General features: G+C 39.4%; 3 protein-coding genes across 5 annotated transcripts; 2 read left to right on the top strand and 1 right to left on the bottom strand.

The window, feature by feature from the left end:
- The first annotated feature begins 61,872 nt into the window (after positions 1–61,872).
- CRYBG1 (crystallin beta-gamma domain containing 1) lies at positions 61,873–102,261 on the top strand. Its single transcript, XM_053938822.1, has 21 exons — positions 61,873–62,698; positions 68,732–70,181; positions 70,260–70,436; positions 72,883–72,930; positions 73,043–73,161; positions 74,517–74,679; positions 75,629–75,768; positions 78,754–78,880; positions 79,200–79,235; positions 79,650–79,792; positions 80,035–80,161; positions 80,253–80,398; positions 86,219–86,345; positions 86,523–86,555; positions 88,324–88,433; positions 88,659–88,788; positions 92,501–92,640; positions 95,025–95,148; positions 96,291–96,449; positions 99,291–99,453; positions 101,939–102,261. Exons 1-21 carry the CDS (start codon positions 61,953–61,955, stop codon positions 102,025–102,027), a joined length of 4,497 nt encoding a protein of 1,498 aa, XP_053794797.1. The 5' UTR covers positions 61,873–61,952; the 3' UTR covers positions 102,028–102,261.
- Positions 102,262–104,763: 2,502 nt separating this feature from the next.
- On the bottom strand, positions 104,764–128,667 carry RTN4IP1 (reticulon 4 interacting protein 1). Of its 2 annotated transcripts, none has more exons than XM_053938827.1 (9): positions 128,337–128,667; positions 127,017–127,168; positions 126,155–126,223; positions 125,798–125,922; positions 120,460–120,508; positions 118,851–118,987; positions 116,551–116,734; positions 115,125–115,217; positions 104,764–104,897 (listed from the first exon to the last, which is right to left on the bottom strand). In XM_053938827.1, the coding sequence occupies exons 1-9, from the start codon at positions 128,581–128,583 to the stop codon at positions 104,781–104,783; spliced, it is 1,173 nt and encodes a 390-aa protein (XP_053794802.1). In that variant the 5' UTR covers positions 128,584–128,667; the 3' UTR covers positions 104,764–104,780. The 2 variants fall into 2 exon arrangements, with proteins under 2 accessions (XP_053794802.1, XP_053794803.1); XM_053938828.1 differs by lacking the exon at positions 104,764–104,897 and adding an exon at positions 114,247–114,607.
- A 111-nt stretch (positions 128,668–128,778) lies between these two features.
- On the top strand, positions 128,779–140,769 carry QRSL1 (glutaminyl-tRNA amidotransferase subunit QRSL1). 2 transcript variants are annotated; one of them, XM_053938826.1, is made up of 11 exons: positions 128,779–128,883; positions 129,117–129,276; positions 130,400–130,498; positions 131,510–131,606; positions 133,282–133,452; positions 135,653–135,828; positions 135,937–136,049; positions 137,561–137,753; positions 138,131–138,248; positions 139,562–139,767; positions 140,235–140,769. In XM_053938826.1, exons 1-11 carry the CDS (start codon positions 128,860–128,862, stop codon positions 140,444–140,446), a joined length of 1,569 nt encoding a protein of 522 aa, XP_053794801.1. In that variant the 5' UTR covers positions 128,779–128,859; the 3' UTR covers positions 140,447–140,769. The 2 variants fall into 2 exon arrangements, with proteins under 2 accessions (XP_053794801.1, XP_053794800.1); XM_053938825.1 differs by having other exon boundaries at positions 139,562–139,833.
- Positions 140,770–144,179: the final 3,410 nt, after the last annotated feature.

Below are 144,179 nucleotides of genomic sequence, written 5' to 3'. Positions count from 1 at the left end.
GTGTAATATACAGGAGGAAGTAGTGACTGGTAAACACAACTATGAACAGACAGTTTCAATTTCCTAGTCATGCTCCTGTATTATCTGCAGATACATAAGAACAGTTATGCTTTTAATTACATCTGGTTGGCTTAATATTTAATTGCAGATTCTTTAGTACCCAACTAGGTTATAGAAGACTGGATAGCTGTTGGATTTGTCACAGGATGCTCATATCCTATAGCAATTTAATCAGCTGTGCTTACATTTCATTCTTTTAGCACATTGGCTCTAGATAGTAAATTGCTGAAGATAGACAGGGACCTACCTTCCTTCATGCTTGTTCATTTCCCAGCTCATCTGTTAGTCAGTATGAGCAATAATACATAAAAGGTAATTATGTATCTAATTTCCAGGGCTATTGATTTAGTAATATACCTACAATCTCTATGAAATCATTAATTTTAAATTTTCTGGTAGTTCCTGCCTTCCTTCTTAAAAATTAAAAGAGAAAGCTCCTATCCTAACTTAAGCCATGATGGCTGATAGATCTCCATGAGAATATGATGAAAATGTAATAGAATGGCATTGCTGATTTAGTCAAACAAAATAAAAAATATTCTTTAAGGTGACAAATTAAATTCAACCTAGATAATAATCAAAAATTTAGACCAGAGAAGAACATGACCTATAGCTTTGCTTTTGGCTAAGCATGAAAGTATAATAGTACTGTGCACACTAACCAGTGCAAAACCAGAAAGCAAGAGAAACACAACCATAAAATATTAGCCTGGAAATATATACATTTCAGCCAAACTATATCTACTCAGGAAAACATATGCATGTCTTGATATTAAGCAGTAAATTAAAATTTTGTCAGTATTATATTCCTAATGATTCATTGTTATGTCAATTTGTGGTGTTTTTCTAATTGAATTAATTTATGGTCTTACTAGTTTACCTTTAAATTGTGACTACGGGAGAACTGAGTGCTAGAATTCACACACTCTTTTTTTCCTTTTAATCAAACTCCAGAGGAGGCTGCAGCCCCTGATGCACAGAGTGGCATTGATGATGTTGCCAATCAGTGTCATTCTGCTCCCATGAGAAGCAGCATATCCCACTTCCCTCTTCCTTTCCCACTAAGATGGGAAAGAAAAAAATGTAGCCACAACATGGAATGTTCTCTCCTCTGAGTAGCATCCATATAATTTGTTTCAGACTAGTTACATAGCCTGTTTTCTCACAGCTATTTTATCTTCCCCTCTTATAGTTTTGAGGAGGGGAAAAAAATACTATCTGAAAAACTTCAGATGCCAAATAAACGCCATATTGAACCAACCTTGACATAGCACACATAAAGTGTTTTACAGATATTAGTGCTCTGCTTGAGACCAGGCTCAAAATCTTTATTTTAACTCTTTATGCAAACTGGTAAGTCCAAAGACTGAAAGCTTTCAAGAAACTGTAAGTTGAAAAATGCACAAACATTCGTCTTTTACAGGTGCACAAAAGAACAAAATACTTGGATACTCAGAGCAAGAATGAAGTGATTTGTAGGTGAGTTGTAGGTGTTATCTTGGCTTTGCACTGACACTGCACTTCAGTGAAAGATAGTTATCATTAAAGAAAAGTAACATTGGATTGTTATTAACAGAATTAGAAAAGCACCTGGCAGGCAACAGAAAAGAAAACCCCTGAAAAAAATGGTTTTCTGGGAGACTTTTTTTTCCCTGTCAGCTGATTGGAGAAGGAACGAAAACTACTGACATAGATGTATTAGCAAGAAAAAGAGGAATATTCAACACTGGGAACTCCTGAACATTCCATAACTGATATCTATTTGGCTATCTGCCTGGACTTATGGGCTGAACCTAGCTGGCATTGAAACCAAACAGGGCACTCTCACTGTTAGCATCACAATGGGAGTATTATGTAGAGGTAGTAACTGATGCAGAAGTAGTTCACTTGTATTTTAAAAAAACCTACAATGGCTCTGGCTAGTGCTATAAAATTTCATGTTAAAGTGAAAGACCACATGCCACCACCGCGGCATCACTGTGAGACACTTCTGATGGGTCAGCACAGAAGTTCTACAACCCCATGACTTATTTTGTTTGCTTCCTTTGAGCTGTAGGATTCTAATGCAAATGACTCTTTAAAGGCCCGAAGATGGGCTGTAGGACTCTTCTTTGAGTAGCTGACGGGAGGTGTGTGGGTAGCGAGGAGGTCTATATGACATTTTTCATCTATGTGAATATATAAGCAACTCAGATAAATTTTTGGCATTCTACATAAAAAGTAATAATAAGAAGAAACCATGCTATTATTGAATTGATTAACTGAACATGCTAACTTCCCATTAAAAAATCTAGCCACACCTATCTGCTGTGGAATACTCAGTTTACAGAATAAAATCTTACAGTATTGAAGAGTTTGGCAGAACTATTCATGAATAAGGGGGTTATAAATTAAGCCAAAGCTATCAGAAAAATGAAGGTGAAATCTTGACCCTGGTAAGAGTCACATCCATTTTTTACTTATCTGATCAATAACTAGCACCTAAGAGATGGACATTTCATGCTTTCAAGAGAGGTATTAGTTCACAGATGAACCTAAACACCAAAGATCCCAAACTGAACCATGATGGGAACCAGGCAACTTAAAACAAGACCAAAAACATACAACACGGAAATATAAATTGCTGCCTGAAGTAATCACACAGTGTGTACAAGATCAAATTCAGAGTATGAGGTTATGTAAATTCACTCCTGCTCCAAAATACTCTCAGAGCCTGAGGTGTTTCCATCTACTTGAGCTCCACTGCCTGTGTGCTCCCCTGTGTGTCTCCCCAGGCAATCCAGCCACGCGGCTGCCAGACAGACCAGGGTAAGTCATGGCAACTGGCACGCCAACAATGATGGCCCGTGGAGCCTGAGTGATGTTTTGCCCCACCTACCAGGTACATAAGGTAATCCCAGAAATGCTTGACTTCCAAATTTACTTCTTGGTTGAAGCTCACATGACTATCTCTTGCTTCCAGATTTCTTAGTCCTACTCTCAGTCATGCTATTGCCATTTTTTCCAAAGTCCCCTGTGACATGGAATTGCTCACCTTTGAGCAATTTGCCCTGCTATTTGTTTTAAGGACCTCTTTGCTTCCCTGGCTTCCTACATATTACTCTTGCTACAATTCTGGCTGCCATGTTCCTGAACTAATTTAGGTCCTAGCCTTGGCTCTTCCTGGTCCTAATATTTAGTTGTATTTTGCAGGCTGTCTTTAATCCCCAGGGGTGATCACCCACATCTCGCCATGTCTGATAATTTACTGAGGACATTAATTTATACTTTTTTTTTTTTTCAAGGCATAGAATGGGACTCACTTCTCTTTTCAGGAGTGACCAGGGAACCTCTAGTCTCAGGCCAGAAAATAAACATTAGTGGTGATATGACATTGGTGGTGAGATATAATGTATCCTTGTAGGTAGGATATTCCCAAATTAAGGCTATCATTTCCATCACTATTTCTACATCATACCTGGAACTCCTGGAAAAAAATGGAAGCCAATATGGCATTTTGTATGGAGCCTGCTGTTACTGCATGAGTTAATTAAGATCCAAATATGCAACCACAGGGAGTCCCAGCAGAGATTCAGGCCAAGCAATACCTAGTTTTTAGCTCCTTGTCAGACTTAGGCAAGAAGCAGGCACCCAACACTCAGTCCCGTGAAGACTGAGGCAACTCTGAGCATGTGGGGAAGTGAATCCCTAAGAACCTGGGGCACTTTCAAGACAAACAGGGAGGCAACCCTGGAATTTAAGTGCCCACAGGGTTAGGTGTCAAATGAATGTGGGAATTCAGGACCATAGTTTGGGACTTACGTGTTTTATGTGGGACACAGGGAGCATTTTGGCCCCTATGTACTTTATTGCTCTTTTACCACCAACTCCGAAGTGTGGAAATCCAAAAACAGTCTTTATATATTCTGACAGTGAATTATCTGAATCTCAAATGTTTCTATGCATGCACCATTTCTAAAGGAAATTTCACACCTCTGTTGTATTGGAAAAGAAGAAAAAATATTTGATGACAAAGTTGATGATAATCCATTAATATTTTTCTGTAATTAGTGTAGGGTTTCAGATTAGAGGTTTGTTTGTTTTTTCAGAGCTACTGTGCCATATATTTGAAATAGTTTTATATTAGAACAGAGATTGTTTCTGTTTTGAAACAATAAAAAGGGAGAATCAATTATTTAATATAATAGTATTATCTCAACCTGTGTGTTAGCTGATTTCTATAACAACTTCAAAAGTTTTGAGCCTGCATTTACTGCATTATCTTTATAACTCCAATATTAGCATGTTTCAGGTTTAGGGTGGTTTTTTGTTCTTTTTTAAATCTCACATATAGGTTGCAGTCAAGCAAGACTGCAAACTATTGAGTACGGTGAAGTCTAATCTAGATACTCAATCATCTTCTTTTTCACCATGCTGGAATGATACCAAACAGGAGAAGGAGAATTTGTTGCATAATACCTTTCTAAGGTATGAAGTAGTATGAACTGTTGCAAAATTTTGTTGGTTCAGATAAAGCTAGACTGACTTGTTCTGTTGCATGTGTCTGGATTAAACTGACATAAACTGGCTGCTGACATAAACATGACCATCATTTAAAGTTTTCTGAATGACTGGCTAATTCTTATGAATGTCTATCTTAACTAATGGCCTTAAAAATGCCTTTCCCAGCTTGAGGTCCAAACCTTCTACATAAGACAGGTACAGCTAAAAGTACAGGGCCTCAACAGATCTGTTTGGATTGAAATCACACATTGTTCTGACACTGCCATATTTAACAACCAGACTTGAATTTTACCCGAAGTTTGAAAACCAACCAAAACAACCAAACCCCTTCACTTAAGTTTGTGTATAAGGATTTTTTAAGATATGTTAGCACTGAAGCACAAATGCTGGATACCTCAAGGCTTATGTGGAATGCACATTTCTTATAATAATCAAAGAGGATTTGAAAAAATGTGCAAAAATGTGCACCTTGCTTGCTTTTTTTTTTTTTTTTTTTTTTTTTTTTTTTTTTTTGGTGTGGAATGAAGTAGCACAGGTCTGCTGAACATCCCCTCATCTGCCTGGTCTGCTATCAACTCAAGGTATCTAATGGGTAGAGTGGCAGGGAGAAGACACACCATGACTGCAGTGGCCAAGACTCCTTTCTCTCCAGTGCTCTTTAGGTGAAGTGGTTCACCAACACCAATTAATTTACCTTTGCTCTGGCACAGCAGAATCCCAAATATAACTGACATCTAACTGGAAATGTAGCACGCAGACACAGTAATGTATTTATCTGGCTTCTTCAGTGCTGAATGTCAGAAAATGCCATGGCTATGTCAGTTGTGGTTCTCTAGTCAAGGAAATGGAAAGGAATAATTTTAGGCCAAAGTAAGAGAAGAGGTATAGCTTTTTAATTTTTACAGTATCTACCCAGTGCCCAAAAATCCTATCCAGCTATAGAAGGCAGGACTTTCTGCTTTGTTCCTAGCCATCCATAAAGGAGAGCATCTACCTGCCATCAGGTCTCCTGTCTCTGTCCTCGGATATACTTAAAATCCACATGGATATGGTCCTGAATTGCCTGCTCTTGCTGTCTCTGCTTGAGCAGGGGGCTGCTCTAGACAACCTTCAGAGGTCACTTCCCATTTCAAGTGTTTTGTGATTCTACAATTTTCATGCTTATATAGCTTGCTTTACTGAAACTGAAATTCTCAATCCTTTATGTAGTTCCTGAGAGTACAGCTATCTTTCCAGTTCTGCCCAATTTTGGCATGACACATACTTAATTTCGGGAAAAATAACTTTATTTTTAGGTTATTCTGTTTAGTTAATCACTAACCAAATTAATTACAAGTCAAAAGGACTGATTCTGCCCCTCAAACAAGTGTACATATTTCTTGGGTAAAACAGTAGCATTACTTTACATTCATAAATTTATGTAGTGTTTGTCAATTATTGGCTGAATATGACCATTGTATAACACACAATTTAAAGTTTTTCCAGAATACAGACTTCCTACACTTTCATTATGTCATCTTAGTATTTTAGCAGAGAATTATAACATCCATGTCCCATCAGTAACACGTAAAAATCAGAACCAAAACCACAAGAGCCCTAAAAGCTCCTTACATCAGACAAACGCATGCTTGTTAGACACAATTTAGGACAGACAGTATCCGTCAGTGCACAGCAACGTTTCCTAAGGAAAGCTGGACCTCAGGGTCGTTTAAGAGAAGATTCCTAAAAGCACCGAGGAACACATGGGATCGCGAAGTCCTGGCAGGGGCTGCTCACGATACGACCCGACACAATCCTCCCCGCTACAAGGTGTCTTAGCCTGAGCCTTCCCGCGGGAGCGGCTCTGCCTTCCTAGGGAATGCCTTCCTCGTCCTCCTCAGCCGGATAACGAGCCAGCAGCGCGGTCAGAGCCAATTTATTCCCAGGGAGAGGGATAAGCAGCTAATTAATTAATGTGGCGGGCACCGAGACAATAAAGCAGCGCTGCAAGGTTTGGGGTGCGTTGGCTCCTGAGCCCCTCGGCTGTACAGCTGACTTGCTTGATTCATGTTTTTCGCCTTAAATGAGGAGAGGCTGGGGGGCGGCCGCGGGAGGATGCGGAGCCCCCGGCGCGGTGCGGGCGGGCACGCAGCCTTTTCCCGCGCCTTGCACAAGTGCCCTGGGCGCGGGGCACACCTCAGGGTTAGCAGAAAACAACAACAAGATAATGGCCCCTAATGCGCACCTGGGCACGGATCACACGTGGGCCGCTCCCTTCCTGTGCGAGCGGCGGGGATCCCGCCTGCCGCGGCGCGGCGCGGCTCGCTCCGCGGGGAGGGACCGACGCGTCCGGCGGTGGGCAGGGAAGGAGGCAGGCAGGGAATCACCTCATTAAACACATACAGCGGGGCGGGCGGCTGCCACCACCGCCCCGTCCATGCCCGCGGAGAGCCCGAGAGCGCCGCGCTCCCACCGCTGCCGCTGCCGGCGGGAGATCCCCGCGCACAGCCCCGCAGAGCCCGGCATGGCGCGGCGCGGCCGATTCCAGCGCCTCTTCGGCCGCAGCGAGTCGGAGGACTCGGAGCCCGAGGGGGCGACTGCCGCCCCCCGCCGCCGCCCCTCCACCGCCGCCGCGCCCAAGCGGCGCCCCGCGTTCCCCCACTGGCGCCCGAAGAAGAAGGAGCAGCATCCCCGGGAGGGCGGCGGTGCCGAGCCCGCCTGGACCCCGCCGCCCGCCTCGCACCTCGAGTCCCCGGCCCCACGGTAAGAGCGACACCCGAGCGGGCGGTGGGGGGGACTGGGGCCGGACGCGGCTGGAGGCCAGGGGTTTTTCTGTCGAGGGGGGGAGAGCGTGTCCCGCAGCCGCCTTCCCGTCCCGCGTTCGTCCCAGCCTGCTGGCGGAGCGGCGCCCGAGCCGTGTTGACAAACAGCAAGCGCCCGTGTGAATAAGTAACAGTCAGCGTGTGCCCGGAGCAGGGGGAGGCTTCCTGGCCCAAACCAGCCTCCTAAGGGCGGCTGGCGTGTGTGAAATGGCTTTTACTTTTCTGCAGCAGTGGGCTTGTTCTGTGCTCACGTTTTCTGGACGTAATAGAGCGGGAAGATGAAAGAGAAGGGTTTGATAACACTCTGCTACAGTGCTCCCCATAGCTGTTGCTCCCCAGTGTGGTCCAAGTCTCCCATGAGTAATGACTATCTAGTGCATGTTGGTTTCTTGGGGACACAGGTATTCCCCGGGGGATGTTTAGAGCCGTGGCCTCAGCACAATGAACCTCAACGAGACTGTGGGGTTGCCGAGCAGTAAAACCTCTGACGTGAAGGTAATTCACAGTAGCATATGGTGAACTTGAGGCTAGGTCAGGAAAGGGTTTGATTAATACTGCTCAGATCTGAACATCACAAGCCAGGCAGTGAGAAGCTGCCAGTGCTGCCTACATTAAAAAGAAAAAAAAAAAAAAAAAAGTTGTAAGTTATTGATCCCTCAGGTGTTTGCTTCAAACTGAGAAATCTGTAAGTTTCAGATGATTCTGTATGAAAATGTTAGTACTTGCTGAAAAATAGACATCAGGTAGAAGTTAGAACTTGACTAAAATACAGTCCAATTATGTTTGTATTTGGTATTGAAATGTATTATTGAAGACTTTAAACACCAAACTCTTCTATAAAAGGAAAAAAAATGCTTATGTTCACATATTTTTAGGAAAGAGAAGATGAAGTCTGCTTTTCAGAACTTTTAAACCAGGAAATTATGTATTTCAGAATGCGATTGAGTGGCCAAGCTCAAGGTAATGCTGCAGGTGACCTCAACGAAGAGCAGATCCCTCTTCCGCCTTCCAAAGGCCAGATAAAACAGAAGGGTATGGGATCACAGTGTAACTCAGGATGGAAGGGAGCCCTAAACAAGGCTCAGATCCCAGTTGCTCAGGACTGTGTCCACTTGAGTTTTGAAATCTTCCAAGAAGAGAGAGTGCACAACTTTGGCCAAGTTGTGTTACTACTGCCTTGTGTGAAATAGTTTCTTCTGGTAGGAGGCTGGAACATATTTCAATTCATAGCTTGTGCTGTGCCTGCCATGCACTACTGAAGAGCCCCGTGGCTCTTGGTGACCCTCTCATGCATACTAACAGGCAGATGATGGGTTCTCTCTGTGGTCATCTCTTCCCTAGGCTGAACCTGCTTCCCCAGCCACTCCTCAGGGCAAGATCTCCAGCCCTTCAGTATCTTGTGCTCCTTTTATCAATGTATTTTCTATTGAGGGGCCCAAAACTGAATAGAATATCTAGCTGTGGGCAAATGAATGGTGGCGTAGGAGAAGTGGCATAAGTCTTTAATATAGGTGTGGGTTCCTTTTTCTTCCAGATACCAGGATGTTTTTACTGCATAAATTTGTTTTCAAGTTCTGTGCTTAAATTACAAGAGAAGTCTAATAATTGCAAGTCTCCTGAAAGGACAGGGTTGTAACTGCTGTTACAGAACACTGCGGGGTTTCTGTTTTGGTCAAGGAACCAATGCTTCTGCTGTTGATGGCAGGCTGGATTTGTGCTTCGGCACATGAAAATACACATGTATATCACCATTTTTAACTGCAGTTGTTCATCTTCAGAAGGCACAAACTTCTCTTGTTTGTGTAGCTTTCTACCACCCTTGCCTTTTAAAAAAATGGAACAAGCTAAGCTTTTGGTATACAGCCAAAACCACTAGATGCATTTTTAAAAGTAAGTTGAAAATTATGATAGCACTTCTCAAAAGACATGGTTTGAAGTATTTTACTTTTTTTACATGCATGGTAGGCTGTAATGTTTGGTCTCAAGAGTACTGTATAGGACAGATAGTGTGTCCTGTTAACAGGGATGACTTTGAAGATATGAGATGTTTAATTAGTGGCCATGGTTTTAGCTATGGTTTGGCATATGGCAAGCATGACAGCTATCAGTTTGAAGACACCTATTTATATGGTACTTCACTTGAAAAATTCTCATCAGCAGCTGTTTTGCTTATGTTATTTTTTCAGGTAGCCAATAGTTTTCCTTGCTGTTAGTTATTTATCTGGAAGAGCAGTACCCAGCATGGCATAAAAAAAATCTTTGATAAAAACCAAACAATCATCCCCGCTCCTTGTAACTTGCAGTTACAAGTGTACATTCTCCTACTACTATGAAATTTGTGTTGTACTGCCTGCATTCATGGGTGTCAGGGCAACCAGATGAACTCCTCTAGTTATTTTTTCCACCAAAAGCTTGTAGAATCTCTTTCCCTCAGATAACAGCTACAAGTTTGAGCCTCTTAACAGAAGAAGTTGCAGTGAAAAAAAAAAAGAATTACAGTTGTCACCATGCTGTAGGTAACTGCATCATATTATGAAACCAATTTTTACTTGGTCTCTTGGAGGTCATGTCCTTATACAGCTGTCATGGTTTGGACTTTGAATGATCTCCACCCAATGGCAACTTTAAAAATGAAGAGGATGGCTTGGAATTGAGCTTTGTAGCAGGAAGTTGACTGCAGGAGGACAAAAAAGCCTGTTTATCTTTGGGTGCGTTTGTTTAGCAGTGGTTCTCACAATGTATGCTACCCTATGAATCTGGAGCGTTTTGTATTTGATGGTCAAGACCAGACAAGTTACTTGGTCCAGTTATGAGCTGGCTACTATAAAAATGACAGTAGTTAGATTCTTGCCCAAGATGTCAGTGTAATCACTGTGAAAAAGGAAGATATTTTTGCTTCTTATTACTTCCTCAGTTTCAAGAAACACAGATATTTGATATTGAGCATGTTAGAAACACTAACACCAGCAACACTCCTTGTTTTTATTACTTTTCTCTCCCCTGATTAAATGAACTCAGCTCATCCTCATCAACATGCTAAATATGTGAAGGCAAAGAAACCTGTGTGACTGTTATTCTACAGTGATTTGGCAGGGAAATAAAAAATATTAAGGGTTCAGTAATAGCATAAAAATAAGGAGAGGGAAACAGCATTAGGCTGCATCCAAGGAAAGTTAGACTGTGTAATTACACCTTATCTTGGGGAGGAACATGCACATCTACGAGATATGTGGAATGTGCAGACACATGTTTTTGGTGGAGAAACTGTCAGTGAGCCCAAGATCTTGTATCTCCTCCCTACTTCCCTGTTTTTACTCTAAGTTACTCTTCTGTGACTTCTGTGTTAGAAGAGGTGAAGGAGCTTCACAGCCCATGTGTAACATCACATTTTGCAAAAAGATGAAGAACAAATGCTTCATCCTGTGAGAAACAAAGTGTGTAATAACACAGACTATTAGTAGCTCAATTGATTGACAAGAATAAAATGTAGAAAACTGTTACACAGTTTGCTGTTTTGTAAAGTACAAACCCTCAATTCAATGTGCTTTATATATGTAACTTCACATTTGTGCGTTTTCTGGTTGAAAAAAAGAAAAAGGAAACATTCACCTGTGCTCTTTTGTAAGAATATGGATTGAATATGGATTTCTGCAAGTGTTCCTAGTTGCACTTAGTGGGAGGTAGAAATGGAAAAGGGTAATTCGGTTTGATGTATAATTCTTAGTAATCTGTAAAGTAAGCATAACGCATTACGAGTAAAGACTTAGTATTTTAATTTTTTTATAAGGGAGTGAAGATCTTTTAAGATATCATGATAAAAGAATTAAAAGCAGAATTTTTTTTTCCTGAGTTTTTTTTCTGTACTGTGACCTGATGAGGAAATTGACCCTTAGGAAAAAAATACATGTTTCTAGAAAGATACTAAGATAGGAGGGGTGACATGCTAAAACATTCATTTGCTGTTTTTGTATTTTTAAGAAGTAAAAAATACTGTCCTGTGAAAATGTAATAGCATCTGTGCCATGAAAATAGTAGTTTATCTCTCCTGCATGAGTTTAACATCAGCTGCTGCTTCTGTGTTGCTGATTTCACAGGTTTGGTGCCTATGTAAATACCAGGGTGAAGAGCACTCTTTTTCATTTTTTCCTTTTCAAAATCAAATGACAGTCTGAAAAATATGAACCAGTAAGACTGCTGATGCCTTCCTGGTCAACCTGCTTGGATGTCAGGGTATGAAAGGTAGATCCTGGTAGGGAAGAGTGGCACCTCATTCCTGACTGTTGTGGTGCACAAAAATTGCTGACTTTCTTTGCTCATGCTTTTTCACTTAAATTAGAAAAAAAAAATCTAAAAAAAAAGTGAGTTAGTGAACTCATGCCATTCACAGTCAAAGATTTTTTTCCTTAATTTTTTGGGGTGTTTCTGGCCTTGTTGGATGATGATTTGAGGAGATGGTGTACCTTACTGTATCCAGATGAATCTGATCCATAGTAGTGCTGAGTTCCATTCAGGTGATAGGAGTTCTGTACTGAAAAGTTAGATGCCTGTTAAAACAAGGACTGTTGTGAAAAAGCAGGTTCTATCCTACTCAAACTAGGTGCCAGTCTTGGCACCTCTGTTTTTTCTGTGTCAGATCCACACTTGGAAATAGTGACAAATAAAAATAGAAAGGTGTTTTGGGAAATGACTATTATATACCACTATAGAAACCACCCAGGAAGGTGCACAAACAAAAAGTTCTTACTGAATACAGGTAGGTACAGTTGGCACTTAGTAATGCATGAAGTGCTAAAAACAATGTTAAATACTGAATGCATACCAGTTCAGTGAGTACCACTTGTCTGAATGAGAAAACAGCAGTTTTCAGTCTCTACTCTTTCTCAGTCTCTTGTCTCTTCTTTTTCTCCTTGTCTTGGTCCTACAGCTCTGTCCCATCTTTCCCTCCTTCTCCATCCTCTCAAGATTTATATCATGCAGTTTATGCTGCACACTCTAGTGGGTTCCTGCTTGCATGGAACAAAGAGAAGAGTGGCACTTTATTGTACCTGTGATGATCTCAGGGAAGAGGCAGGACAACATTTGTGGATAGAAATTAGTATGTTACAGAAAGGGTCAATGTAATTAGTTTCATTTACTTCATATACAAGACAAGACATCCATATCCTCTAATTTGAGATATCTGAATCTGAAATAGTTCTTCACTTTATAATTGAGGAGGGCAAATAGTCATGTGTGGTGTGCAATGCATCCCACCTTAAGGTGAGTGTCTAAACCAGGGTAAATGAATTGCATCTTAGAAGTACAAGTTTTGACTCATTGACTGAAGCTGCCTGAAGCTTCTACATCTAAATTTGGCCATCTGAATTCCATCAATGTTACCCAATATGGGGGAGTCCATAGGCTGAGTCCATAGTCCCCTACTTCCATGTAGGAGATGCTATGGTGCAAAGTCAAACAGTTGTGAGCTTCAAAAACTGTGTTCTGTTTTTTCATGTGCAGCTCTAAGGCACCTTCTTTGTTCACAAGCAGTCTGGTTTGAGACTCATTTTTGCATAATTTCTGTTATTCAGTATATTCTGTTATTTGTTTCATTGTGATTAAGACTTTCCAAGTTTCTTTAGGGAACTGGGATTTATCCCTACATCTGCATTTTCTTGGGATGGCTGGGAAAGGCATGGGAAACAAACATTTCCCAGACGGCTTGAAAAAGAGAACAGGGGAAACAGTAGAAAAGAGAGAGGACCCTACTACACTTATGATTTGATTTGCAGAAGTTTAGCCAAAATAGTAATGCTTAGGAAAGTTAAATTCTGCTGGAAATATAATCCTGTGATAGGAAAGACAGGGAAATGCAAATACTCGGTGGTTCTTCCTTTAACAGCTTGCATTTAAAAATAGAATAAAAACATGAGGACCTGTTCTGTCAGCAGAGGTTCCTGTGCAAGGGAATAAAAAGCCCTTCTTCAGCTTTCAAAACAGACAGAAGTCATCAGTGGTTTGCATGTGTGCAATGTATCTGATAGTGGTGTATCTTTGTATATATGACTCTCGTATTTGTCACACCAGCATACTTTCTGCTGTGCATCTTATCTTCACACGTGTTAGTTCATGCAGCCATATACTGTGAGCTCCCACAATCCATCATCAAATATTTCATCATTCGCTGCTCCCTTGAGACAAGAAGGGAAAGATAGGTGAAGACTGATCAATATCAATAGGTGAAGGGAAGGGACAAGATAGGTGAAGACTGATTGGCCTCCTTTAGGCTCTCTGAAAAAAAAACCAAAAAAAAAAAAACCAAAAAAACCCTGTAGTATTTATTTAAAGAAAATGAGAGACCATCTTTTTAATTATTCTGGAACTGTACTTGGAAATAATGAAATACAAATTAAAAAAAAATGTTAGTTGGATAAAATTTCTTTATGGTACCTGAAGCCTTTATTCATTTAGAATTCACAGTTATAAAGTCAACCAAACTAAAATTTAAAAATCTCCTGAGCTATGAAAATTTGTAAAACAGACATGTTTGATGAATTCCCCAAATCCTGAGTTTCAGGTAGAGCCCAATGCCAGAAGCAAAACTACTTTATTTGGTGTCCCAAAATAGGTTCTTTTATCCTGTGTGTGAGGGGCCAATTCACACACATAGTCAAGGTATTTGATTTATTTACAGTTCTGTGCAGAAAGGGGTGCTGGGTGTCAAACCCACAAAGCCAGCACTACCAAAGCATTTCACTATACATTTTAACAAACAGAAGCCTTCATTCATTGGCTACAAGCTTCATAGTTCTCATATTAATTAGTGTCTATCTTCTATTGGTTAATGATTCTCTCTTCTCATGCTAGTCAGTCCCATGGTGTTTCTCTTCTTTTGGGCTGATGGGTTTTTGGGTCAATGATCTGTGAGTCGGTGGTTGGGATCTCCCCCTGCAGAATTACCTTTTACCCACTCAGAGCTGGTTCAGCACAGTTGCTGGGTAAGGTTTATTAGTTTCTTCCTTATCTTGGGGGTTCTGCCCAATGTCCTTGTGGCCATAAATTCTGCATTCCTTGTGTCTGCTGTCAGTGGTACATCCTTCTCCCCACTTTGTTAACTTCCCTCTGGGTGTGAGATCACTGAAACCTGCCAGGCCCTAAAGCTTAGCAGGACAATTCTACCAAGCAGTAATTTGTCTTTCTAACACCTGCACATCACTTAGAGCTTGTGAGCTGCTGTCTGTTTCAGACTAACTCTCCTTTCTTGTTGATTAGACTTGAAAGTATGCAAAGATCAAATATCAAAAAACCTTTCTTAAGAAGGTTTTTATGTATTTAATATTTTCCAGCATTTTTACAAAAGAAAGTATAAAAAAATTAGTAAGGATACCTTATTACAGTGTTCCTTCGTACAGTTAAATCACTCCATAAGAACTCTAAGAAATACAGGCAAACAGATGGGCCCCTCTGTATCCTTTGACCTTCTTATAGTTGGTCTTTCTTCTTTGTAAGTTGCTTCTTTATTGTCTCCTGAGTATTTTGAACTGTTGCTGGTGCCACATCTGTGGTACTGCTGTTGAGGCAAGGCTGTAGGTCAAGAATACTGTCTGATGCCATTAAAATCCAGAAGGATCAGTGCCCAAGTTCACAGACTATAAACAGCTAAGCAGAAAACATTTAAGTTGCATTTGCTTGATGGAAACCATAAATTTCCATTTGTTCCTCCTTTATGGTCAGGAGCAGGTCCCACCTGGGCTCTCTCAGGGCTCATGGAGGGTCACGTAGATGACGTCTAATTAATGCTAGCAAAGTGGGAGAGAACCTCTAAAATCAGTGGACTGGTGAGAAGAGGCTGCTTTTCAGGAAATGAGGAGGTTTTCTGTTTTTTTTTCTAGTAGAAGACTAGCAGAATTTCTCATGCTGCAACTTCTCTCTGTCCCTCCCTGTGTACCTCCAAGCACAGACTGGCTCCTGTGAAGCAGCTAGTTTCTACTCTTCCAGGTGTTTCTTGCACTTCATATCCCGGCATCTAAGCATCTTGGTGGTCCTTCTCTATACTCTCATAATTTTGTACGCTTCTCATGTACAGGTAGCCCCCAATGTCAAGGGTGTGCTGCTGATAATGCTTGATGGTAGAATGATGTGAAGACTAAGTCTTGCAGAGACTTGGCACTGAGAAGTGCAAGGTAATTCCAAGTGTCACTGTGAACCTGTGGATTTCTGGGGAGTACTTGTAGTTTCTTATTCTTTGACTTTCAGAAGGTTTTACTGATCTGTTTGATTTGGTTTCCATAATTTTAATTCCTTGAAAACCACCAGTGGGATTTCATGGTGGGCATTCCACAATGGCCAGGGAGGTGCTGTGTGATTAGCAGTCCTGACACATTTTCCTACCCTTGGCTGGGAATCCTGTGCCACTTATGAATAATTTAGTGAGTAACCAGTAATTCTTGTGGTAAAATATATATTTAGGATTTTGGTACAGTATAAACACATTTGGCATAAAATAAAACCATATAATTATTAATAAGATTCTATAACATTATAGTGCCATCTCCATTTTCAAGGACAGTGTTTTAATGATTCACCCATGGTTATACTGTTTTACAGATGAAGTACAAATAATTCATTCTCCATGGTATAGAGAGGAGACATGTAGATACATGCTGGAGCTTCCCTCTTGCCCCCTGTTGAAGCATCTTTGTGACCCTTAGCAATGTGCAAAAGATGAAGGAGTAGGGGAGAAAATAGGGATGGAAATTATAAGATACCAATCTTACATTCTCTCTATTGGAAATGAAAAGGTTATGTTCTTTCTCTTTGAAGATTTGTGCACTTGGTGAAGAGGAAGAAATTGTTGAGTCTGGCAGGCTGCAATTAGGTCACCCTGAAGCCTTCTTTTTTCCAAGTAAACAATCCCAATTCTCTCAGCATTTTCTCAGAGGAGAGGTTCTCCATCCCCCTCATCAACCTGATGTCCCTTCTCTGGACTTGCTCCAACAGGTCAATGTTGTTCCTGTGCGGGGAACCCCAGAGCTGGATGCAGCACTGCAGGTGGGGTCTGACTTCCCTGGGTTAGAAGTTGTCTAGGAGCAAAGTACCTTCTGTTTGGAAGCAACATAGCTGGCTTTATCTACCATTAACAAAAACAGCTTAGTGCAGCTTCTCTTCGTTCTGTAGAGAGGCAGATTGGTTGATTGGGCTGATGGATTGGTTTTTGCAGCACTGAGAATAAGCTCGCATAGTCAGCCTGGAAGGACAAATGTACAGACACAGCACCCAACTAACACAGTGACATGGCTTGTAAACTACACCTGCTTTTTGCCTGGCTGATTTGGACTTGGACACATTAAACACAGACATCTCTCTCACCCCACCTTGTAGATGTATTCTGAGTTAACGTTGTGAGATTCTTCTGATTTGTGGCTGGATTCCTTAACTTATTCAGTGGGAGGTACCCTTGTCTGTTTTCAGTTTAGGCAGTAAGAGATCTTTTTCTCACACCTTTTCTCTATGTTGTTAGTTTACTGAGTAATCTCTCCCAGGCTGTGGTGGCTTGGGTTGTGTGTTTATCAAATGCCTAGAATAATGGAGTCTGATTTTGACTATGCAAATAGTAAATAACAGCACAAAAGACCAAAAAAAAGTTGGCATCTTTCAAAAGCTCTGAATGAGTACATATCATTTGCAATTTCAGAGTGGAACTTATCAGGCTTTTTAGTTCTTGTGTAATTTAATGGGTGTGTATGAGGTGCAGAATTAAAAGAGAGGCTGAGAGGCCTATGAACATTCCACAGGGGAGTATTTTAAATACAATCTAAGTGACAGTCCTGCAGGTAATGAGTGTACTCACGTGAAATGGACTCCCTGGTTCTTGATGAACAGCTCAATGCCCATTCCTGTCACGTTTCCTGTCAGAAATTGAGTGTAGCCAGAGCTCTTCTGTATTTGGGTTGAAACATCCTGATGTTTTTCAGGAAAATGCCTGTATTTAAAGTTCTAACAAACCTGAATTATGGAGGTTCCTGTGCTCTCTGATGGAAGAGTAGAAATCCAAAGGCAACCAGAGCTGTACTATTACTCATGTGAGTCTGTCTCATTGTGAGCACTATCTTAGGCCGTGTATCTGTGGCTTGGAGCGACTGGTAATTGAACTAACCAGTTCTTCAATACGTTCTAGATGGTATCTTCTCTTGGGATGAGTAGAAAACTTTACTATATAGCTTTTGAATTAAAGTGAAGCTAGTCATTTTAACACAGAATTTTCAGTGTTCCATATGCAATAAATTTATGGGTAAGTTAGATTCTGTGGGAGAGACCTCACGTTTTCACTAGAATTCAATATGAAAGGACAAAAATGAGTAGAATTACAACAGTACTGTCTACTGGTTCATTATAGTTAATAAATCAAACAAAAAAAAAAAAATAAAATTAACATAAAAATTGAGGCCTAAATGCAGCTTTTTCTGTTAAGATAACGAGCTTCTCATCTTGACTTTCAAGAACTATTTGTTAGCACAAACATACTATCTTTGCATCAAAGGATAGTTTAGAAGATGCTTTAATTTTAATAAATTGAAGTTCAAAACAAAAAGGAGTCTTATCCCAAAAAACTTCTACATGTGTTCCGGGGTACTAGGAATATCTTACAAAGAAATAAAAAATTAGAAAATCAGCATATACTTCATAATGTAAGTTTTTGTTAGAAGTAAATCTAGTCACATGATAAACTAGTCTGTTTTGTTATGTGAAAAGTCTCCATTTTCCCCCCTGTAAGTACTAACCACAATGTGGTAGTGAGACTTTAATACAAAAACACAATCAAAAAGTGACCTCAAGTATAAACATTGTGAAACAGTGTTGTGCTTTAGTCCTGAGTATTTTTATGAATCCTCTGCATCCTAAATGAACCTAGATTTAATGGGCTTATATCTCTTTTCTCCTTTCTCTGCTTTGTAGAGTACAGTGCTCAGAAGCTGTGTGTGAGCTTGGCAGGAGCTGCTGGCACTGGAAGAATGTCCCACTAGCTGCCAAACCAGTGGGGCAGCATCAGAGGCAGTAATAATAGTTCAGGGCTCACCCGGAGGTATTCGAGGGAGGATTGCATCTTACAGGGGTGCTTGCTTTGGCTGCTGGGGAGGAACTGAACAGGAAGTGTCCAACAAAATCTTGGCAACTTCAAATTCTCAATTTCTCTGTCTACATGTGCTCTAGCAAGTTCAAATATTGAGCAGAGTATTTTTGATGACATGTAGTGTTGCCTGATCTAATCAAGATTCTTGTGATGAGTATTTATGTTTAAAACTTCTGTCAAGTATCTTCTAAAAGTACAAAATATGGTTAGGCCATGGGAGATAATTACTGTTAGGTATTTGAATCACTTCTCACTGTTGGATGCCTATTTACTTTACCTGATTTGTCTTCAAAGATTTATTTTTCAGTTGTTTCCCTTGGAATTGTTTTAATTATTTTTTTAAATGATTTTGCTAAATATAATAATGATTTATTAATATCACTGCCATTGTGATTAACTTGCCATATGCTACAGTTTAGTTTTGCTTGGCTTTGCTTGGTTTTAAAAGGAAAAAACAAAGGTCTGTATACCTGTCTGGACATGTCTAATCTCTTCTAAGTTAGATCTGAGTTACTTGACAACCTTTGACATATTTCCTTGTGTAATTCTTCTAAACAGTGCTTTCCCCCTCCCTGCTTGTTTTCTGTAGTAGTGCTTCTCCTGCATCCAGCTTAAAGCAAGTCCTCTATGCTCTGAAGACTCCACATGTTGATAATTGATTAAGGTTTGTCCAAGTCCAGAAGTCTTCTGTTCCCACAGAAGACTTTATTATGTTCCATGGAGTTTTTTCTCACCCAGTAATGGACTGGATAGGCTTTTCCAGTTGAAGTGGAACTCCCGGGTTACCGTGGGACAGCTGCCAAAGCAATGTGCTATTATGTATTCGTTTCTTCCCACAGGGAGATGTATCGGTTCTGACTTTGTTTCACATGAAGCAGGAGTTAACAAGAGTTTACAATTAATTTCCTGGTCGAGACACTGCAACCAAGACAGAAGGATTTCTCTCTCATTAGTAATGCTGCTTATTTTTTTTCCAACATGCACTTCCCTCAGTTCTTTTTTTTTTTTTTTTTTTGACATAATATTCCCCAGACTATCCACCATCTGATGTGTCTCTCATAATTCTGAAATATATTTTTATTTACTTCCAGAGGACTCACTGATATACAGGCTGTATTGCAGCATAGGCATGTAGAGAAAATTTGATATAAATTAAAAAAACATAAATTAATTTTCTATACAATACATAATTGTTTTCTATACAAGACATATACAACAATTGTTTTCTATACAAGACATATACAAATAATAATTGTTTTCATTCTAACATGTTTATTTTGATTTACTGAGTTTTTTACTAGTATGATGTCCATTACACGTGCAGATGATTATAAATAAATTTTGCTGCTGATGACAAATTAAGTGTTCATGTCATCTAATGAAGCAAGTGTGAGCAGCTAGGTGTTGGCAGCAGCAGGCTGTGATGTGTGTGAGATGCACATGCTTCCTTTTTTGTACTTTCAAAAGAAATCAGAGTGCTTCTCCAAGGGTAGATTTTGTTAGTTGGTGCTTTTCTTTCCTTTTTTTTTTTCCTCAGTGTGTGTAATAGTCCATCTAGTGTTTGAGTCATTTTTACTTGTGAAAGGACTTCTGAACTCCTCTTTCAAGTAGCCTCTTACTCAGTTTGTGGGAAGAACACATGCATTTGCCTTTACCTCTCCAATCACATTAACAGTATCAGGGGAAAGAGCTGTGAAATAAAGGCTATTGAGAGTTAAGATCATGAAAATAAATACTGTCTAACTGGATACTGAAATGTGGACAGACTTACTTGATTTAGCATTTTTTATGTCTTCCCTGGATTGCCCTCACTTGCCTCTATTTTCCTTGTAATTTTAGCCTGTGAATACAAAAACTTGGAGACTCTTGAGTATGCCATTTTCTGAACTTTAGTGTCAGGTTTTTACAGGAGATGTTAGAACTTGGTCAAAAATAGAGAAATTACACTATAACTCATCAAAAATAGAGAAATTACTACTATAACTCATCAAAAATAGAGAAATTACTACTATAACTCATCAGAACAAGGGTTTGGCAGAACCTTTCTCTGCACGTGCATTTTAAATAGTCTTTCGCTTTTGAGCAGTGGTGCTCATTTCAGGCTCAGGGATGCATGTGTGCATGGTTACTGCTCAAACATAAGGACTTTCTAATCTAGCAATATCCACAAGGATCCACAGATTTGCTGCTGCCACTTGTGCTTCCTCTCAGAGGAACACAGGGCCAGACTTCTGCCCATGTTTCAAACGCTCCTCAGCCTGAGCGTAAGTTTCTTGTTCTTGTGGAGCTTTTAACTTCAGCTTCCAATACTATTAAAAAGCTGGGGTTCATTGGTTTAGGTCCTTTGTCACAGAGTTCACAAAGCTGAAGAAGGACACATGAACAAACAAGGCAGTGATTGGAGGCATCTGGGGGAGTAGTGAGCACCTCCCAAAACTGTGAACACGAATATTTTCCACTGGTGCTCATGCAGCTTTGGATGTTGGTGACCTGCTTCCAAAGTACCTGGGTGAGGAACAGGTGCTGTGGCACTGCCAGTGCCTTCTGCATCTCTCCCAGGGTGGAATCACGATCAAGGGAAAATAAGGAAAAAATCTGGGCCCTACCCTCCCTGTGGTATCTTATTATGTAATCCTTATTAACACTGTAGTGTCCAGTACCATTGCTGGCACAAGCCAGGATGCCAGGTTATATTTGGCAGAGAAGCCAGGGTATGTGAGCTGCAGGCAACACTGACTAATGCTCCAGCACTTGAAATAGTGTTGCTGATGCCATTCAGTTCCTGTCATGACCCTGCTGCCTTGGGCCCCGAAGTTACCTCTGTGCAGAGGAAGGGTGTTGCCTTTCTTTATGACTCCTCACCAAATGCAGGAATTTAGGAGGATGTGATGGGTGTAAATATTCTCAGTCTTTGGCAATATGAGTACATCCTGGAAAGAAAAAATGGTTTCTGAGATGGTTTGGAGATGCAAGGCATTTGTGAGGGGACAGGCTGGCCCAATTAGAGACTCTTCACCCCCACATTTACCCAGGAGGAGTCCCCATGGCAAGAAAATGTTTGGAAGACAGTAATTGAGTTCACAGGTGTTGGACATCCTGTTTCCAGCTCATCCTCTAAGATGAAATGATTGTAGATGAGCTCTCCATGGAAAATTTCAGAGTTAAGGTTTAAGATGTGATGAACTGTCACCATGCCACCAAACCAAACAGCCTGTCAGTATTGTTGGTAGTCCAGCAGACAGCCTTGGGAATGGGCTCTGTGCCTATAAACAAGTGTCCTCTAGGTGATGGATTTGCTGAACTGACCTAGGCTGCTGGGGAAGTAGCACCTCCAGCATGGTCAGAAACTGTATTTATCTTATTTAGGAGGTCCAAAGGACAGTTTTACAGTTCCACATTCATGAAATACTACATGTTTTCTGAGGGCATCCAAATTCGACGGTATATTCAACAAAACACTCCTTGATGTCTTCCTTTCCCTTCCTACTTCTGAATTAACTGATTATTCCTTTGTTATTATTCATGTATGTGCCTGTGAACAACCACAAATAGAAGAATGGAATTTTTTTAATGTGTCACTTAGCTTTCCTGAAGGTATGTATGCATAGGCACCTTCTGCAACCACTTGCTCTACACATATGGCAGACTGGGATCACAGGCTCATGAGAACTGAAATTTTGGGTGTGTTTTCTCCTTTATGACATCAATGCAAAGAGCATTAAGCTACATATGAAGAATATCAAATGCATAGGTACTGCTACAAAAAGCTCATCAAGTATATATGCTTCTACTGGAGTGTATTTATGGTCAGTACTGATTTAACTCTGGTATCTTCTTTTTTTTTTTTTTTTTTTTCTGTTTAGAACAGTTTCACAGGATTGAATTAAAACATTTTTGCTTTAAGTGAAAGAAACAGTCCAACTTGATGGCATAGTAAAGTAAAACCAGAGCAGTGTATATTTTTGCGTGATAACCAAAAAATGGTATGAATTTCATAAATAGCCCTTGGAACATATGTAATCTCCTGAGAACATCTTATTGTGGAGGAATCCCAATCCTAGCCCCATGAGAAGGATTTTACTTGGTGATGGGTTGACCTTGGTCAGCAATGCAGCACTCACCCACTTTGCTCATTCCTTCCTATTGGTGGGATGGGGAAGAGAATTGGAAGAACAAAAGCAAGAAAAAGCTCTTGGGTCAAAATAAGGATATCTTAATAAGCAAAGGAGAAGAAAACCAATCCAAACTGATGCACAGTCCCTCAATAATTCTACCAGCAGACCAGTGCCCAGCCAGTGTCTGAGCAGCAGCTACTTTGGAAAAACATCACAAAGACAGAGTTTGTTTTGCTGAGCGTGATGTTACGTGCTGTGGAATATCCATCCCTTTGATCAGTTTGGGTCAGCTGTTCCCTCCCAGCCCACTTGCTGGGGAGAATGTATGAGAAATTGATAAACCCTTCGTGCTGTACAAGCGCTGTTCAGCAGTAGCTGAAACTTTGATGTGGTGGGTTTTTTTGTTTGTTTGTTTTGATCTAAAATAGAGCACCATATGAAGAAGATTAACTCCAGTCCAGCCAGACCCAGTGCACACCCTTAGGTGCTTATTCATAGTTAATGATTTGTTATTCACATTCAAATATGAAATATTTGTTGTATCACTTTGTGTTTGGAAAAATTGGTGGAAGATCCTTGATAGTTAAACATATGGTGAGTTTTATGCATGTAGATAATCTGGAAGACAGAGGAGAGAAGAACGAGCTGTGACTTGGAAGATCAGAAAAGTCACTATGAAATAATCCAGGTTGCCAAAAAAAAATATTTTCTTATATAAAGCTGATGAACAGTATTATTTTATATATCTTTAAAACCCACACAGGATCTTTAATGTAGAAATTGCAAAATTAATAAAGGAAGTCATAAGGCTAATTTTTTTTTTTAAGTAATTAAAAAATAACATTGAATTTTGAAAGCTCTTGAAATGAACTGCCTGAGGTGCACATGAGGGCAGAGCTGCAGCTTAGGTTTAGAAAAGTCCTTGATAATTTTTACAAATTAAAACATTTGTAGTTAGCAAGCTTAGAGCAAGGAAAAACAAATCCCAGGCTTCAGAGCTTAATAATATTGCGTAGGAAAGACAGGAAAGGCTGTTTTTACCCAATATGCTTTATCACATAATTAGAGAAAAAATTGCCCTACTTTGTTTATAAAATAAACGAAATAGTGCCTTTTTAATGCTTTAATGAAATACAGATTTAAACATCTAACATTATTTCACTGTCTAACTTTTTATTGTATAAGTTTTCTTTCTTCCTTGTAGGCTTTACTTTTGAATACTTGTTGTTGAACTTCTCTGTTTCTATTTCTTAATCCATGTAAGCATGAATTTGGACACAAATCCATGTCCAAGCAAATAACTGATCATATCTTGCTGCAGTGTGACATTCCCTGCTGCCCTGCATTACTTAGGTAGTAGAGAAACGTTAGCACTGATACATCTGCTACCCTGGAGGTTACTAGAAACATCACTATTGTCCCGTGATCTTGATTTGGAAGACCATAGAGGTACAGATGTTGTGTCCATCTTGGATGACTCCCAAGAGCTTGCTGATGTCCTCTCTCAGTGGCTTTGGTGTTCACACCAGCTGTTTTGTGGTGTTGGTGCCTCCTGCCACAAGTTTTCCCTGGCAGGTGCTGGGTCTTGGTGGTGATAATTCTGATGAAGCAGCTGCTGGGCTGAAACTGTTAGGATAATTGCAGATGTTTCAGTGTAATTTTGTCTGCTCCCTTCCTTCTTACTGGACATACCCAATTTTTGGTACAGCACTTACCACAGTGAGGTTCAAAAGATTCTTAGCATAATTGCAGTGCAAATAGTACTAGATTTTACCTCTTACTTTTTTTTTTTTTTTTGCTTTAATGCAGTTTACCTGTTGATTACATTGTATTACTGATTATTTAAGTTGGAATTTTTACATGGCACCTACATAGAACAAGTGCAACAGAAGACAACAAATTGCAAAACCTTGAATCACCGCAGACAATTTTTTAATGTTTATACAAATTAATTTTTCCTGAAACTTCTTTCCATTTCCTCCAAGAAGAAGAAATACATGATTAAAAAAATGGCTTGAGGAGTCCTTCTTCTGTTAATTGTTGAAGAAATCCTCACACTCCTTCATCTCTCATATTTTCAGAAGTGTTTTAATTCTTCCACTCTGATTACTTTATGTCTCATATGCTGGAACAGTCTCATTATTTACATCTGCCCAATAGTCTGTCCTAAATGTGTTTATTTTGGTTAGTTTTGCACCCTTCCTTTTATGCTGCTCTACTCCCCTTTAATCTAACCCAAATTACAATTTAATAATGAAGGTGAGTGTTGAGGAGGACAGACAGTTCTAGTTCAAAAAGCTAGCTGTGAAACAAAACCCTTCAGTCCTCTCAAGTCTTCTGGTGTTGCAGTCTGTGGCTCAGTCTGCCCAGGCTTTCAAGGGCAACTCTGCTTTCTTGTCCCTGTGTACAGAGTGCAGTGCAGAACTGCTGCTCTATGTGGCTTACAAAGCCAAGGGGGAACTGAGGCTTTTCTTTAATGAAAGCTGTATGCCTTTTTACTAGGGATGAGAAGAGCCTTTTAAGAGAAATAGTTTACTAACTGCCTGTCAAAGTTTCTATAGCAAAACTGACTTTTGAGCCAACTCTTTAAGTATTTGCCTAGTAGAGTACTAAAAAAGAATGACTAAGGACATAGAACCAAGCAAAATAATAGTAGAGTATAACATAAGCAGTTTGGTTTGCCCCTTCTTGTATGTATCTGTCTTGTATGTATCTATCTTGTATGTATGTATCTATCTTCTATTTATTTCCATCTTTTCTTCTCCACCACAACTGCTTTTATTAATTTGTTTTGCACCAATTATCAGAGGGAGGCATTTGGCTATACCAGCTATACTTTAGCTGGAAATTTTTCAGTTAAGAGACTGATATTTCATTTTAACCTATTTTGTGAGTTCTGATCAATACTGGGAGGATAAAAATGGATTTGGGATAAGACTTACATTATACAGACTTACGTGGTAAGAAAATAAACTTTCAGTGAACAAGCGGGTTTCACACCCATAATGAGATGGGTGTGTAAAATAAAGGTTGTTAATTCTAGATTTTTGTGCTGAAATCCATAAAGCTTGAGTCATGTTTATTGCTTCCATTTTCACTACTCTTCTGACACATCCTTAAGGAAGAGGAGTATTGGGAATAGTTGTGTAAGTTATTTTGAGCAACTGAACTTACCTCATAGCCTGGGAAGGATATGGGGTCTTGCTTCCAGGTACAACCGTTGTTGTTCTGAAGATCCTAAAAATGTTATTGCATGTTTTAATTAGTGAGAGCTGAGTTATTAAAATTATGTTGAACTAGCTCTCATTAGGGAAACCCAGACTTCACTGTCCTCTTGTTTCTGTAGCTCCTGTTTTTTTTTCCCCTGTTAATTAATGGAATCATTAATAGAGGATGGCGAGTTTCATTTTCTTTTTTTATGTTAAAGATTTGTAATTAACAGACTTACAGACCAGGCAGCAGTGCTGCCTTCTGATGGAAACAGATCAGCCGAGGTCTTTCAGTAAGTCCATTTCCTTACAATGCTTCTGCAAAAGCATGCCATTTTATTTTTACATCTATAATTTACTATTTTATACCATTTAAACTAATTAAATTATCTATCTCAAAAATAAATGTCAAATATTTAGGAATTATTTGTCACCCTTAGTTACCTCTTCCTGATCCTTGACTTCTTTGAAGTTGGTATTATTGCATTTGAAGACAGAACAATGTACAGTTCTGCATTCTGGTTAATGGTTGACAGCAGTTTTGGGGTCTGTATCTTTGCTGGAAGAAGCTTTGCAGTCCAAAAGTCTGCTGCCAGGTTGATTGCATCTTCAAGTGTGCATTTACTGCACACAACAGCCTAGAGGAGGCTTTTAGAATGCTTGAAGGTCTGGGTTTGGAGACTGGGTCCAAAGATTTTGAGATTGTCCCTTGTTTCACTGTGTATGTAATACAATGAAAACATGAGGGCTTTCTTTCTTTTGCCTTGCATAACTGATTCTAGTAAGGGAGTGTTGATTTCCTTAGTTGTTTACTCATGCTCCCTCTTGGAGATTACTTAGGGTTTTGGAAAAGAATCTGTGGCTTCTTTAGCTGTGGGAATATTGTTAAGAAAGGAGAGGTTTACACTGTATTTTGAAAAATCACCAACGCAAAATACTTTGCTGTCACATACTGAGTATCAAAAATGTTTTTCCCCCAGATCCTGAGGCTTTATCTGTGGGAGATTCTGATTTCTTGTCACTTGTGAATGAGTTGCCCCATCTGGGTCACAATGATGAGATAAATGCCTTGTTAAACTGGTTCTAACCCTCAGAGGGTTGAAAGTAGGCAAATGCAGAAATTAAAATAGAAGGTTTTAGCAGGTAACTACAGAGTTGCAGGCAGATGACTCTGTAGTCAGCTGTTGTAAATAGGACATCCTAGATGATTTAAGTCAGTCTTTGAACTGGCTCCAGAACAACTTGCATTTCATGCAAGTGTAAAGTCCAAGGCTCATAATACCACATGATGCTTTGGGATAAAGTTTACTGTGTGAACTGTTTTAAAATTAAAATGTGATTGAAATGGTAGTAGAATTATTTTTTGTGATTCGAGATGTTTACTTAATTCCTCTTTGTACTCAGCTGTCAATTTAGATGTCTTGTGTAAGACCCAGAGCCAAAGTGAGCTACTCAGCCTACTGAGACACTGGGATGGTACAAACACCTTTAGCTCTGAAAGAGCACCAGAAAACTTTGTGTGTGGAGCTTTTGGGTTTCTATTTGTTTTTAAGTGGTCATGTGGAAATTTTAAAACTTGAGGCTTTCAGCAGCTTGCACACTGAGGGCCTGTAAAGCATCAGAATTCCTTAGATGGTATTCACACACACTTGAACAATGCAGTTTGTCACTGAGTGCTGTACTGAAACAATTCATTTCTTGGTGACAAAGAGCTGAAGCATGACATTTACTGCAATGAAAATTCCTTCCTTCAGTGGCACCGTGGAGGCTACTCCTTCTTGGTACAGACCAGGTCAGGTACATATAAGCATATGCAATGCTGTAGCTGCAGGCTATTGAGAGCAAGTTCACTCTCTTAAGTTTTTATTCTTAAATCAGCTTCAAACACTACCATAGTAATCTTATAGTTTTATAGATGGCATCTTTAATCAAAGATAAGGGAGATTATATAAAATTTTTCTTGTCATATGGAGAGGGAGCTTTCAATAATTATAGACTTGACCCAAACAGAAGAGTAGGTGTGGCTGAAAGTTAATGCTTGTGGTGGACAAATCAAACTTGTTTTCATGCACAAGTGCCTGTGCATTGAGATTATCCACCTCTGCTCTGGCTGTTCGTTAAATCTAAGAGACAAGATAAACTTATTTCTTTTACAGAGGTGTGGCCACAGATCAGTGCCAGAGATAGAAAAAGTTTGTTGTAACCAGCTTCCTCAAAGTTAAGACCTTATTTAGTTTTTTCTGAAGATTTTTCTTTACATGTAATGATTCTATTATAGGAGCACACTGTTTTTACTCATCACAAAGTCTGTGCCTGGTTTACTGTGTTCAGAACTGCTTGGCAGGCTCCAGCTCAGGCATTTAATATAATTAACATGAAGGTGTTTCATCCTCAGGAGGTATTTAAGCATTCTAGGATGATCAAGCATTGAGGCTGGAAGATGAGCTGTTCAAAACCAATAGTTGAAGGCCTTGTAGATTAGTAATTCAGAAGAGAGCTGTTAATGAACGGAGTGGAAGCAACATTAAGTAAGTGTACTGAATTGTAACAAAATGTTCATCATTTTAAATAACAAAGCCTTACACAAAATTAACTGGCCTGCCCGTGTCCCAGTTAAAAAAAATATTCTCCCTAGTTTGTCTGCACCTCCTTTCCCAGGAGCCTCCCATTTTCATTTCCCCCTCTCGTCCCTTTGCATCCTTTCTTTTTTCTTCTCTCACTGCCTGCAAGATCACTTTTGGTAGCTATGGAAAAGAGAAGGGCGTGAAACAGGAGAGAGGTAAACGGATTTGACAAGAGGCAAAAATACTGTCAGGAGACAACTCATTCCTCAAAAGGTGAAGCAAAACAAACTCTGAAGGTGAAGCCCGTGGTCTTCTGGCTCTGTAAAGATGCAGAGATGCAGGTAGGCTGCCATCAGTGAGCTTGTATCCAGAAGGAATCCTGAATTCTGCTGCTATTTACTCGGTAAGCTAGTCCTTCTGGAGAAGCCAATATGACTTCAAAGAAGCTCTTCATAGTGTAAATCCATGTTATGATGTCTGTTTGAGCTGGCAGAAAGCCTGAACTCTGTGGAGGTATGTAGAAAACCCATCCACTTCCATATGTTTATTTTGATGTGTAACTTTTGACAATTTAAATAACTGTATTAATGGCATTTAAAGGAATGTGAGAATGAAGAGCTCTGACAATAATTAGTAGGGCTTTAGAATGGTATTTTACATTGGTGTTGTGCTAGAATTTGTGACAAAAATCACTTTCTATGATGCATCTGTGACTGCAATTTATGTAAGTTTTTGAGTCGCCTTTTCATCTTCTCTATTGTTATCTTGTTGAAAGGTCTAATACTTTACAAGACTTCCCTGAGCTACTACTTCTGCTGGCCACATGACTAGAAAAGCCATATGAAGTATGAGAACAGATTTTTACAAGTTGTATCTAAAAAGATGTCTGTGTTAAAGCATTTTTAAATTGTTTTCATAAACGTAACTGTATATACACATAAAAGATGAAGGTTGTTTGCTCCAAGACATCAGAGTCACGGACCTGGCCCATTAAACACTCTCATAAATTGTGATTCAGTATTGTCATCTCTTAAGAAATCATGCTTCACTCAGATACTCCATATTGAAATATACATGGAATTTAAATGAAAGTAATTAATCTAGGATTTATATTGAAATCTCTGCAGATGTGTGTTTTCAGGCAAATGAGAAAATCTGTAGTGATAACTTCTGCAATAAAGCTATAATTACTTAAAGCCTGAAATAATAACGTGTATTATTAAGTCAGGAAGCAACAAAATATCTCATATTACACAAGCTGACTTATCTAAGTATAACTATGTTTTTCTGCTACTTCTTACTGAATATGTCACTTCAATTCAGTTTTCCATTCCTGACATCAAAAAGAAGTTATTTAATCATTTTAGTAAATTGTTCTTCCTTTCTTCTTAAAGCTCAGTAAAATTTTAATTGGCCAGGTTTCAAAGCTGAATTTACAAAGCTAAGTCTACTTTCTTAATTGGTACCTTTCTAGTGCCACTTAAAAAAAATTGCTTTTTTCTGCAGCATGTTTGTTACTGTAGGTTATCTAGGTATTTAGACTGATATTGATATTGATATTCAGAAGTGACATAATAAATCTACATTAGTGCAATTTGTAATCACAGACCTCCACTGAATGTAAGTCACTGTGTTATTTTGTGAGCAAAAGGTGGCTCAAGTGCCTTGTTGCCAAAAGTCTGAGTTTCAATTGTGCTCAGCATAATTGATGCAAATGTGGAATGGCTGGTACCACAGCAGATGCTTGTCTTTGTTCTAGACAGTGGGCTAATTTAGCTCATGAAATCAACTCATTTTAGGTGAATTCCTTTGCTGAAATTGCAGGGTGTGGTTTATGAAGATTTTGATGCATAGATAAATGGATGAGTTTATGCAGCACCAGCCAAATCTCACAAGTCCTGGTTGCATCTCATTCATTTGGCCCTTTCTTCCCTCTCAGGCTGTGCTGCCAGGGGCTCACCCTCATCCTGGGCTCAGGGACCTGCACAGGGTCTCCTCACTGGCCCAATGGGTGCAGGAGAGGCTGGAGCAGGGGAGAGCAGTAGGCTGCAGAAAGGCCATAGAATCTTCTGGGATCTTGTGCTGAGCGGGACCTTCCTGTGAGCTGCAGTCCCCAGCCGCAGCCTGGAGCTGTGGTCATTCATTTCCACGTGACAAGCAGTATCCCCAGCACGAAACCTAGCACTCAGGTGTGTGCAACAGCACATCCCTCCCTCCCTGCTGCCTCTGTACCCATCTTGCACAGCCTTTCCTGCCTTTGGACAGTGGGAACTTGACAGGCTTATTTTGGTCTATGGAAACCTGTTTTATCCCTTCTTGTGGACAGAAACGTTCTTCCCAAGAATTAAAGACTTTCCTACTTGTTGCTGGAATTGCACTGTATTTAGAATTGTCCAGATGAATTGGATTTAATTCTAAGTTCCACTTTGTTTCCACTAAAGTGGAACTTTAGTCCAAGGCAGATGACTACCTGCTCACAACAAACTTTAAAGAGCACAAACTTTGCTGATTTTTTTCAACTGTCACTTTGAATCACAATGCTTAAACATAAAAGAGCAAGTGGGGAAATGCTGCGAGTCTGTATGTTCAAAAGCATTTTCATGTCCCTGGATTTGTAAACACCCTTCTGTATCTCCCAGTGTAGCTACAGAAAGTAGGAAAATGATGCAGTAACGTGATGTTTCTGTTCCTCAAGTCATGGTGAGTCAATATGAACAAAGGAAGACAAGCATCATGTGTTTAAAGAAATGAATGATGCTGGCTTTTTGTCTCCTCAGTCAAACTGCTTCATCTGGTTCTTTGAGCTTCTTACTATATAAAATGAGATATTACCTGTGTGAGGTAACTCAATGTGATAATTATTGTTTATACAATGCTTTAAAGCTAGGCCAGAGTATAAATATCAAGATGAGCTTTTCACTCATTGAGATAGTCCAGTGCAGCATAGTTACAATTGACCTAGGGGCAGGGATATTATTAGTTCATTGCCCACCAAAACTGGAATTTAACTATGCTTGGGCTTGGGCTTACTGGATGCTATTGTAATATTAGACATGATTTGTTTTATATTACTACAACGCAACAAAGTTCATTATATATTTGCTCTGGCACAACTGTCAAAACAATTTCATAGGCTATCAAAAGTTTCCCATACTTACACATATTCGAGGAATCAGGTTTCCCATGGCAGGTTTCTCTGTACAGATTCATTTTTTCCCAAAATTTAGGAGCTGAAAAATTACAGCAGAAAATTCCAGGAATATTTTACAAAGCCAATTTTTAGTAACCAGCTTTAGCTGTCTCCCAAACATGGCTGCGTACACAAAGCTGATGTAATGTCAACACTTGGCTGTGGGAGAAATGGAGTGATTGTTGAAGGCATCATGGGTTTCTTGGGGCACACCTGGCATCTATGTAGAGGTGCCACCCAGTGGCTGGATGATAATAATGAGCTTTTCTGATGAATTAAAAAAAAAAAAAAAAGGCCAAAAAAAGGGGAAAAAACTACTTAAAGGAGTACATCTTATATTAATATTGTACTAAGTTTTGGGATTTTTTTAAACATTACTATCAGCACAGGGACTTCAGTTTCACAAAAAGTAGTAACTGACAAAATTTGTTAATGGTCTTCAAATTACAGAATAAAAAAAGAGCTTCAGTAATTTAAATAGTCTCCAAGTGATGAAATGACAAAATGTATTCCTCCTTTGAAATGAGATTTTAGAAGGTGGATCAGTACATGTTCCAGTTATTTTGTATCAAACCAAATTTTTGTTTGTTGTTAGATTGTGACTTTTCCTATAAAAATGAGGGCTAGAAATACAACTCGAGAGAAGTGATTGTTTGTGGTAGGCATTAACTGAAGTTTATGATGTATCTCCTCATAGGAACGTCAATACAGAATTATAATAACCTGGTTTGTAGATATACAAAGTGAGTGGCTGTGAAGATACTTAAGATACAAAGATACTTAAGACAGCAAGATACAAAATTAAATCTATTACAGTTAATTCCATAGTTGAGAACATCAGGAGGCAAAATAGTGAAAGGGTGATGAGCATCTGGCACAAGCCTGGTATAGTTCAAGCTCTGTGCTACTATTCATGAATATTTTAACTAGTTATATAATGGCAGGGTTTCTGGGCTGCTAACTCCATTATTCATTAAATTTCCAGATTATCTAGCAGATAACCTTATAATGCAACTTTCTTGTTGGATTTTACAATCCATCTTTCTGAAGTGTCTTTACTGGTTTTTTTCCTAGCTAATAGAAGTGCTAAAAAATGTTGACTTTAAACATAATTAATAATTGCAGTAATTTCTATGACAGAGGGCCTATTTGATTTTGTAAAACAGAAGAAGATCACTTGGAGTAAGAAACCAGAAGCTGCTTGGATTCACTGTATTAAAGATTTGGTAGAGCAGCACTGTGTCTGTGTTAGCACTCAGAAAAACATGTTTTGAAGGCCTAATGACTGTAGCATTTCCAGCTGCATGCTGTTTGAAGTGCAGGAAAGCCAGAAGCTTGGAGCCATTTCATCTCATGATGAAGTTGCTCAGAGCTTCAACAAACTGCCAAATGCAAACAAATACATTTAATAACCTGAAATTAATATATTGTACTGGGAAGGCGGTAGAAAGAAAAAACAAATACATGTAGGAATGGAAGTGGACAACAAGTACGACAAGTTTGTGGTAAGAGAGTGGCTCAGAAAAGCTCTGTGCAGTCTTTGTGTGAGCAAATGTGTCGTGGAACAAAGCAACGAGGCAGCAGTCCTGCTCTTTGTGGGTTTTTGTGTGAGTCGAGCAGGGACATTGTGTGCAGCTCTGGACACATCTTTGCTGGAGAGATCTTGTCAGAAGGAAACAGAGAGGAGAACATGGGAATTCCTTTACAGAATGGAAGATGATGCTAAATAATGGCTGTGAGTGAGAGATACAGCTGAAGCCTGCAAGTATTTAAATGGCATGAATTTGCCAAACAAAGAAAGGAATTATTTAGGCTGAATTAGTAAGGCAGAGTGGAGTAACTATAACAAAGGGTACTTTTAGGTGAGGTATTAACCCTGTTATTAAGGCATATGAGAAAACACCTCGAAGTAAGCCAGTAGGAATACTTCTGTGCTGACAAGATGTGACCTAAGGTAGTTTAAATAGACTTTTCTATCTCTAGGATCTAGAACGGTGGAGGCAGAAAGGCAAAACTCAATTCACCTGTGAATCTGAAACCTGGCCATTAGATGGCAGGGTGCTGGCACAAGAGCCAGCCACTTCTCAGCGCCATGCAAGGAGGAGCTCTGAGCCATTAATCAGTCCCAAGGCCTGGGAGAAGTTTGAAATGCTCAGTTTCCCTACAAAAATCACACACACATGCATCCTGTCACTTCCACAACAGAAGGATATGCAGTACATGTCCCCCAAGCATACATCCCTTCAAAGACATGTGTGACTGCTCCACATTTCCACCCCTTGAAACTCTGTGTGAGTAGGTAGGTGTGTGCAAGCGGTGTCCCAGTGTAGCAACCACTTTGTAGAAGAGCTGAAGTTGGCTTTTCTGTTCTATAACCAGGGGCACAGAAATGGGACTTCTGAGGCAGTGGGAAGGAGTGATATAGATGTGGTAAGTAGCTTGCTGCACTGTTCAGGGAGTCCACATACTGGTTCTGTGGAAAAGATGACAGAAAGAATAACAAGCAGTGGCTTTGTATGGAAAAATTCAGCCCAGAGCAGGCTGTTTGAAATGCTCAAAATATATTAAGGCTGTAACGACAGCAACTCAAATAATGCACAATTAAAAAATCCTTGTTTAAAATAGTCTACACTGCTAAAGGATCTGCCCCAAGGAGTGATCCTTATAGATGTATCCACACCTCTTTTGCCTCTGGAGTGAACTGTTTGTGTTTGTGCCACCTAACATTTGACCTGAGTCCGATGCCCCCATGGCTCTAAGATTGTAATTATATTTTTGTGGCTTCAGTTCAAAGTGTTGGAAGTAATGTGAAGGCTGCTTTGCTGCCTGCAAGACTGGTGTTTTCATAGCATTATGCTGCATGCTGTGAGGTGTGGGGCACACAGAGGCTGTCTGAGGACAAGAGGCTGGTTGGGATGGTGGAGGGCAGGAGAAGCCACTATTGGTCTAGTCCTATCCTTGCTGTGACATCCTCAGGGCAGTCTGTCCACAGAGCTAGAAAAGCCTTGGCTTTTCCTCCGAGAGAAGTAGTCTGTCTCCTTCAGAAGAGAGTCCAAGCACACGGTGATGCATGTGTGGTACGGCTGACAAGAGCACCAGGACCCAGGAATGAACCAGGGAGGTAAATTATTTGTCAGCATAGGTGCATCTATTACAGTCATGAGCACTGAAGTGGTGGATGAACCAGAGAAATGCCCCTTACTGCTCTTCATCTTGTTCTGTGTTTTGCAGTAAATCTTTAGTCAGTCCTTTGGCTGATCAAATTGATATTTGCTGCTCCCAGGGAAAAATTCTAGTCTTGATATGGTGTGGGAAGGGGAAGACTGGGTAGAGGATCTGAATAAACAAACAAAATATCTTTCCATTGTAATCAAGTTGCTCTTGCTCATGCATGTTCTCTCTTAAAAAATGATCTCATACTGTGTTGATTGAAAAGTGGGAATTAATAGGCAAGAACCATCTACTGGATACGGATTGCAGAAAAACAGCAGATGGCAGATGGATTGCAAGGCTGAATATGATGGATTATGCGGGAAGCCATGTCTGTAAAATTTATAAGGATGCTAGTTTAGTAAGCACTGTTAGGTTAAAATGTATGGCAACCCACTCTTTTCTTCTTTTAGTTAGTGAGTTGCTTGCTCATTGCTCCTACATTGTCTTTACATATTTTTGTCTACAAGCTAGTTCCCTTCAAAATTATTTATAATTGTCATATTTCAAGTCAATATGTTAAGATAGTTAATAAGATAACGTGTTGCTACTAAGGATTAAGGCATGGACAGGCAAGAGTGATGGGGCCAAACTGCGTGGTCTGCAACATAAAGAGAGCTCTGCCAGGTCAGCTCCCATCTGGTGGTTTCCTTTTCCAGTCAGTAGTTCTGCTGTAAATCAGGTAAAGAGGAAATGTACGTACCTACAGAACTTCTCCTCCCTCCTTTTTGTGCCTCATGCTCTCTCCAAAAGCTTGATAATTTCCAAAGCCTCCTTCTTGCTCTTCCTTTGCTTCACTGTAAAATTAGTTATTACTGTAACTAATAGCTGTATGAAAATATGTGTGCTGGTTTTGGCTGCCATAGATTTAATTTTCTTTGTGATAGCAGGTATGGGGGTATGGTTTGGATTTGTGCTGGAAACAGCATAGGTAACATGGGGCTGTTACTGCTGAGCAAAATGTCTGGGAGGGTTTCATAACATGCTCGGTGTGTTGCAAGCGCCTTCTCCCCCCGGAGCCTCGGGGCTCTGAGCAAGTGGGTATGGTTACACAAACACACCTGGGTGAGAAAAGCAAGGGTGTGGGTTGACAGTGCCTCAGTTTCTCTATGGTGACTGTCCCCCTACCTGCCCTTGCCCCACAGTGAGTTTCCCTGCCATGCATTGGGGTGAGCTGCTCTGCATCTGAGCTGGAAGGAGAGAATTTGGCTGGGCAGCTGGGGCAGAAGAGGTGCAGCCCTGTGCCCTCACACCGTCTTGCCCTCAGGAGCTTGCGTGCCTGCCCATGCCTTCAGGCGGGAAGCGTACTGCAGCGTTTCCCTGGAAAACTGCCCGCTGCCATAAAGAAAAACTTGGAGGCTCTGGTGAGTTTAGCTCGTCAGCAGATTGTTAGGAGGATAGACTTCAAACCGTGAAGAAATTCAAAGAGCACCTTTTCTCACCTGTTTGGAAATCTGGAGCTGGCTGTTTTCCAGTGCAACATCTTTGGGTTTAAACCTCCCAGGCTGCTTCTGTCAGCTCTAGTTTTTGGTGTGAAATTGTGTCCTTTAAAAAAAGGTGCCTGAAAGAATCAGTGGTGCTTCACTGTATTCTGAAAGCAGCAGCTTTCTGGCTACTACACCACAGACATGCCAGCACCCTGAGGTCTAAAGGTGTCTCAAGGACTGATGGCCATCAGGAGTGGGCACGTGGGGCAAGGTGTTTAATGTCCCCAAGGAGATGTCCCCAGCTTTCATTGGTGGAAGGGAGCCAGCAGGTGCATCCCAGGTGGACGTTGCTGGCTTGCCTGGAGACCAGCACAGCCCCCTTCTGCAGCAGGACAAAGGACATCCTGGTGAGATATCCTGTCTTCCTACCTAGGAAGTGTTTGCTTCCAGAGCTTCCTCTGGCTTCCTTTTGGCATTTGGAACTAGTGATGTGTTATTTTCTGACACAGGTTCATTGTATATCACTTAGGGTGCAGGTGCTTGTCACCAGCCCAGTGGCATCATGGCAAATGGTAGCCTCTTGCAGCTTCAGTGTCACCTCAACAGTTGACAGCCCTTCCATCCACTTCCCTTGGTGTGCTTTCCTCCTCCTCACCCTGACTTCTTATCTAGACTTCAGCCAAATGCCTTCCTGGTCTCCTGCCCATATCATGTCACTTAATCCATTGCTCTGAGTGACGGGGTTGACAGACCCCAGCCTACTGTTACTCCCTTCAGCAGTATCGACTGTAGACAAGGTAGGTAGGGTACCACAGGATCTTTCAGCACTACCTGAGCAGCTTTTTAATGTGACTTGTGAATTTTCTCACATGCAATGTGTGAGGAACCACCCCAAAAGCAAGCTCCATCGGTGGAGACGGAACGTGAAAATCAAGATGGACAGCTCAAAGTCAGCTATGTCCTGGGGAAGGTAACCAGCTATTAAGAGTGATGCAGTTTCTTCCTTAGAAATAGGTAAATAAACAAAATAATTGCACATGTTTATTGGGATATGTGTTAAAATGTCAAAACATTTTCACCACAATTATGCAATAAACTGAACAACTTTATAAATATACCTGAGGCTTTTCTACTCTCTTATTCACTCTTTGAAAACTCTATATGAAAGTCAGTTATAAAACTGAATTTGCAAATAAAGCTGTACAAACAGAGCTGGATTTGGGACAGTATGATGAGTCTGGAAAAGAAGCCTGTGGGAAAAAGGTCGTTTTGTTCCAACCAAAATGAAAAATATGCATATTTTAAGGACAAAATAAAACAAGAGCATTTTGAGACTTCTTTTTTTTCTGTGAAAGCAAAATATTTGATGAGGGTATTTTTTCTGCCTAGAGATCTCAATGTTTCAATCTGGGGTGAGTTCCTTGGATGGCTGCCAGTATGGTGGTTGCCTGTGAGGTTCCACTTGCCCTGTGAAGAGAGAGTGGAGAACTGGGGCTTGTTCAGTTTTGGAGAGGAGGTAGTTTTAGGTGTTAATGGAGAAGAACCCAGAATTTTCACAGTGGTGCATGGTAGGGAGACAAGACAACAGTGAGAAGCTGATAAAGGAGAGATTCAGATTAGATGTAAGAGAAAACATTTTCACTGTTGTCCAGAGAGGTTGTGATGTCTCTGCCCTTGCATATTTTCAAGAGTTGGTTTGGTAAAGCCCTGAGCAGCCTTCTGTGTTCCCATAGTTGACCTTGCTTCAGGCAGGACATTGGACCAGAGACCTCCTGGGGTCACTTCCAACCTAAATTATCCTATGATCCTATGAAAAATTCAGTCCAATTTTGAAACAAAAATATCAAAATACATATCATTTTAAAAAAGCTGCATTTTAGCCAATTGTTGAATCATCTAAAGGACAAAAATATAGAAACTGTTATATTTATCAACCTTTTAATAAAACTGTATCTTCAGAGAATTCTGGATTCTTGCTATTTCAATTTTTCAGACAGTGAAATTGAAGAGATTTTATAACTTAGTCAGTTTTTACTATTTTATTTCTCTCTCTCTCTCAAGGAGACTAAGTGCACTTTTTCACATTCTTTGGATTGAGAATTTGAAATTTGCCACTGTGGAATAAACATAAGCAAAATTAGGTTCCTTAAGGTTTAGGACTGACTTGCTTAAAATGAATGTATTGCTTTAAAGATTGTATACATTTCTATTGGGACAACCTCTTCCCAATAAGTGACTTGTTCTGAGAATTCAACTGCTCCTTTTCTGAGACGGCTTCCAGAAGGAAAGTGAACGGAACGTGTGATGTAATGTAGAAGTATAAACTCCAAATGTTGTAATCTGCTGTCTCTGAAGAGGTGGAGTGACAGGAGATAAGACAACTAATTTTTCTGCCTTGTGGCTCTGATGTGGTTATCCTGCTGAGTATTGTATTTGGATTTTGGTTGTTTCATTATCAGGAAAAAGCTGACAAGTTAGTTTCAGGGAGCTAAAGCAGGTGGGATTAATTAATGTCTAAGAAGAGGAGCAAGTAGTTGAGCTAAAACAAAGCAGTAAACTTTGGAAGTAGCAGAAGCCTGGAACCACCGCAGCAGGAGAAAACATCTTAGTGTTTTGTCAGAAATACAGCAAGCACTGACTCAGACTTTATTTTTTTCTAGGATGCATTAACTGAGCCATGTTTCCTCTCCTTGCAGGTACTATGATGTGTCGGGCAGACGCTGCACTGTTCAGGAGAACCAAACACCCTCAGTAATCTGCCCCCACTCTTACGCTCTCCCAGCGATATCAATGTCTACTGCCTCACTACCAGCAGCACTTAGAAAGGTAGGAGAAAGCTAAATATGTGTGTTTATATAAATGTAGATATAAACAAACACGCTTACATATATAGTGCAGATGTCTCTTCTGAAACACAAGGTATAATTGTAATCTTCCTTTAAAAGATCTGTGTTTGAAGTACTGGAAAATTTTCAAATTAATAACATGTACGGAAATAAGGAAGGTACATAATGACTTTAGCTGGCGTGAAGAGACAAAAAAGAAAATGGCTCGAGGAGATCTTCCACATGCTCCCACAAACGATATGGCTTTTTCCTTTTGTTCATAAAAAATATGTAAACCAAAACAATAAAGGAACAACACCTACATTTCTACAGTTCCCCACTGTAACCTGTACTGTTTTTCTCCCAAATTTGCCGTAAACCAGGATACTCCGTAAGTATTTTTCCCAGAGAGGGATGAATGGCTACACATTTGTTTCTAGTGTTCATTTACCTCATGTAGTGTTACTCATTTGCTTGGCAGCGGTATTACTGCATGGAAGCAAGCTAGGGAAAATGCTAATTACTCCTGTTCTAATGTGAGAACTTAATTTCAGATTGCAGACAAAGTTGTGCAATGCCATTCTTGTCTTTATTGTAATATTTCCGTGGAGAGAGAAATACTATTTTTCCACATTAACAGAAGTACTCAGCAGACCAGTAATTGAAAAAGTTTCTTCTTGGTCGTGGAACTAATATTCATCTGAATATATTTGATGAAGGCTTAAAATATTCTGTCTTTAAAACAAATACATTTATTTTTCAGTCTTCTCAAGCCAGCAAATCTGATCTACTAAATTCTGCATTTGGAAAAGACTCATTGGTCCTTAGCTGAATGCACAAATAACATAAACCCCAAATATCCCTTTTGGTCTCATTCAGGATCTTAGTTCTATTAATACCATTGAAACATCCTACTAAAAGATGTCAGTTCTTCACAAAACAGCAAAATGGCACATTTACTTTGCTGGGATGACATTCCATTGTAGTGGAGCTAGCTGTGAAATTGGCTTTCCAAAAGAAAAAAAAATGTTGTTCACCCTCTCGCTGTCTTGTATATCAGCTTTTTCCAAGAACTTCCAGAAAAGCAAGGAGATGTTTGATATTTTTCAGTGGAAAGAATAGGAGGGTTCAGCTGTTACTTAGAAAGCTCTGAGTTGGCATTTAGTTCTTCTTTTGGAAAAATTTGTTCATACTTACAGGTAAATTAAACTGTTGGGGTGTCATTTCTCTAACCTGGAATCAATCCATTTTTACTAAGAACATTTAAAACCTTTTAAATGAAGCTTCTGAAAGTGAGTGAGACTAGGCCACATAATTTTCTACTTTGATGTATAATGCAAAAGTCTGATTGTTAGATAAATTATAAAAATCAAGGAAATCGCCTGGGGGTGTGTTTGTGTGTGTGAATTCAGCAGTTTCTTTTGTTTTGGGATAATCTCCTAATGTGTGTAATAACACAGTCACCTGCTGATGACAGATGGTTTATGGGGATTGGGATTTAAGGAAGCCCTGCCTTCCCTCAGCATTTCTTGTGGGAGAGTGGTAGAAAACGGTGGATTAGAAAACGTAAGCTTGCATCAGGCTCCTCTCTGTTGCTGTTCTTTCTATGGAAATCTGTTCATAAGCCTTTCAAAGCTAAATGTACTGAGTAGAGTCTTGCAGAATAATGTACCCAGACTAATTTGTTTTATCCTCTGTTTTTGCCTAATTCATATTATTCCCTTTACCTTGGGTAATTAAGAACTGACTCCAGCAATGACTAAGACAAGCTCTCCTACATTCTTTTGTTAATTAAACAGTCTTCCTACAAAATCTTGCTTATCAGTCTTTGGAGCTCATAAAATTTTAGATTTGTTTTCTGGGGGAAAAAACGTAATTTGATTTTGCTGCTTTCCTTTTTTTATGGTTTAGTGATTATTAAATGATGGTGTTCACTTTCACCTAGCTTGCCTTTCACTCTCAGCCAGTTCGTGCCCTACTAGTCAGCAGAAGATCTAAAATAACCACTCCCTTAATGGTTTTCTTTACCTTCTAAAGAAAAAGCTGTCCCCAGCGTATTCCAAGAACTTGTTGGACTGTCTCCTTCTTGTATTTATTTTTCAACAGAAGAAAAATTTAATTTCAAGAAGTAATTAAAGCCATCAGGTTCTTTCCTTTTGGATGCTTCCCTTGTGTGATCAAAAAACACGACTTCCCTCCACCCAAAAAGCTAGTCTATAATAAACTTCTATCTTAGTATACCCTGGTTTTCCCTTTTCATCTTCTTCCAGGATTGTTTAAGAAATCTTCACCTCACCTCTTCCTGTACTTCACAGCAACTGTTCTTGATGTACAGTGCAACTTTTTTTCTCTTTCTTTTTGTTTGACTTCCATAAATAGTGATGGTAAAACAGCAGGATATTAAAAAATGTTTAAGATCACTTGCTTGTTATTATTACTCAATGAGTAAATATTGTGTTGCCCAAATTATAAGGCAAAAAGACTTCTTTTCATTCATCATTTTCTTAGGAAAAGAGAGACATCCTTCTGTAACAATATTTCTTTCTCATCAAATACTTCTGATGTTGATTCAGATGTACTTCTGGTTCAGTACAGATTTCCACTTTCCTTTCCTTTGCAAGGCCATCTAGAATTTATAAGTTTGTTTATTGTAAGCTTCTGATTGGAATAACCAAAAAATGTCAGTTATATAACAATGAAAGAGAGAATTCAGAGTGCTCTTATAAGAATACAAATTGTGTATGTTTATTAAGTCACTGGAGGTAACTGGATCTACAAGAAATTAAAAATCATACAAATCTGAGTACATGTTTCATTTTTGAGTTTGAACCCCTTATATTCACTTAAAAGTTGGACTCGATTATCCTTGTGGGTCCCTTGTAACTCAGAATATTCTGTGTGATTCTTGACTTTTCTAGTCCTGTGCTACTTAATTTGCAAAACATTTGTTTAATGAAACCGAAGATTAGCTTCTGGTATTTTGACAAGCTTTCTTCTGGTATTTTGGCAAATAGACATTTGATAACACATTATTAAATATTAAAAAGCCCTTAGAAATAATTTCTAGATGTCAGATCCACAAAATACACTATTTCTAGATTCTAAAACTCAGTTTATTCCTTTTCCCAAATAATGCACTACATCACTGGTTACATTTTCAAGTTTCACTAATTGAAGCTAAATAGGAGCATTTGGTATCCTTGAGTTTGTTTGCAAGTGAAGGGAAAATAGTTTTCTTAGATTCCTGTTTATATTTACAATGTCTGTGTGGATTGCTTGAGCTGTCATATAGCCTATACTCCATGATGTAGATAGCTGTGGCCATGATTTCATTATCTGGTTTTTATATCTTTTAGACTTATTGACAAAACAATGTGGTCAGTGTTCTCACTATGAATAAAGGAAAAACTTCCTGAATGTTTGACTCCTTTCATTCTCTTTGGATAAATAATAATTCAATGAGAACCAGATTACAGAAAAAATGTGTGTTTTGCAGTCATGCAGCTTCAGTAGTGACAAAATATTGATATCAAGGGTGAAGGTGTCCTACCTGTGCTATGGAAAACTCAAATGACCTTAAATTATGTAGTTAAAGACAAGCATGTGTTAAGCCAATAGGTTTCTGTATAGTTACACTGAAAGGCATTTATTCCCCTAGAGAACAATTTCAAATTTAGATTGGCTTCTGCTGATAGTAAAATGAGTGAATGAAAATAGAGTTCTTATTGCTTCATTATTTATATATTTCCTCTACATTAGGAATAATGATCACAAAAATATAGACTTTAAAATTCCATGAGAGATACTTAGGTTTCAACATCTTTTTTTCTAAGTCACATCTGTGTGCTCTAATGCTGTCTCTGCTCTTATATTCAGGTGTTGATTAGTCATATTTTCAGATTTATAACCAGGTCCCTGTCCAAAGGTTTCTCAGGATTCTTCATCTAGATAAGAGTTCTCACACCTACTTGCTACCTGAACACAGCCACTGCCTTTCACACAAAGATTTGGTTCTATGACATGAATATTCATTGAAGGAAACTGGGTGGAGTATTTCTAACACCCAGGTGTGGCTATGGAAGCCCATTTTGATTCTGTGTCAAATTACTGGATTAAATGAGTTTATTCTATCGTTGCCTTTGCCACATTCCTGAGACAGCAGATATGCAGATCCCTAATTCCTCCTGCTTTTTTAACTCATCTTTCAAGATGATAGTTCATCAAGGTTTAAGATATTTTCATGTTAGGATTCCTCATCTGCTTCTTTAATTTTTGTCTGCCTTGCTCAGAGAAATGTTAGCAAGATATTCAGCCTAGCTTGTCATACTGCTTCTTCTTATGGTTTATTTTCTCAAGAAATAACAAAACCTAAAGTCTGTTTGAGATCCATGGGGCTACTAAATTACCTCCCAGAGTGATGTTTAAATGGTAGAAACAAAGCATTTTACATAGTCAGTTGATAAACTTCCATACCAAGTAAGGGAAAAAGCAGATGAGTCACTTCCAAAGTAACAGACAACAAAATTATCAGTTCATGGATAGGTGAAAGGAACTTGTCCACAGGAGAATAAGTCGTTGCCTTAAGGTTCACCCCAATTTTTAATAGATAAGGCCTTTCAGTGGTTAACCAATCTCCTCCCAGAATTTGAGACCGAAAGAAGAGAAGGCCTCCTTCTCCAGCTTGGAATCAGAAAGCTAAACAAAACTTGGTAGCCAAGGTCCTACGAAATTAGTCATGCAGGGGCTGAGAATATTTGTTGGTGCTGGTTTTCTCAAAGGAGAAAAAACCTCCACAATTTCAGGAAAACACAAACCTGCCTTGTGCAAAGACTGAAAGGAGAAAAGGAGGGGGAATTATATGACACTCTAGTATCTTTTGAGATGAAGAATAGTTACAGGAAGGCAGTCACCTAAGAGAGGCCTAGGTGAAGCAGGGGTCTGGGTTTCTCCTTGGTTTTGTTTTGTTTTCTTTTCCAATCTAGATAGGTCCTCCCTCAGCTGTTTGGAATAGGTTATATCTTTCCAGATAATTAAATGCTGCATCAGGACAAATTTTTTTTGTATTACCTGGGAAAAGACAGGGAAAAAAGCCTGCTCAGTGCTGTGCTGCATGTCTGGATTCTTGCCAGACTTTCTATGTGCTTGACTACACTTATGCTCAACTTTTTTTTTTTTTTTCTTCTTTGGCATAACTGTTGTGTTCCTTACCCAGTAAAATTACTGTTCTTCCTTCTGTGAGAAATATGGTAAGGGTCACTCAGGGTGGTTGTGCACCTCACTGAGAGTGTGTGTTCAGTGCAGACAGGTCATTTGCTACCCAGTGGTGGTTCCAGCCACCATCCTTCCCCAAGTGTAACTTGTTTCCCTGAAAAAATGGTCACACCTTCTACCTCCCTCCCAGGCTTAAGCAGCTGAATAATTTTCCTTTCCTTCTTTCTTTCTTTTCTTCCTTTTTATTTTTTTTTTCTACTAGGAATTCTCCCTTGCTAATAGACACAGATTCAAAAATTCATAGATTATCCCTTAATAATCCCTACACAAAGCTGGCATTCACTTACTTTTCAGTTACTCATATTTGTGCTCACTCTGCTAGGGCTCCTTTTTAATCATGTTGCTCCCCATTATCATCCCCACAGAGGAGAGAGTAGCTTCCCATGTTTTAAATTTAAAGTATAACTTTTAAGTTTATCTAGACAGGTCTGCTTGTGAGAGTTACCTACATGTGATGTGCCTCTGGTTCACTAATTTAATGGGAAATCTGAATAAATACATTTCTTTCATTTAAATCAATCAAAAATACAGCAATAAATATTTTATAGGCTAAAATAGGTGTAGTAATTTTATTTACGTTTTTATTTATATACATATACAGATATGTATGCATGTATATTTAAATGTAGATATGCACTGAAGGATCTTGGGGGGATATTATTGATAAGCCATGGCTTTGGGATTGCTACCTTGACATATTTGTATCAGTTGAAGAAAACAGTATATAGAGATGATGGAAAAAGAACAGATGTGGTGAAGCATGGATCACATGAGAGTCCTTTGACAACATTCAGAACAGCTACATTATTCCTTGTCCGTATGGCTTTTAATAGGATGCTATAGTGCTGACCAGCACAGTAATTCCTTATTGTCCTTTCAATGCAATTTGTTCCTATTCTTGGGCTGCAACCATGATGTGATTTGGACAAGAAAGTGATGTTAATAGGAAAAGAACATTGAAGTCTTTACTTTGAAATTCATGGGGGGGAAGTAATCGAATTCTCAAATCAAACCAGTTGAGTAGGGTGGAGAAATATGGGAAGGGAAAAAGAACGCTTCATTTTGCCCTGGCCATGCCAGAATTTCCTACAGGGTTGACAAAGCATTTATAGACTTAACAAATATTTAATTTGCTCTGTCCCTTAAACTTTTAGAGTTTTTTAAGATGTTTAGCTCCGAGAAATGCTCTTTTTTTGCAAGAGCATGAGATAATTAATACAGAAGTATTTTTTCAGATTTATTTAGTGGATAAGTATGCGATTCATAATTAAAAACACAACATCACCATAAACATTAAGAAAAAAACAGAATTTAGGGAGTACAGAAATCATTACAGTAGCCAGGAAATGTAGAACTGGGACAGAATTTAAATGTTAACAATTTAAGTCACAGTGATGTCTCTCACAAACACTTGTGTTCCAAGAAGCCACTGTATATTAATCTACAGTTTGGTGAGTAGTGTCATAAACCAGTAAAATGAAATGGCATGGCAAATGCTAAAACACACAAAGCAGAGGGGGAGTAAGAGCATGATCTACAGAGACATAATGGCACTGTTGACTACCATAAGTATATTTAGCTGAAAGGGGTGCTCAGGATCAGGGAAACAAAGCAAAAATATCCCCAGCATGTCCAGATAGTCTTTGTGTAATACCACCTGCCAGTGAGAACCCACATGTATGTGAGCTCTTCCTAAAGAACAGCACTAAGTAAGAGTGGAGGACTGAACTTTGCTTTTGTTAATTCTTTCAGTTTTAATAACATATGGTTATGTCCTTTAACATAGACTTTTCTCAACATTAACACTTAAAAAATATAGAAGTAGCAGAGCCCTTATATTACTTTTAATAGTGCATGGGTGCTGTTGTAACTGTAGGAATCCTGGATCAGGACACTCAGGCAGCCAGCTGCAGTTGTAAGTCAGCATTGGTAAGGCTGATTGCACTGATAGAACCTAGATACTATGTCTGTTTCTATAATAATAAAGAGAAATGTGATATGAATTTGTGTACCTCAAGCCCATTTGCTTTTGGGCTGTGATAATGGCACATCCTTTGCTTTACCTGTGTCCGCTCTTTGTTAAGGACTTGGTAGGAGGTGGGAAGAAGGGACAAGAGGAAAGGAAGACCAGAGAGGAGAAATCAAAAAGATGGCACAAAAGCAAGATAAAACCACAAATCAAGAACAATTAATTATTTTTAGATTAAATTCAGAGCAGATAGGAAAGAAAGCTATCCCAAAAATGGAAGTAGGAGTGTTCAGAAGACAGAACAAGCAGTTTCTGTCATTTAAATGCAATCAGTTACATGATAAAAGGTTTGTGCTTTTCTAGGATTCTGCTGTAAGTCAGGTTTATTTTATGTCTCTGCTTAAAGAACTATAATTCTGATATTTGCATCCCTAAAAGATTAAGCGATTCATAGTAGAATTGCCTTTCAAAAATGATTGATCTGAGACATACAACAGAATTAAGGATTCCTTAGTCTAGAGTATCCATAATGATACAAACCTTTGGTCAAGCATTGTTTTGCCCAGGTTTCCCAGGACACAGCAAGCATTCATAACACTGCAGCAGAGATGCTCTGGATACAAAGGTATGATTCTTTAACAGAAGAAGACAACAGGTGTCCTCAATTCAGCCATGTTTCCTAATAGTGAAGACAGAAGAATCAAGCAACTAGTTATACATGCAGTGTCATACTTACTGTGTAGGCAGAGAACCAAAATTCTGAGAAGTCACAATGTCAAAAAGCTTGGGCATCAGGTCCACTAGAAAACTATCTGATTATTGTGATTTGGCTTTAGCCCGCTGAAGACATGCTCTTCCTTTTATCTTCCAAAAAGCCTGGAAATCTATGGCTAATTACAGCACAAGAGAGGTTCTCAGCTATCCATGACAAAACCTCTCTGAGTATTGCTCAACAAAATTACTTCTCTGCTTAATAAAAATACTGTGTTGCTGACTAGACTGATGGCATCATGGCAATTTCCTTGTTGGTTAACTTTTTTTCTATATTCCCAGCTCATTATTCCTCTTATCCCCATTTGAACCACAAATTCACTTCAGTATTAACTTACTAAGGTTTTCATTTTGCTGTTTCCAACATGGCTAAGACACCAACTCTCTTATTTCCTAAAAATAACATCTAGGTTAGGTTATGTCCCATTATTATGGCTGCTTCAGAGAGACCTTGAAAACCTCTCTTATATTTCTGCTGCATTTTGGTGAGGTTAATAGATGAGCATCTAAGCTGTGGTTGATTGTAGTGGTACAGGACTACAGCTGACAACAAACATGGGCCTTAGAGAAGGGCAAAACACAGGAGGGAAGATGGCATGGAGTTATATATAATTTTTGTTGAAGGAACATAGGTCCTGGACTATTGATGCAGGAGGAATCTGTGTTGTTGTCTAATACTCTGGCATTCAAGATGGCAGTGGATGTACTGAGTCAAGGAGGATCCCTTCACCCCTTAAGAATATATCTGAAGGTGGGGATACCAGTAAATTCTTACTCTGATAGACATCTTTCAAGTACTCACAAAGTTTATTAGGAGATCGCTAGAGTTTTATATATACAGTTAAAAACAAAGTTGAACTTGTATCAGACAACCTGCATATATTTATTCTTGGCTGGCAACTTAAGACAGCTGTCACTTGGATAATTCTCCTTCTGAGCAATTCAATACATTCACCTTGATGCAGGTGAAGTATAAAAAGGTTATGTTCAACTCTACATTGAATCTGAATCCTGAATGGTATTCATATTCAGTTCTGTTTGGAATTGAATTTCATCTGTTATTCCATGCTCCATGTAATATTGTGAACAAATTTAGTGGAAGGAGTGGGTGAAAATGTGTTTCTTTTAGAGAGGATTAATGATGGTCTAAAGTCATGTGAGCAGTCATCCTGGAATGTGATAGTGCTGAGGTCTTCAGGGCTGGGCTGCTGAATAAACTACAGTCTCCCAGGCAGGGACAAAATAAAAGGTCTATCAAACCAGCACACGTCTGCGCTTTGCACGAGTGAGATAATGTGGACAGCCACATACTCAGTGTGGTATTGCCCAGGGAAGGCAATGAACCCTTCATGCATTGCAAATTATTTAGGAGGTCTGTCATCAATGATCAAGCATTGACAGTACATAATGACTCTGGTAATGGTGACATGGGAGTGTGCACCAGGCAGTCTGGTATTATCGGTGACCATCCTTTATCTGCCCCACCTCTGTGTATCATCATGCCAAACACGCAGCTACATAGTATTTCAACACTTCACAGGTGTTACTTATGCTAGTATGTAACTTTTCCTTAGGGTGACAGCCGGCACTTTACTGCTTTCTTCCCAAGGGTATATTCCTCCCTTCTCTTTCCCTTGGTGAGTACAGTCCTGTGAAGTTGCTCTTTGAATCACCAGGGATTTGTTTCTGGCCTCCATGCCGGGCTGCTGTGCAGTGATCTGCAGTCTGGAAAGCTGAGGACCTGTCTTGAATCATGATTTTCTTGTACCATTTCCACACTTGTGCAATGTGTTGGAATGGTTTTCAGGACCTTGGCAGCTAGCTCTGCTCTCTCCTTGGGTGTGGCCCTCTTTCCATTTTGCCATGCTACGTGACCAGGTGGCTCACACTACACCTGAGCACCCTCAGATCTGAGGAGGTTGCGACACACAGCTTTTGCTAATAGTCCATTCCTCCTGACCAGGCTTTTGCCGCTTTTTAAGCTATATAAGGTGTATGACAATTAGGAATGTGTGTATGCATACATATATGTGTAATTTATTGCTCTGTAGTGCCAGCTGCAGTGTAATAATGGGTTTGAAGAGGGTAGTCATGAAAAACTTCATCTTTCTGGTTTTATTGTCTCAAGAACTGAATTAGAGTGAATAAGCTGGCATGCTTCTTTACTTACCTCTTTAAAACAAACACTCAACCTGCCATGGCTCAAGATCTGCAAAAGCAAAGCATGACCCACTTAAAAAACCAAACTGCTTAAACTACTGTTTCAGTAAGATTTAGAGATTGTAAAAGAAATCTACCATTCCTACAAACTAGTATTGTTCATATAATTTTCAAAATCACAGGGGGGTAACATTTCACCAGATAAGTTTTCAGTTTGTTGTGGTTACAAATAATATCTAAAGATTTAAATAGAATGCAATGTTTTCTACTACAGACTTTGTTTTTTATGATGGAAGTTTGACATCTTAATTTCCTCTGAATCGTATCTTATGACATGCAAATGAAAATTTATCTTCTTTTCCTCTCCTATCTTTACAATTCTCCTCTGCCTTTTTTTTTTTTTCTTTCCCTTTTACCATTTTGCTTTCTAGGATATATTTCCTGGAAAAAAAAATTGTCTCGGAGGAAAATAGAGATTAAAAAGTTTAGCTTTTGAAAAGTCTGAAAAATCTGACAAACTACACCATATATGTTTAGCAACCAGAGTTCAGATAAAAAGAACATGAATATCTGTTTAGATTTTTTATGTTTCCTCTGGAGAAATCTGTGATTTTAAAAGGCTCATCAGAGGTAATTCTGGATATTTCCCCTCCCTAGTTTTGATGGTTTTACTTCTGGAAACACAAAGGGTATATTTTTTGTCTGATGTGTCAGACAGTTTTTATTGCATAAATTTCTGACTCTTGGACCTGAAAAAGACTCCGACTTTCCAAACATGGGAGATGTGTAGACAGTTTGTGAGGGCTTTTTCCCAAGTGTCTGCCAAGCAAAAGAGAAGCTCTCCCTGCTTGCTGCTGGCTGCTGTTCAGAGCCTTGTGCATGGCTGGGAAACTGAAAAGCTTTGTCAGGTTCACCGTGTGGCCAGCTGGGAAAGCCTGGGTTACAGAAAAGAAAAACAATGGAGTCACCTGCAGAAGAAAAGGGTCGGTAGCTAGAGAGGAACCCTACGGAAGAGGAGAGATTTGTATTCCCAGCCTTTCCCAGCAGGTGCCAAGAAGGCGTGGGAGGGAAGTGGTTGATAAGGAGCAGGGGAGACGACTCATGCCTGCCTTCTGCATACAGGAAACACTTGTTGTCTACCAGGTTTTTATGGTCGACAACCACCTCCTTCCTGCATTCCAAAGCACCAGCAAATAATGGAGTGAGTTTCCAAAGGGGACTCCAGGAGTTGCTAATGGAGTGGTTTTGCTAGAATTTATTTAGAAAGTATCTAAAATGGTTTGAGCCCAACACTAGAACTGTTGTAGCTAAAACTATGGTTAGTTATGATGCTTTTAAGGGTTAGCTTTAAAAGTACCTTTGTCAAATCTGTTGTTCTAAGCCACAGACACCAAAGCTAATCGTAGAGTATGTTGGATTGGCCTATATCCAAACGAACAAGTTCAGAAATTCAAGTGCAAAATCAATAACTCTCTGTATTTCTTGACACTTCCTGGAAATCTGGGTGTTTCTGAACTGTACAGTTTCAACTAATTTCATCTAATTCCATTATTGTTCATCCACAAAATATACTTTTAGAGGTAAGATATGACGTGGGTTTTTTAATACCAAGCAGGAATTAGAAATTTCATCCAATTATCCACCAATAATAGTAGTATGATTTAAATGTTGTTGTAGTCGTATCTCTTTAGTAGCTAACATTTAGCAGTTGAAGTGCACATTAGCATAATGCAGCATGACTGTAGTAATTAATCTGTAATAGCAGGAAAACATGCATCTCTCTTTTTTCTTCATAAGTAATAATAGATCTGTTTTCTAGACAGATGCATTGTTTATTTTGATGCTTTCTGTTTTAATTCGTTCTCTTTGGAGAGAGCCTAAAATAAACACACCTAAGAATAAAAATGCATTTCATGAGAAAGTTTCCTCTTAGAAGTTTCTCTTGCTTAATGGAGAATATTGCAATATGGAAGTAATTGTGAGATTATAAGCAAAGAGTTGGAAGGACAATTCCACTTAATTTACATTTTTGCCCACAACACTATAGGGAACCAGTGGGTTTGGAATCATTCCCATTTTCTTCATACTGGTTTATAAAGTTTATTCTAACCAATACTGAGGCACTTCTCTGTAATAATTATCATAAGAAATAATTTTAGTGAATTCCAGAAGCCTTAGGTGAACACTGTTATTTGGAAAAAATGCTAATAAATGCTATATAGTTATATATATAGTACTGTAATTCAGATGTAAAATGAGGTATCAAGCTGGTTGTTATGAAGTCAGGATAAGGTATTTTAGTAATAATAATTCATTGTACTTAAAACTCTTCAATTGAAAATGATGGAAAATCTGTACATCAAAAAAGTTATCAAGGAGTGTAAACACTTTATACATTTCATAAAAGGGCTTTTTGAAGCACACAGCCTATCAAACCCAAATTTTCCAAAACAGCTGCTATGTTGGGCACCTTGATATTGGGGACCTGACTTGAGACACATTTCAGTTGAAATGTACCAAATGATACCCTGGTATAATGTGTAATAGGATTTACATTGCATGATTTAATCTATTTATCATCTATTTAATGAGAGCTTCTGTGGAGAAGAGAGACTACATTAATTTCATATTTAAATAGAGTTTGATTAAATATTGTCATTTTTCATTCTGCTAAGTAGTTTTCAGAGTCAGAACCATACCTTAATTTTTTTCTGTCACAGGACCATCACATCAACTTTCCAAAGACAGCGTGTTAAACATGGAGTTCACTTTGTTGTTTATGAAATTTGGCTTTGATCAAATTAGCAGTCCAATTTGCAATTCGTTTACTGTCTTTATTCTTTCACACCTTAACAGCTTCACCTTAGCAACACAGTGCTCACAAGGATGGCTTTCTGCCTCTTGCCCTGTGACAGCCTATATTCTACTGTGCCTGACCTGGGGAAAGTCCCTGTGTTGCTAGCAAAAGGCTTTTAGTTTTCCATGTATAGTTTCAGACTATCTGCTACCCAAGGAAAAAAATCGCTGGTTTTATAAATTTCAAATTACATAACAAGTTACTGTCAGGTGTCTAGAGCTAGAGCTACTGAAGGACACTTGGGTGCTTTAGTTAGTTTAGCTAACTCCTGGGCATCTGTTCCCTAGACTGAATTAAAACTGCAGGTGAGACCTAGGTTTCCTACCTAGTAGTGTGGGACAATCTATACCTTCCTCTGCTGAGCACTTAAAGCCAGCTAAGAAGAAACACTGGGCACAGGAGTATATTAGAAATTCTGCCTTATTCTTGAGCTACATAGAATCATAGGAGATCCTGAGTTAGAAGGGCAAAGTCCAACTCCTGGCCCTTCACAGGACACCCCAAGTGTCACACCATGTGCCCGAGAGCATTGTCCAAACACTTCTTGAACCCTGTCAGGCTTGGTGCTGTGACCACTTCCCTGGGGAGCCTGCTCCTGTGCCCAGCAATCCTCTGCGTGAAGAACTTTTTCCTGATATCCAACCTAAACCACCCCTGACACAATTTCAGGCCATTCCCTCAGGCCCCGTCACTGGGCACCACAGAGAAAAGACCAGTGTCTGTCCCCCCTCTTGCCCTCACAAGGAAGTTGTAGACTGCAGTGAGTCTCCCCTCAGTCTCCTCCAGGCTGAACAAGCCAAGTGACCTCAGCCACTCATCATATGGCTTCTCCTCAAGATCCTTCCCCATTTTTGTAACCTTCCTTTGGAAGCTTTCTAACAGCTTAATATCCTTGTTACGTTGTGGCACCCAAAAATGTACACAGGACTCAAGGTGAGGCCATGTGCAGTGTCATGCAGAGATGCCCAGGAAAAGCCAGCTCACTTAACCAGCACAGAATAGCCACATCAGTGCCCTCTTTGGCAAAGACCGATAATATATGTGGCTCCGTAAGATTATTTCCTTTTTGCCGTATAATCATTTAATGTAATGCTGCAAGACGTTTTCAAGTGCCATAGGCCTCCCACACTGCTGAGCTCCTATTGACTTTTGTGTGAAAGCATGGGGAAGAGATGAAGATTGATGGTGCTTAAGAATGAGCTGATTTCCAAAGACAGATTGCTCAGTCTGTGGTACAGATACTCCAAAGTTTGCAGACAAAGAATCGTATTTCTTGTCTCTGGTAACTATACACAAATACTTCATCTACAAGGAGTAAGTGTTGCAGTAAGCTGTAGATCTAAATTAGACAATTTATGCTAAATCTATACTAACCAGTATACACCATTTAGAGTTAATGACAGGACACTGTACACTCTCATAAAACAGATGAGGGACCTACAAGCATAGAAGAAAGAGACCTACTAAATCAAAACCACTTACGTAATAGATTCTTTATCATTGTGAATTGCATTCAGAAATGAAAAAAGGAAAGGGGTTACATTTGTTAGTTGTGGCTTCTGATTAGGGGAGACTCAAAATTAACTCCAAGCCACTCTTCCTCTCCAAAATGCTTTTGCCATTTACCCTTTATTGCTTAACAGAAAAAATACTTTCAAGTTCCTATCTCTTAGAACAAAACATACATATGTTTATTTTCACTCTTTACTTTGAAAGAGATAGTTTTGATGAATCTTTACACTACAAAGATGATCTAGTAATACAGCTCTGACCCAGCAGCAAGATTCAAAATCCTGAGAGTGAAGATGTGAGGCTAACTCAATATCAAACTTCCTCACTTTCTCTTGTACTGAAACAAAAAGAGCTGCAAGTGCAATCATTTATGTTAATACTATTTTTTTGCATATATATTTTTTCTGGATGTCTTTCATGTTTGGGAGAGTTTAAATATTCCCTCAGTTATTCATTGAATAATCCCTGCTCCTGCTTTTGGTATTAGTTCTTTTCTGCTTTTTCAAGTCCCTTTTTAGTACTGTTTTACCATGAATAGCTTGAAAAATAGAGATTTAATGTACCAACCTAGGAAGATGAAGAACCAAGGATGCCAACATAAAGCAGTCTCTTTCTGCTTTAAGGCACAGGTGATGTTTTTTTTCTTTAGCCGTCCTAAATTTGGATCAGAAAACAGTAACCAGGTCTGTGAGAACCAACGTGTGTGGTATATTTTCTCCTACTGTTGCATATCTGTGCTCTGGTATTGCATGTTAATTAATACACGTAAGGCGTTTGCCCAACATTAACTTTGTAGTTCTTTGCAACATGTTCTCTGCTTCTGTAGAGCTGCTTACTGAAGGACTTGCTGCCACCCTTCTGCAGTTCTTTCTCCTGTCCTCTAATTGAGCCCCTTTCATAGTACTAATTTGTCTGCCAAATGACTTATCATTTGGAGAGGCTCAAGTCAGATACGATTTCCTTTGTTTTGGCTTGTTTTTACCTGAGTGCTGCCAGAAGAAAGAAGGGGTTAAAGCGTGGGAGGATTGCTAAGAAAAAGGGTTTGGTTAGTGACACACAGGACTGCATCTCACACACGATTGTTTATTCTTCTGTAAACAGCAGAAAGAATTATCATCATCATGGTAAGGCAAACAACACTCTCTTTTATTCCCTTTTTAAACCTCAGCAGAAATCTTCAGGTTAATACACACTTACTTTTTTAAATCATAAAATCAACTGATCTCCATTAGTTTTATAGAGCATTTCTTTAACCAACAGATGCTCCTCTTGACAGAGGGGAGGGGGGAAAGATTTTAGTTTATGGAAATAACTAGCTCTGGGGAAGAGGAGATGGGAGCAGACATGCTTTTTCTGACATGCCTGTTCTTATTTATCTCCCTCCTCTCCTAAGTACTCATGTAAGGATCTGTTTCATTTTATCAATGCTTCTTTGTCTTTCCTGAGCTTTTTCAAAAGATTTCCATTCATTTGATTTTACATGATTTGCTCCTTTCAGTTTTCCTGTTCTTTTCTAATACATCCAATATCTAAATCTTGGTGTTTGTTACCTAAGAAATATTATGGGATAAAACAATTTATATATACATCTATGCTTCCTGAGCTGATTATTTCCTTTCCAAAAAAATCCATTAAAGATGCAGGCTCATTAGTCTCATTAATCTATATGCTGTTGCAAAATAGTCAATTTTCAATGCACGTTTGAACTAAAAATCTACTTTTACAGTGAAAAAATAAATTGGAAGCAGACAGGTCTTGTTCTCCTGATGATATGAAATGTTTCACTAAAATATCCTGACTTACTAGAAAATACAGTATGTGTAAAAATATTAAAAATATTAAGAAAACTTACATTTGTTTCACTTCACTCTGCTCAAATCTTGCATTTATAGCCCCTTGCTTATTCAGGTAGGTTCCTGAATCTAAATAAATGTATTCCCTGCACAAATTGCTCAGATAAAGCCAAAATTGTTTAAAATCCAATTATTGCTATTTATATCCTCAAGCTGCATAGCAGGCAAATAGGTGGAAGAGGCAGAGACTGAATTCCATGCTAGAGTGGACCTGTTAAGTTTAAATTGTGATTTTTTTCTCTAACTCTGAAGAGGACACTGTCAACCTGGAACATGGTATACTTAAAATAAATGCTAAAAAAAAACTTTAAAGAGTATATGCCAAACTCTTCGTATTCAGAAGAAGGCAGTTTGGGAATTAAAATAACTTAAGCCATATTTTCTTAATAGTAACCCCCCCTTTCTGACTTTGCGAAAGGTCAGCAAAAACAATGAACAATGAGTATAGTGAATTGAAGTAATTCAAATCCATTTGATTGATAGCAATGTCAGTTAAACGGGTTAAGTTTAGAGATCATTTAGATTAATTTAAAATATAACTGCTTTTTTTCCTTCAGTGAATCACAACAAGAATTGACTCAGGTCAAATGTTTTGTTAAGTATATTTTTCCCCCATGCTTTTAAAAAAAGAAAATAAGCACCAAGCCTTTATTTTCATCTGCAACTCACTCCTCTCTCTGCCAGTAGCTATGGCACTCACCTGTAGTAGAGTGGTATGAAAACTCCTCTCTGTAGGACTTGAGTGGGTCTTGTGCTTCTCAGACTTTTCTCTCTCTTAGCTTTGATTTGTACATTGTTCCTTCCAGTTTTTCTACCAGTATTTTCAGAGCACATTGAGCCAGCAATATTCCAGAGCAATTTTCAAAGCCCGGCACTGTTAGTGTGGGATATTTGAGTCTCAGTCTCTGCAGAATGCTAAAGTCTAAAGAGTAATAGTTTATTTAAATGTTTTTGGCTAAAGGACTTTTTGGGATGTCATGTGACTGTTAGAACTTCAAGGCTTCCTGTTTCTCATGGCTGGGTGAATTACAATAGTGTTTGACATTACTGGCTTTCCAACATGAATTTGTAAGGGTCCTACACTATTAGAATTGCTGAAGATAGAAGGGTCTCAGTAGTTTTAATTTTACTTGAAATCCAGTCATTTATGACCTTCTAATGAATGATAAAGCTCAAACTTACTCTTCACTGAATGGTTTGTTGCTTTTTTTCCCTTCTGAAGATGCTGGAAAATAAATGTTTAAATTAAAGAACTGTCCACACTAGATATTACCATCTATTAGTTACCACAAAGTTGGTAATGACTAGTAAAAATACTGCTTTTTTTCTCTAATGTGTGCTCTAAGAAGTGTTTTCATTTATGTTCAGCTGACTCAGATGAACTCATCTCAGAAAATAACATCCAACTGATCCCTCAAGACACATCCTGAAGTTTTGATTCAACAGATCACAGTAGCTTATGCTCTCTTTTCACTGGAGACCAGCAAAGCACATGTTTAATTGCACTATTAAATTAGGGGTTTGGCTGTGGCAACTTACATTAGCTAATGAGGAAGAAAAACCCAGCCGAAAACAGAGGAAGTATTTTAATGCTAGCATAAACAAGTATGAATATCAATACAAACAAAATTTACATTTCTTGGTTAAGAAGGCAGCAGCATTTTGCTTTCAGATTAGAACACGGCTTTCAAGGTTCATGCAGAGTGCTTGAAATGGCTTCCTCCACACTGTCCAAGGAATGCATAGGCAGGTCCTCTAGATTTTTCAATTGCCAATGCCTTTGATCAGGTATTTCTCAAGCAGCTAATGTTTTAAGAGTAAGAATGTTTTAGCATGAACACATTGAAGAAGCCTGATTTGCAGAGCAAGGATATTGCCTTCTGAAATCAAACACTTCCCTGACATGCTGTGAAGTCAAGCATTCTTGTGCTATGCTCTGGCGGGCTGGGTCCCACTTGGGAGTCCCTTGAGATGCTCAGTCTCTCTACCCTCTTGCACTGGCAATACTGGCTCACCTACATTTATCTGACTTAAAATACAAGCTCTTCAGGGCAAGTACCTGGTCTTTTATGTGTTTTGAAAGAGCTGTATATAATTAAGGTACTTTGTATGAAGAAATTACTTCAAAACAGTTTACATAGGGCAGCTATTTCAAGATCAAGGAAAAATCTTTAGCCTTGTTCCCTGAGGAAACAAGGCTTATGTGACTGGACTGGCTGGCTGTCCCTCCTCACTTCCATTCAACACCTTTTGAACTTGTTAGCTGTAGTTTAAACTACATTTGAAAGGGGGAGACATCTCAATGATAATTAAGTTCCCATGGACTTTATGAAAATCAGTGGCTGGGAAGAGAGAAATCCAGATCCTCAGTTCAAATAACTAATTTTTCCAGGTGTAATCTTACAAACGAAAAACTTGACAGCAAGTGTAATAATGATGGTCAGGTTGATAATGTAGTCCCAACTACTTTAGAAGACCGACAGCTCTTTCCATCCAATTATTAATATGATGGTTGACATGATAATGAAGTTAAATTTCCCCTGTTTTGGTGTTCCAACAGGTTTTAGCATGAACAATATAGTCATCCTTCTCACACTTGTAGTTATGAATTTTCAGAGAAATCAATATCATTCCTTATTACCTTGCATTAAGTGTGAAAATCTTGTAATTTTGCTTATTTTAGCTGGCAATGTTCATTGTTGTCATTTTATCCTTTCCCTATAATTTGTTAGTACAGGCAATACATACATAGAATAAGAAATTAGTAATTGGGCTGCATTACTCATGATCTGATAGTTAAATTTATAGTTGGTTTTGTTATCACTAAAGCACTTTACCTGTCTGAGCTGTATGAACTTAATGCAGCCCTTAATGTTGCTCTTTACTTAATTGTGTTGGTTTTACTTGTTGAAAAAAGTCCTCAAAGGGAGGGGAAAAATACAGGCATCAACTTTCTCATTTGTATATTATTTCACTGTCTAATAAAACCTGAACCCAAACAATACAAAAACTTGAGCTTAAGGTAATGACTTAGACTTGCCTATTTGAAGGCCACTGGTGGAAGATCACTGTGTGAGGACACAGGTCTTGGTTGGTGGTACACCTGCTTATCAGTTCAGTGAGTGACATTGGTTAAGAGAGGTAGGCAAAGACAAGGATTCCATGGATTTCTGTTAGGTTGCACTGTAAGTCAAATTTACCTCCTCCCCAATTTAGGGTCTGTGTTTTTCATGTTTTTTGGTATTTTTCATTTGCTTGGGCAAGCCTTGCTGCTGCACGTTCACTGGCATTAAATAGGTTATATGTGGCTCTCCTGAGCCAAGACTGTGTAGGCTGTTGATTAAGAAAAAATAACTAACTTAACACTTTTCCAGCTGGAGGAGGAAGTGACTCCATTAAAAAGGTCCTTATTTTCTTCAATAGCCAAAGGGCCAGACACACCGCAGGCCGGGCACCCCGGCCAGCTGCAGGCAGGCTGACCTGGTGTCTCCCCCGCCTCCGCGCTGGGCCCTCAGATGCTCCGAAGCGAGACTTGCGTGGTCCTTCCTGTTGAAGCTGTTCCACTTCATAAAAGTCATTAAGCGTTAATTAGAAGAGGAGTTGTTGAGCATTCATTAAACATTAAATACTAATTGAGCGCCCGGGGAGAGCGCCGGCACCATTCGGCCGCGGAGTCATTCTCACGCCGGCCCGAACGGGGCCGGGGGCAGGCGGGGCAGCCTTGGCCGCCTGCAGCCGTGTCCCCGGCCCGGGGGCGGCGTGCCCGGGGCGGCCAGGCAGGGCAGGCACAGTCAGGCGGCACAGACGGCAACCAGCCGCGCCCGCCGGTGCGAGGTGGAAGATGCGGCTTCGTCTCCCCGCAGGGCTTTGAACCCAGATGTCCCACGGGGGCCCCGGCGGCCGGGGGGTGTCGGCCCTCGCACACTTCCCGGGGTTGGGGGAAAGCCACTCTTGCTCCGGCAGCTCCGAGCGGACGGCATCGTGGGGAGGCCGGGTTACGGCCGCTCCACACGCTCCGTTGCCCCGCAGCCATGGTGCCGGGCGGGGACGAGCCGGTGCCCCTGCACTGCGCTGCCCCTCTCCCGGCCCGGGCGCCGGCTCACGCCGGGCAGCCAGCACTGCAGCTCGCCGGGGCGGCGGCGGCGCGAACCGCCCGCCTCCAACCCACGGTGCTTTTCCCTCAACATCAAAGGCCGTCGGTTTTGCCCGGGGCGGCGTTTTGCCCTCAATAACAAGGCGGCAGCCGCAGCGCGGGCTGCTGGGGCACCTACGGGGCGCGGCACCCACTCGCGCCCCGCCGCCCCCTCGACGGCCTCACCCGTGGCCGGGGGCGCCCGCGCTTCCCTCTGCCCCGCGGCCCTCGCTGGGGGCCGGTCCGGCGCTGCCGCCGCCCCGCCCTCCGCGGTCGGGAGGGGCGGCCCGGCCAGGTAGAGCCGCTGCCCGCGGCGGGGCGGTGGCTCGGGGCGGGCCGCGGGGGCGGGCCGCGGGGGCGGGCCGAGGCGGAGCGCACAGACGGCCGGCGCCGGGGCAGCCGCGCGGGTAGCGGTGGGGTGCGTGGGGCGGCTTCGCGCAGGGGCCGCCGAGCCCAGCCGAGCCGGGCGGTGAGTGTCGGGCGCTCGGCGGGTTGGGGAAGTGAGGCGAGGCGAGGATGCGGAAGCCCGCCGCGGCACCTTCCTCCTGCTTATCCCGTTTTGGGATGGGGGAGGACAGCCGCAGCCTCGGGCGGCTTCACCCTCCTGGTAACGCGGGACGGGGGTCGTGACTCCTCCGGTGAGGTGGTGCTGGGCTGGTTCTCTGCAGCCGTACCTGCAGGGAAGGGATCGGCGGCCGCGGGGCGGCGCGGAGGGCGCGGGGGCTTCAACTCGGGCCCGCCCTGGACGGTGGGGGGACGCCGGGCGCTGGCAGTGCGCTGGGCACTGACGGGCGAGCCGGGCGTCTGCAGCAGGAAACAAATTGGAAACTTGCGAAGCAGGGTCCGTGCTGCCGAGGGAAGCCGCTCTCCTCGAGAGGTCTGGTGCGCCGGGGTAGAAAGTACTCGCGGTGTTTTGAAATAGACGTCTCAAAGCAAGTATTCATCGTACTGGCATGTAAAAAGGGCTAATGTATTAAAATGCAAATATGCATGTGTACTCGGCGATGCTGTTGCGTGTTTCCTGTTTACCATGTTAATTAGAAGTTGTAAGGCAGAACTTCGCCAAGAGTAATCCAGGGCAGTGTTTGACCCAGTAATGCTCACTGAGTGATGCAGTGGCTTTTATAGTTCTGGGGTTTTTAGCCCAAAACACAAGCCAAATATTTACTGAACTTCCTTATTAAGAAATATATGAATTTTAAGACAACTTGCACCTTTGAAACTATTCTCTATCGGCACAAGTGTGAAAACTGACTCAGCCAGTATGGAGAGAAAGTTAAACTCCCCACTCTTGTTTTTGTAAGGAAAAGTTTGACCCAGGTCTTACAGGCACCAGAATGCTTTTCTGTAAAGTTTTGAGTGACGTTAACTAATTGTGCAAAATTTTGAGATTTAGGATATATAAAGCTGCCATTATAAGGCAAGATGAGCACACTTGTAAACAATTGGGACTCCATGATGCTTCTGTATGCTCTTGCCTGAGCACACTTGTAAACAACAAGTTTTTCCTAATTGTTTTTTCTTGTTCCTTTTCTTTTTTTGAGAGCTAGTATTGTTCAGTAAACTGTTTTGTTTCCATTCACTGTGTCCTTTTAATTTAGAGGTAATCCTAGAACAAACAAATGTATTATAGAAACAATTTTGACATTAACCAAATATTTGTTTGTTTTTGTAGTCCACCTCACACCTTCCAGATTCTCCCAGAGAAGAAAATAAAAAGAAACCTGTTTTGGAAAGACTTGGAAATTTGTTTGGTACAGGGAAGAGGAAAAATGTCAAAAGTTCACTAGAGCACACTTCGCGTCATAAGGGTGAGAGGTCGGGTTCTCCTCACGAGGTACAGGCAGTGTACTGTAGGCACTCCAGAGAAGGACACGAAGCTCCTCAAGTAGAAAAACAAGTGAGAAACATAGGTGCCCTTTCTGAGGCACAGGAGTATAATTTCAGTGGGGAAGTAAGACCGCTGTATCACGATACAATTTCAGAATGGAGCAGTAGGGGAGTCTCTTCTGACAGCGAGTGGTCAGCAGATTGGAGCGGCAGCAGTGAAACCATTAAAAACTCTTTCTGTGAGAGCAGCCTGAATGTGGAAACACTGGGGTTGGAGAAAGAATCTGTCACAGATATAAATAATTCCACAACTCCAGATTTCATACAGAGCTTGAGAAATCTGTCTAGTGAAGACTTAGAAAAGAGTATCTTAAGTCACAAGCAGCTTGTGAACACGTGGGTGTCTGAGGAGCCTGGGCATGCAAAACCAAAGGATTTGCCATACGAGTTGGAATCTGCAGCGAGTGAACACGCATATTCTGCTAGAGTGTTAACTGTTGATATCTATCTAAGAAAAACAGACGAACTCCTTAATGAACCCGTGACTCTTAAATCAGAAGAAAATTGTAGTGATTTGGACACAATGGATAAAAAAACTGCTAGTAAAAGATCTGGAAAACGGAGAAAGTCTCAGTCGTCTAGTGACATTCCAAATGGAGAGAGAAACCAGACTGAGAATACTGCAAGAGAAGAATCTGGTTTTGAGGATGATGCCCATTCTGAGGTATTTTCAGACAAGATAATAAATCCTGAACGAAAAGTGAGGTCTCTTCAACAGACTCCTGAAAGAAATTCCTCTTCCTCAGGTAGTAATCAGGACCTAAAAGTTGGATCTGCTAACAAAGGGGCGTCTAAAGCTGAAGCTGACAAGGGCAAGCAGCAGGTCTCGAACACAAGCGCTGCAAGGAGAAGATCATATAAAAAGAATCAGTCGGATACTGTACCCATTTCCCCTACTGGTTTGAAGGGTCAGGTGAAAGATTACTCTTCAAAAAGACAACCTTTGGCATCGCCAGAGACTAACCCAGTAACAAAAAGAACTTCAGTGGAAAAGGGAACTATGCCTGTGGCTTTTGGGGAAGACAGTTTGGAATCTCCCAAAGCTTCTTTGGCTGCTAAGACAGAAGACTTGGTGTTTGCTGAAAGCAGAAATGATACGAAGGCAGTAAAGAATGGTAATGGTCCAGATGGAAGAGCTTTCTTGCATGCTGATGGGTTAAAAAATGGAGACCTGTGTCTGTCAGCTGAGAGACAGACAAATTCTGATTTAGACACCTCGAAGCTGAAGAGTTTGGATGCTTCCAGAACAGTCATGACAAAGATTAGCCTGTAAGTAACAAACTAGTTTACCTTGTCCTTGTAGCTGTAATTTTGTTTGTATCTGTGTTTAGAATTCTATGGAAACACTGGCTGTGTAACTGTTATGTGTCTAAATTGTTTTCAGTTAAGAACTGCCTTTAAAAAAAATAAGTTGCCATAACCAAAGCTATGACTTAACAAGCACTGTAGTCTACATGTATTAGAAAAATAATTAATTTTTTCATTTTTTAAATTGATAGGCAATGTCTTTGTCAATTCCACTATATGGAATAATTTAATATATAAAAAAACTGCTCAATCATCATTGTTGTGGATCAGATTAATTAATCTATCATTGACCTTAATTAATTTTTCTCTCTGTAACCAAACCAGAACGTGGTTGAAGATTTTGTATGTGAAAATCTTTTGAATAAGAAATGTATTCAAGTTGTCTATGAAACAGCCTAAGTTCTGCTATTATTTTATGAAGAAATGTAGGATGCAATGTAGAACTTGATTGTTCAAATGATATGATAGATCATGCTACAAACATTTGAATACATACGGTTGCTTTCTTACGTATGTGCAGGATGAATCACTTAAATTTTGGTGCATGTGAATAACATCAGGTATTTGCAGAATTATGCATATATTAGTTTTCAGGTTTTGATTTTACACTTGAAGAAACTGTCTCTGTCAAACAGGTGGTCAGAGCTTTCCTTAGGATTATAAAGAAGCGGCTGTATGTATAAAGTTCACTGTTGTCACTAGTATGAGACCAGTGATTGATTACTTGGATACTGTTGCATTCTCATCAACAGGGAATGTCTTGTTTGCATTATTCATTTCTGTTGTTTGGTTGCCACGGCTGTGTGCTGTGTGCTATTGCACTCCTCGTTCTGGCATGTTCAGTTGTAGGTGTGGGGGCACACTGAATCCCATAGGCCCACCCAAGGTACACTGAGCGTTGATAATGGTCGTTGCGTTAGAGGGATGTGGAGGTTCACTGTGATGGTTTAAGAGACGTGTCTGTTTGCAATTACGCTTCCCACATCTGAGAAGCACAGGAGCAATTTCCTTTGCGCAATTTGTAATACTCTACATCTGATTCGTTAATTTGTAACTTAAGTTTAAAAAGCCTAGTATTGAAAATTAAACTCTGTCATTTTTTGTACTTGGTGATGCTTTGCCATCTAGCAGTAGAGATCACAAATCTTAAACTCTTGAGTTTTTACCTTCACAGCTTCAAAAGAAGGGTAGCTTTCACATTGGTTTTTTTCTCTGTGTCACTGTCATTAGTGATGATGAAGTTATAAACACCTGCTTAGCTGGATTTCATTTTTTCTGTGTATCTCCTGGGCTTGCTGTATAGTGAATTATCTTTTACTGTACTCATAAAGTAACAGACGAGTGTCCTGTCTGAAAGACCGAATTTTAATGAATAAACAGCTTGTCCTATTTCATCCCATTTTGTGGGGTATGTGACGCTGTGTCTTGGCCTTATCTGCTGTTGTAGGAACTTTAGCCCTGGGTGAGGACTGCTCTGTTGCCTGCAAGGTTTCTGATACATCTGATAGCTGTCATTGCACAGCACCACACCATTTCTTTAGCCAAAGTTACATGCTTAGGTGATCTGGTATAATTTATAGTCATTCATTAGAACGTATCAACTATAAACCTGGATGTGGATTAAGGTGCTGTAAAGTGGGAAAGGGAAAGGAGGTGCCATTACTAGAAGACGGTGTGTTTTTGTTCTCTAGTTATCACTGTGAGCAGACAACTTTTTCATTTTTAAAGGTTAAAAAGTTATTGTTAGGTAGTTCACATTAATTCCTTTCTGGTTGAAAAATGAGAGATTCCTTGGCCCCTTGTAGGATGGATTTTATATAATACAGATAGTTCTCCCTTAAAAATGCATGATATCTCTTACTACTAATGATCTTGTGCCAATTATGGGAATCAGGTTTCTTTGGAAACAATTTCAAAACAGGTCAGTTTCTCCAGTCACCTCCAGAAATGCAGGTTTCCTGTAAATAAAGATAGCGTTTTATCTCTTTTCTCCATTTATGTCTGTGTACTGGATAACCTGAAAGTCACAGGTTACTTTGCTTCTAGCTTTTGAAAGGGAAACCTATCAGATTTGAGACTAAAATGAGGTTGATGGTAAATCTTAATTGGCATATAAAACCTCAGGCGGTAGTCACTTTGATGTGCTTAGCGGAAAACTTGGCTTCAGTTGTCATACTTTATGTTCAGACATGGTTTTGGAGTTGCCTTTACATTTAAGCCCACTTGTGGAATTATTCTTCTTTTTTCACATGCCATTTTCTTTGCTCACTTCAATCTGATATTTTGGCATCAGTGTTTTTTTGGCACCACTTGCAAGCTTGATGTGTGACTCACCTTCCATTTTTGACTGTTGGGAGAGGTTTAACTGCTTGCTTCCACAGTTTAGCTGCAAGGTGTAGCCAAAGAGAAGGACATTGGTATTTCTCTTGTGCCTGCTTGTTCCTGGCGTTGCAGATCAGGAATGGGTAGTGAGAATCAGCCACACTGGACTGTTTGTAAGAAAGCATTTGTGCTGTTAAGTTTTTTTCCCCATACAAGATGAGATGCTTAAAGGATACTCAAACAACATTTCCTTTTAAATAAGCTTGGAGACTCAGTTCTTGCAATAAAGTGCATCTTTTGGCTGTATTTAAAACCAGTATTTTGTAGTGTGGAAAAAGGTGTAATGAAAAGATTAGAGGAGGCCAGCTATAGTGAGTGGAGCTGCAGGGCTGAGCTGTCTCATGCTCTTTGGTCTCAGCTGTTTGGCTGCTGGTGCTGTGCAAAAATACTGCAGAATACAAAGTGTTCAAGTGGTTGTTTCTGCATAAATTTGCAAAGCTTGAAACTATACCTTTGAGGGGTGAGCTCTTCATTTAAAATAGGTTTTAGGTGTGGCTGATAAGTATCACTGCTAGCCATTAAACTTGCTTGTGTCACGGCATACAGAGAGACACAGATTTTATGGGGAAGATACGTGTTATGTTGAAATAAATGTGTGTAGTAGTACAAGTGACAGGCTGACAAAATGGTGGTATGGGAATGAATTTGTTAAGATAATTGGGCCATTAGTGTTACATCTTGAAAATACAGGTAAAAGAAAAGGATAAGCACATTTTTCTTCTGATCAGAAAAGGATATGAAAGGTCCTGGTGAGCAGAAAATTCAGCACATGTCAGTAGTGCATCATTGTACCAGGTGAAGGCTAAGCCTGTGCTGTGCTCCATAGGCAGGAACATAGCCAGCAGGTCAAAGGACAAGATACTTGGTGCTCATGGGTCTACATCTGGGTCACTCTTTCAAGTTGCAGCCCTTCCTCCCCTTCCAACTCTCTTCTGGTATAAGAGAGGTGTTCCCAAATTGGAATGAGTCCAGCAGTGAGCTATTAAAGAAAGTGACAGCTCTGACAGCTCTGGAGCAAATCATGTATGAGGAGAAGCTGAAGCAGCTTGGTTTCTTCAACTGAGAGAAGAAAAGGATACAGGTAGACCTCAGTCATCTCTCACTACCTATAGAGAAGGCAGAGCCACTCTTGTCTCTGAGCTGTGAAGGGACAGCTGCAAGCTGTAACAGTGAAGTTTTAATGGGATATAAGGCAAAAATAATTCACAGCGGCAGTCGCCGTCTTGCTGCAGTGCCTCACTAGGAAGGTTGTGAGATATTGACCCTTGAAGTTATTCAAAACTTGGTCAGGCAAAGCCTTCAGGAACTTGACCTAACTTTGAATCTGTCCCTGTTTTGAGTAGGAAGTTAGGCTAGCTGATTTTCAGAGCTCCCTTGCAACTCGTATTCATTTTCCAAAGAGAAAAGTCATAGAATAATTTAACTTTTAAAAGTTTAGGAAAAAACAGTTCAAGTGAATAGTAGTACCTCAATATATTTAATTTTATACTATGTGATAGTTCCCTTCATGCCTTCCCTCTTTAAGGAACATTTTGCTTTTCTGTTTTTCCTTAAGTTTTCCAAGTGTGTTTTATTAGCACCTATCTGAAGTATGGCCAGTGGATTTTAAGTTTGCTATTTCCTCTTTTATTGATCATGCATTTTTCATAGTTCTTCATAAGTTGTGAACTAGCTTCAGTAGCCTGGTAGTTAGAGGGAGCAGTGTTGGGAAGTTGTCTCTGAAATGACATGATTATAAGAAGGACATGGAACTGTTGGAGCAAATCCAGAGGAGGGCACAAAGTTGATAAGAGGACTAGAGCACCTTTCCTATGGAGACAGACTGAAAGAGTTGGGGCTTCACAGAGAAGAGAAGATTGCATGGAGACCTCATAAAAACCTTCTAGTATCTGAAGGTGGAGGTCTACAGGGAAGCTAAAAAGGGACTCTTTGCCAGGAACTGTAGTGATAGGACAAGGAGTACTGAGTACAAACTGAGAGATAGGAAATTTATGTTGGATATTAGGAAGGAGCTTTTTACTGTGAGGGTGGTGAGACACTACATAAGGTTTCCTGGGGAGGTTGAGGATGCCCCAGCCCTGGCAGTGTTCAAAGCCAGGTTGGAAAAGGCTTTGAGCAACCTGGTCTAGTGGGGGGTGTCCTGCCCATGGCAGAGGAGTTGAGGCTAGATGATCTTTTAAGATCCATTGCAGCCTCTTAATAGTCTATGATTGTATGATTAACAGTTGCTCTCTGTATAGATTTGTAGGTAACTATTTTTAAATCCTCCTGTTATTTCAGTAAGTATTTGTTCCTCATGGTATTCCCAAGAAATAAAACTTGTACAATGGAGACTCTTGCATTAGAAGGGTTTAATTTCTTACTTGGGATGTATCACTTGAGGAAGAGGGGAAAGGATCTCACTTTTGTGGTTGTTCCTGTATCTCATCTCTTTCTTGAACTAAAGAGCTGCCTGAGAACTTTGTGAACACAGTTTATGTAGGTAAAAACATAAGAAAGCACTTAAATACCAGAATTATCCATTGATTGGTAGAGCATTTGGGACCATGGAGATTGCTGCAAGCTATTTCATCTCCCACCTTTGTCAGTTTTCATGTAGGGCCGTTTCTACCTGCCCTCCTACTGCTGAGTGTCCCCAGATTCCTCTTTGGAGAATAGGACTCTCTTGGAGGTGATGGTGGGCTTCTTGACACTCCTTAGATCTGACTGGTTAATTTTGAAGCCATCTGCCTTGCATATCCACAGCTGTTCATACTGTACAGTATGCAGTAGTAAGTTACAGGGACAAATAATTTTTCCTGGTTGTAGGTATTCAGAAAAAAGAGCTTGAAACACTCAGCTGTGCATCATCAGCCTTCTGCCATGGCACAGGAGTACTATGTGCATGTACTTGTATGTGCCTCTCTGTCCACTCTGATAGAAAAGATTTGTGTTTCCAAATTCAGTTCTTGTAAAATTATTAGGCTTAGTTTACACAATTTAAATTGTTAGCTAAGTTTACCTGAAGGAAGTGGAACAGTCCTCACATGTGGTGTTTGCTTAGCCAAGGTGGCGATGCAGTGCCTGGGGACAGCTAACATTTTCTGCAAGCACTCATGAGAGTGGAAGAGTTCTTTCACTCAACTTGAGGTTGCTTCTGCAGTGTAGGTGTAAAGGCTGCAAAGAATCTGGGCAGATGTCTTCAAAACTCATTGGAGAGAATATGCAAATGTTAAACCAACTCATTATCACCTTAATGAATTGGGATTTGTTTTCTAAACTCTGTAGGGAATTGCATGTTTATAATTTATTCTGCCTGTTCACTACTAAATTTTAATGTCTGTCAGTCATAAGTAGTTGAGTTCTCTGCCTCAATTGCAGATGCTGTAAGTTGCTGCGTTTGTTTTACTAACCTTAAAGAACTAAGTACATGTTTGAAATACATACCCCTTATTTAGTGTCTAATTTTTAAAATTCATATAGTTACTCCTCTTTTAGTTGATTCCTTTTGAGATATCAAAATTTGAATTAAGTCTGTGGTTTATAATTCTACATTTTATTGTTTTGAAAATTGTTACAAGCTTGTTCAAGATTAATTAAAGATGTCACTTTGTGTCACTTTGCCTCTTGTAGTCCAGCCAAACCGAAGAACATAGAGCTGAATTTTAAAACACCTATGAATCAAGACAGTTTAGAAAGTGAGCAGGACACTCTTGAAAAACCAGTTAATAAAACTAACAGCAACATTGCCAACAAAATTTCCTTGTTTGAAAACAAATGTGCCAACCAGAGCCAGAGACCTACTGACATCCCTGCTTCAAAAAATAATGCTGTACCAAGCACATTCGTCGGCAGAGCAAAGCTGAAATTTGGAAAACAACCTAAAGAAAATGAACAGCCTGATAAAACATTAAATAAACAAAGCAGTCGCCAGAAGTTATTTGAGAATGGCACATTGGAGAAGGAGGGCACTGCAGAGTTAAAAGGCAAAAATGGAGAAATCTTTACCTCTTATGAGGATATTGGGAAGACAACAGAACTTAAAGTAAAAGCTGCCATATCCCTTTTTAACCAAAGCAGCAAAAGTGATGCTGGTAGCGTCTCTCTGAAGCAACCAGAATCAGAATTAACCACAGCAAAGAAAGAAAGTTCACCTTTTAAACTGCCTTTGCACTCACCTGTAAAAACTGAAAATGCTCAAGATCCTTTCTACCAAAGAAATTACCCAAGCTCAGAATTCCATAGAAATGAAGAAAAAGTGCTGCCAAACACAGAGGCTTTATCACCTTGCAATGATGATAAATATCCTCTACCATCTCAGGTTTCCAGATCAGAATTTAAGAAGATGGAAAATGGAGATAAAAAGGTAAAGCCAGGAGATTTGAACTTTGCAGCACTGCAGTATGATGACAGCAATCAAGACAGTGTATTGGAATCAGAGCACAACACCAATACACAAAAGAGCCCAGGGAAAACCTGTAATGGATCTGCTGAAGATGACAGCATTTTTGATTCCCCATCTGACATGAAGAAGTTTGCCGAAACAATAAAAAACTTAGACAGCTCAGTTTGTTTACCACAGAAAAAGAAGAGGTCAAAGCTTCCCAAGTCTCCAGCACCCCACTTTGCAATGCCTCCCATTCATGAAGACAACTTAGAGAAAGTATTTGATCCTAGTGTATTTACTTTTGGTTTGGGACTGAGGAGGGAAAAAACACAGGATCTGTTATCAGCACAACAAATGAAAATGCAAAGCTTGGAAACAATAGCCAGAGTCAGGCCCAAACGTGCATCAACGGAGCAAAGTATCATATTCAAAGCTCTGCAGTCATGTAGAGAGGAACCTGCCTTTACTCAGGAAATAAATGGAAAGGAGAATATTGATTGTACAGATGGTGAAATTAAGAGATCAAGGCTTGAAAAAAGCTCCCTCTTCTCAAGTTTGCTGTCTTCTAAAGAAAAGTTTTTTAGCACTTCTGTCAGTTCAGTAAATAACACAACAGGTTTTGCAACTGACTCCTCGGGGATGCCTCCTTTACAACAGGATGCTTCTGGGCCATTCATCATGCCTCAAAAATCTGAGGTAATAAAGATCAGTCAGGAAATGAAACAATGTTTGTTGACCTGCTGAATGATTGTTAATTTTGATTTTGCAATTCAGTCTCTTTCAGATATGAAGCTTCCAAGTTTTGTGGAGAAGTACCTGCAAGCAGATAGTGCAAAAAAAGAATTAAGTTTACAAATGCCCAGCTATGGCAATCCTGAGAAAGGTTTTTCGAGCTGGATAGGAACAAGCAGATACGAATCAAATGTCCCCTCTGGTTTATTAGATGTGGATGTAAGTATTGTGTTTTTAAAAAGCTGCCTGCAAAGTTATCCAGCTTTTATGTTTTCAGTAGACAAGGTACATGTATTGTTTTGTTTCCCCTCTTTGGGATAGATTTAGATTACCAATACATTGAGGTGAACTTAGGTGTGGTACCAGTTTTATCTGAAAATGAAAATCAGATTACATCTATCAACATAATTAAAGCGTCTTTATTTTGAGACTTTTTTGCAAATACAAATGGAAAGCATTTTTTGAATATGTCTTCATACTTGATTTTGTATTATACTGAAACAAATCTTAGGCTAACTTCAGTTTTTTATAGCAAATTAGTAGAATGCTTTCTGTGAACTTCAGAAAACTTCCGTTGAAGTAATCTCTCTTCTCTTCCAACAAGACATTCAGCCATTGTACCGTTAAATAAACAACAGAGCAAATTTTTTTATTTTAGCCCTCTGTTGTATTCCTGTGCATTGGCAGAAAAATATATATTCTTTAAGAATGCCTTAAGAACTGGATAGTAGTGATTATTGAAAATGCTGCTACAGTGGAGGGCTGTCCCTTGGTCTGATTGCAAACATCTGTTCTTCCTGACTGAAGACAGACCTATGTTTTCCCCTCAAAGCAACTTTAATATGGAATATATTTGTAATTTCTGTTTTTAAAATGATGAACCAATGTCCTGTAGTATTTGCTATTTCTGTTAATGGAAGACCTTATTGTAACCTGTGAGGAAAACTATATTCAGGAGATCTAAGAACCATGTGAAGAAATATATTTTCTAAAGATTAATACATGAATGTGACTGTGGAATTGAAGCAGCATGTAAGAAGTTTGAGAAATACTTTCAGAAGGTAATGGTCATCTGCTGTAGCAGTTCTGCTAAAAGGAGTGACGACATAGAATCAGCTCCTTTCTTTGTCACCTTGCAGGAGACAATCATCCATGGTACCTTGCAGTTTTGAGAATGTAGGTTCTTCTCTTATGGGAAGTTTTCTTAATTAGAATGGAGATGAAAATTAGGGGGGTTATTTACATTAGTGTAGATTTTTGTTACCAGTTAAAGAGGCTTTTTACTCTGATGGTTCTGCTTGGATTTAAAAACTTAAATTTAAAGCTAAATGTCTAGTACTGTCTTAGTTTGGTTTTTGCTACTTAAACTGTTGTTCTTGAGTGGATTTCAATTTTGCAGTAAAGTGTGGAGGCCTGATATAGCAGCGGAGTGTGTACATACCTAAGACTGCACTTGAGAGAATCCCTTTAGGCTTCAAAGGGTTTCTGGATTTCTGTGGCATTGTTGCTGACTGAATTGTTTTGCTCAAGTTAGGAAACAAAAATGTTTGTGAGGTGTACCTGCTGTGCATCTTCTACTGACTAAGAAAATGATGATGCAATGGCTAGTGGGTAATGTGAAGGAAAGAGTAAGGGCAGCCCAAAACAATGACTTTGACATTCCTCAAAACACAGAACAAGTTTTAACTGGAATTGAAGCACAGGCTAAAAAAACCAGTTGTGCTTCAACATGTCTTGATGATGCCTACAAAAACCTGGTGGTGGTTAAGAACTGTCTTGCGACCACTGCCTGCTCTGCATATTAACTATGTTCTCTTTAATTCCTTGCACGTGTTGCTGGTTACCTATTTAGGGGCAGGATCTGTTTTTGTCTTTTTGTTTGTGTGAATCATTCCTAGAAGAGCAGGACCTTGTCCCAGAATGAGCACTCCCGTCCTTCCTTAGGAAACCAAACACATAATTTCAATGCTTGCTTCATTTGTTTGAAGGTGACGTGATGCAACCACAACTTTCCCATATATTCTATATCATACAGTTTACTGCTGACTTCAGCATTGTTTTAGATTTTGTATATCTCCGTGTGTTTTATTTGTTCTGAATATTTTTAGTTTATCACTTAGTGCGCAGTCTCATGCTCTTTGAGGGAACCTGTTACAAGGTGTTCATCACAAAATTGATTATGCTAGTTTGCTCATACATGGATGTGCCATCATGCATTCTCAGTATTTTCATATATGCATCATGCTTTAGGGCTCGACATTTTTACACATTTCAACTCATCTTTATCATTGTACAGCATGTACTGTATCAGTGGCAGTTTTTAAAGTAGCCTTTTGGTATTGAAATCCTGGAATGTATAGGAAGCTTATCAGGATGATTTTAAAGCATTTCAGACCTGAGGTTAGTCGACTTCAGTGAGATGATAATTCAGAGTTTTAAAAAAGCGTAAAAATTTATACATTTGTGACTAGATGCTGCTCTGCAAGGGGAAGTAGAGATTGAAGTGGTAAATAGGTATAGTTGAAAGGTTACCAACTTTTACCATTCAGAGTATTTTTGATTTTGTTCTACTAGGCCTTTTTTTATAGCTGAGTATCTTTATTGAAAATATTTTTGATTTTTGTGGGGCTTTTTGTGATTTTTTTCTCTTCTCGTTGTCTATCAGACACTTCCAAGAAATGGACAAAGTAAAATCAATCCCAGACCTGGCAAGGTAAGATCAATTTTAATAGTTTTAGTGTTCCTTTCTATAATTAAGGCTTAGAAAGATAGAACTGTATGTTACTGGCATGTTTTTCTATTTTGTTTGGTTTTTTTTAATGCAGCTGGTGATATACTGTGATTCAGACTGTCAAAAAGCTGGCATTGAAGTTTTCCATGATGTTCCAGATTGCAGTTCTTGGGTTCTATCACCAACAATTTTAGTTAAAGTCATCAGAGGATGGTAAGAGATCAACTTTTACTCTTTATACAAAGATTTTTACTCTATCCAAAACTGTTTAGAAACACAATTGGCATGTGATTCACAGTAAGTCTGCCTTGTAAATGGCAATGTAACATGGACAGCTATGAGCAAGAAATAGGGCATTTTACCTCTGCAACAGGAAGTTCTGAGCTGGAAAACCTATTTTGCTGACTAAGTGAGTGAGTGTTACCATCTGATGGGGTGCGAGATTTCACCAGGCATAGGAGTGGGATGAAATGACAGATTCTGTTCAGCTATTTTGCCCGTCAACTCCTCCGGTCATTAGGGCTTCTTGCAAAGTATTTGGATTTGGCTAAAAGGCTAGCAAATAAGTGTAAAGCTAGGTCTTGCATAATTATTTAATGACCAAAGGAATAGGATGGTGCTGTAGAGATAATTGACCGTTTCTATGACAAAAGGAGGGATTTTGCTCTAAAAGCTGTATTGCCCAAGAGTAATTCAAAGCCATTTCATCTCCTGCTTTCTTCATCACATCAACAGAAGGGCCATTAGTAGTGCGGCTAGCACAGCAAGTTATGCTGTGGCCAGGCTATAATGCAGTCAAATAGCAGGTTCTCAAAAGTAATTATCTGATAGCAAGGTGCAGACACAAGGGCTAGCCACAGTAGGAGGTACTGGGAAGCAAACTGATTGCTGTTTAGCTTCAGAAAACTGGAACAAAAACCTTTTGATCTCTGTAAACCAGGTCATCTTTTCTAGCGTGGTCTACAGGGACTGGGTTTGGGGTTTTTTTCCTCCTTCCATTGAGAGCCTGAGTGAAGAGTTTGTATTTGCAGATGGATAAAGTTCTTATTTAGTTATATATTCTGTTCTGCCATTAAAAATGAAGCTGTCCTTGTCTTCTGAGCAGTCTTATCATCCTCTGGCACATCTACCCCAGCTCCTGTGGAACTCCAGGCTGTTGTTCACAGGATCCAAGGAACTTGTCTGTTTATACATGATGTAGCAGACTGCAGTGTCATTGTTTTCTCTGATGTACAAATTGATTCTGATTAATATCCCATACGAAGTCTGGTATTCAGAGAGAGTAGTCTTTGCTGCCCCAAATTATCAGTTTTAGAAGGTGGAGGAGTTTTTTGTGAAAGTACAATTCGGCAGTAGACATTTTTGTTTCTATCATTGTTTTTAAACGTATTACAGAGACTGAAAATGGCATCAGCAGTGTTGGGTGAATAAACTGTATTGGGGAAATGGCAAGGGTTTGGAAACAGTACTGTGTATGAAACGATTTGTTAAGTGGGATCATGATTTTTGCAAATCACACTTGATAAAGCACCATGAAAAATTAGATTTTTTTTTCAATTTATTTTAAGCTGGATACTCTATGAAAAACCAAATTTTGAAGGCCCCTCTATTCCACTGGAAGAAGGAGAGTTGGAACTCACAGATATTTGGGGTGCAGGTGCTTCTGAAGAGCAAAGTGACTGCAAGTCTCAAAAGCCTGCAGTGATTGGTTCAATAAGACATGTTGTTAAGGCAAGTAATATAAGTCAAAAAAATTTTTATAGATCTTAATGTATAGTGATGTTTTATACTGATAGAAAGTGTGATCGGTCTATTAGGACACAAGTGTAACATGAGCTACAAGTGCATGAAACAATATTCTACGTTGAATTTAATGTTTAATCACAAAATACATGTGGGGGCTGTTGCACAGTGTGGGTTGTGGTAATATCAAGAGGAAGGACAGGGTAGGAACAGAACTTGGTGGGCTTTATTAGAATAGCCACCAAAATGCTACATGCAGCATATGCTTTGTAGACTGGTGAGTGTCAGGAAAAGCATCCCAGAAAACCATCAGTAATTCAGTATTTTCAAAATATTTTTTTTCTTTTTTTTTCCAATACAAACTGAATTTGCACTCAATACAGACTTCAACATGAAACACCAAACTTCGGTTTGTGTGGTATGGGCAAACTTACCAGTGAGTTGCACACATGATGGAACATCCTTTCTACATGCACTTTTAAGCTATCATTAAGTAGTTACAATTGCAGGTTGCCAAAACAAGCACAAGCTATAAAGTTATTTGATTAGGAAAGGAAAAAGGAAGAATATATATTGCTTGTAACTACAATTCTTGTTTAAGTTGCAGTTCTCTTCAAGGGTGGCTTGTTTGGTATTATCTTAGTATTTAATTTGCTAGAGGAGATGCTAACTGATGAAAGAAGATGGATTCCTGCCTAGATGGCAGAAAGTAAACAATGTAAATGCTGATTAGAGATTGACTGACTGTCTTGGTTCAAACAGAGACAGGCAAACTGGCTTAGCTATACTTTTATTATAGGCATCTAATAGCAGTAGTAATTGACAAGGGGGGAAACAATGTAAAATAAGCAGGTGTTTCAAAACTGACTTAGTTATGCACAGTAATTACAGAACTCATAGCACAGATCAAGTGATTATGGCGATCTTCATTTTTCAGGATTACAGGGTTTGCCGAATTGATTTGTATACAGAGCCTGAAGGGTTAGGAATCGTGACTTCCTTTTTTGATGACACTGAAGAAACAGGGGTGTTTGGAACCACTCAGAAGACTTGTTCTATTAAAGTGCATTGGGGCATGTAAGTATGCAGCTCTGTATGAATGTGTAGTGCGGTGACAGGAATTTGGTTTAAACCATTGGTTACACCTGTCAGACTTGCGAGGAGGCTATATTTATTCTAGTCCTATATTTTGGCAGTATATTTGTTGACAGTAGTGTTAGTACATCATTGTAATGCTTCACTCTTGGGGAGTCTGACCTAGAATGTTTTGTTGAGCTAGATTTTCTTCTGCTTGTGTGTAGTAAATTCTAAATAACCTTTGTGTATTTGTAGCCAAGGAAAAAGAGTTTGCCTGTCTTGCTTTTTCTTATTCAGACAAGCTTACCATAAATGAGGGTGGGGAATCAACTGTTATAATAAGACCACATTTCCCACTTGCTGTCTTCTAAACTTGAAATCATCCTACTAAAAGAAGAAAATTTTTTAAGTCCTTCTGTTATAAACTAAGACTTAGTGCTTTAGAGGGTCCATACATGACATTGTTGTATTTCACAGTGCATTTTGATCTGGGCTTTTATGGTGGTGTGTAATACAAAGATGTTATGTCACCTGAAAATATCTGGCCATCTGAGTTAGGAGGGTAATATTGTGAACCAAGCAAGCTTTTATGAGAGAGGAGACCTCTAAGGAGCAATCCAGGTGCTGTACCAATATTAGTTTTCATGGCTTAATAAACAAACTAGTAAATCGTTATGGAAAACATGCTTCAAAGTAGTACTGGGAGAAGTACACAGAAGAGAGAGGGTTCTTTCAGAAAAAGTGAAACTGGAGCCACTTCCAGTCGTCCTGCAGAACTTACAGGGTGTACAGACCTTGGTTGTTAGCTCTTATGTTTGGGCACTGATAGCACTTGCCTTGCTGCAAATAGTCTATCAAAAACTGCCCAGCTGAAGGCAGGTGTTACATATCACTGCAAAGATGTTTCAAATCTACCACATGATATATGGACATTTTTGTTGTTACGTGAAGGGTACTTTATCTGAGTAAATATTTACACCTTGATTTGTGGAAAAAAATGAAGCATTTTGGTATGTAGGCAAATTTGAAGATGTCCAAGTAGTTGGTTCTCTGACAGGAAGTTATTTCTGGTGAACTGCAACCTCAATAAAAATTACATGTCTTGCAGGAGTAATGAAATCAGATATGTTATTTGGAGGTTGATTGTTAATTCACTCCATCTATGTCTCCACTTTATTTCTGTCTCACTTAAAAGCTATTTGTGACCAGTAAAATTACACATTTTTTTGGAAGGAGGCAGAGCCTGTGCACATCTGAATTGTCTTTATTTTGCATTAGTGTAACAGCATTGTTTTATTGAATCCACGTGACCTCTTTCTGTCTTAATATCTCTCTCTTGTATTTGTATCCCTGAAGGAAAGCAGACTAATATTTTCACTAGGAAGTGAAATATATTATTTTTCAACTGTCTTTCTCAGATATCTGTTTATTAGTCCAGTGTAGAAAGAAGTTGCTTCCATGAGAAATTCTGCAGATGGCTGCTGCTTTTTTGCATGTTGCAGGGTTAGGGGATTTTTTCCCTTTAGTTTACAGGTATGACATAGTTCACTGTGTTGGCAGGTGAGGGAGGCTCCAATTCTGAGTCACCTTGCCATGTGGGTGTGGTTGTATCATCTTAAAGTTTCCCAGTGTTCATGCTTAATTGCTGTTTGTTAAAAGCTGCCAACAAAAATGAGTCAATGCACCTTTATCTTCTGACTGTACTCTTTCCTTGTTCTTCCATGTGTGTCAGTTCTTGCAGTGAAGTTAGTCATAGAATCCTTTAGGATGGAAAAGGCCTTATAAGACCATCCAGTACCACCATTAACCCAACACTGCCACGTCCACCACTAAACCATGTCCTTAAGCACCACTACTGCACATCTTTTAAATACCTACAGGGATTGTGACTCCACCACTCCCCTGAGGAGCCTGTTACAGTGATTGACAACTCTTTCAGTGAATTATTTTTTTCTAATATCCAGTCTAAACCTCCACAGGTGCAGCTTGAGGCCACTTCCTCTTGTCCAGTCACTACCTGCCTACTACCTCCTTTCAAGGCAGTTGTAAAGAGCTGTGAGGTCTCCCCGGCATCTCATTCTTTCCAGGCTGAGCCCCTCCAGCTCCCTCAGCCACTCTTATTAGATTTGTGCTCCAGACCTTTCACCAGCTCCATTGTCCCCTTCTAGACATGATCCAGCCCTTCAATGTTCTTTGTGTAGTGAGGGGACCAAAACTGTTCCTGAAACACAGGATTTGAGGTGTGGCATCAGCAGTGTTGAGTACAGGGGGACAGTCACTGCCCTGGTCCTGCTGGCCACACTGTTGCTGATACAAGCTGGGGTGCCATTGGCCTTCTTGGCCACCTGGGCACACACTGGCTTAAGTATAATTGCTGTTGACCAGCACCCCTGGGTCATTTTCTGCCAAGAAGCTTTTCAGCCACTCTTCCCCAGTCCTGAAGCACTCCTTGGAGTGTGACCTGGCACTTTCCCATGTTGAAATGTTCCCAAGGTCCCATTGACCTTGGCCCATTGATCCAGATCCCCCTGTAAAGATTTCTTACTCTTCAGCAGATCACCTAACTTCTCCCACCCAACTTCTTGTCATCTGCAAAAAATCTGAGGGAGCACTCAAATCCCCTCATCCAAATCATTAATATTAAGGTATTAAACAGAATTTACCCCAGTACTGAGCCCTTGGAAATACCAAGTGTGACAAGCCACAGGCCAAGGGCTTACTGAGTGGTGTGAATAGGGTGCACACAATGTATCAAACATTCAGCCATAGACAGCAGTAAAACTACAGCCCCTTTTTTATTTCTTAGAGCCGTGTGTCTGCAATTAAACTATACCAATCTGAGCCAGTTTATATTAGCTTGGAATCTCTCTTTAAAGGGAACATTGATTTTGTTCCTAAAGTAAGCATATTGTCTTGTTCTTTACCGTTCAGAAATGTTCTGGGGGTTTATGTTTTACTTCTGTCCTTCCACCCTTCTACTTTTAGATGGCTTCTTTATGAAGAACCTGGTTTCCAGGGAGTCCCTTTAATGTTGGAGCCTGGTGAATATCCTAATTTATTATTCTGGGAGAAGAAGGAAGCCTACATTAGGTCCATGAGACCCTTGAAAATGGTAAACTACTGCTGTTACTTAGAAGTTAAATGACCTATGTTTATGTGCTAGAAATAATGTATTAAGGTGGTTAGATTTTTCAAGCCTTACAAAAATCTCTTTTAAAAAAACTAAGATTTTTAGTCTATAAAATTCTTGAACTTAAAACATTTGATTGCATCCATCTCTGCCATTAATCTGCTGTTTATTTTCACTTGCACTCTTTAAGGAATATTTCACCTTATTTTTGTAAAGAATTGATGACTCTTAGAGACATCTACAAGTTGTCTGAGTCATGAACAGCTTAATTTTTACTTCTTTTTTTTTTTCCTTTTAACAGGGTGGTCGCAAAGTTGAATTCAGTGGAGAGCCAAAGGTAAAAGTCAGTATTGATTGTCAGTGTTGATTGTCCAAAGCTATTTTACAGCACATAAACTACACGTGGGTAGATAAGTATGCTTTGATTGGATACCAGCTACTGATGGTTTACTGGGTAGTCCTTTTGTATGTGCCCACACTGTGAAAATACAACTTCTGTTACATTTCTGCATCCATTAGGTGCATATATGACAGTATGAACAGCAATCCTGATAATGCAGATGGGTAATGAATGCTCAAGCCTTCCTGTTGCATCTCTAGTGGAAAGGCCTCTTGTAGAGGAGAGAGAGATCCCACTAGTTGGTTTCATCATTTTGCATTCTCCCTTTATGTGCCCATGCAAAAGAAACTGTCTATTGTCATAATTCATCATCCTCCCTGCAATTTTTCTTTTCCTTCATTTCTGCTCCAGGTAATTGTATATGAGAAGCCTTTCTTTGAAGGAAGACATGTGGAAATAGAATCAGAGATCTTTATGCTTGATGACAAGGAATCAGAAGACAAGACAAGACTTCCGCTTACATCAGTGGGATCCATGAAAGTACTGGGAGGAGTGTAAGTGTGGAAAAGTGGTATTTACCCTTCAGCTGAAATAGTAACTCCATAGGCTGGAAGTTGCAGTGGACAAATCCAGTCCCTGTTTATTTTGTTTTGGGTTGAGGTATACACCAGGGTTAAATTTGAAAATATTCACACAAAAAGAATAAATATTACTTATGTATATCTGCTTCATGGAAACATGGAGTGGCACTTGTCCATTTCCACATGCAGACTCTGTTGTTGTTGTTGTTGTTCAGTTGGGTTGCTTATGAGAAGCCTGGGTTTGAAGGCCATCAGTACTTGCTGGAAGAAGGAGCATATCGGGATTGGACAGACTGGGGTGGCTACGATGAAGAGGTGCAGTCCTTGCGACCAATTGTTGGTGTAAGTTCCAAGAACACATAGTAGGCATCTCCTGAGTGCTCTGAGATGGCATGTGGCACTTTCCTTATGGTGCTTCTCTTTGTTTTGACAGGACTTCACAAGCTCCCATATGATAATGTACAGTGAAAAAGACTTTGGACCAAAGGGTTCCAATATCAACGTGTTAGGCATCATTGCCAATTTGAAAGACACTGGATATGGGCTGAGGACACAGTCTATAAATGTGCTAAGTGGCGTGTAAGTGATACTTTTATTCACTCTTTCATTTTAGATATGCTGGTCTTTATAGAAATTGATGGTGTTTGCAGATGTTTTTCAGGACTCTGACTTCTATGTAGAGTCTTCAGATAAAATTTTTTGCCCTTGGCCACAGAATGTGAAAAGTAAAGTTTTGGTGAATATGTATAGTAAATAGAGATAACTTTTACTATGCTCACCGATACCTTCTGATATTGGGGAGAGTAACTGTTCTGAAAATTAACATTGCTTTTGCAGTGAATCCTGTAGGCTTAACAGTGGTTTATTGCTGCGGTGTTGGTTTTTATTGTTTGTTTCCCAAAATATGATTCCCAAAAGACTGTATTAGCCATGGCTATTAACAAACCAACTCTTAGTGCCATGAGTGCTATCCCATGCAATTGATCAGCTGATAGACTTTGCTGTTTGATTACTTGAGTCCCTCAACTGCAGATTGAGTTTCACAGCCTTACAGACCAAATAAAAGTATTTTGGAAATGCCAATAAGTATTAGCAGTCATGGCTGCAAACACACAAAAAATTAACTAAAGTAGCAGAACCAAAAAAGCATGAGATGTACAGTCTGTCTCCCTGGCTGGTATGCATGCAGGTGACTTGCTGGAAGCTCTGCCTTACCCAGCCACACCCAAAATCTTTCCCTGTGTTATCTGTGCTATATCTCTGCAAGTTTTGTCTGGATAAAGGTTGCAGAATCAAGCTCGGTGCATTCCAGAGGAATGCTTTTAATTTGTATATGAATATGGTGTGACAGCAGGTTTTTTTCTGCCTGGTGACCTTTGAAGCCACTGTGCTCTTTTGTCTTCTGTAATATGCAAGAGAGATTCCTGGGAAAGAGTCGCCTCTGAAGGTTGGGAAACAAATTGTGGGTTACCTATCATGGCCTTCATGTAGTTGTTCTAGCAAATGTGTCTGTTGCATCTGAGATAGGAATCACACATGAGTTTGAGTCCTCTAGTAATTAAGAGTGACTTTTAACACTCTGATGGCAAAGGTGGCGAGAGGTCTTTATGAACAAAACTTATCCCACAAACTCTGCTACCACTCTTATAGACCCCAAAAGATGTAATTTGTAGCAATAAGCTTTTAAAAAATTCAGATACATTGTTCATAACAGGTGGCTAGCACTCAGCTCTTAAGAGTTTTGTACAATCCCTCTGTTTCCAGAGAGGTTGTGAGTGTTTGGGGGTTTTGTGGTGATCTTACTAAATGTTAATGTGTCAGAAAGCTTGAATGATCTGTGTGAAGTCATATTTGGCAATACGGTGCTTTATTTTAAGTGTTAACCGTCTGTTCAGGTAGAAGACTTTTTTATATCTTTCCTTCCAAGAAATCGGTCACAGAGCAATGAATAATCCATTGAGCAATTTCCTGAGTTGTTTAGGCTGTAATGCAGATGATGACATAGAGAACTGTGACAGATTCAATAAAAGCTTCTCATAATATTTCAAAGTAACCTTCCTGGCATTATATTGAAAACACTTAATTAAAATAAGTCAAAAATTTAAGAAGCCCTCAACCTTTCATTGCAATTTTTTAACTACAGGTATGTGGGGTAAGCAGTTAGAGCAGTAAGATAACAGATGATCAGTATTTCCCACATAATTAATTTGATTGCTCTGTAATTTAAAGGGTATATCAAAGAAAAGAAAGCCTGACACTGCAGTGCACAGTTACTATGGAACGAGTTCTGAGCTCAACTGCAGCTCTGAACTGTATTGCTGGAGACAGCCTAGCTCTGCATTTGGGGAGTGACTATTCAATTTTGGGGTAATTCAGCACTAGCTGCATTAAAATTTCTAAATGTTTCTAAACATGTTTCCAAGCAATATTTTCATGTCTTTGCTAAATCCATTGTAAAGACATCCTGAAAAATATATCCTAAGGAGATGAGGATTGACTTCTTGAAGAATGAAAATGCACTTCTTGAAAAATGAAAATGTTTTGTGCTTGAGCATTTTTTGGAGACTAGCCAAACATAAAATTCAAAAATTATTTTTCTGCCATTAGGGTGGGAGAAAGCAATCCAGGCTGACTGAAAATAGGAGGGGCCTTCTTTTAAGTAGGGTTTGAACTTTATTTCCAAACTGGCAGAATTTGAAGTGGCGGAAAATTGAACTATTTACTATCAACAGGTAACACCCTTTACAAGTTTAAGCAAGTACTAAAATCAAGTGTTGTACAATTTTGATTTCCCCTCTGCTTAAAAACTTCTTCAAGCTTTTATTTAATAGTGATCAAAATCACAGGAACTGCATGTTTGAAATGTGCCTTTTCTTTATCCATAAATACACCAAACTTTTGCCAGGACTCCTGAAGAAGCTTTTGTCTTTTAGTTGATTCCCTTTGAACTTGCTGGAAGAATTTTCCTAGATTTGTTTATTTTATGTAGTCATCTGTTTACTGTGGTCATGTTATCAGCCTGGTTTTCCCCTAGTTTTCAAGTAATTAATCCACAATGTAGATTAGGGTTGCTTCTCGAGTATGTATGGATAGTGAGTGATATATAAGTGATACTATATAAGTGATATATAAGTGATAATAAGGAAATAATTAGGTAATGAGTGGTTCATATACAGAAACCAGGAGGTAGTAAATTTAATCTAGATGCACTCAGGAAGGTAACATGAATGAAACTGGAGACACAAGGTAGAAGAACAAACCTCCACTGTGAGCTGAAAAGTGCACGGTTACCCTATTGGAGAACACTTCAAACAAAGCTTTAACTTCTCTGTATATCTGACCTGATGTGCAGAAAAAAGCCTTTCAAGGAGTCATAAAACTAAAGCTCGCGAGTCCCTGGGATACTAACAATCACAGTCACAAAGGAGCATGATGAACCCGTTTTCTCTCCCCTATAAATAGAATTTTATTACCTCATCCTATCTATTAATTATGGTACAAATCTGCAAGTGCTAGTTACCTTTCTGACCTCCCTCCTAAAGTTAGACAAGGTGAGTCCTGGGCTAACTGAGAGCAAATCTGATTTTTGGTGAGTTACCCATGTCTGGATTATTTTCTTGGCTGTACTTTCAGACCCTGTTTGTAGCTGCACTTCCTAGATGTCATACGTAGAGGTTTTTGGAGAAAGATTCTCTGTGTGTAATAGTACTAACAATGTATAATCAAAGCTCTATGCTACTTCTGGTTTCAGGGGCATGGATGGTGCCCAGGAGGAAAGGTCTCCAGCACTCTCCTGCCAGCAGCCTGGGATGGAGCTGTTGCTTAGCCTCACTAAGGCAGTTTGTGCATCTGGGGATTACAAAATCTGTTGTGCTAGGAGAGCTCGCTCCCTCTGGGGCAGGATGGTTGCTGCCATGCTGCAGAGCAGCACTTCAGTTTTTGTTGTGCCTGGCAGCTGGAATGTGGCTCTTTTGCTCCACTGTGGAGGCAATATCTTGCTCTCCAGGCCTTTCTGTGAAGTCAGAAGTTGGATTAAGGCAGTGCTCCTTCCTAGGGATAATCATGAGGTCTGGCAGGTTTAGCTGGTACTGAATGCAGCTGCCTGTCCTTGATGATGTTATTACTACTTTCAGCAGCTTTATATGGGCTTCTGAATGAAGTGGAGAAGTACAAGTATTTCACCATTAAGCCCTGACTCTAGGAACTGTTGAACTGCATGGGCCGACTTGCATAGAAGAGTGGCACTTAATGATTTAAATCCCATTTATTTAGATGTAAACATGTGCAAGTGAGATTCATTGGTTACTTCTGCATTCAGGCTTGTTTTTAGATGGGGGGAACTAAATAACTGTTATCAAGGGGGTCTTATGAGGCTGCTGATATGTCTTACAGTTCACTTTATATCAGAAACACTTCTTACATAGATCTCAATCAAGTAAAACTACCATGCACCATAGCTGTATCTTGGCACTTGTGCACTGAAAAGTCTAATGAATGCCTGCTGAAGATATTGTTTAAGGAAACCTCATTTTCACTGCTTTTGGTATATGTGGTATACAGGTATAGACACACCTGAGACATTTGAACTCTGCTCAATTTATTGTACATACCAACGTCTCTTTGATTAATTACTCTGAGGTGATTTTGAAATGGACCTTGAAATATGCTGTAAGTAATTAGTGTGTAACAAGTTGGAATAATTGATTATATCTGAGGCGAACCGAGAGATGTGAATAGTGATGTATGTGAATCACTGTTTGAATGTTTGCCATGGACAAGTAAAACAAAGTTCATACTCTTGGCACATGCTGATGCACCTTTATTTCAGTTTGAGGTTATCCCACTTCTTGTATCTGCAGAGACTCTGGCATTTGTACTTGGAATAAAACTGCAGCTTAGTAGAATCCAATTGATCGACATACATAAATTAATTGGGAATTTTGATGTTGAGAGTTATCTTTCCCTGCAGATTTTAAGATCTGTAGCATTTTACTGCTTTATGATATGAAATTTTTGTTAGTGTAGAAACTCAGTAAGTTTCTGAGCCCACTGAAAGTGGATTTTGGCATGGCCTAGCATACACTCATTATGAACTACAGTGGCTAAAATTAAAAGCAGGTTGACTCTGAGTAGAAGTTTTTCTTGTAAAATCAGGAACCAGCAAGTTGTCCTGATTCCTGCATAAATATAATGAACGAAACACAGCTGCTGCTGTGGTCTGATCTCATATGGGCACTCAAAAAACAACCAAACAGAAAAAAAAGAATTGTAAGTATGGGAAAGTTTGGGAAGTATAGCAGCAAAAAACAAGTCAAGTTCTGCAGGTTATCACAAAACATATATCACAAAAATATAGATGCAGGAAGTGCTCTGTTTGGGCTTTCAGTATGGAACCAGGGTTAGAAGAACACTGTAATAGAAGATTTATTGAATGTATTATTAGCAAGACCGATAGCAGATATTTAAGATTGTACCTAAAGACTGCAGGAGTAATTTGGCATCAGAGAGATATATGTAGTGATTTGGTTGCTTTTCCAATACTTCAGGTGTGTATCATGTCAAAAGTTGAAAGTCTTTCAAAAAGGCATATTCTGACTGAGACAGAAGACTTGATGCAGATCTCTGAGTTTGTGGCCTACATCACCCATGAGATCCAACTGAGTAGTTACAATAACAGCTTTGCATTTAAATACATTGATCTGGTCAAATTTGTGGTGGTTTTAATGCTTAGCTTTCAGGGATATTCTTCTTGCTCTCTCTGATTCTTAGCAGGGAACAGTCTCCTCTGCTTAGCATATATGCCGGTTGTTGCAGCTCAGCATCCTGTTGGGGTGTGTACTTGCTTAAACACAACTGAGCCGTAGCTACAGGCAACATAAAAAGTCAGTATTGCTACTGCCCAGACTACTCTGAACATTAGTTTTGTTGAAAAAGCTGTATTCTGAAATCTGTCTGGTGTTTTTAGGGTTTTTTTTGTTGGTTTTGTTTTTGTTTTTGTTTTTGTTTGTTTGTTTGTTTTTGTTTTGTTTGTTTGTTTTGTTTTTTGTTTTTGGTTTCTTTTTTTTTTAGAAAAGAACTTGACCTTCATAAAATAATAGAATTCTAAAACATCTTGAAATATTCTTACTGGAGATAACTTTTAGGATATGTGATGTGTCTGAACTTGTGCTTTGCTTTAGCTAATTCACTCTGATTTGTATCAACATAGTGCAAGAAGGTGGTAAAATTTGCATAGGGTTTGCACTATCAGATACACTGGTTTGTTTAGAGTTTTAACAGCATCATCATTTGGCACTTCAGAAACTTTTTATTTGTTCTTACATTAAGACAGTAATGAACCTGTATTTTAATAGAGTAGTGTGACTTCTACCAACCACCCTCCTCTTCTTCCTCTTTTAGATGGGTGGCTTATGAGAATCCTGAGTTTACAGGGGAGCAGTATATACTGGCTAAAGGGCTGTATCCCAGCATTGAGGCATGGGGAGGAAAGAATTGCAAAATATCTTCAGTTCAACCCATTGTTATGGTAAGGAGCTAATTTTCTATTTGTTTTGCAAGTTTCTCTGAAGTATTTGGAACTCCAGTTTTTCTATCAAATTCAGTTTATTTATATTATTTAAATGATAATTAATAATAAATTTTCTGTGTTATTTTATCACTGTTGAAAATATTTTTTCCCTTCTTTCCCTCAAAACTTTTGCAGGATATTGTTGAAAGCGAAAGGGGTAAAGTCAAGGTAAGATACTTTTCTAAGCACATGAAACAATACTGTGTGGTGTTTGTAACATGTAAATAAAGAAGTGGCTGTTTGTCCAGGGGAACACTCAGGTATTTGCATAGATGTCAGACTAATCAAAAAGTGAAGACTGCAGGTGGAGGAAGGCTACTCTCCAAACCTCTTGAGTAAGGCACGTTAAGACCCAAGGAAGGTGGGATTTGATACACAACTGCCATCGGAACTTTCTTAGGGCAACAACGATGTCTTGGTTCAGCAAGTGAGGTAATTTGGGGTATCAGTGATTGTTTTATAGAGCTGGAGCCCACAGCCCTATGCAGAGGTGCAGGGCCTGGAGTCTGTTGCTGAGGTGAGGGCTCTACCACAGAGATGATGTTTTGGTGAGAACACTACAGGATAGATGTTGTTGTTCTTGGTACCGCTGACTTAATTCCTTTTGAACCTATTTCTTTGGTTAAGAGTTTTGCTAGTGGTGGTTGCACTTGAAGGGAGTTGTTCACTTACAAATACTGCTGAGTTGTGCTTAAAAGTTAATGCCATCTTTGTCAATATCATAAGGGAAGGAAATGGAAGGGAGAGCTTGTCTGTTCAGTGAGTTAGGATATTTCTACATTGGATTGTCTCCTTTGTGCAAGTACTAATATGTAGTTTTGACAGTGAGGCTAATGGGCAGCTTTTTTCATCCTTCTTAATTTCTGAACCTTTTCAGGTTTTCAGGTTTGTCCCTGTACAAATTTACTGTTATTTTTATTTTCATTTCAGTCAAAGTAGTGAGGAGACTATGGAGACAATTTTTAGCTGTCCTGGTTTGGTACTCCTGATGAGTAGCCCGCTTCACTGGAATCTCCTGCATAGGGATAATGCATAAACTATGGGGAATAAAAATCTCAAGGCTGCTTATTTTCAGCTGTGTGCATGAAAAATTATTTGCATCTTCACATTATGTGCCTACTAAGACCCTATCCTAAGGAAGACCTTATCCTAAGGAAACAACGTAGTGGCTTGCAGCCAACAGACTGCATCCATCATCAGTGTGTTCCTCTTTGGAGAATGCTGTACCTGCCCACACTCCTATCTCTATTAAGAGTGAATAAAGCTGGTAGGCATGTTGTAATGTGAATAACTTCATGTGATCACGGCTAATTATCCTCTAGCCAAATTAGCAAGTTTGCTGCTTAGATTTTTTTTTTTTAATACGGGCAAAACACTCTAGGGGATGTATCCTCTCTTATCCTTGGAGCAGGGAAAGAACCAACATGAGACTGTGTCTGTAGCTGTAACAGGCTCATAAAGCCCATATACCCTGCAAATATATACCATGCTTTTTGGCATATTGTCTGAGTCCTGTGCAAGGATTATAAACCAGTAGTGTTCTGAGAGACAGAGAGTTTTCATTTACTGGGAAGAGTATGCATTTTGGAGATTAAGCAGATTGATAATATAAAAGAAAACTTTTTTATGGCCTTTTAATAAATGTGTGCCTATTCTGGCCACTCTGTGGGAATTTAAGCATCTTAACCAGCAGATAGACCAAGAAGCTATACTTGTTAGTGTTGTTATTTTGTATGTCAGTAAGTGATTTAAAGCCAGAATTATTTTTGGAGTTGTTACCTTGCTCTCTTGAGCAAGGATTGTAACACTGAAGAGGTGACAGACATAGGTGAACAAGGAAGTCTGGGTGTTTTTATGTAGTTATAGAATTAATGGTAGAGATGTAACAAAAGGTAGAAGAATGAATTTCCTTAAATATGTTTATAACTTTTTAAAGGTCCAGTTATTTTCAGAGCCTGAATTCAAGGGTAACTGCCAAATATTTGAAAAAAACACAAGATGTATTGACTCATTTGCTGTGAAGTCTTCAAAAATTTTAGATGGCAGGTAAGTTATACTGAATGAATACTGCAAAATCACTAAAATGGTAGAAGTTTTAGAAAAGCAACTAGCTTTCTAACACATTAGGTGGTTTCATATATGGGGACTTAGAGAGAACAATGCTTTGCAGTTTGCACATCAATCTTTCAGGACAAAACATTGTAAATAATGCAGCTGCATTTTACTGGCACAGATGTCTTAAGAGGGAACTTCTTCTCCTTCTTTCTACAGCTGCATAGTGTATGACCAGGAGGAATTCACTGGTAACCAGTATGTATTGGAAGAAGGGATCTATCCTGATCTAACAGCAATGGGTTGTTCACCCCAAGCAGTTCTAAAATCTTTACGGATCATAAATATTGTAAGTAAAACCTATTCAAAATATTGTAAAGATAAGGACAGTGATGACTCCCCATTTTTTGCAACAGTAAAAATTCTATGGCACACATACAACAGAGGAGGGTTTGGGGGCAGCGGCAGGGGGTGGTTGGTTTGTTTCTTTTGGTTTGGGTTTCTTCTGTGCAGTAGCAGTTAAATGTCCTAGCTGCAGTTAGTCAGGTTTTCTTGACCTCTGTGCTGTTTTTGCAAAGGAGAAGACATTACAGAAGCAACTGCTTAGAATGCCTGTTCTTAATAACAGCATATAAAAGAACTTCCGTAAAGAGTCAAGTCTATTTTCTGGTAGGAGAGACCACTTAGAATGGATTGAGAAGGTGGTAGGATGGTGTGAAGAAATATCTGTACCATGGACCTTGTTTATGACGCATATTTAAAAAGCAGGCCCAATTAAGCAACTTTGCATGAAATACATGTAATTATAAGACACTGTTGTTATCATCAGGACAATGGAATTTGAGTTAATCACAAAATAATGCACCCTTCTAGATAAGGTAAAGCAACACCCCATAATATTTGACAAAATTGAGCAGTGTTGTTATGTGTGGTGGATACAAACTAAACTACATTTACATATTTTGTAACTCATCAGTGGCCAGGAATGAGTTTGCTCAAGCTTATAACCAATCATTATGATGGATCACTTACGGAATCTGCAAGTATCTTTTAAGATCAAAGTCATTACTAGCAAAATGTGGTTAAGATTCCAGGGACTTACAGCAACACGAGATGGTACTCCTTCTAAAAAAGGAGGAGTTCACTATTGAATCTCTTCTTTGAATTTGGCAACTTTATTGCACTCCTACTGTAATTTTGGTAACCTGTCAGTGGTGTAGAAGTTGATGAAGGAGAACAAAAATGTGTCATCCTCTTTCATGGCTCTGGAGAAGTTTGATGTACTCTGTAAACAAACAACTGCAGCAAGTATGTCTGCCTCCTGAACTCTTTGGCTGTCTAGTAGACAGATCCTGTTAAAAACAATAGAATTGTTTCTAGCCAAGCTTGGTGGGTGATTGCCATGAATTAAATACATTTCAATAGTTGCTGGCTTTAAAATGCTTGTTTCATTTCAGTAGTTCCTGGGTTTAAAATGCTTGTTTCAAGCTGGAAGGATCAGCTTACTTCTAAAAGATTTGCTATTTGTGACAGAGACTGTGTTAAAACAAAAATGCCAGTTCTGTGCTTCTTTAAGTTGTTTACACTCGTGAAACTTGTTCTAGCCCTATATTCTATCACACTTCAAACAGTAGCACAGAGCTGCATCTGTCTGCAAATCATGTGCTGCTGCTTCCTTCTTCAGAGGCTCCCTAGCTGCAGAGAAGAGAATGGGTTACTCTGCTCATTGGTTTATTAGCAAACCAAAATAGAAAGAATGATCATTCCTCTCTAACTACTTACATTGTTTGTTTTTCATGATTTTCCAAAAGCTTGAGCCTTATTATTTTAGTTCCTGGTTTCACCTGTCAGGCATATTTTGGGAATGTATTTTGGCAGTGCCAATCTTAATTCCTTCCTACCATCTGCCATTTCTATAACTTTCCTCAGGATTTTTCATGACATTTCTATACGAGAAGCACCTTTGCTATTTTAATGTCATATTACTATATTCATCTAGTTAAACACCCCTCTGAAGTGTTTTTAAGGGACCATAAAAAAAGGAAATTAAAGGGTTATTTTATACATCTGTAAGTGAAATCTAAAAAGGCTTTTTTAAATAAAGGAACTTATGAAACTATATTAAGGGCTGTTTATAAGCTCAAAGGTATTGGGGGGTTAGATTCCACTATATCTTGGTTGTGCTTGCTTTGCATGCTCCACATGGTTGCGCTGTAGAAAACAGAATTTGACTCAAGTTCTTCTTCCTGAGCATACTATAAAAAACAGCTGTGAAAGCGGCTTATACTTGAACAGTCATCTGCAATGAGAAACCCTGTGGAATAACTAAATGTAGATCTGCAGGAACACCAGCTTGATACAGTGCAGTACATGGGAAGAACTGACAGCAAATTCATGAGCTGACCTTACACTTGTCACTGTTTTATATAACAGTGTTGCTGCTGAATCAAAAAAATGCCCAGTGTAAGGTGTGACAGAAAATTGGAGGATTTGCTTTTCTGTTTCTGTTTTCTTTGCAAGAAGATTATTTCTAAAGCATTACATGAGGCTGAAAGGCTGTTGTCTGATAAGTTGCATGTTCAAAGGGCAGGTGCCAGTCTGTAAAAGGACTTAAGAGTTCAGAGGCACTGGGACGTCATCACGGTGTGACTGGTGCTGTTGGGCTCTTTACCCGTGGTGGTGCATGACAATCTAACTGGTGTTGCATTTCGTGGTGGGGCTGAGCATACTCTGATTTTGGAGTAAAGTGAAAAGGCCTCTCCTGGCATCTTCCACAGCCTAGCAGCACGTGTGCCATCAGGAAGCACAGCTCAGCTGCTCGCTCTGTGATAAGTTGGACTGCTGCGCAGGTAATGGTGACGCTCATGCAACGCCGTCATCTGAGCCCTTAAACATCTAAAGGAAGATTAGAGAGGAATTTAAGCACTGTCTGGAAATGGGTAGATGGGAGGTCTTGCCTAATAAATTCACATGGAAGCATGCATATATGAGCTGCCATGCATGCATGGAGCCAGCTCTGCCTTGGAGGGCCTGTTTCCATGCCTGAGGCCGGATGGGAGTCTGTCGAGACTTTGCATCATGTCAGGCGTTCCCAATCCAGTTGATGTGTGAGTGCGCTGAACACATGCCAGAAGGAAGGAGCTCTTCTGGCTGTGGCGTTGCTGTTATGCAGTCGTTGGCTGGAAGATTTGTGAGAAAGGGAGTGGCAGTGTCATTTCTGTCTATGAGTGTACACTGTAACACCAGGACACTCAGGCTTAATTGACTTTACCCTGGGGAATTTCAAACCCTACCTCCCAGCTTCCACAGGAAGGCCTTCATTATGACAGGTTATTTTCAGTCCACTACAGATACTTTGCCTCACAGAAGGGAGTCCAAAGTCCCTTTTGCAGAAGACATTAAAATTGGATTCAGTGTTGCAGAAAGCTTCATGTAGGCAGAATCCCTCTGACACCAGAAGCATTTTGACAGAGGAGAAGAATCATCTCCCCACAGCAATTTGGAGGATTCCAGTGTTACAGTTTTCACTTGCAATGAATTTTTACCTCATTAATATGAATCTTGAATCTTTTGTCTAGTCAGAGATTGAAGTTGCCGTAACCTATTGTAAAAGTTAAAAATTAATGCAGTAAGTGATAAGCAGTGCTGACAAGGCTGTCATCATTTGAAGCTGTAGAAATCAATATTATCTTACTGTCTGTTCAGCTCTTTGTAAGAAAATTCCCACGAGTGGGGGTTAGTGCAATGGAAGAGAGATATGGCATTGATTAAAATGTATTTTAAAACACACTTAAGGTATTGTGCAAGAACGAGCCACAGAGGTCTTTGCCTGAAGATGAGGCAGCTTTATGTTCCATGCGAGCAGATCCCTCATGTATTTTGTATAAGGGTTTTTCATGACTTTTCAGGTTTAATTAGAGATTTGTATAGCAGAAACATTCAGAGTTTTTGATATTAAACAATCAAGAAGAAACTTCTGAAGGGGTTTGTGGAGTACTGATTTTCACAGTCACCATCTGGAATTCCAACATCCTATAAAAGCACTTATCTTCCTTTTGCAGGAGCTGTCTGAGCCCTGCATAGCTCTTTTTGAAAAGACGGGTTTCCAAGGAAAGAAAATCGAGTTCAGTACAGAAATCTTAAATCTTCAGTTCCTGGGATACAATCCTCGAATAGCTTCAGTTCAAGTCCTTGGTGGCATGTAAGTTTAAAATCACCTTTTGATTCTTTAGAATGAAGTACTTACTCAACTTTACAGGTGTGATGGAACCACAGAATGTAAAATTAGAATATCATAATGTGTGTAGTGCATTAATGCCATTTCGTCTTACAGAGCATTTTCATATCCTGTCTCAACAATATGTTATCACTGACTCTGTCCTTTGCTAGGAGTTGAAAGGAATTTGAATAAAGCTCTCAGGGAAACTCATGTCTTCTGTCATGCCATATTATAAAAATCAGCTTAGATAGCATTCTTAAAACCAACGTCTGTGCTCTTGGTTTAGGTCTCAGTCGTAAAAAAATCATTTGGTTTGGGATCTGTGTCATAACTTCAAAATTATTTTTAATAAGTCTTCATGGTCATCCTTTAACCTCTGCTGTGGACACAAAGGTACAATCAGACCATGATCTCACCTCTCTTGGTGTTAGTAGTAGCAGTCCCTTTTACTTCAGGAACTGGATGAGAATCTAGCAATTAGATTTGGTAGCTGTTTTTAAGCAGTTGTGTTCTCTAAATGTACCCTTAAAGATCATGTAAAAAATACTGTCATGAAGTTTAAAAGCTGTTTGGAAGCATTTTTATAACTACTGTCCTATATTCTAGGATTCCAGCAGATCTGTTAAATTATCTTTTTGGTTTTTTCCTTGTTGTTAGCCTCTACCTCTAAGATACTTGCCCCCAGTTTTGGTGGGTTTTGTAGTTTGAGTTTTTTTGGGTTTTAATGATAGATCCATGTTACTATTGCTTTGCATTTAAATGTGTTCTTTTGAAGAGGTAAATTTCCAAGGTGTGTGCTAGAGAGATGCTGTTGGGTAGCTTAAGGCTGCCCTCAAGTGGATAGCTAATAAGCAAATCTGTAGAGCAAACCATTTTCCCCATCAGGATAAGCTAGTCAAAGAGTTTCCTTAGCACACTGAACTGAACTTTGAAACAAAGATTGTAAGAAAAGGTACACGTTTGTATTCTGAAGCCTCCCAAGGTTTCAGTATCTTTCACCATGACCACAATATAGTTGATTCTCACTTTCCATAACATGAAGACAAACATCAAGTTACTTCTTGGCAGATATCATTATTCCAGGTAATGGAATTGTGAATTGTGTGTGTTTCCTATATATGTGGGTTTGGGTGTTTTGTGGTTTTTTTTTTTTGTTTTTTTTTTTGTTTGTTTTGTTTTTTTTTTTTTGTTTTTTTTTTTTTGTTTTGTTTTTGTTTTTTTTTTTTTTGTTTGTTTTTTTTTTGTTTGTTTGTTTGTTTTTTGTTTTTTTTTTTTTTGTGAATCACTGGAAACATAGACTATGATATGAAAATTCTGATTTCATTATAGCAGTGTCAGCTGCTGAAATGTGTAAAAATACAGGGTTTACAGTTTTTTTTGCCCCTGCTGCCTCCGTTATTGAAGAGGATTTCATCTTCTCTTCCTTGGCTAAGAGACTTCCATTTATAATTCTCTTAATTTCATACCTGGGGATAGATGTGTATTAAGCAGTGAAAAAGCACCAAAATTAAAGTGAGTTTGCCTCTGGGTGGAGAAGTCTGGTGAGAAAACAGTCAGAGGAAGGAGGTAACCTGAAAATGAGCATATTGAGTGTTCATGTACTCAAACCCCCATGGGCTACCAGAGAGTCCCAGCACATCACTGTGAGAAAACTCTAGAAATTGCACTGTATGGCAGCCTATTTTATTCACTGGCTGTGCCAGTAATGGAGAATCAGAAGTTGGGTTCTGATAGATTGCACTCAATGTGTGATTTTAAGTGTAGTTGGATGCGTGTTAGGGAATGCTAAACAAATTTTTTCTATGTGCACTCTTGCCCTGTCTCTTCCCCACCCCCACTGCAGGTATTTGGAAAGAAGAGAGATGTTATGAAATAACATCTCTATCAAAATACCCAAGAGAACTTTACCCTGTTGCAGTTTCCAGTATTTGCTTGTTCCAGGCAGCATTCATAGTAGTTCTTTCTCACGTGAACCAGGCCTGTCCAAATTCAGATACACAAACCAGCTGGTTCTGCACCTGCAGCAATGTAACATTTATAGAATATAGATCTATGGTCCTTGAGGAGTCACAGTGCCTGCTGAAAACAAATGGTATTTAAAAGTTGGGTTCTCCCAAGAAAATGCTTTGCTTCATTCAGCTTGTAATTTTTAAATAATAGGACTCTAAAATTTGAACCCATTTCAGCGTGGCTGACCTAAATCAGGATGTTATTTTATTATTTTTTAAGGCCTGTTACAAAGAAGGTAATTGACTTTCCAAAGCTAAACACTACTATATTGTGGGACAGATTTCTATTAAACTCATTTATTGATTCCAAAGCAGAATTTGGCAGTTAAAACATTGTCTTATTTTTTCTCCTCATAGATGGATAATTTATGAACACAGTAATTACAGGGGATGTCAGATGTTGTTAACACCAAATGAAATTCCAGACTGGTATAAAGCCAGTGGCTTTTGTCAAATAGGTTCTCTGAGACCTTTACTGCAGGTGAGTGGGCTTTGACATGAGCTCATCAAGCACTAATTTATATCTTGTCATGGGGTTGGGGAGATGCTATGCAGTTCAAAGCAGCATTACAGCCTTGTCACAGGCACGTGACAAACTTCAGCATGGGCAATTGTGTAAAGAAATCCAGAGTTTTGTGTCTAATAGAAGCTGTTTGAATATGCTACATGGCTTTGCAGTTACACAGCTTAAACTGTTAATTAAGCATCCTTTAAACCAAAGTACGTAAGACAGCATATAAGGATTAATTAAGGATTAATAAATAATGGCTATAACTGCAATATATAAAAGATTTCAAGTTGTTTCATAACTAGTACCTAGACTGGTTGCTGGCATACTGTCTGTACTATCTGCATTATTTATGGAACAAGAAAATGGGTAAAAAAAAAAAAGATACTTCAGTTAGTAGTGATTTTGTCTTGATTTAAGAGGAAAAGTCCCTCCCTGGTTATTAATTGGTAGAATAATTTGCAAATCTAATGCAAAATTTATTCTTGTCATGCACGCTTTATGTTGTTCTCTAAATAAAGACATAGGATCTTGTCCAATGGTACAGCAGTCCTGGAAGCTTTAATATTTGAGGGTCTTGCTGAGCCATATTTCATTGGAGAAACAGCTTTTTCTAATTCATAGGTTACTTGTACCTGTAACCAACTTCATTTGCTTGCTGTCATAGCTTTGTCTATGTATAGCCCTAAGCAGAATTAGGAATAATGCATTGTGACTGCCCTGCTGAGAGCTTGTCTGAACAGAAGTGTTCATTTGGAATAGGCCACACAAGTGCAGCCTTAATGAAAGCTAAGAGCAGATGTGGAATGGAATTAGCCGAGAGAAGTTAGTTCTGCTCTGAATTAAAAATTTTTTAGCTTTCCAGTGTGTGCTGATTTCAGTGCACAGGAAAGCCTAAAACTCTCCATGCAGAGTGGCGAGTTCTCACAGCTTGTCTCGTCCACATGTTTATGGGCTTCTGAATTAAGTTCTCAAATAAAAAAGTTAAACTTTCAGAAAGAGGGAGGTTTGGGGTTTGGGGTTCAGCACTGAACAGTAACTGCTCTGAAGATAACTCAGAGCAGGATGTGTTCTCTGCTGAGATTGTGGTTAAAGAGTTCTTTTGTTTTGTGCAGAAACGTGTGTACTTCAGGCTTCGAAACAAGGAAACAGGAAAATTCATGTCAGCTGATGGCAACCTAGATAATCTGAATCTTCTCAGAATACAGGTTACAGAAGATACAGACTCAGATGATCAAATCTGGGTTTATCAGGATGGATTCATAAAGTGTCGGGTAAGGTTTGAGTTCAATGTGCATTTTCCCTTTTCCTCTCCAGTAGTAGAGCTTTATGAATTTAATTCCTACTGCAGCATCTTCATTTATTTTATAGACTTAATCTGTTTCAAGTATAATGTAATCTTTCTGTAGGGAGTTGGTTTTTTGGGTATTGTTTTGTTTTGTTTTAATCAAGTCTGCCTTTTTCAGATGATACAAACTGGTTGTATGATACTTTTTCATATAATTGAAAGTTTGAGAGAAAGTATTGCAAAAGTATCATATCAGGGAAGACCCTTCCTGATAATATTTTGACCTATGCATACCTTGCAGTAGGACAGTTAGTGTAATGTAGGTTGGTATTTGTACCAGTTTATGGCAAATTTGGGAAGAAACAGATGATTAAAAATACAAATATCATATAGTCACCCTAGGACAATATCCTCTTCTGCATTTAGGCAAGCTTAAAGATAAAATCCCACTCTTTTGAGCCATTTAGGGGTGGGATTTTTTTGTTTTGGGGTTTTTTGTTTGTTTTCTGGTTATCCCTGTATTTGTCAAATCCATCCTTTTTTCTTTCTTCTGTACAAGTTTCCAAATGAAGCCCTACTTTTCTCACAGTCCATAAAACTAATCATGTGCAAATTGTCATTGAGGTGAGCAGAGGTATGCACAGTTCATATAATGTTTAAGCATTAACAGTCTTAGGTAGGGATGCCAGCCAAAAGAAAATTAAGTTACTTTAATACTGTTAAACAGCTTGACTGCAAAGAATCATGTGAACTTTTTCTATAGGATTGTATAACTTCAAAGGAGCCATTTATAACTATGTCATCTATGCTGGAGGGAAGAATCTTACTGTTAATAAGCTAAGGCATTGTTTGGACATGTTTACAGGACACATGCACTTGTAAAAGGGATTTATGCAGACAGCAAAATGATGCAAAGTAAGCTAAAAGCTTTAATATGACATACAGAAGACTTCTCTTTTGATGGTGCTTCTCAAACATGTCAACAAGTTTTCATATTGAGATAGTGTGGTATTATACAGCTTTGGATAAATGCTCCTGGTTTTTGCCCTTTTTCTGTATCTCATAAAGCAAATTTTCTGTGCACAGAAAATACACAGCTTGTGCTGTATAGCAATCAGGTAGCTTAGTGCAGAGTGCAAGCTGGCAACATTGATCTTAAGTGACTGAACTCTTACAGAGCTCTGCCATCTTTCTGATGAATAGCAGTAAATCCATTTTGCACAAACCAAAAATAGGGTTTAACCATATATATTACAAAGAAAACTGAGCTCCTGGGTGGGTGGGTAGCTACCTGCATGGAGGCAGACATAGGTCACTGGAAGAACCTGCACCTTCCTGTAAGCTTGGGTCATCTCAGTGACTGAGTCATGAGATGTGACCTTGAGCTGTGCCTGGGATTTTCTAGGAAGGACTGTTTTGAGTATGTGGGATAAGTAGTAAGCAAGATATGAAAGTCATTCTGCTCTTTTTTCAGAAACAGATATGAATGCAGGTCTCCTTACTCTTTATGAGTTTCATGGAGATGGGTGAAGTTCTGGCCTGGTGGACCTAATGTCTAAGCTCAGTTTTCCTAGTCCCACTAGAGAACACTTCTTCAGATACAAGTGAGAATTTCACAACCAAATCAACTTTCTTTAATTCTAGGTTATGATAGTCAGAAGTATGACTTTTTCAAGAAAGTGCTTTCAAAAATACTTGTAAAATAATTTAGGGCCATTTCAACAATGACAGATGAATGTTCAATCTGCCACAGAAGTGCATTCAGTAGTTAAAAGGCACAGTTTATGATGATCTACTGAAAATCACTGTTTATCTAGAAAAATTAACTGTTATTTAGTAATACAGCCTTAACACTCTTTTGAAATAAGCTTGATTTTTGCCAGCTCTTTTTTTAACCAAGAAGACAATTGCAGATGTTTGGAATCAAGTAATACAATTGGCTAGGAAAAGAGTGTAGAACAAAGAAGCAAATATTACTGTGATACCCTGTAAAATTCATACACTTGATACTGTGCAGTTATGTCCTCTTCATGAAAAGGTTACTGCAAAGCTAGAAATGTTTGGAAAAAAATATGTTCAGAGGAAATGGGGAGCCTCTATGCAAGGAAGAGACAAAATAGCAAGGACATTTTAGCCTACAAAGTGTACACTTTGAGGGATGATGTGCTTGAAGTCTCTGCAAACATAGCATAGACAACACATCCTTTAAAATAATCAAGGGATGAGGAGAGCATCGAATAAAACTAGTCACATATCAAATTATTTTGAATTTATGTTTTTAAAAATAGTGGTAGTCAGGATTTGGAACTGCTTGCTGCAGTATAGAAGGGTTACAATACACAAGGGTGTTCACATTAAAGGGTTGCACTGATCTTGGTGGGTAGTGACTAATAAATTCACACATGGGACAGAAAATGAGCATTAAAGATTCCAAGATGCATGGAAAAGTCTCTGGGCTGGCAACTGCTGTAGCCTGGAAGAGATAACCAGGAACATACTTGCATACGAGAGTACAGTCAATGTCATCTTCCATGGTATCAATGTAATCTTCAGTTATTGGCCACTGCTAGAGACAGGTGCTAATTGTTCCTTTTGATCTGATACAGCATAGTTATTTCAATGTTCCTGTGTAGTGGAGAGTGTGAGCATAAACAGGAACAAAAGACAGATGAGTCTTGAGTTTGGGGCAAAAATGGATTCCTGGAGGGAACGTAATTTCTGAATTCTATTCTCACCTGATGATATCTCTCCTATTCGATTAAAAAAACAGTGGACAGTAGAAGTAAGGCCATTCTGAGTAATTGCTGTTGCCTTTCTGATGACACAGATGGCAGAGGATTGCTGCTTGACAATTGTTGGAAATCTTATAACTCCTGGCTCTAAACTCGGTCTGTCATTTGAGCGGAATGAAGACAAACAATATTGGCATATTAGTCCTGATGGCAGAATTTATAGCAAGATGAAACCCAAGCTGGTTTTAGATATCAAAGGTAAGCAAATGTTATCTCATTACATTGGGTCTTAATTACATGGTATTTGCAGTGGGATACACACTAAACGCTCCCATAAATTAAGGATGGTGCTTCAGTTGCTTTAATCTAGAAGCAAAAAAGACCCGATCAGCTAGTTTGACCTCCTGAATTATACAGGCCCTAAGACTTCATTTCATTTCTCCTACATACAATTTAGTAACCCACAGTACTTGCTTATCTTGTATTCTCAGTGTCCACTCGCTGTAGATAGCCTCAGTTAATTTTCAGGCAATGTGAATATGATTATTTAAAATGATGAAGTAAGAACAACCTAACGTTTCATTAATTTCTGTAAGTGCAAATCTTATATAGTAGTTGTAGATGGAATAGCCAAAGGATATTAGGAAAGCAAAGGCAGGCTTGTATACTGATGTGATTAGATGCAAAAAGGTGAGGTTCTTTTGATTATTAACAGCTATACCTATATGGCAAGTGTGAGGTTCTGCCATAGCAGCCTGGGGTCTGTGGACATGTGATGTATATTCTGGAGTCACTTTTGTAATAGTAATTTGATTTGTGTAGATATTGTTTCTGAACTTCGTTTTCAGAGCTTCACAGAAGGTCTAAAAAAGTAGCAAATTGAATGATTAGCAGAATTAGCATAATCAGATGTTCTTACAGAACTGCTTTTTTGGGTGAAGGGAGTAAACATTTTCTGTATCTGTTCTATTAATTTTTTAGATGTTTTAAAATTGGTTTTAAAATGATGCTGTGACATTAATTATGTCAATTACAACCACCACTACCCCAAAAACCCCCAAACCAACCAGAAAAACAGCATAGTCAACAGTCAGCAATTTAGAACTAAACAGGACTGAATGCCTGAAATCATAGAATATCCTGAGCTGGAAGGGACCTATAAGGATCATCAAAGCCCAACTCTTGGACCTGCACAGGACACCCCCCAAGAGTCTCACCATGTGCCCAAGAGCATTGTCCAAAATCATCTTCAACTCTGTCTGGTGCTGTGACCACTTTCCTGGGGAGCCTGTTCCAAACAAGCAGAAATACTACTGCATTGCCTTTTCTTCAGTTAATCATGTTAAAAGCAATTATGTGTTCTGCATTTATAATTGAAGAAACTTTACAATTGATAGGTCTGGTAGTGGAAGTATAGATGCACTCTTAGCTTTAAAATAAAGTAAGTCTGTACAGTAAATACAAAAGAGTAGATGCATTTAGCTTTCATTTGAGAAAGCCTAGTAAGAACATTGCCTGTTTCTGCCAACTCTGCTGGTCCATCCTGGACCACAAATTGTGTGTTAAAGAATTCCTCAGCAAATGAATGCAGTTGTGTAACTGTGCAGTTGCCAATGCCACCTTGTGGATAAACTGGCATAGCACAAAGCCTTGTCCAGAGCACCATGCTATCAAAGTAAATAGTGTCTCTATCCACTGAAGAAAAAATCCCATCTTTTCCCATCTTAACATGTTTACATTCTATCAGACACCACTTTAATAAAAATTTTGCACTCACAGTGATAACTGAGCTACAAAAAAAAAAAAAAAATATTAGCTACAAAGCTCAGTATGTTACACTCATCATAAGCTTTCTGCTGCCAGACTTGTCTTCTGCTCACTCAGGAGGCAATTGGGGTGCAGAATAAAAAGACAGTGTCTGTGGGAGTGTCCTAGTGCTTTGTATAAATGGCTACTTTCCAGTGGGAATACTACCTGCTTTGCAGGTGTGTTGTACTACAGGAAATGCATGTGTCCTACATTTCTGCAGTACATACTAGATCTGAAGGAAAAAACATCGATTCTGTCAGCTCCAGTCAAACGTGTCTTTGCTTCCCAGTTTCTTGTCAGAATATTAATAGTGCTCTTCTATGAGAACATGTATCACATAAGTAGATTAAGCTTTTCTAATAAATATTTCTATTTTGCATTCAGATACGTTCAGCTGCCAGTGGAAACAGCTGAACATTGCATGATGACTTGTGATTCATCTGGTTAAAATAAAGGATTATAATGGCAAGGAGTAAACAAGTGCCAGACCTTGTCTCTGACTTGGTCATGTGTGTATTGTCTGTTAGCAGAAGGACTTACTTCATCATCTACACAGCTTCACTCTATTTTTAGAGCCAAGTGACAATTGACAATTGTTGCAGGAAAACTGAATGTCAAATGCGACTTTTGGGAAGTCACAGTCTTCAAGGAGCTGCACCTGACTGTACTGCAGTGTTTCTTTCCTTTTCCATCCAGGCTGAAAAAGTTGAGAAATTGAATTGCTAAAGGGGTGGAGAGAATAAGGCAGAATGATCCAGGTTAATTCATGAACTGTTTCAAAAATAAATTCCAAAAGCAGGCAGTGATGAAAATACGTTTATCTTCTCAGAGCTATGGGCTGACTACACCAGCTCTTACAGAGCTTTTCTGAAACCTAGAGTATTTGTCTCTTACTTCAAAGATAACCTCCCTTCTTTGATGTTTCTCTCTACAGGAGGCACACAGTATGACTGTGACCATGTCGTTGTCAACACAGTCAGTGAAGAAAAGTTAACACAGTGTTGGGAACCGCTGGTTGTATAAACCCAGTGAAGCAGAGGTGATATTTGAATTAGCCACTATGCTGGACACTGGAATTGGCACTGCCATCTCTGAAGGATACAGGATCAATGATGAGAGTTTTGTCTTTTCTTCACAATTTAAAAAAGAACAAGCAACAGAATGATTTCACCTCCCTATCCAAGATTATTTTCCCTATAAAAGCTTGAGTATCTCAAAACCTTCCTTTTTTTTTTTTTTTTTTTTTTTTTTTGGTTTTTTTTTGTTTCGTTGTTGTTGTTTTTAAATCCTTACAATTCAATATTGGATAGAGTGGCAGTATGCCTCAGGCTAGAAGGGAGCAACTGAACATGGGAGAGACTCCACGGAGTTACTATCATGTCAGTGAGTAGTTAACCCAGAATAGTCAGTAAATGCGACTTATTTTATAAAGGACAGGAGTGCAGTGTGTACGTGGGTATAGTAACTTGGACCTGTGGGCTGTAGTATAGAGAAATACTCACTACAGGAAATTAATATATTTGGTTCACTGGAACAAACTTATGTTTACTGAAAGTTTAAAGACTGCTAGTACAGCACATCCAAAGAAATTTTAATATGTGGCTTCAAGTATAGTTAGTATGCTAATATAGTAAGTCCTAAATTAAGAAAAAATTCTACATTTTCTCATGTATAGAGGATGTAAAGTAGCAGATATTTTGTTAGACAAACAGAGGACAGGCAAAAGGATGCATTGGAATGTGAAGAATTTGTCCATTTCCTAGGTTGCTTAACTTCGAGTTGGTATTTTTCTGCTTTGCCAAAACACATTTGTACCTTCTAAAACAGTTTCAGTGAGTAGAGTCTTAATGAACTCCAAAATTGTATAGGAAACAGAATTCTTACAGAAAGAATTACTAAAGATGACTGCAACAGCCTGTAAGCACTTGAGGTTACTGATTTTTTCAGCCATGCCTGTTGGGCTTACCATAGAGAATGCCCAACTCCCCAATATTTCTGGAGATGTTAGAGAGCAATATTAGTGGTGGGCTCCTGGCTCCCCATTGGACAGTTGTGTCAGACTCCTCTAGGAAGGGGCACAGCCAAGCCTGGATACATGCCCAGCCACAAAGGGCTGTGCCCATTCCAAGTAAGTGTTACTGGTTTGGTAAAGAGCTTGTGACATGTAGGATGTTCTGAAGACTGCAGGAGGTCCTTCTGTTGCTCTACTTTGAACCTGGTCATGTTAGTTTTCTTTAATAATGTTGGCAAAAAGGTAAAATACAAACTCTGGTACTATGCTGCTGTGTTTTGTTCTGGCTTGGACCAGTGTTATTACAAGCTGCTCCGAGGAGCATCCAGGCCTTTGTCTTGCATAGTAAATCTGTTTAAAATTAACATTTTCATTACTATTGTATTGCCTCAAAAGATACTGGTGCTTTTGCTATTAGCACCCTAGAGGAAGTGCCTTACTAATTTTCTTCATTTTGTAAAGACGCACTGAAGTTTTGTTGCTCTGAAATGTGCTGCTTTTAGTCCTTAACAGAAAATATGATGTTACTGGTTCCAAACAGTGGTACTTTGTCATATTGATGTGCTCTTGCTATATATAATATAGCATTTTACAAATAAATTAAAGTTAGGTAATGTTTTTATTGAAATTATTTTTAAAGGTAGAAAAATGACATTTTATGATTAGTTTTGCTTTCATCTTGTGCCCATCTCTGTCCATAACTCCTCTGCGATAGCCAGCCCCTGAGGAGTGGATACATGCTGTGGAATAGCTGCAGGCTCTGAGGAATGGGTGATTCTTCTATACAAGAAGAATCTTCTGTACATTTTTGTACATGTACTTGTATAAGCATTTTTGCACGGGGCCACCATTCACATGGCTGCCACTTCTGTCCCCTGGTGGAAGTGTTGCATGACATGGTTTGTGCACCACCACAGCTGCACTGCAGTAAATGGACAGCTCTCACTTAAGAAGTTGCCACTTTCCTTCAATCCACCTGCATAATTGCAGGGGAAGTTACTCCATAGCCCATCTCTGGAAAAATGTCAAGTTGAAAAACAGCCCACCAGACACAAACACCCCCTCCAGCGTTTCACCAGCACTGATGAGACACAGCCAGGAACAGGGACAAAAATCATGTCTACCCTACTTGCACAAACACTGGAGTCAGCTGAATCTGGGCCAGGAGTTGGGCAATTAGAATAATTATTAGTTATAGACTGATTTTGTTCAATGCTTCTATTTAGATTAGCTGTGTCATGACAGAGTTGCCATAACAAGATCAAAGTATCAATCTTGAGAAAGTGATGTGACCATTTAGTTCTAAGAGTGAAATAGCTTAAGTACCTCTTAAGTACTTCTATTTACCTTCACTACATTAGTGAAGGTAAATAGAAGTAGGAAAGCCAAGGAAAAACAGCACAGGTTTCATACAGACAAGTAGATAAGAGTGTGCCTCACCATTTCAGGACTTGCATCTGAAAAATAAAAGCCCAAGATATACAAAAGGAAAATGCTGCAGACTGTTCCTCTTATCCTAAGAGTGAGGGGTGTTCTGCAAAAGTCACAACTATATTTTAAACATGGTTCTCAGGTAGAAATGCCTAAAAGACATTACTATGTCTTGTCTGCTTATTAAAAGGCAGAGTATGAAGGAATCAGAGGCTTTTCTAAAACAAGATTTTTAAGTTATGCATCCTGTATGAGCTTTTAAAAATGAAACACTTGCTACATACCAATTCATGTTCAAGGACTGACTGCAGGCAGAATAATTATTAAAGATACTTTATTGTCTACTAATTACATTGATCACTGTTTTTCCACGTGCATGTCCTCCTTCCAACTTCAGAAAGGCCTCTGGAACTTGAGAAAATGAGAAGACTTCATCAATAACTGGTTGAATCTACAGAATAAAGCAAAAAATGTCACTATATTAGGAATAAAGTATAAAGTAATGTACTCACACTTCAAAACTGTATGAAGAAGGGGGGGAGGTTTCTTTATGGTATTTAGGTCAGAACTTGCCATGTAGACACTAGCTTTTAAGGTTTTTCAGGGATACCTCTGCATCCAGAAGAAGGCTTTCTGCTGCTCTTTGCCCAAGTTTTAAAACACCTCTACTAGCACTGTTTGGAGCCCTTACCACTGATGTCACCATATAAGGCTCTAACTTCTACATCCTTTCAAAAACTGACACTGTGGTTTAACTTTTTGTTGTCCATAATGATATACTTTCAGAAAGAACATTTTTTCCCTCATATTTCTCTACCTGTTTTCTTGTTAAACTCAAGAGTTCTCACAATGTCAGATCTTTTAAAGGTACCTATAAATCTGAAGCCTGTCTGCATCAGTACATGGTTCAGTACCCTTAAAAGACCACAAATGAAGTACAAACAAATGTCCACCAATGTTTATTGCTGAATCATTTAACTACACTTGAAAATTCACCCACTGTGTATTCCAGGAGGCATAAATCATTATTAAGTCCAGCTTGCATCAACTGCTATTTTGACATTAATTTTGTAGAGTGGCCTTCTGGATTGTTTTAGACTAATTTCTAAGAAAAGTTAAACTACTTATTCACTCTCCCCATTATTAACTAAGGAGCCTGAAACCCCTATAAGTATTATCTTTAGATGTCATAGTGTACCAACAGAAGCAGAAGAAATTTCAGCTCTTCTGAAAAATATTTGTCACTGCTGGTCCAAGGGAAGAGATTATTTTCTACTGTCAAGTTCTGAGTCAGCATTCCAAATGCCAAAATAAGATTTGTCTCCAGAAGTACCTCTCACACCTCCTGCCAAAGATCTGCCTACTCTGAGGTTGGTCCTTTACCTTGGATCCTGTAACACCAGCCCAGTGCATGTCCTTGCACTGATCCTAATCCTCCTATCAGAGGAAAAAAATGACCAGTACATGAGTCTGCAGCTAGGGCTTGCAGTGATGAAGATTTGAAGTACCAAAGATCCAGAACCACTATTTACAGTGCTAGAAGATCATTTTCACTTGTGTCAGGAAAAAAAAAATCTTCTGCATTTTCTTTATAGCTGTGAGCATGCACCCTCTCTTGTTGAATAAGCCAGAAGTGGTAATTTTTCTCTGCTGGCAGATTATGCATCGTGCTAGACAGAAAAGGAATACTGCAGCAATAAGGGCACAAACAATGTGCCAGCTTTGGAATGGTGCTGGTCCAAAAAGCTGGCTTGCTTTTAGCACACAACAAAGGTTTTGCTTTCAGATGCTTTCAGAACTGCTTAGAAGATGAGTGTGCAGCACCATCAAGGGAATTTTTTCATACACACACACACTTTCCTAGCAATAGAGCTGACCACCCAGCACCCTCCTCAACAGCACAACAAATGCTCTCTGATAGCTGTCTGTGCTCAGGGAGGTCCTTTTCTTAGATCTCCTCATTTCATCTTCATTTATACATTTTGCCTTACCTTGATGTCCACTCCTTGCACTTAAATAACTACTGGCTTTGCTTGTATGATAACAGTAATCCAAGACATCAGTACTCTAACTTGCATCACAGTATCCCCTAATACCACTAGATTTTCCTTTTTATTTTGTCAAGGCAAGCTCAGCCATAGTGTGAAACTTTACATGGCAGAAAATGGGGAATGAATGAACCCCTTCCAAAGAATGCATTAGAATTTGCAGACTAATCACTTTGAGAGCAACTGTGCAAATAAATATAGTCACTAAGTCCCTCAAGGTTGCCATGCAGCAAGGTACAAGGCGTAGTAATTCTTGTTCTACCTGGACTATGTCTGTAAACCAATCCGTAGCAAAATGAGTAGCAAAACACAGCAGTGGAGCCACAAAGATAGCCCAATGTGGAAGAAATGTTAGATATAAATGATCATGTTCAAGATAAACTTGTATCTGGTCAGCATTCAACACAGAATGGAAATGTTGTCTTGGACATCAGCAAAGTCAGAGACATGGACTCAAGGCAGCAAAAACACTGAATTAGACAATGGTTTGGGGTAAACTGAGCATCTGAGTGCAGCTGCAGCTGCTGTGACCATCAGCAGGAGGAACGTGCTGCTGATCAGTACTGACTGTTTTGAGGAAGACCAACTCTTGCTTTCATAGCAGATGCTTGGGAAAACACAGTTCAGGAACTTTGTTGAGCCAAGCACTTGTACAGTACTGATTGTTAGTGGCAGTTGTGTACAAAGCTGTGCTTCAATTAAGAGGGAAGAAAGAGATACAGAAACCCAGCCTGCTGGTGCATGGACACAGATGACCCTGACGAGGCAACAGGCTAGGAGGAGAGGAAAAGTGTTCAGGGAAGAAAGCAGAGCAGCAGCACAAGGGATGTGAAGTGCAAGGGATTCCGGGGAAAGGCGGAAGTTAATTTCAGACACGTGCAGCAACTGAAAAAACATGAAAAAGACACTTCACTGTTCTGTTAATCCACAGTCCCTTACTCTAGGTTGCAACTTATAACTCTGACAGAGTGAGGTATGTTACATCCTCAGCCTGTTGGGTAGAGTTTAAAACACTGCATTTGAAAAGTGGTGATGCAGTGATTAAGACTAGCCCTGAATTCAGCCTCACAGTTCAAAACACCATGTGTATTGCAGCCACATGCTCAAAGCCCATCTGCTACATTGATGTAACCTCTAGCTTCATTTAAATGCTGGCTTTAGGCAGTGCTATAGAGAGACATGAATACCAAATTGATGATCTTGGCAATCTAGAGCATTAAACATTTTATCTGGCTGGCTGGACAGTCCCATTGTTTGAATAACCCTGAAAGGGCTGACCGTGTTGCAGCACAGTGATTCACTCAGCCTTTACCATAATCCACTGACTAAGACAAAATTTCTTCCTGTGAACAGACAAACAAGCAGGGGAGCGTCTGCTGTTTGTTGAATATGTGATAATAAATGGAGATTAACTGGATAATAAAAACATTGCCTATTTACAGACACACATCAGTTCCTTGCCAGAGGACACCTATTTGTTCAGGGAAAAGGGATTAAACTAAAGTCTGGGAGAGAAAGGATTACACATACCCACATTGAAATGTTTATCTGAAAACAGATTGGGCCTGAAAGGTATTTTCTTCCTCTTCATTCTCTCCAATGTAGGACATACTATAGCAATGAATCTCAGGTCTCTTGAAATGAACTCATGTGTTTGGAAAAATAAAAAAAGTAATTGCTGATGCTGATTAAGGCTATCCTACACACATCACAGAGGGGTGTCCCAGCCACCCCAGCTCTGAATGCAGTAGGTAGTGAACAGCACTGGTAGGAGTTAACTGGTCAGCAGGAACACACTCGTGCTCATGGCAAATTCAGGCTCACCCTTGGAGGTCCCACTTTCTGCGGTAGCAAGGCCACAGTTTTAGTTTATCAGGAGGGGACAAGAGAGAAAACATGAAAGGAAGGGAGACGGCTTTGACCCTCATAGTAGCACCAAGTGACTCCAGTAAGAGTGGAGCTTTTTCCTGCCACTGGAGGGAGAGCGAGAGCCTTGAACTTCTCAGGAGAGGCACGAACTGAGCACAAGCCTAGTTCAGAGCGCAGAAGGACAAAAGTGACGTCTCTCAAAGGACAGTGACAGTGCACTGGCTCTCTTCCAGGTCTGCAAAGGATAGCCGTGTCAGAGCTGCCGGGCAGCCTTGCTTGGGAGAGTGCCTCCCTCCCAGCTGCTTGCCTCCCTCCTTCCCATGCCTTGGTGAGGCTGCTCAGGCTCCCATACACCACCCTCCAGGAAAGGAACGTGCACAGGCACAGAACAAAAGCTGGGGTGTGCTCCACCAGACATCAAAGTCCTCCCGAGGGCTTGCCGTAATGGAAAAGACCTGCCTGCTGATTTGACTAGCTGAGTTAAAAGACAAAGGCCATCTTCCTCCAGAAATTACCACCAGGCCTAAATGCAGTCCATGAGCACAAATGCAGAGCTTTGCAGTCTCCTTTGGTTGTTAGTGAGTGTCTCATCAATGTCAACAAGAATTGTGAAGAGAAATCATTAAAAAGAACAGTCCTTGTCCTGGAACTAAACAATCTGTTATCCATTTGTTAATTTATTATCATTCTATAGGGAAAAAAGATGCTGTTTTGGGACATCCCTACTTTAGCTGAGCATCTTCTCTGCTGTACTCATGTTCCATGCTCCTTGGATCCTAATCTCACTCTTTTCTTCATTCTTTCTTCCCCCAAAATGGCATGCAACAATATGTGCTGAGCCTCATATTGCTTGCCAACAGCAAGTTCTAGGGTCAGCCCTCACTGAAGATAAAGAATGAAGTTCTTACCTTCTGCAACAGCTGGCTCAGGTCACATCTTGTACAGATAGCTTTGCAACTGCACAGTAGCAGCATAGAATCGTAGGATGGTTTGGGTTGGAAAGACCTTTAAAGGCCATTCAGTCCAAATCCCCCAGCCATAGGCAGGGACACCTTCCACTAGACCAGACTGCTCAGAGCCCCATCTTTGAATGTTTTGTAAAAAGCTTTCCTTGCTGTTTTTAATTAACTTGCATTTCACAGAATATGCACTTTCATCCATGAGCACATTAAAGGACAGCACGTACATGACATTTCTGTCCCAAATACCTAAGAGAAGTAAAACTGATCCAACAATACACCCATAACAAAAATGGTACTGCAGTGGTTAAGACATGGGAATGGAAGGCAAGTGTTCCGGGGTCTAATCCCACAACCTCTTATCAACAGCTGTATTATCAGGTCTTATATGTTTGGTTAATAAGCCAAAGTACATTCTTTAATATCAAATCTCTAACAGCAGCCCACAGGAGCTGATATACATCATGTACAATTATTAAAATGCTAGCAGACAAATCCCAGTTAAGCAGGCTATCAGGGTACAGTTAAGAGTGTAGAAAAGGCTTCAAAATCTCTTGTTTGTTAATTAGCCCTGGCAGAACAGCTTCTACAGAACACAATGAAGAGCAGTAAGAAACTGGGAGAGGCCCAGAACTGCAGTGTGTGCCAGCCTAGCCCAAGCTTAAATCAGTAGAAATAAGGAAGATCCTTGATTTAGTTACGTACTGGACCATGCTAAAAAACTGTTAACTACAGGAAAGCACAATTAATCTCTTCTAGAAACCCTGGTAAGGCACATTCTTGGTAGTTGTCCTGATATTTATGCTGGTAATTAAAGCAATCTAGGTCAATGTTACCATATACTTAAGAAAGAACTAACTTTGGTACAGTTAAATATAAAAACTTATTTACATATGAAAGCATATCATATGTAGAGATTGGAAGATTAGTCCTGCTCAATCCACATCTTCCCACTCTCAGCAAACTAAACTCACACTAGACAAGGGCTGCCTTGTCTGCACTTCACCCCTGCACTAGGCACAATTCCCTCCTACACCTGGAGCTCAGAACACCAGGACTGACTTACCACACAATTTACAATTACATGAAGTTAAGGGAACACATCTATTAAATGCCTGGTAGATGATGAAGAGTTTTTTCCTCATTGTGGTATAAGTGAATTTACATATTGAAACTCTATTTCCCCACAGTATACAAAATTTCCATTGGTGCCCTTCACAGATACTTTGCGATGTATCACACACAGCTCAGCTCACAAGCAAGCTACCATGTCCTGGAGGAAGAGGAGCAGGTACATTTTAATAAAAATCACAGTGGCTTTTTTTTTTTTTTTTTTTGGTGGCCATGACAAAAGGCAGATAGAGGTTATTTTTGAAAGAGAAAGGGCTGAACAGAGCTTTTGGCAACCCCTCCTTGGTCAACATCTCTGTGCTCTAGCCAACCAACCTGGCAAACAAATGCACTGCAACAGGAAAGCACAAAATTAAAAGCAGAAGGTGCAAGCTTTGCAATTTAGCATGAAGAAAGATGGCTATCAGAACAAGCATGAGTGACTAAAGAGAGTGGGAAGAAGGACTGATCTCTAGTTAATCGAGATATTTAACTGTAGAAACCCCTACACTTAGGCACTCTAGTGCCTTTTTTCATAGAGACCAAAGCAGGTACCACACAAGGGCAAGTTCTCAGGTATCTTAGGATACCTTAGCACAGTCATAAAGTCTGGAATTACTGTAGAGAAGGCCACATCTATAGATGCCATGTTTGGAGAACATTAAAAGACTCAGTGTTGCATTCACTGTTTGATATTCATACAGCTGAGAGAAATGTAACAATAGTACAATAAGGGCCAGGGAAAAAGTTATCTGCAGAACTGTAACAAGATGAATTGGAATCAACACACAGGTTAGGAAACAGAGTCCAGAAGCTGTGATGACCTACATTAGCAGTAGGTGTAAGCCATCTTAAATCATGGACATCCCAACAACTCAGAACCCATGGCATGTCAAAGTGGATGACCATATCCATTTGTGTTATTTACTTCCTGAATAGGAAAGACCAGGAACAGAAGACAATTCAATTCCTCATTTTAACAAGGTATCTCAGAGAAAATCAGCAGAGGTGAATAAAGGGCATTAGCCCTCATTAGTAGATCAAAAAATTATGGTAGCGAAAGGTTATGTGATTTGTTCAGCATTGCACAAGAAGGCAGCAGCAGGGCCAAAGAACAGTCAGCATCCTGCCCTCTAAGCCATAGCGCAGGTGCTAAGTCCAAAGCATCTAGTGCCTTCAACAAAATGTATAATCAACACCACTCACAAATTACATTAATAGGCAGGCAGTTGTTCTTCCTAGGGGTGCCTGTGCTGGAACACCTATCTAAAAAGCAAATATCAGAGAGAATGATCTATTCATTTCATGATTGCAGATTCTGTTTGCCCTTTAGCCTTCCTTCTGCAAAAACAACTTTCACTCATCAGCCCATCTGATGCAACAATGCTCTGAAGGAAAGAGTATTAAGTCACCAGAAACACTGCACACACACTTGTACTGCATTTAAACAGCACTGAATTAAAATGAAAATGTCACATTTCTGTTGGGCTGCATGTTAACCCACATCCTATTATGGTCCTGCAGGAACACACAACAGAATGCTCTTGCTTGTGATACCAAGGAGTCTTCTGAGCCTGCTTTCCTCCACCATTCTTTAAAAAATGCAAAGTAACTGCTTAGTTATGACTTAGAGGCTTCTACCAACTTAAATACTTACATGAATTTGGCCTATTTTCAGCAAGGACTATATGACATGTCCTTAGGAGGAAAATGCTGGGCAAGCAGCAAAAACCAAAATTGTCAATGTTAAATCCACAACACTGACCACAAATACACCAAATTAATTCCTAACGAGCATTTCAGTGATGATGCTTCACTGAACAGTGTGCCACCAGATCTGTGTCCTGAATTAAAGACTCTTGTTGATTTCAGTTGTCTTAAGATGAGAATTGTAATTCACCAGGAACATTCTACCATGGAAAGAGATACAGAGCTTCTGACATGGGCTTCATCAACTCATTTGGTGGAGTCCACATTAAGCCAGTCCTTACAGGGTCATAATTAACTGCTGCAATTCAAATCACAACAGGGATTCTCCAGCAGTTTAGAAAATAGCCGGTCTCTCTACAATTTGTCAAGGAAATACTGGGTTTTCTCCATGCCCATAATTGTTGAAGCAGCCTCCCAGCCCCTCAGTCTTGCAATACTCTCTTTCCAAGATGTCCATCTGCAAGGCAGAGAAAACACCTCGTAAACTGAAAATGGTTCTACAATTCCTAGAACTGACTGATGTGCAGGTAAATTACACAAGGAAAATTATTCTCTTTCCTTGTACTACCAACTCATCAAATCCTCTCCTTTGCTTCCCCATTAAAAAAGGCTGTTAAAAGAACTCCTCCTCAGAGCTGACATTTTGCAAATCTCTATTCCTTGCTGCAAAGATCATCCAGGTGAAATCTGAACAAAATTGCTTATCTTCATCCACTGAAGGATTGAGAATCCTTTTGCTTTCACAAGGGAAGATGATGAACTCATCAAAACTAAAAATCTCTGTTGGTGCAGAAGGACTATAAGGAGAAACACTATTAAATCAAAATGATCTGTAAATGTTTCAGAGATATGCTCTTCAACACTTCACTTACTGTAACATCTCTTTAAACCATCATCTCTTTTTAATTTCTTACATTTAATTCCCTCATATAATTTATTCCTGAAAAAAAGCCTCTCATTTTCAGGAGCTTTCTAATTGCTCTCTTACTCACTTCATACAATCTCAAAATTAAGATGTCTTTAATAGAAAATACTAGAATTTTAAAAAAGCCCTGCATTACTCAAAAACATTCACTCAAAGGTAACAAGTTCAACTGCATGAGCTCAATTTGCTGGCTTCCCCAAGCTTCTTGATTCACTTCCTTGCTTTCTGCTTTTTTTATTTCTTCTTTATTATTTCCTATCCAAACACAAACATTTATTTTCACTTATAGGAAATTGTGGTACAGTTTCTCCAGTGAGTCTCTCCTGCCTTTTTTCCCCAAACACCTACTCTTCTGAATGGATGGTCTGTCCTCTTACGAGAACTCTGGTGTCTAAACAAGAAAGGTCATAGTCTTATTAATATCTGTCTAAATGGAACACAACTGGGTCTTATAAAATCCTGATGACAGCTCAGATGTTTACAACATTGCACAAAATAGAGTAAAATCCTGCTAGAATAATGACTCTGCAGACAAACAGTCTGACATTAGGATGTGTTTTTGCACAGAGAATGAAAGACCAAGCAAACATCTTTGTCCTTATGATCATCTTACAACCAGAAATACATCAGGACATTCATGTATGTATGACGTACATTTTAAGTGGCATTGCAATTCACCTGTCCAGGTTATTAAGCAAAGAACACTGATTAAGCCCTATCTCTATTGCATAAACAGCTGTTTCCCAAGAGGCTTTCATGAGCATAGTCTGCATTTGTTTTGCATACAAGGTTGAAGTAGAACAGAAAACAAATTGCAATTGGCTGGGAACAGGACAAATGGTAAGAACAAAGACAAGGGCATTTCTTTTTTTTAGACACTTATAATTTAGCAGTGTGACTGAATGCAATCACAGGATGAGGACCTTCTACAGCTTCTTTCTTGACCACAGGATTATGCCTACAGCACTGGACATAATGCAAAGCAGAGAATTTTTTATTCTTAGCAGCAGTACTGAGGTAGCAAAACAGAAGCAATCAGGTCTTCAGTACAACAGCAGTTTATTGACTCTTTTCCAAACTCTGGAACATACTGCATACCAAAAAAGGGGGATCAACACTCAGACTTTGAGAGATCTAAATTTTAATATGCATAAATTTTGAGCACAAGATGGCAGTTCACATACTGGAATTACCAGCAGTCATGACAGACTCCGCTTACTCTTCTGATTAGCTACCACATAGAAAGATTAACAGCAGTTGTCCATATTCTCTACTCTTGGATAATTTCATGTTGCCAAAATTCCCAAAGGGGACACTGCTGGGGCCTATATCACCACACAATCCAAAACATAGGAAATCAACTGTTCACTCGCAAAATATATTTTGTAACAAGCTCATAAACCTGAAAAGATCACAAAAGCAGACTTAATCTGTCTTGGCTTTTCCCCCCAAGTCCACTAATATTCCCCAGAAGCTTATGAATGCTCACAATATTCCAAGTCCCTGTGCTGAATTAGCACAAACATCAGAATCTGCAGCACTGAAATAATGAAAAACAAGATTCTTGTCACTACTCTGCCAATGGAGATTATCTATTACCTGCAATAACCAGAATATTCTAGTTCTGTGCAAACTACAGGCAGGACGCCCAACCACCCAGGCTAAGCAATTTTGAATATGCAGATACACAGCCATGCTTATTCTGCCCAAAAGAACCAAGTGAGACCTCTTAAAACACAGTTTTCATATAGAGTTCATATTCAATGATTCCCACTGGCAAAAATAAACAATCACTGGACATTACTCCTTGTAGCTTTGTAAGCTTTGTGTTTTTAAAAAATATGCTCAAGAAGGAGAAGGCAGAACACTCTTAAGCATTATGAACTTCTAAATTCCATGCAAAAGGCAGATGTTAGAAACTGGAACAAGTTGATTTTTAACCAGTTTTCCTTACCATGACTCATAAAATTTTATTTCTCAAAAGTGAACTATACCGTATTTGAGTCCAATGAGCATCTCTTTCAGCACAAACACCCAAGGAACCATTACTGACATACCTTTCCAGAATCAACCAGTTCTGCTATTTCATCCAAACTTGGGCCACTTGGCATAAAAAATGCCCACCGATAATGGACTCCTTTAAGGAGATGCTGCAAGAAAGATCACAAATCTATTAAAATATTATGAGAGCAAACTGAAATGGGAGCTAAAATTAATGATAGAATCTCTCAAGAAGTAACTTAAATTATATGCTAGTGTGTGAAAAAAATGGCACCTAAGCATGTGGATTAAATGTACAGACCAGGATGTTGTGTTACCACAATAGGATCAGGGTGAATTGTGCGTCCAATTGCACAAGTCAGCTAGTAGAGAAAAACAATTACCTTGTCTCTGCAGCTAGAAACAGCATTGTTTGTTACGTGAGAGAGAAATGGTGTTATGTGTTCATGTACACTCAAAACAGGGGTGAAATAAACCCAGTAATGTGATATTTAGAACCTTCCACTTCAGTATAAGTGACTTCATTTTTCACCATAATATCTGCCAAAGTCATCATTGTCCAACGAAAGATGGCAGCTCACATGAAAAGCATTTTGGGAAGATCTCACACACACAAGTCAAGAGCATCTCCTCTGAGTAAGTCATTACAGGAAAAAAAGGCATCATCTGCCAAAGAGAGATGATATATGGCATAGAATCTTCTTCAACATGAAAATACACACACTGAGAAATAATATTACATTATTTCTTCCCCACCTTTTCATTTTGTCTTTGGGCTTTCTTGAGAAGGTACTGCTGCAGGACTTAAAATCCCTTTCAGCCATGCCTTTGCAGGAATGCCATAGCAACTGCTTAAAAAGCATTCATTTGGAGAGCAAGTACACAAGCATAAGGAAGAAAGAGAAAAGTTCTAAAAAGCCCCACTGATCTGGCCACTGGCAGAATGTTTTAAGATCCACTTATGAAAACTAGAAAAATCAGTATCACCATCTAGACACATGAACATGAAAGAGATGAAAGACTTCCTAGCCACCCTCGACCACGCTTATTACTCTCTGTTGCTGGAACAGGATGAAGAGAATCAGTCATGGAACAATGTTCTGAGAGAAAGCCTGACCAGCCTAAAGCAAGTAACAAAGCTGCCCTCACTTCAGTGAGGCAGGGATTTGCTGTGTTTACTATGAAACCCTGGCTGTCAGCAGGACTCACTAGGGAGGCCACATGGAAAAGGCCACAATGGAAAGCACAATAAGGAATCAAACTTCAAAGCTCCCCAAACTACTACATACACCCAGAAGCACCACCCCAACACATTCAGTGCAAGAAAGAAAGAAATAAAGAAAGAAAGAATAGTATACTTAATGACATATGAGGACAATGCAACAGCTGCCTCTCCATGAGCTCTGTGACTGATATCCAAGCCACAGAAGTGGTTACTAAAGTACTACAAAATATGAAAGTACATAGGATTTTGTCAAATACCTTTAGAGTTTTGGAACCAACAGTGACTCCTGTTTGCAACATGCCATCAGCCACTCCAAGTTTGTCCATATTGATCAGGAAAGGTGTTACTAAAGTAACATATGTTGCTCCTGACCATTTCTTCAAGAGATCTAGTGCCCACTTCTCAGTGGATCCACCAACATTATCTAGGATAAAATCAAACCTGCAGACATACAAAGAACAGGTTTAAAAACTTGATATGGGAAAAATAACTTCACTGTAATTAAGCTAATGAATAGCAGAAATCAGCTATACTTCACATTTTTACATGTCACTGCAATGCAAAAAAAAATCAGCCTGCAAGTTAACAGCAAGGAAGTCCCAAGACTTCAGAAAAGTCCCAGCTTAATGTACAATGGAATTTAAATTTACAGGTTATTGCCTATATTCACTGTGCAGCAGACACAGGCTATTTAGGAAGTACACTTAAACTCCAAGAAGCAAATTTAGATGCACAACTACATTCTCTGCTTGCTTAAAGCCTTCTAGAGCTCTATCTCTTCAGCCCTCCCACAGAGACTACTGGAACAGTCTTGAGGTCTAGCACTGAACAATATGGCATGTACATGTAAAAACTAGCCTGGACTCATGCCCTCAACTAGGAACAGCTCTTGTACATGCTGTACTCAATGAAAGTCAGTTCCAGTGGCTAAAACTACATAAACAAATTATTCTACTAACCCTTATTTCCTCACATCTTTTCTGTGACCCAGTTCTCAGCTTCACTTCTCCAAGTTTTGGTTTTTTGTTTTTTTTTTTTTTTTACCTCCTTATTTATTTAGGGGGCATTTTACCTCTCCTGACAGCTCTTTTCTTCACATGTACCTATTTAACATTGAACCTAACAATGCAAAGGATCTAAAACCTTCCCCCCATGGAATGAGCATATGCAGCCTCTGGCAAAAAGCCACAGTTTCAGTGTTCCTTCTCATTATAATACCAGCATGTGAGCCTGTAAAGGCTGAATAGGGCAATAGGGAGCTATGCACCTGTTCTGTTAAATGCACAACTCATTCTCATCTGTAAATTTCTATCAGTCTCCAGATTGCAAGAGATATGTATATACACATACCTCTAATGTAAATAATCTACAAATATGAGAGAAAATACTTAATGCAAATTAAATAGAAAAGTTCTAATTTCTCTGGAATGTTGGTTTTCCTGCCTGTCTTCCAAGACTGTAATTTCATATTTAAAGTTCAGTTCATGTAACAGTTAGCTGCCAACAAGAGACGATCATGAAAACTAATGCTCTGGAAAGAGTAGCTGACTGTGGGTTCTGAAGTCAGTACAACTGCAAAGAGGAGGGAAGTGTAGGAACATCCTACTCAGTAGAGCTGATTGATCAGCCTAGTTGCATCATTAAACTGCACCCCAGGACACTGTTGTTGATGTCTCTTAGCAAGGGTCACTTGCTAGAATGGGTGTTTTGCATTTAAAGTGTTAACAAAGGCAAAATTTTGCACCAACTGCAAAGTCCATCCTGCTGTACAGACAGTGTCACTGCCCTCACAACTGCCCTCAGGCCTGATGACAATCACACTACAGTTAAAGGGCACGTGGCTTCTTAGCACAGTTACCAGTAAAATTCTCCCACAGATCAAGCACCTTCTATTTCCCCACCCAGAAAGTTAGCTCAATCTAGCTAAAAAGAGCAATGTAAATACCATATTCAAATACAAGTCACAGTAGACTACATTTAAACAGATGGAAAGACAACAAAAGCAAAAAGTACTTCTGTTCTAGAGAAATTGTCACAAAATCCCAGGCTAGTTTAAACATAGCTGCTGTGACAAGATAAATGTGATTGTTTTTCAGAGGCAGCTGTATCCAGTGTTACAGAATAGAAATTTACTCCCAGTTGAGTTGCACAGTGGTAAGTCACTACTTTTTCATGATATAGTTCTTTCCTCTACAAGATCAATTTTATATTTACCAGCTTCACTCAGGACTTCAGAGATTTCTTTCAATTTATTAATGCATTGTATATTCTCCAAGATACTTGGATGGAAGCTACAAAACTGTTCATATTACAATCACTGAAAAGAAGCACATGGAAGTGAGCTTGTCCCCCAGTTAACTGGTTTAGTGTTACAATGAAATCTGTGTTGGGCATACTCACCTGCAAACTGCATTCAAAAAGGTGTATCTGCTTTACAAAATAATGCTTTAGAAATGGGGAAAAATTTAGGGAGTTCTGGTAGAGTCAAGCAATCAAAAGGCAGAAGGTCTGACTGCCAACTCCTTCATCTCAGTATTAAAGCAACACAAACACTCACAAGGGTAATGCTTTAAGCTGCTCTTCCAGATTTCCAGATTTATAATCAATCACATCATCTGCTCCAAGCTTTTTCACCAGTGTGCTGGCATCATGAGAGCAAACTGCTGTCACGTGAGCATCCCAGGCCTTCATTAGCTAAAAAAAAGTATATAAGAAAAAAAGAAGTCCAAAGATTAAAATTTAGTAAAATATTGAGAACAACTTAAAAAGCCAGAGTCTCATTATATTTACATAACAAATGAGCACCTTTAATAGGGACTAGGGAGACTGTTCCAATACAGGATAATTTCTCACAAATCCCACAGACAAAATAATGGCTAGAATTTATCAATATTTAAGGTGGTTGTGGGGAGGGAGGAGTTAGTGTGAAGGAAGGAGTATGGGGGTTTTCTAATTAAACTGAAAGATAGCAGGTCTCATGAAAAATAAGGCTCTCAGTCTGCCATCTGTATGTTTAGTCTACCAGCTAAACATACACCAAGAGATACTGTCCAAGTTGCCAATCTACCAAACTGGCACCAGATGTACCATTAAATATTATTAAATATGCTCTTTAAGTATTTCATATTACTGCAAATAGGTTAAGTACTAGTAAAAAGAAAAAGAAGGTCTGATTTAATCACAGGGACAGTATCAGGTTATCTTCTACTCCAAAAGCTACAGCAAAGTACTTTTGCTAGTTATTTATCTCTTTTTGCATCTCATTTTTTTCATTCACAGTAACACTTTTTACCTTTATTCCAGGTTAATTAACTTAATTTATCCAGGAATGATCAGTTGGCTGGTCAGTCTTTCATACTGAAAGTTGTCACCTGCTTTATCAAAGATCAGGCAAATAGCACACTACAAAAAATTCTGCTGCAAACCTCTTTAAAACCACTATGCTTATGGCCTAGTAACACAGAAAGCAGTGATGCAATCACCCAACTTCTGTATTTTTTTTATAATCTTGAGAGAAAGATTTTTCAGCATGAGATGACAGTAATTAGAATCAAAACTCCCAAATTAACTGAGAGCCTGAAAGAGGATGTTCCACAGCTAAGAAAGCAACAAAAGAGCATGTTGACTTTCCAAAGTTTAGAGCTACTAGAACAGACAGACAAAAGGGCAGCAGGGAAAAGACAGTGAGGGAAAGTAAATCTAAGCCTCTGTGCTTTACAGCCACTGCACACAAAAGCCTGATGGCCTCTTACATCATTGGACCAACTACAGCAGTTGTGGTAGGTGACATTCTCCATCAGTTTTCCTACTCATAAACCAAGTTCCACTCATGTTTAGAGCAGAGCTGAATGAAAGATAATGAGAACAGGCTACATATTTCAAGTTACACCAATCAGCAATTTCCTGCAACCAAATTGTGAAATGTGATCTTACACACAACTCCTTTCTTTGAAAGTCCCTGCTTCCTACTTTAAAATAATACAACATAATAAATGGAAAGCAATAAATCTGAAAATACTTTACTTTTGGAAATATAAATCATCTCGATCAGGCAGACTGATCAGTAGCCTGCTGTTTCTCTATTCCTTCTCTCAATTCCCTTCTGTTATTTTTTTTTCATACTGAAACACTTAAAGATTCATCCTGGGCATGCTGGATAATATTACCTGTACAGCAAATGTACCAACTCCTCCTGAAGCTCCTAATATTAATATTCTGTAAGAGAAAATTAAAATATATTTAATAGTTCTTTAAATAAACTCTGAAGTAACTATGTATTCTAATGTTTCTTATACATCTCTGACATTGAATTATTTTTAGCAAAAGATTGGTTTTGTCATTCAGTGTCATTCGAGAGTGGGTAACTGTTCAGATAGCCAAAAATGTGACTTAACATTGCTGATCATGTGTCCTGTGCCAAAAACATTATCTCAGCACAGCCAAAGAGACTTCCTCATATGTACTTTCCACTAAATGCAGGCAGTAGAGCTGTCAGATAGTAGCACTTATGTCACTCAAAAATCCTGTGCCTGTCCTCACTTTCCCAAACATAATTGTTTAGTTTGGGAAAAAAATCAATTAAGAGTCCTTTCTGTCTCCCAGACTCCACTGTCATATCTCCTACAGAAAAAAAATCCAATTCGCCAGCATTTTACACAATTCAGTCTTATATAAGAGAAAAAGTAGTTTAGTATCTCATTATTTAAGGAGACTGTGAACTGCAGAACATATGGAACATAATTCTCCCATATTGCATAATGTTTATATAAAAGACAAAAATACAAGGAAGTACCCTCACCACTAACAAGTTTAATTTCTATTAAATTAAGATAGGTATCATTTTCTTTAGAAAAAAAAAGCAGTAGAATTTTTCTAGTTCCTTCCAGTACATCTCAACAAGACCCTGTAAATGCCAGCTTGTGGGAACTGGCACACAAGCAAGAAAATGAAAGAGTATACTGCCAAATTATTAGCAACTGAGAGTTCATTTTAATTGATAATCTAAAATTTCAAAAACAATAATGCAAGTTTACTGGTGTGAGGACCTTACTGCTAGAAGCCTAATAACTGTTCAAAAATTTCATCCAAATATTTTATTAAATAACTAAACATCAGAAACTGAATTGGTAAGAAAAGCTTGCAGCTCAAATTGTAAACAGTGCTTTGACTTTGGATCCATTTGCTAATTCTAGGACAAAAAAGAAGATCCAAGATAAAATCCTGGCATAGGATTGGGGAACATCATGTTTCTCAGAGCTTCTGTTTGCCAGAAGAATCTCAGAATCTTCAGAAGCTGGTGAAATTCCTGTTTGAAATCTCACAGTAAAAGATGTTGAAGAAAATTGCTTTTTACAGTACAAAACTGTACTATACAATCTGGAGTCTCAGTTTGCAAGTTTTTTGAAGTAGCTTAAGAGACTTGGCTTTGGTCACACTATCCATTTTAAAATGCTCCTTTTGTAAGTCATCAGATTCTGTTCCCTTCCATTTCACTGATCCAAGCTGCAAAATTCAGATTAAGAATATGAAACCACAATACCACAAAGCCTGCAGCTTTTAAATCTGCCAAAATGTACTTATCCTCAGAACCAGGCTTCTAACAACAGATGCCCGAAGCAACATGCATATTTCGACTTCAGTATACTTGAAAATGCTCTGGGATCCTACACTCAACATATTGGGTTAAGCTCATCTTTATCCTTAAAAAGGACAGTCAAAAATTAAATCCTTTCAAAAAAACCTTTTCAAACTGCCTTTACAATTTCACTCCTTAGTTATAGGGCACTTCTACAAATATGTATTTGGGGGAAAGCTGTCATCCTAAAATGTACAATTTGCTCAAATGATTTAGGTAACATTTTCAGTATGAGGAGCAGCTTGGCTAGGACTTTTTAAAATTTTTCCCTTCAATAAAAGCCCTCAGGATTCCTTCAGATAGAAATACTTTCTAGATTCAGCTTGTTCCTATGTTACATGGGCTATTTTCTACTACACCTTCCAATTATTAGAACTCTCTCCACACATTGTGATTTCAAGAAAGCTCTTCGTTTCTGAGACGAGCTACATCTGCACAGGAGATCCATGTGCAGCAGCTCAACAGCACTGACAACAGCAAGACACACAAGTAAGAGGGGGGATGTTTGAAGGTGCAGGACCTGTTAGGACAGTACTGAATGACAGATGGTGGCAAGTGCCAAAGCAGGAAGAGTTTTGTTTGCACTGCATCAGGAAAACACATCCAGGAGAAAACTGGCTAGAAACTACGTGTTTCCACCGCAAGGGTGAGCTTAGGACTAAACTAATATACAAGTACGTGCACCAGGGACCAAATTAACAAATCTTCTGACCTGGAGAGAGATCCAAAAGAACCAATTCTTTCAAAAGAATAAAAAGAACATGTGTAGCCCAGGCTTTCCTCCCTTCTGACAAAGACACAACATTCACCAAGCCCTCCACAGGGCTCCAGCAGTTCACATGATTATAGGGAGCAGATCTCTCCAAATAAGCACACCATGAGATTTGAAAAGTTTTGCCCATCTGCCTGGGCCCTGCTTGGAGCTATGGTGTGGTCAGAAACAAGCAACAGAGAGGCAGGACCTGTTTCAGCTGTGTGTGACCGCCACCAGAACATGCAGAAGGTGGGAGTAGGTGTACAGATCGAGGACTAATATTTTCTCCAGATTATAAACAATTCAAATTTTCAGTTACTGAGTTACACACAAGATAACAATTGAATAAATGCATCAATTTTATATAATTGTTGTTAAATTAATTTATTTATTGACTAAATGTGTCAACTTTATTTAGATATAAAATTATATTTCATTTGATTATGCCAACAAAACGTCCTCAAGAAATTTATTCCTGGATCAAGCAGTGTTTACCCTATCAAGACGTTTTACAACCTACACTCAATTTGTACTTCTCAACAGACAAAATGATGAAATAACACACAGACATTGAAAAAAATATATTCTTGAGGTGTTATTCTGTCCAAATTGTCACTGTAACCATATAAACCAGGAGCGTACATTTAGTAACTTACATTAACAGAATCCAGCATCTCTGCCCAACATACATGGAAGTCTAAGATACTGCCTCTGTATTTACATAAAGACTTTTACTCAAAAGCAGTGTAAGCACTTTAAGTAACTTCTCAAACTGTCAGACTTGTTTATGTCATGCATTTTTTGAATACAGAAAACAAGATATTTAACAGCTAGTGTTGAATAAGCATATCCCCTTTCTACTGAAACAGGTCAGTGGCATATATGAGAAGCTCCAGGAGAACTTCAAGACAACAGTCATTTTGAACATTTAGGATAATAAGAACATTTCAACTTCTATTTACAAGAATATTGACATTAATTAGGGTGATATAGAATAAAAGCTATGGAAAAATGACTGGAATTGCAGGAGGGTTCACAAACAATGAGAGCACACTTCAGGAAGCTTGTAAAAACATAACCTGTGAACGTATGTGCAGATGGAGCAGATCATCTCTCAGATCAACTCACAGCCAGGCACTGGACTAACAGCAAGTGTTTCTGGTTAGCCCACGCTAATGCCTTGAAAGAGGCAAAGAAAAATCTTGCCGCTTTTAAGATGTCTTAACATTGCACTAAAGCACCAGTGAAGTAGCTTTCATCAAGGAATACCGCTGCTCTGCCAAAATAAGACATTTTTGTGTGCATGTACACCCTTCTACATAGCTATTTACCTACAACTACAGGAGACAAAAAGACTGACATAAAATCATGTAGTTAATTTCTCACCACATATATGATCTAAAGAAATTAGGAAACATGGCATAAATTATTGCCCTGAGAGTTCATGGAATATAATTTTGCACAGCCTCTTCAATGCATTTTAAACACCTTCCTACAAGTAATGTTTCCAGGGAAAAAAGGTACCATCACATAAGTCATTCACTGCTGGTCTTACAGTTCAAAATTTATAGATAGGAAAGATAACATTTTAAAATACATTAAAATGGGTTTTTTTGCTGACAGCATAATTAAAAATGTATTTGGAACATGAAAGTAAATATTAAATGTAAAGACACATCACAAATCCAGTTTCAATTTTACTGTTAACAATCTAAACACTTACCTGAAGATTGGAAAGACAATTTAAATACAGCTAGCCTATCAGTGTATCTTTAGGTTAATTCTATTTACATGTGAAAGTTAAGATAATAAAATATCTACATACTGAAAAATAAAAAGTAAGGTCATCTTATCTAGAATTTTATTACTAGCTGGAAGTTAATTTCAATGATGTCTTTGAAACTCCTTTAAATTTTGCAATTTCATCTTCTCAAAACATTGTTTATCTTTAGAAAAAAAACAATTACTCAATATTTTTATGATGAAGTTCACTGTGACACATGAAAGACCACTCACTTGATTGTCTTCTAGAGATGTGGGTGAAGAATTTCCATCGATCTAGCGTCCTTTGCAATGTGTTGCATTACAAAGTATCAGCCAAGATAAGAAGAGGTCAGGCATCCAGACCCCTGCTGCCTAGTAATTACTTTATGACCGAAACCTGTGATGCAGCACAGTAATTTTAACTACTGTTTTTCAACTCCCATAGTTTTACTTTTGCCCTTATTTCCATTCTGAAGATCTTGCTATCTATTTACTCAAACATCCAAAGGTCAAAATAACTGAAAATTTCAATTATCAGGAGAAAAATGGTATTTGCTCCAATCTTTCACTGCATTTTTCCTCATCTGCCATTGTCAGATCAACAGACTGATAAACAAAGTCAATTTTTCTATTTGATTGGCTGCTCATCTTGTACGTTCTCCTTTTCTTGTCTGCATTCCTGACCTCATCAAAGTTCTGCCTGCAGGTCAAATAAGTCAGTCACCTGCTCATTTTTCTCTAAAAAGCTGGAAAACCAGTCTGTTCCAAATGGCCCACGCATACAGGAAGTGAGTGAACCACATCTCTGTCTTTGAGGGGGCTTTTTGTGAGTTGCCAGCATAACTGAGAGGATATTACATTTGGCTAGCTGTCTTAACAGGCAGAAAGGCAAAGTCCCTACAAATTCCTGGAGGTAACATCTTCAAATTCTCTATATAGCCCATACATTACATATACATTGAATTATGATAGAATCATAGAACAGCCTGGGTTGGATGGGATCTCAAAGATCATCTAGTCCTAAATGCCCTGCTGTGGACACCCTTCACTGGGGCAGCTTGCCCAGAGCTCCACCCAACCTGGCCTTAAGTATTTCCACTTGTGGATGTGTGGGTATCCACAACTTAACTTCTCTGGGCATTTTTTACCTCTATACAGGGACCTCACCTGAGCCTTCCTCTAAAGAAGCCTCTCTCAGCAGCTGTGTAGACAGAATCCATCATGCTCAGACAGCTGATCTTCAGGAATGTAATGGTTTAACAGTCTTCATTGCTGCTGGACGTGTCTTAGTAGCAGCTCATCAATATAAACATGAAGAACTTTAGTTTTAGCACCAGAACTGTTTACTTACCTTTTCCCACTACAATTAGTTTGGTTCAGTCCTCCCACTTGGTTAAGTGCAGACCACGCAGTGAGACCAACATATGGTAAGGCAGCAGCTTCTGTGTGACTGAGAGACTTTGGTTTAAAAGATACCTGAAATAAAATCATTACTAAGTCACACAGCAGCTCCTATGTGACACTGAAATATTTAAAAAAGCTTTACTGAATTGCAGATTGTGTATTGCACATTTTCAGCCATCTTCAAAACTAGCTGGGGTACAAATCAATCCAAGCACTAAGAAATAAAGTTACTTAGATACTGAAAAAGAAAAAGGCCAGTCTTTACAACTTTGAGGTTTTGTTAGCCAGAGTTTTGGAAGTTTACCTCGTTTCCACTAGCTACCACGAACTCTGACAGAGTGCCTTGTTTCCATGGGGGAATTGCTGCCCACACCTAAAACCAAACAGGAAACAACTATCAATTTTTGTAGCTTTGCACACAATTGTATGTACACAGAAGTTTCCTTTGTTAAGGAAATATTTTTTCTAATTCACAGAATGTCTTCACTGTTTATCAGAAACCAGCTTTGGCTTATTTTACACACAAAAAAAAAACCCATAAAACTGACTAAATGAAGGACTGGAGGGCTATGCAAATAAACTGTACCATTGCATTGTGTATAAGACACAATTTTCAACTTCCCCCATCCTACTCTCATGCCAGGAAAGCCCAGATTAGAGGGGTGAGTACGGTGCAGAATCAGGACTTGCTTAGCTAAAACTGGTGAAATGTGAAAGCAACTGGTGAAGGTGAAAGCAAACAGTATCCGTATTTGTGTGGGCACCCACGAAGTGCTTCTTGGGTTAAGCCAAAGCTCCTACTCCAAGTTACTCAATAAAATAAAAACAAATCCCCTCTTGTTAGAATTCTACCTTCAATTAAAAACAAAGTGGCACTTTGACTGTGCACTTATACACAAACAAATTCCACTTTTGCTACTGCTGCAATAGTCCGAAACTAAAGCACAGAAGGGAAATTAACTTGCAGAAACAAGTCTCTGAAAGAACATGTTTTTCAGAGAAAAAACAAAGGGAAGAAAGTATTCTAGGAATTTACTGCCAGATAGGCCTTACTAAGAGTGCAACAGCATTAAAAAAAAAAAACTAAGATGAGAATGAATGCTGAACATCTCAGTGTATTTTAACTATACATTCTGAAAAAAAAAAAGAGATTGGTGGTATCACACCTCATCTCCAGGTTTGAAATAGGACACACCCAGTCCACATTCCATAACAACACCAGAGACATCTCGACCAAGCGTTAGAGGAAATTCAGTCTCGCCCGTTTTGAGTTTCAGGGGATCCCGCTTCATATTTAACGCAGTTGCGCCATAACCACCTGCAAAACATGGAATCAACCACAACACACCACACTGAGTGTTCATTTACTAATTGTGCAATTCCAATTAGAAAGGATTGTCTATCCATAACGTGCCTCATTTCTGTTATAACTGAAGCATGCAAAAAATCTGCAATATTTCACACTTTTATAGATTTTAGAAATAAAGAGCAAGTGTAAAAAATAATAAGGCATATCTCCTAAGATGAGTAGCCTGGACTTCTATTCAGTAAGCACAGACAAATGCTGTGATGTCTCAGAATTACCCATCTAATAACAGTGCTCAGCCTAAAAATAGCCTGTATTTGGGCATGTATACCCACTCAAGTGTTTGGACAAGTCCACCTAGGGGCCCTATCATGCCAGAAAGTGTCTTAACAGGAATCATCAGATAGGAAATGTCCCATCACTAAACCCCCAACTATATTCAAAGATTTTTAAAAATTCATTTATTAGACACCCAAAACACAGATTACAGCTGTCTCAGCAGGCTTCCTGCTGATATATTTGCCAGTTCTACTGAATCTGATTTGATATGCAAGCACTTCTACACAGGAAATATAAGGTATTCTACTACTACAACTTCCTTCTTGTGCTTCAAACCCAGAAACTGAGGAAGAAAATCTGATTAAATGTGTCAAATACAAAGAGCTGGGTAGTGAAAAAGACAGACTTCCTGGGCGGGATGACAGCACGTCCCCAGATGCCAATTCAGGATGGGCATGGCAACGAACACCACGCTTTGCCTTAGGTCGCACATGCCGACCTGGCAGCAACTTGGACCTCCAGCCCCATTCACCTCAAGGAGATGGGAAAATCCAGCATCACTTAGGGGGAATGCTGCTCCTTGGCCGGGCATCTCTCGGTCGAGAGAGCAGCACCACAATCACTCAATTAAGAGCTCACCCTCGCAACACACACACGCACACTCTTGTCAGTGGCTTTTTGTATCGTTCTTCCCTGAGAACCTGAAATAAGCTGCGTTTCCAAGAGGTGGCGGTTTTCCACAGAGCTCGGGGAAACACGTGTGCTGAGGCAGCCCTGGACACTGCCGGGGCAGGACGGTGCCCTGGCACCACTCGGGCCGCCGGGGCCGCGGGAGCCCAGCCCCAGCACAGCCCCTGCCATCCCGGCAGCCCGCCCGCGGCTGCTCGGGCTCGGCACTTACTTCTCATGCTGAGGTCGATGGGGTTCAGGCTCGCAGCGTGAACCTTAATGATGACCTCGTTCGGGAAGTGTATGATGGGGAACATCATCTCCCTGGTGAAGCGCAGCACCTCGTTGCTGCCGTACCGGTCTATGACCCAGCTGGGCATGGCGATCCGCGCCCGCGGAGAGGCGCGGAGCCCGCGGGCCGGTGCTCGCCCGTTCACCCAGCGCAGCGCCCGCCCGCCCGCCGCTCCCCACGACAGCATAGCCAGGGCAGCCGGGCCGGGCCGGGCCGGGCCGCGGGTTCGTGATCGGGATCAGGATCGGGACAAGGACCAGGATCGGGATCAGGCCGGGTCGCTCCCGCGCGCCTCAGCGCTCAGCCCGGCGGCCCCGCAGCCAATGGGCGGCCGCCTTCTTGGCCGCCCTGCCAATGGTGCCGCGGGGTGTTGCGGCAAGATGGCGGCGCGCGGCTGCCGCGCCGACGGAAAGGTAAGGGTCGCTCGGCGGGCGTGAGGAGGCGGCGACGGGCACGGAGAGCCATGCTGCGCGCCTCTCTGCGACAGGTGAGTGGGGTTCGTCCATCTGCTGAGGATGCCAAAGAGCGGGATAGGGCTGCCGAGGAGGGGGGCGGGTTCGCAAGGTGACCTGGGTCCCCTCGCGTCCCCCTTCCCCGGGGCGGCCCGGGAGAGCGCTTCCCGTGGGCTCCTTCCCTCAGCGGGGATGGCGCTTTCTTCCCATTCGGCCCCGGTGCGGCCTCTGTCACCCGGCTGCTCTGAACGACGGGCTGCGCTCTCAGGTGTCGGCGGCGCTGAAGGAAGGACGAGTCGCTCCCACGGAGCTCTGCCAGCGATGCCTGGCCCTCATCAAAAGCACCAAGTTTCTGAATGCATACATTACCGTAGCGGAAGAGACTGCTATGAAGCAGGCTGAAGAATCAGAGGAAAGATATAAAAGAGGTATGTTGGTTTGTAAGTAATGTCAGTCCTTAAAAAGCTGCTGTGGAGGAGCTGTCTGTGTTAGACAAAGCGCCTTTGCTTTTTAAAGGGGGTGTCTTGGCTTGTTTGACTGCTGGGGGATGAGGCTCACGCTTGAGGTTTCCGTGGGTGCTCGTGGATGTACACTTGGTACTCAGGAGAGTATTTAGGACAAAAAACAGTTGGAAAACCTGGATCAAATAAGGCACTGCAGGTTAAGTAGGCTCTGTGCCTCTTGGACAGCACTGCTACTTGGTGTCTGCTGCTTCTTTCCCTCAGCAGTTCATTTAGAAGATGTAGCCAACAGGTGCCATGAATAGGCAAATGCAGGGGTCATTCACAGGCCTCCAGACTGGGATAGGCAAACAGCTGGCACAACCTATCAAGTTTTTAATTAAGAAAGCAAATTAAAATAAAGCAGCTTTATTAATTGTAGTTAGTAATTGGAGACCAGAACAGCTTTCAGTGCTGTTATCTGCAGCATTTAGAAGATGCTATCCTCATTTTCCTTTGTGTTTCAAGAAAGGCAGGAAAGGTAAATTTTCATCCAATAGAGTACACGTTTTCCTTCCTGGGTGACACTTGCTGTCCTCTGGCAGCTCAATAAAATTGTCAGCCAGGTCGTTTTGCTTCCTGATGTAGGCCGTTTCATTTTCGGGTTGGGGTTTTTTTTTGATGGTGGATAATCAATTACTTGGGAAGGATTTTGTCTGCTTCAGTAATTAATCCACTGTGTATGTCAGGTAGGCAGCTTTTATAGCTCCCAGCTTAGTGATGGGAGTGGATTTAGTAGCACCTATGGCTGAAATAAGGACTGTGTGGTCCCATTGGAATGCACTCCTTTGGGATAGCCAGCCTGGATGAAAGCAGCTGGAGGGCTTAGACATGAGGTCTGGTTTGGGCACAGTGCTCCATGCTTGAGTTGGAATGGAAGATGGTTCTTGAAAATGGAACAGACAACCATCAAATGCCAAGTGGAAAGCAATCTTGCTTCCAAAAACCACCCAAAGTGACATGTAAAATAAACAGCAATTGATGAGAACATTATATATATAGAGGACATTTTGCTTTAATCTCTGTTGTTTTACAATCATTTCTAATGCAGGTCAGCCACTGGGTATTCTAGATGGAATTCCTGTTGCTGTAAAAGACAACTTTAATACAGCTGGCATTGAGACAACATGTGCATCAAATATGCTAAAAGGTACAGCAAAGCTTTTAAAGTAAAATCAGATCTTTTGCTCTTTAGAGGCTTTATGGACTGGAGTCTTGCAGAAATCCAAGTATTTTCAAAAAATGAGCTGGTGTCATTTGAGGAAATACATTTATCCAATTTCTCTAGCCAAGTTCATCTGGTATTACAGATGGATCTTTTTCTTCTCCTAAGCATGTTATTTCTTTATATTTTTATGCATTTAACAACATTTATAATAAAAACATGTATACTACAATAAAATGGTTCCAAAACTCACATTTTCCTTCACATTGCTTTTAGGTCTAGAGGAGACCAGTCAGTTCTGTTCTGCCTAGTGAAATCCAGAGACAGTCCCATTTTGTTGTTGTTGTTCTGTTTATAATTGATAACTTAAATAGTTTTTTGGTATGGCTGTAGGAAAAGTAGACATTAGCAATCCCAAAGTACAATCACGTTCTATAATGCTTTTAAGGAATTTTTTTTTAATTTCCTAAACTCATTGTTTTTATTAACAGTTCATGAATGTTTTCAAGGCATTACAATTTTTTTATAGTAAAAACAAAAGTAGGAAACATTTCTTATATCTGTTTTATTCTGCACAAAGTAAAACTTTATATTAATCCTTGTGGAAGATAGCAGAAGTAAATTAGCAGACCTCTAATTTGATTGTGGTTTTTTTTAATAGCAGAGGAAACAAAATATGACTTCACTGTTGTAAAAGTTGTTATATTTTCTGAGATGCCTTTCCTTAAAGCACATTCCTCAGACCTGTTGTGATTGATTGGAATGCATATTAGGAGTGATGTCCTTGTTCCTGATGAAAGTGGGAGCGAAGAAGCCCTTGTCAGCATTCACAAAGTGAATTGGTTACGACTTGAGATCTCGTGTCACTGTCGTAGTTCTCATCCTAGGTTATGTAAGGTCTGAGTGGTAATGACAGCATCAAAATGTTCAGAGAAGCTACTTGTAAAAACAATTTGCATCTCACCAGTTGCTCTTAATTGTTCTGATTGTTTTCAGGTTATATTTCTCCTTACAATGCTACAGTAGTTCAGAAGTTACTGGATCAGGGAGCTGTGCTTTTAGGTAAAACAAACCTAGATGAATTTGCAATGGGGTGAGTGATGTTTATTATTTTTAATGTGCTGATTTTACAAAAAATAGCATACATACCATCTGTTCCAATCTCCCTGTAATCCTTAACTCCTGTTTCTGTGAGGCAAGACAATAATGAATACTTACTGGAAGGGTACACAGAGCTGCATGAACTTCTCCCTGAGCATTTATGGTGTTCTGTAAATGATACAGACACTGTGTTTTGTGAACATAGTGTTCAAATGTGCTTGAGAGGCAGGAAGCGGTCCAGCTTTTGCAGAAGACTGAGGACAAGTGGCCTTCTTGTAGATTCAGTAGTGTGTTAATAGAATTGGTTACAACACAGTTAATTGCTGCCTTTTTCTCTCTCCTTACTGATGGCTTTTTGCCCTTAGGTAATTGTTGTTGTGCCCTCAGTGGCAGCCACTGCCTCTGCCAGTCAGCCACTGGGCTAATTTATATGGGTACTCCCTGACTTGCTGTACACAGGCTAATCAAGAGCAAGGCTTTTAAGTTGCCTAAGCTAATGTTGGTGACTTTTTCTCAGGAGCACATTGAAAAATGCCCCTACAAATTGATTCTTCTGCAAATCAGTGAAGGCAGCCAAGCTGTAGCAGAGAATGGCATCAGGCTGTTAGGGATGGGAATTACTGCTAGGTTTGGAAAGGAATCTGTAGTTATCCGTGAAAAGCAGTAAATGCAGTATTTTGATTTTATTATACTTAAACCAAAGTCCAAGGTTTGATTGGAAATTCACATGGATGGGGTGGAAATATTACTTTTGAACAAAGTAATTTTTGTGAAAAAAGCTATTCCTCAGAGGAAGAACAGGCAAAAAGCTTGGGAGAAACCTGATAATGCAGTATTACAACTGGTCTAAGTTCAATAAAGCACAGGATTCTCCTAAAGAGCTTATCCCAATACTAGTTTCTCATTCTGGTCTATGTGTTTGCATGATCTCTTGATCAGGGAGTGGATCCAAGCTCTAAAGTAATCATGTCTCAATAAGGTTGGTTTTCAACTACTGTCAGCTGTCTGTTCTGTCTGATGATTTAGCTGGTAACACTGGCACCTTGCAGTCAGGGGGGCATGGGGTAAAGGGCCTGAGGAAGGAGGAAAGTATGCCCTGCCCGTGCTTCTGGTGTCAGCTCACACTTGGCAACACAAGCTGACTGAAACCAGTTTCTGAAAAGCCAGTCTGGCATTCTGAACCAGTGAACTGTGCCCTCTGCAGAGGGCTACAGGGTGAATAATAGTGTGGCATTTCAGAGAAATGTGTGTTCCTGGTATTGTGGAGCTTTTTCTCCACCTCTAGCAGCCTGTTTTTCCTCACAACAGTGATCTTGCATCAAATGCAGGGCTGGAAAAACAGAATACCTTGGTTTTGAAAGAGATGTGCTCCTGTACTTTTACAAAGCTTAAATCAGTTTTATGTCTTTGTGACTCTGTTTGTTTCAGTGACATAAGCAGAAGTTAGAGAGGGGTACGAGTTCAGGTTCTGTGTCAGAAACTGATGAACACTGTGAATTTCACAATTGTATGTAATGTTGTAGAAGTTGACTGCTTAAGGATTTACATACACCAGTCTTCTTGTGTTGAAATTGAATTTGCAAGGATGATGAGGAATTGGATTAAAAAAATAAAATTGTGTGTCTTTTGTCACTTCTGTCTGTATTTGTCCTGTCTGACTATCTTAGTTCTGGGAGTACGGATGGAGTATTTGGACCAGTCAGAAATCCCTGGAGTTATTCAAAACAGTACAAGGAAAAGTCTGTCCCAAAATCCCATTCTGAAGAGTCTAACTGGGTAATAACAGGAGGGAGCTCAGGAGGCAGCGCGGCTGCTGTGTCGTCTTTCACTTGTTTTGCGTAAGAGGCTTTTAAAATTGTCTTTCCCTAAATGTCTAAAAATATGTTGGAATGTTTTAATTTTATCATTTTCTCATAAGCTAGTATGAAATAGGAGGCTTATTGACACTTGCATTCAAAAATTTATTTCAGCATCCCCAGGTTACTCATGGCGTATCATGAAGCCAGAATTAATCCATGCAGGCAAATTTAGATTTACTTATTTCAGGCATTATTCAGTGGTATGACCATTTTGCACTGCGTGAAATCAAATTATGATGGCAATAAGGGAGTGACAGTTTTATTCTTATTCCCACATAATCTCTTAAAAAGTCTTATGGGGTTTGTGACGCATCCTCTTCCTCATTAATTGCATTACACAAATACACACTGAAAATGTAATTCAGGAAATTAAGAGATCCCTTCATTTCTAACAGTATAGTAATCTTCCCTCTGCTCCTTTGTAGCATAGTTATGTAATAGTACGTGAGATTTGGGACCTAAAAGCTTTCAAATCTCTAATTTAACAAAAGAGTACAGAGTACTTACTACATAGATACTTGGAGACATCCCTGTTTTTAAGTTAGAAGATAGTTTTAGGGTTGGGGTGTTTTTTAGGCAAGTGTGTGTTTATGGTTGTTTTGAATTTTTTTCCTAAAGAAATTTAAACAAGCTGGACTTTTTTTTAAATACTAATTACTAACTGCATGGTGTATCAACACACTGTTTAGCAAGTCAGTTGTCTATACTATCTTCCCCATCTGACTGTTAAAACTGGTCACAAACCTTTACACCTTGCATTTTATGCAATTTTTAGAGCTGCATGTTGGAGCATGTTATATAGAAGATTATTTCAATTGCACTCTTGTGTTTTAAAATGCTCTTTAGTTACTTTATCCTTGTTTGCCCATAGACTACATTACAAGCATCAATTTTGTTGTTAAAATATTCTTGCAAATGTTGATTGCAACTTCTTAAATTACTTTTTTTTAAATTATATATATATATATATCTTCTTGCCCTTTACTGGGATGTAACCTACTCAACATTTAATACTGTTGAAATTGAACTCATTGCAGCCATTCCCAATGACTGCTTGTCCTCATCCTGAGCCAAAATGGGCTGATCCTGAGAGGGTCTGGCACCTTTTCTTATTTTGCTGGGCTCCCATTTTGCACTGCTCAGCATATTGTCAGATGAGGGAGACTTTTTGTCCAGCTATTTTATTGTATATAACCTATTGTATATCCATCCTATTAGTGTCTTTCAAGCACCAGGAATGCTGCCAGTCTATACATTTTCAGTTTGAGATTTGGATGTCCAAAACTGCTATAAAATTGAGGATGTTTTACATCAACACAAAGGCTCTGGAAAAAAATTCTACTTCAGGAAAGTCAGTTGAATTGGTTCAGTTATCTCAAAAACAAATGGCTATGGGAAAAGTCATATACTCACTTCAATAAAAATTATACCTGTTTCTGGAGTTTAAATTGGTTTCATTGAATGAAAACTCCTTTACCTTTTTAATGATGCTTGAGTTAAATTTATTAAAAACAAGAGAACAGCATGTTTCATTTCAATACAATTTCCTAACTAAAAATCTCAATTTAGAAAGAGCAAGGTTTCATTGTGGATATAAAAAGAGGAATTCAACATAATAATAATAATAGTAATAATAATAATAGTAATAATAATAAAAATTGTGTTTTAATTGTACCTAAGCTACTGTAAACTGGGAGTTTTGATCAATTTTTTTTAGATTGGGAAACAGGAAAAACATCTTTCCAAAGTATGCCCTCTTGTTAGGGGCAAGAAGTGTCACTCTTCATTTTTAACCTGGAAAATGCTGACTCATGGTGCATTGGCTACACAATAAATAAGATATCAGTGTTGAAAGTTGTTCCCTAAATCACATAAGGTGTATCAGTATTGGAACAGAGAAGGCAAAAGAAGATATTTGGGGCCATTTTCAGATGGTTTGAATTCTACCTATCTGCCTCTGCCTTGTGAAGAGAACTGGACTCTCACAGAGACCTAAGAAAAATCAAAGAACAAATGAAAAATAGACATAGAGAGCAGACTGGAATTTAGGCTGTGTGATTATGACTTCTGATCTGGAAGAATTCAGAGTTTTAAATTGATGCATCTCAAAGCCACACATTCTTATGATTTGGAAATTTTCTGAATTATCTTACTAATGATGATCCTTTTGAAACCATAGAGCCTTAGGGTCAGACACAGGAGGATCTACCCGAAACCCTGCTGCTCACTGTGGTGTTGTAGGTTTAAAGCCAACATATGGACTGATCTCTCGCCATGGTCTCATTCCTCTAGTGAACTCCATGGATGTGCCAGGAATCCTTACCAGATGTGTGGATGATGCAGCAGTTTTGTTAGGTATTACTATGTCATACATCTTTGTTTACAACATTTCCTCAAAACAAACTGAATTCTGACTAACTAATGTACGTTTTCCTGGTCTTCACGTGTCATGCCTTATTTCAGGTTCACTTGCTGGACATGATCCTAAGGACTCCACCACAATTCAGGATGACTTTGAGCCATTTGAACTACCTAATTTGACTGATGTCAGCAAGCTTTCAATTGGAATTCCAAAGGTAACGTTTAAATCCTGTTAACAGTTATGAACAAATAAAAGACACATAACAAAAAAATACTTGTGTCTTGCCTACCACCTCTCAGTCTCCCATGATTTGAAACAGTGAAGACAGTAAAAGCAGCTTATGGAAAAGAACAGTATGTGTTTGCTCTGTTGCCTGTCCAGGCAATTTGGAGTAAGCATCTAAAACATGTTGTCATTGTGGTGGGAAGCACTTCAGGAGATTCAGGGGAAATGGGGTACTTCAGTTCTTGGGAACTTCAGAACTTGGTTCTCTCTGTTGCTCTTTCCTTAGTCTACTCTGTAGCCTCCAAAAAGTTGCTCTTGGTGCCTTCCCACACAGGGAGCTTGGTACTGGTTTGTGTGGAGCTTTGAGATCCTTGCCTAAATGCCATTGTATTAATATAGAGCAGAATTTTAAAGGCAATTAAATGGCACAAGGAGCTGTGATTTGCAGAGTCCTAATAAGAACTGAAAGACATCTGTACTTTGGCACCTGATGTATGCAATTCAATCATGTTTGTAACTATAAGAGTACTTGAAATTTAGGAACAAAGTTTGGGACTTCAGCCTATTTTTAATTTAATAAAGGCTCTGCTATCACAAAGACAATGTGAGTAACATTTATAAATTGGATTCTCAGTATTGGAACCTAAGCTAGAATAGGCATACCAAAAGTTTTAATTTGGTAAGCAGAGATGTCCACCTACCAATTATTCACAGTCTGTGAAATGAAAAAAATTACATGCCTAGAAAATTGATCAGCTGCATACTGTTTAAATCGTGATAAATCTAAAATTGTGATGTTGGTTAATTTTTCCTATTCTTTGGACAGTTTTTTCTACTGCAACAGGTTACTCTAAACAGATACATGCATACGTTAAACATGGGTCATAGCTACTCAGAAATCAGACAGTATTATGACTCTGATACTAAGGGTTACAACTAAAGCAAGTATCTTCAAAAATAGGGAATTTTAATAGAATATCTATAATTTGTCTGTGAAATAGTAATGTAGCTAATCTAAGTCTTCTCCCAACCCCTTGATTGTAGTTCTTCTTTGGTGGGTGGTTTTATTTGTGTGCCATTGCCACTGATAACATTGTTAGCATTAACAGCAGTGGCTAACAGCCCTGGTTTTAGGATTTAGACCTGAAGAATTTCTACCTATGACTGCAGAGCAGTACAGTGTAGTCTCGATGGATAAATAAGGGAATAATTGGGCAATTACTCCTTCAGAAAAAACTGCTGAAATTCCATGATCTGTGATACATATGTTGATCCTACTCAGATGAAGACAATACTCTTAAGAAGACTGAATCCTGTTAATTTAATACTCCTTGATTGTATAGGGTTTAGTAGATGCAAAAAGCTTTAATTAGTACTTTAAATCATATAGTGGTGAGATAATGGTTTCAGTGTATTTTTAGTAAGGAGTATTTGTGTTTTGGTTGCTATTAGAAGTAAACCAGTGTGTAAAATAACTCCTTTTCTTGTTTTTCCTCTAAGGAATATCATGCACCAGGGCTGTCTAGTGAAATTCTGGCTCTCTGGTCAAAGGCTGCTGACCTGTTTAAGAATGCAGGTGCTAAAGTGGTTGAAGTGAGCCTACCACACACTCGTTACTCAATTGTCTGCTATCATGTGCTGTGCACAGCAGAAGTGGCATCAAATATGGCCAGGTTTGATGGATTGGAATATGGTAAGGCCTTTGAAAAAGCTTTTTTCGCAGACAGTAGAAACATTGCTGGATGCCATGTAAAAATGTTAGTTTTCATAGATTTTGTTTTCATGGTTGGATGCTTGATATTATTTCTCCAAGATGGAATATAGTAAAAAACCTTGTGCAGATAAAGATGTGTAAATAAATACATAATATATTTCACTACTAGGCATATCAGTGTCTGGGCTCAAAATCTAGTTTAGTATTTTCATAATAAAACAGGAATTGTTTTGTTGTTTTTCTAGAATAGCAGCATGTCAGATTGCAGCAAACAGTGACCCATTGTACTACAATGATGTTATTGAATCTTAAGGATTACAAGAAGAATTAATACCCAAAATGCCTTTTCTTTTCAGGACATCGTTCTGACATGAAGGATTCCACTGAAAGTATGTATGCTGCAACACGGCGAGAAGGCTTCAATGATGTCGTAAGAGGAAGGATTCTATCAGGAAACTACTTCTTGTTGAAACAGTAAGCAGAACTTCTTGAAATTCAGCTTTTCTAGTTAACGAATTATTGAGCAAATGGTGATTAATTGTTCACCATGGCATGAAAAAGAAATTGCCCTTCCACTAGTAGCTGTTTGTATTTTTATTATTGCTTTAGCTCTATAATACCCAATGGATTGTTAATAATGAACAAAAATGTTTGCCCTGAGTCTTACTGGTGAGCGTCCTAAATTAAATAAGTAGAATAATTTAGTGATATTTTTTTCCCCCTACCAGAGCGTTATTGACATCCATTAGTTAAATTAGGCAGAAATCTACCCTATGGTATGACATTGAAATCATACTGAAGTCTTTACTGTCCTTTATTGTTAGAAGTTCTGTAGCTGTTAATCTCATTAAAACTGCATAGAAAAACTGCTGGTACATTGTAGTGAGGTCTTCTAGAGCGAGCCAGAGACACAGCAATTAAATTAACTGCAGCTCTCTGTCTCAGTGTACAGGGAAAGAGAAGCATTGGCAGAAGTATTGAACTGAAGTCCTTACAGAAGTCAGGGTTTTATTCAGCTCACGTAGAGAAGCTAGCGCATGGATTAATTTTATGTTTTTAGTTTTCAATCCTTATCCAGCAGTCCTAATTTATGTTAGTAAAAGTGCTGTTTCTCTTTGTCTGAATTTATTCAGATACTAATAAACATATTAGACATGTAATCAGTCTCTGTAGTGCTGTTGCTTTGAAAGAGCTCTGTCAGCAAGAGTATTCATCAGATGTGACTTCTGATTGCTCTCAGAGACAGGAATGTTGTCAGTCAGTCTGTTACAACCTGCTTTTATGGAATGCCGATATTCCTGCCAAGTGTGCTCCCTCTGCTTACAACTGTCCAGATCAGCTTTCCTAAGGCTGCTTTAAAATTCATGTAGTTAACTCTTTGGTGAAGGAATACACAATTAGCTTCCACCAAGATGGAACAGGAGAGCTGTGTTCCTGTTCCACAGTAAATTACTTTTGAAGAACAGAGTACAGGATTCAGAAAGCATTCTTAGAATAAGTAGTAGAGAAAACCCATCTGTGTCTCCTGCAAATGTTGCCTTTTACAGCTTATTTTTATCTTGCTTTTCAAAGTTTTAAAATGACTAGGTGATTGTTCAGGAAGTTCTGTTTAACATCTTTAGAGACAGCATGGACAAGGAGAACAAGTCCTCCCTCAGCAAGCTTGCAGACAGCTCCAGTTTGAGTAGTAATATTACTGGGCTTGTCTTTTCCACGGTAACGAAGAAATAAAGTTCTTTATTTAGGGAATTGAAGAGTCAGGTCTTTATGTCCCTATTCCTCTCTAGGAACTATGAGAAGTACTTTGTCAAGGCACAGAAAGTGAGACGTCTCATTGCCAACGACTTTGTGAAGGTTTTCAGGAGCGGTGTTGATATTTTACTCACTCCCACCACTCTGAGTGATGCAGCACCATACACAGAATTCATCCAAGAAGACAACAGGACCCGCAGCACTCAAGATGACATCCTGACACAGGCTGCAAACATGGCTGGTGAGCAGGGACAGGAGCTCAACTGTTTTCCCCTGCCTAGTCATTTTACATGTCCAGTTCCTTTAGGTATCTAACCTTCTCTTTAGAATCAAGGTATTTCACCCCCATGTCATGAGTCTTAGAGTGGTAACTGAGTCTAAGGGCAGTTTATTAAATGCTTGAAAATATAAGACTAGATTTTAGAGTAAGGCACCTTGGAGCTGATTGTGGGCTGCAGGTAAGATGAATCTGTTCCAGAAAAAGAAATCTCTTTCTAAGGAGAGCTGATTATCTTTTTCAGAGGATGCTGACCTCTTAAATCTCTCTAATTAATTTCTTACGGTCATCTAGCATTCACTTCATTGAATCAAATTATTTTAGCTAGTTTTTTTTCTCTACATAATTTTTTTTCTGGTTCTCTTGAAATTGATGCAAAAATTACTCTAAGGTTTAATAGTAAATCTTTGCATGTGTATTTTTTTTTTCAGGACTGCCAGCCATAAATGTTCCTACAGCTCTTTCAAAGAGAGGCTTGCCAGTTGGGCTTCAGTTCATTGGACGTTCATTCCAGGAGAAGCAGCTTCTCACTGTAGCCAAATGGTTTGAAAAACAAGTACAATTCCCAATGATTCAACTAGAAGAAGTAAAGAGGCATGACAGTGGTGTCTTTCAGCATCAGAAATCTGCTTCTTTTTCATAGCCTGGGACTTGCTAGTCAGCTAGAGCAAGAAAGCTGTGGGGATGGTCAAGAAATGAATTTCTGCAGTTAATTGTCTTTTGCAGAAGTAGTAATCTGTTCTAAGAAGACGTTATGCAGTAATGCATGATGGAATCACGACAGCTTGTTACAGTGTAATTAAGCCAAAGTGAATCATTAAGTAAACATTACCATGTTATTAAAAGCCATTTCTTACTGATACTAAAAACACCAAGTTGAAATTGTGTGTGTTATGCCTGCGAAGCTGATTTTTTAATCCCTAGAGGATGTGTAAGGTATCTGACCAATTAAAGAACTAACCTGAACTGTTGTGTGAAAACTTCATGGTTGCCAAACGGCTTGGTTTCCTTCTGGAGTGTAGAATTCTGTAATGACAACAACCAGATAAGCTCTGTTGGAACAAAGGTATGAAGAATCTGTTCACCAAAAGTTAAATACGAAGGGAAACAATAACATAGAACCATAGAATCCTTTAGATTAGAAAAGACTTTTAAGTTCATCAAGTCCAACCCAGCACTACAAGGTTCACCATTCAATCATATCCCTAATGCCATAGCTACATGTCTGTTATGTGATGCTTATTAAGGCCATTGTGAGAAAGCTAAATCGCACCTGCATTTAGATCCCTGTTTTATCAAAATCCAAGATGTGGAAATGTTAGTTCATTTTAAAAACCAAGATGTTCCCTACTTCTAGTTAACTTGTGCAGAAGGTCAAGCTAACCTCTGGGTTTACAAATCATGCATATTACTCTGGTTATATCTGATGATATAATGATGAATTCCAGTTATCTTCTGTGGAAAGATGTGTACTAATAGTACTTGAGTAGTTATTTTCTTCTTCCTTCATCACTGTTCTTTATAATCAACACTTAAATACTTATTAAGAAAAAGATCTTAGTGTGACTCCCTGTATGAATGCCATCTATTCCTTCATGGACAGTCATTCAACACAATAGTAATTCAAACTGAATTTCCAAACCATCATCTTGTAGACTAGAAGACTTACTAAACAACTATTAACCTGTTTCAAATGTTGCAGTTGCTATTTCTTGATAGTTAAAACACGAAGGATGAAATTCGTAGATGTTTTGCATCAGATTCACTTCCAATCAGTCTACAGCACGCAGAGATGTAAAAGGTATAGAGGGAGAAAAATTACTGAGGTGGAATCCCCTATGGAAACATAAATAATCTTCCTGAATTACATCTTGTCATATACCATGTTGTCACCTATATAAAAAAGAAAAACCTTATTTCTAAAATTTGCAGATTAATTTTCCATATGCCAAAGTGAACTTTTTTCAGTACCTTTCCCACACAATTAAAATGGTACACAACTGAAAACCCTACATTTAAAAAGCTGAATTATATTTTTAAACACTAAAAATCAAGGTACAGCCTATTTGCAGCCTCACTCTATCTTTTTGCATAGAACAGTCTTTAGGGAACTTGCTTTTTCTATTAGCGGGTGATGATGAATTGAGAATCCTAATGAAATATTTTCACTCATGACTTGTTCAGTAATTTAGGTGTGCTGTAATCATGCAGGTGTGTCTTGCAGCAGCTTGCTGACCAGAGCTCTCAGTGAGGTTATCCAAGTTGCTGTACCTGGATATATACTTAGAATAGTTGCTCTTTGACGTGCACATCCCAAACCCAGACCTACCACTTGCTGTTTCTAAAAGTAAAGGTACTTTATTTTTAAAAGGTACTTTTTACTTTTCCCAAACTCTTTGGGCCAGAGTTTGAGATAAAATTCTAGCTGTGCAGAGCATTCCTGGAGAGACATGAAGCACCTTGGAGTGTTGCAGAAGAGAATAAGCTGAGGACTGTGCTTTCCCTTGGAAATTCATTCTGGACTGACTTCTGACCTACTGGAAGATCACTGCTTATGCTTGGCAGTCTTTCGCTTAAAACTTCCTCTGATGTAAAGAGATACCTGATGGGAAAACTGGATCAAGGCATAGTTCCCTACTCTGTGTTTCCCAAGCAGTTAGAGGAGAGGTAGGTGGAGGGTCTCTTTATCTGCACTACCTTTTATCTTATCTGCCTTTCAAGTGGGGCTCCAATTCCAGTCTGCAGAACCCTCTAAAGGAGCATTCAGAAGATCACAGCGATGACCTATTCTAACACAGGTCCTTCAGAGTTTCTGCTGCTGGCAGATTTCTGAGTATAGAATGGCTGTGTGGGGAAATACACAGTGGGGGAGGCACCAACCAACCAGACACCCATTCTACCTGGCATTTATAACTGTATGTTAGCAGTTGAATTAACACTTGCAGAGACTTAAAAAAACAAACTCCTGGGTGGATACTTAAATTTCTGGGCTATCAGATTCACAGCAGGCCCAACAAGGTTTCTGCCTCCTCCCACTCCTAGCTGGTCTGTATTTTTGGGGGCCATATGCCTGTATGCTCTTTCTGCCATATTCCTCTAGGGTCTTTCTACCTTCCCCTTTCTAAAGCTGGGATTTCATCAAACCGTAGGAACCAGTTTGGTCAAGCTGCTAAAGGATGTAAGCAAGAGTTCCTTACACTGCAGGAGAATAGCTAAGAGACTTCTGCTATCTTCATATTAGCAAAACTGGTAGTTGACTCTGGAGCCCCCAGCAGTTCCCAAAGGAGCTTAACACCCAGCCTAACTATAGGTATTGTGGTTGTGAGCAGGGCTTTGTGCAGCTGCTCCCAGTGCCAAGTCACGGCTCCAGAGTTATGAACAGAAAAATTGCTATGCCAGATAATTAAACTCTCAAAACCCCTTGTTACAGAAGCACAGGAATTCCAAGGAGCAGGAAGGTCTGGAGGTAAAAAAATAAAAGAAAAAAAGGAAAAACCCAAAACCCTGCCTATGCAAACATTTTGTACAACTGTCTTGAAAAACAATTCACTGAAATAATAGAGTTGGAAGTTTCATGGCATTGCAGCACGATCACAGTGGGAGGTAGGTGTAACCTTAGCACACATTGAGCCAAGATAATTCCAGTGTTTCCTGAAAGAAACAAAAGCTAGAGCTTTAGCAAACAAGCAATCTGGGTTTTGATGCAAATTGTTTTTTCTTCAGGTAATGAGAACCTGTAAGGACATTGTATAATGGAAAACCTTTTTTTTTGAGATTTAAATTGTTAAGAGCTTCTGCTTAAGATGTTTTTAAATACAATTGCCATCTGATATTGCACTTTATGCAGTTTCCACATATGAGTTTTCCCCTCACCCTCTTTAAGAGTACTTATAAAAAGGAGAAATTCAAAGCAAAATTTAACCTTGTGCCGCTAAGTGCTGCTCCTTCTCTGTTCCTGCATTTCTAGTTTTCAGGTATCATGCACTTAATAGTAGCTACAAATTCATTACAACTTCCAAAGTGCTAGTCATTTCTCCATGAGTTTTATCATTCACCCAGAAACTAGACTGTGGAAAGCTGCAATAGGGAATGGGCTTTGTAGCCTACCTGGGGAATCCCACAGGCCTCCCCCTCAGCTCTGCCCCCCAGAATACTGAGACCAGTACCACTCATACTGCATACAGATGGGCAGCTGAAAAGGGAGAAAGAGGTGTGCACAGCATGCCTAAAAATCTCAGCTGGAGTTACATGGCAGTTGTACTTCACATTAAATTGATGCCCACAATGCCACCAGAGAGAGCACAGAAATAAGCCAAAAAGCCAGAGGAGCAAAGGTTTATCTAAGTTTGTTATTTTTCCATCTGTCTCTCCAATAA

Source organism: Vidua chalybeata, chromosome 3 (assembly GCF_026979565.1).
Source record: "Vidua chalybeata isolate OUT-0048 chromosome 3, bVidCha1 merged haplotype, whole genome shotgun sequence".
Taxonomy (NCBI): domain Eukaryota; kingdom Metazoa; phylum Chordata; class Aves; order Passeriformes; family Viduidae; genus Vidua; species Vidua chalybeata.
This window is presented reverse-complemented; position numbering and strand designations above follow the sequence as displayed.

Excerpts from the sequence above, each read along its gene's own strand:
- CRYBG1 (XM_053938822.1), top strand. The coding sequence starts at position 61,953 with ATGGATAAAAAAACTGCTAGTAAAAGATCTGGAAAACGGAGAAAGTCT. Across the intron at positions 73,162-74,516 it reads GTTAAAGTCATCAGAGGATG|CTGGATACTCTATGAAAAAC; the intron begins GTAAGAGATCAA and ends ATTTATTTTAAG. Across the intron at positions 88,434-88,658 it reads TCAAAAATTTTAGATGGCAG|CTGCATAGTGTATGACCAGG; the intron begins GTAAGTTATACT and ends TTCTTTCTACAG.
- RTN4IP1 (XM_053938827.1), bottom strand. The coding sequence starts at position 128,583 with ATGCTGTCGTGGGGAGCGGCGGGCGGGCGGGCGCTGCGCTGGGTGAAC. Across the intron at positions 125,923-126,154 it reads TGGTAGCTAGTGGAAACGAG|GTATCTTTTAAACCAAAGTC; the intron begins GTAAACTTCCAA and ends ATTTTATTTCAG. Across the intron at positions 104,898-115,124 it reads AACTGGTTGATTCTGGAAAG|ATTCAACCAGTTATTGATGA; the intron begins GTATGTCAGTAA and ends TTTATTCTGTAG.
- QRSL1 (XM_053938825.1), top strand. The coding sequence starts at position 128,860 with ATGCTGCGCGCCTCTCTGCGACAG. Across the intron at positions 136,050-137,560 it reads TTTCAATTGGAATTCCAAAG|GAATATCATGCACCAGGGCT; the intron begins GTAACGTTTAAA and ends TTTTCCTCTAAG. Across the intron at positions 138,249-139,561 it reads AACTACTTCTTGTTGAAACA|GAACTATGAGAAGTACTTTG; the intron begins GTAAGCAGAACT and ends ATTCCTCTCTAG.